This window comes from Echeneis naucrates, chromosome 5 (assembly GCF_900963305.1).
Source record: "Echeneis naucrates chromosome 5, fEcheNa1.1, whole genome shotgun sequence".
Lineage (NCBI taxonomy): Eukaryota > Metazoa > Chordata > Actinopteri > Carangiformes > Echeneidae > Echeneis > Echeneis naucrates.
The window spans coordinates 17,530,673-17,674,254 of NC_042515.1; the positions used below are offsets into that span (position 1 = coordinate 17,530,673).

Below are 143,582 nucleotides of genomic sequence, written 5' to 3' on the forward strand. Positions count from 1 at the left end.
ATTCAAAGCACATTAATGGGCCATGCTGTTGTGATCAACCAATGACATGAACGGCGGGGGAAACACTACAGAGAGCGCCGGTGGCAGCGCGAAGAAAGGCAGGCGGGCAGGCAGGCAGGCAGGCAACGTGCTGGAGGGAGGAGGGAGGTCCGAGGCCGGGCCGGCTACGGGAAAAACGAGGTAGAGGCGGAGTCTCTGGCAGAGCGCGTATGCATGTGTGCGTACGTGCGCGCGCGTCTCCTCGCTCACCCCTCCTCCTTTTAACCACCCCACCCCCATCTCTGCTGCCCCCCCCCGCTCCCCCCTCCCTCCTCCGGCTGCCCGCCCCTGAGTCTGGAGCAGCAGCAGCAGCAGCAGCAGTGGAGCCTCGCTGCCTCTCCTCGCCTCACAGTGCGGGAATATACCAGCGGAGAGCAGAATGGACACGGAAGGGAGCCAGAGCAGCCTGTCCTCCGGCACGGACAACTCCCCCCACGACCCCTGGTAACGGCCTCGGCCCGCCCGCCTGCCTTTTGCTCGCCTCTCGGCCCGGTTTGAGTTCACCTTGGACTTTAGTTGAGTTCAGTGCGGGAGCGGAGCCGCGCCGAGACAAAAGACAAGCACGCTGTGTGTGTGTGTGTGTGTGTGTGTGTGTGTGTGTGTGTGTGGGATGGATCCACTCAGCAGAGGAGACAGACGCACCGCTGCTTTCCGCCTGTTTTTCCCCCTCTTGCTTGTTTATTTATCTCGGTTTTCCTCCAGAAGGCCACATTGCAACTTCTCCCCCATCATCAGGAAAATCCTCTCCTTTCCCCCCCTTCTCTGGGGGATTATAACGGCCCGACTGGCCGATTGGTGACTTCGCAACATGGCCGATGCTTTCTTCTTACTTTATTGATGCTATATTACAAATAATCCCCCCCTCTCACCCCCAGTTTGCCCCCTGAATGTGCCTGTGTTGTGCTTGAAAGACGCGTGTTATTCTGTGTGACTTACAGCTTCTATTTCTCTCATTCAGCAAAATGTTCATCGGGGGTCTGAGTTGGCAGACAACACAAGGTGAGCTGTCCCGCACGCTACTTTAATAAGTCTCAATGAAAGCCTCCTGTTTACTCCTACACATACATCTGGCTCCATTATAGCTCCCACATTAACCGCCTGCCTTTCCTGAAGTTAAGGAGAAACACTGTAAATAGTTAAATCAGAGCCTTCGATTCAATAAGGATCAGCTTTTAGGATTTAGACTTGCCGAGACGCAGGGAGATTAACACTGGAAATGCGTGCAATGACGTCGACTTGTCTTGCCTTTTTTTTTAACCCGTGCACTCGTTACGGTATTAATATCAGAAAATTGTATTTATACTGAGAAGTGATCTATTATTATTCGGCGATTAAGCAGAAGTTCGCCTCGTATCGCTGCCCGCGCTCGTTTGTGTTGTTTTCCTTATTGTTGCGCTCCGCTGCATCCATTCATTTATTTTAAGAGCCATGAGCGCAGGCTGATGCATGAATACAGTTTATTCTTGTTGCGATGGCCCGTGTTATTATCGCGCTGCCACCGCTGCTGCTGCTGCTGCTGTGGTGGCAAAACAGCAATCGTCACCAAGTGTAGCTTTGTTTGCGGGGCCTAATGGGCTGTTATGCTGAATGGTCAGATAGCTTCGTGTGCAGCCTCCGAGGTGCTGGAGGGACACAAACACAACGTGGTCCGCCCGACCGACCCCCATTGTCTCCCCGCAGCCAGTGGCAGCGAGAGCACCTCGGCAGGGCCTGCACAGGACAGCGGCTCCCCATCCCCGCCGTCCGTCTAATCGCCCTCTCCCTCCATTTGCTTCCCCTTGCAGAGGGCTTGAAGGAGTACTTCTGTAAATTTGGCGAGGTGAAGGAGTGTATGGTGATGCGGGATCCCGTTACCAAGCGGTCGAGGTAAGAAGGAGGCGTGTGCGCTCCGCCGCCCTATCACTGGATGCCCCATGCGTCTCCATGCTTTTTTTCCCCTTCTTTTTCCATGGGACTGTTTAAGCTGCCGTGAGTTTGCATTCTGATATTTTGGGCTTGAAATGTTTTTTTTCTCTGCACAGGGGCTTTGGGTTTGTGACATACGCAGAACAGGCCGGTGTGGAAAAGGTTTTGGCGCAAAACAGACACGAGCTGGATTCCAAAACGGTGAGTCCGAAAAAACCCGGAAGGTGCCACTAAGTTGTCATGGGTAACTTTTCCAAGCATGTTTTTTTTCCTCCCCTGAGTGCATTTTGCCTCCCCACCGTATGGCTTGTAAAGTTGAGGAGTGCATTTTGGAGCAGCCCCCCTCCTCCCTCTCCCTGCTCATTTCCCCCTCCAAATCCCGGTTCAGGGCGCCAACATGAAAGCGTTCTTTCTTGGTCTACATTGCCATGGTTACCTGGGGGACCTGAATGGGGTAGGAGCCCCTACAAAACCCTCACAGGTTTTATACTGAGAGCTCTCAAGTCTCCCCCCCCCCCCTTCACAGAAAATAACAGCACCCGCTTTGGTGGTGGCAACTTTCAGAGAAAAAAAGTTTGAGAAAAGGAAACAGTTGTAGCAGCGGTTCCTAAACTGATATCAGGGGAAGCCTGCAAGCTTTAGGTGAATTTAAATGTATATTAAATATGACGGCTTTGTGCAGCATGTGTTGGAGAAACTATTTCTCTTTGGTTTCCCCTCTGAAAATTGACATTTGATGCACAATTGACATGTGACAATTCAAATGTGTTTAAATGGGTCAAATCAGTAATCAGCAGAGGTCAGGGCACACAATATGCCTATGGTTGGCTCAATAATATACTTGCACTTTGTTGGCAAAGGTACAAGTGGGAATCCCTGTGGTTGGTAGTTTGGCGCAAGTCAAAGCTGTTGCCTGCTACATTTAAATATGTATGAAAGTGTGAATGTCGTTGTTTTGGTCTTGTTGATTTGTTGTTGTACGAATGGCGACTGGGTGTGTCTTTGCCAGTCTGTGGCCTGTCCAAACCATTTTTACACACACAATGGAATTATTTGGGAGTGAAAATCAGCGGCATGGAGTGGCAGCAGAGCTCTGGGGTGGAGAAAGGTAGAGTTGGTTAGTTGTTGTAGCAAGCCTGTTGCTCGGGGTGACGCCAGCCACAGGAGACAGTGCTGTTAGTGCACAGCCTGATGGGATTTATGTCTCCATAACAACTCAGATGCTATTTTGCATTAGCTTCAGACACTGGGCTTGGTTAGGTAGCCGAGTCCTGACACACACAGATACAATGCCATGTCATGACAGACATTTATAGCTGTATGTGTGGATGACGCTGATATAACCTGTGTGTGTTCGTGAATGTGGGGATTAAGATTGTGCAATCTTTCTACACATCTTCTGTAACATTTTATTAGCAAAGGAGTCTGCCTGTGTTTTGGTGATCTTGGAAGTAATTCTGTACAACTGTTAATAGCTACTAAGTGAGTTACATTACCCTTTAAAACTGGCTCCTGCCGGAGTCTTTCAGAGTCAGACCGAGTGTGTATAACGCTGGTTTGGAGACTGAGACTTTTGGAGATTCAGGCTGGCAGGCCAATGGAGGGCTTAGGCGTTGCCCTATTATAAACCAAAATACAGCACAAGGCTAAACAATAATAATGTTAACAACTCACATTGCAGCTGTGGTTGCTCAGGTTGTTGTGGTAGCAGTGTTTGGGGAGATGCACCACTTATCCAAGCAGGCGAATGGTTGATATTTAGTTGTTCTATTGTGGGAATAAAAGTATGGATTTTTTTTTTTTTTTTTTACGTCTTTGTAAATTAGAGATTTACAAGAGACACGTAGTTAAATACAATAAGGACTTCATGGTGTGTTTTTTATTGCTAAAAGTCTCATTCAAAGATGCTATATAAAATATAATTGATGTAAACTGAATGTCTCGCAGCAGTAGTGCAGCTCGTTATGGTCTGCAATCACTGTATAATGTAGCACTTTTGTTGGGATTTTTTTTTTTATTAAGTCTTTCAAGAGTTAATTTTTTGGTAAAATAAACTGAGTCAACTGTGGGTCGGACTCTGTGGAGTTAGGATGAATATTTTTAATAACTTGCATAGCTTTATGGGACTAATGTCAACCTCACTGTAACATTTTCAACACCTGTGTGTTTTTATTAAATTTAAAAAAAAATATTTATTTACATGATTTCAATGCAATTCATGTCTGCCTCACACCTGGATGCCCCTTCCCTCTACAGTATTGTTTGTGAACACTGTGAGCTTTGAGAGGGATATTTCTCTCTGGAATGAGGAAGAATATTTGATGCTCTGATTTTTTTTTTATGCTGAGCCTTTGGTTTGTGAGGAAACGCGCTATAAAGCCTTAAAGAAGAAAGAGAAGGCAAGGAAGTTGTTGATGTATCAGAGCAACAGGCTGCTTTGTGGGGATGCAGAGGGTGAGAAGTGAACTCCATTAACTGGTTCAAGGTCCAGTTTACTAGTTACAAGTGGTATTAAACATTTACAGTCCTGTTACATCTAGTATTGTCTTATTCGGCCACAGAGAACTAAAGCCAGGAGGTGACCTAGAATTATAATTACTGTCAATACTCGTGTGTCTAAAAAATATGTACACAACAAATGATTAAAAAGTCCACTTTTGTATGTAGTGAACTTTTTGAGGTTGCTGAGGGTTGATTTCCTGTTAGGGCAGAATATGGCCTTAGGGCGATGGTGTGCAGTTGTGTTTCTCTGGCGAGAGAAGGCATTTGTTTTCTTGGCAAAATACTTTACTGAGACCAGTGACAGGAAGAAGAGAACACAAAGCCAGATATTCTCTGAAATGTTTCTTTTTCCCGTTTGCTCGGATTACAGCAGGAGTTCAGTTTTTTGCGTATCACCATTTGTTGTGTGTTCGTGTGCTGTGATGGATTATTGTGCTCCTTTTTGTTCTTATGTTTAATAAACATATTTCTTAAGACATTTCCATGGTGCACCAGACAGTACTTATGATTTATTTATTTTGTGATGATGCATAAGTAATAAGTAGTTGTTATTTTTAAAGGCCAGTGTCCCCAAATAGTATTAGTAAATAATGAAGTGTTGTGCTAAATTAGCGTCACCTAAAAGGAAAGCATATTTATAGGGGATTGGGGGTATAAGGAATACACAGATTATTGTGATTATGTTTTTAAAACACTTTTCAGTGAGTAATCAGGGACGCTCCTCTGTGTCACGGCAGGTGGTAATTGCTGCTTTTGGCCCCACCGTCTCTGAAGGTACAGTAGTAGTCACCAGTATGGTGCTAATATAGCTGCTTTCATCTACGGCCATTCACTGCAGCAACATATGCTAGCAGCAGCCTCTGTGGACTATTGGCACCACAGTGTGCCAATGTCTGTACTGTCACAGTCTCTACTGGTCTAACACCTGGGTAGCGGAGGACTTAAGATGCTAGCAGCAGCTCCTCGCTACTCACTGGAGATTAGTTGTTAATGCTGACGTGGACAAAAATGGACAGGGGGATGGAGAAGGTGGAGGAGAAGAGAGCTAAAGAGAGGAGAGGGAGAGAGAGGCCCAGCTCTTGTGCTGTAATTAGTATGGATCTGAAAAGCAACTAATCGGATTGAAGGAAACAAACTGGATTGGGCTTCCAAGGTTCACGCGCGACCTCTGAGCAGCGGATAAAGCCTGGACCTGCTTGAGACGGTAGATTCAGGGCACACTCACCATGCTACATGTGCACAAACTCACCCCACAGTAGCACCAGCACCACCACCACAACAACAAGCACACACACCCGGCCTGGCGAGGTGCTCAAGCAGGGTTACAGAGGTAGTGGTGGGGTTGGGTTGGGGGTCCTCATTAGTGAGCTTCGTTAACTAATTACTGTGCCTTTGTTCAGCTGTGCAGATTGACCCTGCTGGCCTGAGCCCAAACCCAAGTCTCTCTCTCTTGCTGTGTGTTCGTGCATTAACATGCCAACTCCTTTTGTCTCCTCTTCTGTTTATTGCTTTTTGTTTAGTTTATATTGATTATATTGGCATAATGGGGCAGCCTGCGTCGTTTCTTTTTTTTTTTTTCTTTTTTTTTTTTTTAATCAACGTGGTTGCCATTTTGTTATAAGAATGTCTTATCAGGTTGGCTAGTGTGCCAGAGCTTGAATGTTTGTTTGTGATTTTACATGTTACTGCAATGCATTTGCCACCAGCGTATTGGAAGAGTGGATATGTGTTTATATTTCGGTATCCTTGCCTACATAATTATATATGTGCCACTTTGTGTACATGTGTTGGTGTTTATGTTTATGCTACATTGTGTGGGTGCTTATGAGTGTGTGTACGTGTGTGTGTGACTGTGGGGGTAGCACGGGAGCCCCAGTTCCTCTATGAGCCCATCTGTTTTGTACTCTTTGTCCTGTTAATTAATGGAATCAGAGGGGCTGCCTGCTGGGACAGCCCCGCTGCACCGCTACACTGGACAGGCCCACTTTCTCATGGGCTGACTCAGTTTTCCAAATGAATGCCATCTCTTTCTCCCTGTGCGTTTTCTCTTTCACCTCATCTCTCTTTATCTCTCTCTCTCTTGCTCTCTCTCTCGCTCTCTGTGTATGTATATATATAAATATATATATATATATAAATTTTTTTAAATATAAAAATCTACTGTTTTGACACAATTTTTATTGTTTTTCTTTCCAGTTTGTAACACTGTTGGACATGCTGGGCCACGTGAGGTGACTATTGGTCGTAGATTAGTTTAGTCTTAAAAGCTAAACCACTAAAATCATATTGTAGGCTCTGCCGTCACTATGCTGCTTAGACTGAGCGGAGGTTGGATGTCATGAAGCAGGATGTTAGTCAGACCATCTCATGAACACTCAGTCATAACTCTTCTGTGTCAGTCTGGCAGGGAGCAACTTTTGTCTTCCTAGAAAGGCTTCACCATTATTCATGAGTAGTTACATTTTCACCAGTCTGATTAGGGCTGTTACATTGCAGAGCCACTTCTCAAATGTCAAGCTTCTCTGAAGAGCTATTTCTGAGTGTTGCAAACAGTGACCTGGCTAAGTCATTTCACTTTTTGCTTTGTGGCCTATCTGTCTTCCTCGCGGCTAATCTGCCAGTTTAATAGATGCTTTAGTTTTCATTTATTGTTGCCTTCCTCTGAGAACAGCAAGATGTAGAAATTACGTTAGATATGTTCTGTTACTTCGCTGGAGTGGAATGATTTTTTAACTGCATGGCATGACTGTAGCTGTAGTGGCACTACTACAGGTATTATATTAGGCCTAACCTAGTCTAGTTGGTAACCTTCTATATATTTTTCCAAGAGCTTGTGATAATTTAAAAGCTATGAAATATTGGTGATTTGTCGACATGTGTAGTGTGGGCGGGCAATATTATCCTGTACATCATGCGGTGGGTTAGAAATTGTATACCTTTATCTCCATAATTAACATCTGTGATTTTATAACGTTGTGCTAATAAGATTTTTGCAACGGTTTCTTTGTGTATCACCTTCAGGTATTTAATTTACCTGATTAGCCAAGTATTTAGCATCATTTATCCATAAACGGTTTTCCAAATCAGTAAACACTGACAGTAAAATATATCCACTAATTCACGTAATCATGTACATATACTGACACATTTACTTCCATTGTAAAAATTGGCTTTTTTTTAAGCAGAATTGAAGCATAGCATTGTGCTTTGACTGAGACAAATTTTCCAAAACAACTGCATGCAGGTAAATTAGCGTAAAAAGCTGTTTATGTTTGTGGAATATTTTGCGTCGTGAATGTATTACTGAGTTCACTGCTGTGATTGGTGCACAATTGCAGCCTTGTGTCAAACGTGAGATTCGTTTTCTCGCTGCTGTCACTGTCAGCTCATGGTCTGTGAATCTGCCATTCAATCACCGCAGGGCAGCTCCTGTACTCTCGTCTTGTAAGAGCAGTTAAAGGCAGGTGGGCTGACCTGAGCCTGAGAGACTGTCACCCCCTTGGTGTTTACAGGCTAGAAGAGACACCAGCCATATTGTCTGCACATCCCAAGGACTGTTTAGTTAAGTTAGGATATGTTGAGTTGTCGTGTAGTGTTTTTGCAATAAAAATAAGTGCATAAGAGAAAGCAACACAACACAATATTTAATGATGATGTGGTGTAGCAGTGTTCCTCTGGGATTCTGTCATTGTGTTATGCTTCAGAGGTCACTGCAGCTTCTCCTTCCACTAATGCTGCTTGCTTGTTGGGTTTATGCCATAAATAAATAAATGTCCAATCTAAAACCTGATTCGTTCGACAGTACAGGTATACTGCTACTCATATCGCAAAGACCTATAGTAGATAGAAACAGCTGCATCAGCAGTTGCTTTTTTGGTGTTTGGGTCTTTTTGCTCTCGATCTTTTTGACTTCTGTTAAAGGGTGAATAACAAGTTCTTCATACCTTATATATCTATAATGTTATATTTGGCCCACAAATCACAATAAGCACAAATAAGAAACACTGTGTTGCGTTGTTTATGAGTGCACTCTGCTGTTGCCGGTAGTCACTTGTGGCTGTGTGTGTCCTTGTCACCTTTGTCTTTGTGCTCAGACCAGCTGGAGGTGACGTGACTCTTCTCGTCTTTGTGTCCCTCTTCAAGGTGCAAAGTCCTTTTACAATCCTTTCCAAGGACGATGCAGCTGCATCTTAGTTACACGGCGTTGTGCCCTCAAAACTGGGGTAAATCTGTGGCACTTAAAAGGTCCTCGTAGCCTGTCTGTAGATTTGCCATCAGAAACAGGGAATTATCGCAAGAAAGAGATGAAAGGATTGTGTGAATATTGAATCAATGCACTACATCTTGTGTTGTGAATTGTTCATAAGTACTTATGTCTGGCTATTTGATAGGCTCCTTTTAGTTGCCAATATAATTTCAATACCTCCGACAGCGGCTGTGGGAGACACAAGGGGTCTTGCTTCACACATCCAATTATTAGAACAAAGATGGAAGTCTAAGACCATAATACACCACAAGGTCCTGTGACCTAAAATCATCTCTCTCGTTGGCGTGAGTGAGAATAACATGAGATTCCACACAAATTTAAAATGCCAGGCCAGGCTTTGCATATTTAGCATTATTAAAGGCCAGCTCATTCAAAACTCATTTGCTTCTAATTTTATCTGTAACCTTGACCACTGCTGAGACATTCCACTGAGGAGAAATATGGATACAGTCAAATCTCACTAATCCAAAATGGGGGTTGTCTGGATTTGAGAGATTTAAAAATATATATATATCCATCTGAAATATATTCAGCATATTAAATGCTCATTTTGAATTCCAGGCTGTCCTGAACTGTCTAAAATACATTTAGTTGTGTCTCAACAAACAATACAGAGAATGTACATATTCACGTCTCGCTGTGTATTTTCTTCCCTGTGCTTGTTTGTTTGCTTAGTGTGTTTGGATTTTTTGGGGATGGCATAAACAAGGATCTACTATACATGCTCCAAGATTTGCATACGTTCTATTTCTGGGCTTGTAGGCTGTCAGATGGTTCTGACTTAGAGGCTCAGTGTATTAACTAATTCTGGCTTGTTAACAGTGTGATAATTCATTGATGCCCAGCAGGAAATTCCCTTTGCACAAGCACAAGATCAACTACAAACATATCCGGAACAGGTAGAGATTTGGTGTCTTTGTGACAGAAACTTAGGCAGGGTGTCCCTCAAGTTGCAAATGCACATGAAAAACACACTGTTTAACCCTTTTAACCTTCTGACTTCAAAGCTCGATTAAGTACAATGGATTTTCATATGCTCTATGTCTGATATAGATAGTTCTTTTTTGTGTAGCACCACTGCTGCTGCCAAATACTAATTTGGAATTCTGTTGTTGGAGTTTTGAAACAGAGTGAGTGTCGGACCTCTGTGTCTAATGTCTAATTGACTCCAAACATACATAGATAATATATTGCACATTTCTTTGTCCATGAGTACCTTTGGGAAAATAAAGAAATGAAACATGTACACGTATTAATGCGTAGCCCATATAATTCATGTATTTTGGTCTGATGTTGACAGTTTAGGGCCTTTTTCAGATTAAATCAGTTTTGTGAGATGCATAAGAGTTAATACTTTTGTACAGAAAGTTACGTGGAAACAAAAAAAATTTATTGAAAAAAATAAATAGCTCATTTTACATTTTTTATTTTTTTAGACCAACAACGTAAAATACCACAAGGGTTTAAATCACAATTGTCAAAGATCTTTTATAGAATCGTTTAACTATGTGTAATATAGCAGTGCTGGTCTATTACCGTCATTACAGTTTATCACTCATTGAAACAGCAATCAAATTAACACTGGAGTCTTTGAAATATGTGTCATTGCATTGATTAAATGCTTTTATGAATTTTTTACATTACATTATTTCATTTCCTCCCTCTAGATTGACCCAAAAGTGGCGTTTCCCCGTCGAGCTCAGCCTAAGGTGAGTGCACCATGAAGGGGATAATGGCAGTGAGTAGTGATGATGTCATGTGTCACCCCTAATTGCTCAGATCTGGTTGGCGGAGATTAGAGTCAGGCACATGACCAAAGAGGAATGGCAATCCAGTTGTCCAGCCTGACATCATGGTCCTGTACCCTAAACTCACCCCCACCCCCATCCTCATTACCACCCTGCATATAGACACCACCACACCCGTACACCCTGATCAGCAGCAGCCAACGGCTCACACACATACACAGGCACACACACACAAGCATGCTTCTTTCGGTCTTGGCACACACATAAATGAATACTCATAATACTGTACACAAACATGCAACAGACTGACAGATTCAAACCGAAACTGAAGAGCTTTCAGAAACCTTCAAGATTAGATAAACACTAACAAACACAAAGTCTCTTTATCACAGGCATCGCCCCCCTGCCTAATGTGATTAGAGGTAAACGATGCCTTCTTTTTCTCTCTTGCTAGCTGGTGACTAGGACAAAGAAGATCTTTGTCGGAGGGCTGTCAGTCAATACCACCATTGAAGATGTGAAGCAATACTTTGACCAGTTTGGAAAGGTGAGCTATACACAAATCTGGTATCTATTTGTAGTCATCATACTCTGACAAGCCTCTATCTATCGCATTCTCTAACGCAGTGGTCCCCCACATTTTAGTTTTTTTTTTTCCTGGACTCAGTGTCCCCTTCAGAGACACCACAGTCACATTGCAGACGTGGTTGTTTAAATTGATTTCAATTTGATGAAATAAATATTGACAGTCAGTTCACTACCTGTTTCAACTCTTTATCCATAATTTTTAGTTATTCAAAGCATTAATCCATTAGATAACCAGTTGAAGTGGCTCTCCTTGACTTAAGATTATTTGATCTGACTTTTTAAATGAGTAATAGATAGTTCAACAATTCTCTATTATTATTTCTTCATTTTTTAAACAATTTTTTCTTATTGTGTCTGACACAATGCTATTTTGAGTGTTAGTGCTATCTATTTCAGTCATTTATCCATTAGATATTTGAGGTGTTTTCTGTTACTTTTAGCAAGCTATTTTATTTATTACTTAGAATATAATTATTGAAATCATTTTCCTTTTGGCTGCCACATCCAATTATCCATTAACACAAGCAGGTTGTATCAATAATATGACCATCACTGTCAACTATTTCAACTATTTATCTGTTAGATAATTATTTTCATGGTTTTAGTGAGCACTTAATTGCAAGCTTTGGTCTTCAAATTTAATTTCTTACTCAATATTTGAACCCACATCTTTAATCAAATTGAAATTTCAGTTTTTATCTAATTCATTATGGTGCTCCACAGTTATGCCACAGACCCAGTGGCAAGCACACCTCACTGCTGTAATGGACCTGTGATAAATTGCCCTTTTGCATGTGTCCATTTAGAGAGAAATGATTGTTTTACACCAACTGTTTTGCTCAGTTTCCCCATTTCATTTGAATCAATGTTTGACAAAGAGTGCAGAACGGGCCTAATTTTGGAGAAAGAGTGGCCAGCCGCTGAAATTGAAAGACAGGTTTGAAAGATAAAAAGAACTGGAACAAAAGGAAAAATAAAGCTGTTTGGATATCGATAATCTGCCAGCTAGAGCATTAGTTAGCTTGTTAGTTTATCTGTTGTTAGCTGTTTCCGATCACATCTAAGTGTTTTTAGTTTCAGCATTTGTCCTGCTCAGCACCATTGAATGAAGATTGGTGAAAAGCAAACACATGCTGTGGAAACAGATGAGTGGCTGGGGAGTGGGAGGAAGAGAAAAAGCAGCAAAAGGAGGGGAAGAGAAGAGGGAAATGGCAGGGGACTGAAAGGAAAGAAGTAACCCCCCATGGAGAGTGAGTGAGGGAAACTCGGAAAGGGTTGAAGGGCAGAGAAAAGGAGGAATGTTGAGATAGTGAGAATGAAAAGTGAATGTGAAGGAGAAAAACACAGATCTAATGGGCCGTAAATTTATGAAAGTAACTATCGTGTATGAAATGCTAGGTTACTTTTTAGCTAACTACACTTTGGGGGGGTTAGGGAGAGTGTTTGAGTAGAATTCAGGCTCTTCAGTATTAACTAATCAAATGCAACAGCTGCTCCTGTAACGGCCCCCCCTCCACCACCACCATACCCAAAATCAGTACCTCAGACATCGACTCCCCTCCCAGCCCTCACATACACACACCCTGCTCCAGTCCCTCTCAGCTTGTTGCTGTGGTGACCTGCTTTTCGCCCATTGTCTGCTGTAATCCAATGTTTTTTTGTTTCCTTTAAAAAATGCGTGAGAAGTGTGTATTTGCATGAATGGAAAGAGTGTGTGTGTGTGTAAATGTGCATAGAAGTGTGATAGTGGCATCGTGGAGGCTTTGAAGGGAGGCGAGCTTGCATACATTTGTCCTGATACAGACAGTAGGACTCACAGCCAGTGATTCACTTGTCAGTAACATGAAGTGTGGGGTTTCTCCACTGTTGGTGAGCAGGACTGTCTGAAAGTGAGTGTTGCTTCAGGATGTAGGCCTAATGGGTGAGAAGAAATTAACAGAACAAAGCTCCTTCTGCCTCATGTCTGGCTGTGTTTTTCTTTCGTTGGCCAACTCATGTTTGGGGTATTACCATATTTCAGGTGCTAGTTCAAATTTAAATAATGCCTTGATAAATCTGGGTCATGGATCCTGGTCGATTTGGATTACATCTGTGACCAACTTATTGGTAAGTGGATGTTATGACAAGTGTCATGTCTCCGGAGTGTGTTTTCTTGAAATGGCTGCAGCTCTGTACTGAACCAGTTCTCCCTGGTGATTACAGACACTCATATCTAAGACAACATTCCCTCCACAGGATGAGGGGATATTTGGGCTGTTTGGACACGTGAGACCAAAGCTGTATCATGGATAGCACCAATCCCACAGTGCATTCCTGCTGAGCAGGAGGTATTTCTTGTTTATTATCTGAGCCTGGTTACAAGGTGCAGGTTAAGATGGAGTAGGAGTCAGTGCCCTGTTTATTTTCATACTGTGGCACCGCCTCGCAAAGGAAAACACAGAATGCACTCTGCATTTTCTGCAACTCTTTGATATGTTCTGTAGTTTATGTTTTTTGAAGGATACTTCTGAAAGGACGTCATTAGACTGGACAGAAATGGTGGCTTTGTTAACACATCAGTTGTTTTGGACCAAAGCGAGGAGCCAAAGGTGTGTGTTTATGTGTGGTCACCTTAACTGAACAAATTTGGGCTCCTGGTGCTAAATGTCCGCTGGCCAAGAACACCACAGCAGCCATGTTTGTCTGAGAAATAAGTCTGAATCCCGAGGTGAAGGTCTTGTGATTCCCTTTAAACCTGCTGGAGAGTTGAGAACACCTCCAGTCTCTCTGCCAGTTATGTTGAGTTATGTTGAGCCTGAGTGTTTGAGAAATGTGTTTTAAACTGGAAATCAGGCGTGCACTTTAGTAATTTGATAATTAGTATTTCAGGCATTTTGGTCTCCCAGTCAATTATGTTTAATCCCAAGGAAATCCCTGTTTTCATGGCTTTCATCTTGCCTCTCTGTACTGCATTCCTGAGAGTACCTTAAAAAAACCACCAATAAAACCCCCCTTTTTGAAATAAAACAAGCAAATATTTAAGCAATGGAAGAAGCAAATAAGATGAAGCGTACAGCATGTGGACAGGGCAGACGGGAAAAGTTGGGACACCGCTCACCCATGTGAGCTGGCGATTAGGAGGCTTGACTGAACACTTTGTCTGCTGGCCTGTTTAGAGAGAGAGATTGCTGTGGAGTGAAAGAGGGAGATGTGAGGAGACAGCAGGGGAAAAAATGTAAATGCCACCTTTCATAATCTTGGAAAGAAAGTGTAATGGACTTGCCAGCAAACACTTGTTCGTCAGACAATGACCGTACGCTTCACTAAAAACTGGATGTTTTTAATGCCCTGAAAGCTGCACGGTTACCGCTGATCTCAGTACATCTGAGAATATCAGAACTTCATGAGAATACAACCTGAACTTTTCTTCTGTCTCCTTATGCATGCTGAGCAGTCAGCGACTGAGCTGCTGCTAAGCCAATCTCAGACCTTCTCAGCTATCCAATCAGATTGTCTTTCAGCACCCTGGGAAGTGGACATTGGAGATCGTCTTCTTATTGGTTTTGGCAAGGGCAAGGGGCTGGTGTGTGACCACAGCATAAGCTCATACATGTGACAGGATCACTTGCGAGTCAGCACACCGTTGTATTCTTGTGGAGGACAATTACGCTAACTGTATTATCTTGACTGTACAGCACATAACCCTTTTCTCTGGCTTACAAATTCAGCCTCGAAGCGGCAGGCCTGTTTGACCGGTCGTGGTCAGCGTCCCTCCAGAATAGATGCTGCTAACGCTAACAGGAGGGCTAGCTGTGCATGTAACCCTACTCTTATGATAACATGTTGGCCCGCAGCTGTCTACTTACTGTCCTGTTCCCCGGCTCTCTGCTCTGTCATTGAGTTTGGACAACCGGAAGGGTGGAGGGCATTGGAGGATAAAAACTGAATGAAGGACAGAAAGAGGAGGGGGGTGCTGTGTGTGTGTGTGTGTGTGTGTGTGTGTCTGTCTGTCAAGCTAACATTGACAAGGAAGCAAGCTAAAAGGGTCAGGGAAGCCGGAGAAGGAACCTTGATCCTCTACATATTCATCATTTTGCACAAAAAAAAAAAACAAAGCAAAACTGCTTTTTCATCAGCACAGGTGCACACACATACACAGATGTGATCTCAATCAGACTCGAAGGCGAGTGTGTGTGTTTTTTTCATCTGAAGTAAAGGTTAGAAATTGGATGGCCTGGTCATCCAGAGGCCTCTGCCACTCATATTACACTGGTTTGAGTTTCAGTGCTTGCTGCCTAATGAAAATAGCAATGTGGTCATACTCCCCATGTCTCCGTGTAGGAAGGTTATCTTGTGGATTTAAGTGAATGTTGCTGTGTTTCTTTTACTTTCTATCTTTTTTTTATTTTTTATTTTTTTTGAGTTAACAGAAAAGCTTGTGTTATTTCTAGAGCGATCACAGGCCTTGGCTTCCCGGGCCTCTGTCCTCATGCCGTCAGAGTTTGAGCAGAAGCTGCTAACTTTCCTAACAGTGAAGGACAAGTCAAGGGAGGGAGCAAAGAGGGTGAAAAGGGGGAGGAGGAGAAGGAGGAGGAGGAATATGAATAGGGCAGTGGAGTGAGTGCAAAAAGGAAAGTGGAGGGAGAAGGAGAATAAAAGGAGTGCATGTTGACAAAAGCCCTGTTTCACTTAGTCTGTACTCTGTGATCCAAAATATTCATTGACACATTTTCTGTCCTCTATCAAAACTTTGTCACCCTATTATTCATCACTGTTTCTCTTTTTCTTTTTCTCTGTCACATTGTTCCCCCCCCTCGTCCCCCCTTCACTCTTTCCTATTCAGTGAAATGTTTTAGGGGGGGGCAAGTTTTTCTAATTGAAATTCTTTACAGGGTCTCCATGGGAATAGCAAACTTTGTTGAGAGGGAAAGAAAGACAGCAAGGGTGAACGAATGAAAGGGAAAAAAGAGGGAGAAAGACAGAGACAGAGCAAAGACTGGGAAAGAATTTCCTCCAGCGCCTCTTGAACGAAAAACATTCACTTCTTTTTCAAGTTGATAGGTTGTATTTCATTTTATTTTTGTACAGCTTTCCCTCGTTTCCCCATCGCTCTCTTCCCCTCGCTGCCTCTTGTTCTTTCTTTTTCTTTTCTCTTTTGTCACCTGTCACCCCTCCCTCTCTCTCTCCTCCACCCTCTCCATCTGCTTTACCCTCTTACTCCAGTGCTCAGGAGGGACAATGGCACCCCATGCTGTGTAATGATGTGTGTGTGTGTGTGTGTGTCTGCATGTGTGTATTAATACTGTATGTCGTAGCTCATCTGTTCTTTGCTTTGTTCTCCCAGGTCGATGATGCCATGCTTATGTTCGACAAAACAACTAACAGACACAGAGGTACGTAGTTGTTGTCACACGTTATGCCAAAGAGTGTTGTTGTGTTCTGTGTCACATGCAGACAAATGCCCTCATGAACCAAAGCAGTGATAGTGTGACAAACAGTGCGTGTTTCTACAAGAGAAAAAGCTGAAAGTTTCCCAAATCACATTCTTTTGTCTTCTCCGGCCTCCCCCTGTTCCATTTATCTCCGTCCTCTCCCAGTGAGTCAGAACTGAGGTGCCCGCTGAGGGTCACGGTACAGGGTCAGGATGCTTGCAGGCGAGGATGTAACTTAATGAGCCGAGTGAGGAAAGAGGGAGAGGGAAGAGTGCCGGCTGGAGTTAGAGAAAGTGGGTGTGATCATTTCTCAGAAGACAGTAAATCTGGGCTCAGCTTTTGGGGAACCACACCCCATCCCTGCTCCTCCATGATGCTAACACCTGATTGACAGGGGAGCCATGCCAGGCTCATAGTGATGTTGTCAGCTGCTTTTATTGAACATGGCTGCAACAGCAGGCAGACGAGGAGGTCGCAGACTGGATTGCAGTCACGCCATACAATAAACGTGTGTTTGTGTCTCTTCCAGGGTTTGGCTTTGTTACCTTTGAGAATGAAGACGTGGTGGAGAAAGTGTGTGAGATCCACTTCCATGAGATCAACAACAAAATGGTATACATCAACCTAGAGGTCACAATATACGAACAACAAGACATTTAAAGATGACATTTCTAGTACATGCCCAGTTTTTTCATATAACTTAAATGGTCAAAAACATTTTGGTCATTATTGGTATGAAAACTGATTAAATCTCAGAATCACATAACATGAAAGGAACATTTATTTCCTATGTTTAAGGTGGAATGTAAGAAAGCTCAGCCCAAAGAAGTGATGACACCGACAGGCTCAGCCAGAGGCCGCTCCAGAGTGATGCCTTATGGGATGGATGCTTTCATGTTGGGCATCGGTATGCTGGGTAAGTTCGCACTCCACCAAAAGAATTACCAGTATAAACACATATAAAGATAGGGTGAGAGGAAAATGCCGTTGAATGTCATTAAAATGTATGTTAAAATGTTACACATGAGCACCAGGTAGTTTACAGTTTGGTTGGCACAACACACCATCATTGATATTTTCAGTTGTATTCAATATATCTTGAGTAAATGTCAGTTACCAGTGTCTTTAACTGTATAAAATAAATGTTTTCACACACAGTATATAAAAGAAAGAATAAAACATGTTAAAAATTTGTATTCTTGTCAACCAAAATACAGTCTCGCTTTTCAGCAGCTTACTAATCATTCGAATTTTAATGACACAAAGAGACTATGTTGTTGTTATTATTATTATTATTATTATTATTATGTTTTTTACCTGTTGACATTAACTTTCTTAACAGATCTGAATGACTTTCAACAAATTTGTGGTAAAATTTCTTTTGGATTTTGGTGCTCTTTGTCTCTGTGTTTCAGTAAATTAGGAATATCCTCTACTCCTCCTAGTATTTCTTGATTCCACCCATCCTGAAAAAAGAAATCCAACTGATTTAATCTAAAATTCTTTATTTGGTTGATGAAATTGTCTCAGCTGACGCTCATATGTGCAGACGCACTGAGGGAAATGATGGTGTGTGTGTTTAGAGGTCATACTCTGAAGGGCGACACAGTTCCACATGCTGGAATAAAATCACTGGAAAACAGAAATTGAGGAAAGAAAATGAGTGCAGCACTCATTTGTTGCTATGTGGCTCCCTCTATTGGACATTTGACATCATACTGTGCTGTTGTCTGCATAGTCCCAATAATGGCTGTCAGCATTGATCCCTGTCATGAGGTTTGAATTGTCTTGGCTGCTCTTCGGTGACATTAAAGAACCCCAAAAGAGAAAAAAATAAGCTCTACGCTTAAACATCACATGTCTCTTCATGGTGGCCAGTTTTTTCTTTTTTTTCAAGAAAATGGGGACTCTGCATTGAATATAATGTAGTTTGTGATACTTAGCATACCTATTAAATCAGAGCGGCCAAAAAAAGGACAGTAGCTTAAAGGACCAGCTGTTTTTATTGCCATTTTTCTTTATGCGATCACTGAATAAGCTTAACAGATACCAGTTAGTGCTGACAATGAGAACAAATTCTCTGTCCTAACTTAAGTTTTTCTACACGTGTCCGCCCACAAATGGCAAAAGAACAGTACTGATGGCGTTCTGTCTTTGTAACAGGCTACCCAGGTTTTCAGACTGCTACCTACACCAGTCGCAGTTACTCTGGTATTGCGCCTGGTTACACCTATCAATTCCCAGGTAGGTCTGAACGCACAGTACACTTAATTCACACTCTGTAGCTGCTGACAGGGAGAGAAGACAGCCAGTAGGATACTGTTCCTGCAGTTCCACTGGCTGGACATAATTGAAACAATCTTAACCTCAGCAGAGGGCTCATCTTTAAATAGCTGCTCTGCTTTTTGAGACCTCTTTCCTTTAAAATATCTGCTTTTAATTTTTCATCTGAAATGTTAATCTTTGTGCTTTGGTTTGTGATTTTTGCCTCTTTTCCTCTTATATTCTTCTGTGTTTATTTTATGTTCTTATGTAAGCCCCTTTTATTTGGCCGACCCACCCCTCCTTTTCCTCTGCTCCTACCTTCCTGTCCTTCTACATTGTAGATTTGTAACTTTCTGTACTTGTGCGTGGATGTTTGGCGTACTGCTGTAGCTGCACATCTGTGTTTGTGTGGCTTTGTAGTCTGGCCTTTTGGAGGGTGACCCATATTTACAAAGCACTCTCTCTCTCTCTCTCTCTCTCTCTCTCGCTCTCTCTCTCTCTCTCTCTCTCTCGACCTTCTTTGTTTCTAGAATTCCATTTAGAGAGGACCCCCCTCCTGACATCATCCCACCCCCCTGAGCTGGCAGGTCAGTGGCTCCTCACTCCCCCGGGGTCCATTCACACTACTCTAAAGACGTACAATATAGCTAAAACCCAACTGACCAAGAATCAGCTTGGCCTCACAAGTCTAGTATTTATTTTTATGCTCTTAATTGATCTATTTACTATGATGATAAGATTGTAGACATGAGAACTGAGCAAGATGTCCCAAAATGTCAAACGGTTCCTTTAGCTCTCATCTAAAGTAACTATTTTTGCTATAAAAAGTTAAAAAGAAGTTAACTGTACAAAAAAAGGACAGGCATCTTTAAAGAAATCTATGATGTTGTGACTGTTCAAGTGGTTCTTTAATTTTCTAGTGAGCATTCTGTCTGTGAATCCAGGAGACATACAGTCTGTCTTATCTTCTAAATGATGGGAATGATGGACTAATGTGGATCTGAATAAAAACATAAATACATAAATATATTTTTAAGGAATATTTATCTCATCTTAGATGATGTCATCTCTGAGGCTGTTTCAACATTACATACAGACTTTGACCGAAGTAATGTTTTTAGCACATACTGAACTTATAGTTTCCTAAAAGTTCAAAATTTTAAATGAATTTCTCACATGCAGCGTGTTTGTGAATATGGCCAGTGATCTGTAGCTCTGCCTTTATATCGCCATCTAGTGTTTCCAAATTGTACCTTGTTTTTCTCAACAATATGTTCCTTATTTAAAGAGCCAGATCTTCAAACCGATTTGTTTTGTTGTCCTTTTATTTTATTAATGCAGTGTTTTTCTTTTTTATTTAACCTTCTCAACTAGTTGGATGGAAAGTAGATGACAGATATGTGAGCAGAGCTGTAGTAGTCACTTATGACTACTGGATACTAAATGAGTTTGTCCTGTGTGATCCTCAGCCATTCCCCTGACTGCATATGGACCAATGGCAGCGGCCGCAGCAGCAGTAGTTAGAGGTAAGCGTTTGTGTCTGTGCATATGTGTGACTGCTTGCGTGTGAAAGAGACAACCCATGTGTCCACTCATGCATATTTCTATACTCACCCAAGGTAGAGTGTATGACAGTGGCCAGATAAAAGAATATGTTTGTAACTTCTATTTGTGTGTGTAGAAAGCCCCCTAGTGTTGAGACTGATTTGTCTCCTCTGTATTTTAGGCTCCACCCCTTCACGCACAGCTGGCTTCCTGGGCACCAGCAGCCCTGGACCAATGGCTGACCTGTATGCTGCTGCCAATCAGGACTCAGGAGTCAGCAGCTACATCAGCGCCGCGAGCCCCGCCCCCAGCACAGGGTTTGGCCATGGTCTAGGGGTAAGGCGCTTACTGAGCACACGCATTAATGCGCAGAGTGGACGTGTATTCACTCCTGTGTGTGTCTCCTCAGGGTCCTCTGATTGCTACTGCGTTCACTAATGGCTACCACTGAGAAGACTCAGGACACTGAAGACGGGAGGGTCGCTCCTCTGCTGATGAGCCAATCACAATGCTGGCTGCCCACTGATGGCACAACCTGATTGGCTGACCACAGGCTCTACTGGGCTCCCCTGGGTCCCTGTGGCTCCACCCACCGACTGAATATCTTTTTAAATCCTGAACTCTTGTTTTGATGTACTAATCTCACTTCAACATAACGTCCCTGTCTCTCCTCTTTTTTCCTCATGTAGTCAAATAGCTAGATTCACCCACTGTTATCCTTTTCTTTTGAAGCTGAGAAAAGAAAAATGCAAAAAAAAAAAGAAAAAAGAGAGCAAGAAAAAAAATCTCAGAGGAAACATTTGTCATCTTCAACAAACACACAGAGGACTATTGCGTTTTGTTTTGGTTTTTTTTTTGTATTATTATTCTTATTTTATTTCAATGTGTTAAGCCGTTTCATCACAATACTTCAAAGCTGTTACTAATGAGACCAGAGAGCGAAAAGCCGTGCAAGATGGGTCATTGTCCAAAAAACATTTTTAACAAAAGAAGAACAAATCCAACACAGTCCTTTTTTTTAAACTCCAGCTTCACGGAAACATTGAAAAAAAAAAAACAAACAAAAAACTAAAATGTATATTTTGGTAGTCTTTAAAACAAAACCTTTGTAATATTGTTATTAATATTGACATAATAATGATAATCTGTAAGGTATTTTATTCTGTAATTGGTTTTAAAGCAATGTTTTTATGTCTTCCTGTAAGATATTGTACATAGACGTTGGGGTGAGGGGGTGGGGGTGGAGGGGTTACTGAACCGGCTGGCATGCCATTGGTTGGTTTGGAAAGGGTTAACAGCAGGATGTCATCTACTACTTTGTGTGGTCATCTCACTACTCTTATCTGTATGCATATGTGCTATATGTGTACGTCGTTGGCCAGTCTGCTCCAGCGTTGCTTCAGTGACAATAACTGCTGAGAACCTCTGGGAGTTTTTCTGGCACGTTTGTTTCGTTTTTTTCTTTTCTTTTCACAAAGTCATGGCTTCGTTTGCTTTGCCTCTTGAAGGAAAAAGCAACTTTGACTTTATAGTTTTAACACCGTGATGAACCAGATTTCTTGCATTTTCATAAGAACTACTCCAGATTAAAATGATGAACTATGGAAGATTAACAACTGTAAACAGGAGAAATCAGGGGTTCAAAGGGTTTGGGGGTTGACTTGACTTCTTCTTTTTTGAAAATATTATATATATTTTTTTGTGCGATTCACTTCTTAATGTTTTTTTTTTTGTTGTTTATTTTCTCTTTTTTTCTTTTCAATTCTTTTATGCGGTGTTATTCACCGTAAAAACAAATGAAGGACATTCTCAGAGAAGCAATTGTAGAAAACATCACAGTCATGTTCTGTCCTCTTATCACTATTGAAGGTGCATGTGATTGCGTCTGAGTGTGTGTGAGTGAGTGTTGTGCGCCTACATCAAGGTGTAATATGGAACTACTTTTGGCAACGAAGCATTTCGATTGCCTTTTTTTGGTACTGAAAAAAAAAAAAAAAGATCGCCCTGTTCCATTTTGGCTCATCTGCTCCTCTCCCCTGCCTCCCTCCCATTTCATATTAGTTTTAATAAATTTGTGCTCCTCTGGAAACAACATATTATTATTAATATACAGTTGCTGCTCCGTGTAGTGGTGAACAGAGGGGGTTTGGGCAGGGAACCAGAAATGGAACAGGGTCTTGCTCCCAGTGGGCTCTGATACAGGACCCCAGTACAGACAGCACTGGCTGGCAGGGAAAGTAAAAAAGCTGGAACAAATTCAGCATAAAAAAAAACAAAACAAAACAAAACGAACCAAGCGGGCTGTTTGTTCAGCCTTCTTGCTGCAGCCTGTTTGATGTTCAGCACAGCAGAAAACTTCCTGGTCCAGCCAGCAGTTCCTCTGTCAGACTGCCTGGGACATGACATAAAACTACTGCTGGACACCAACACTGTAACTTTTTAACTTACAATAAAGCAATAAGTTATTTTTTACCTTACAAATGAAAATAGTACTATTATTGGTAATAGCAGACGACGTGTGGATAATTCTGCGGCATTAAGACTTATTTTCAGAAAAAAAAAAAGAAACTATATTTTTCTGTTTTGAGATCCTGTTCCCCTTGTATATTGATTTTAACAATGTCTTTTTGTTGTGTTGATGTAAGGAAAAGGGCCAATGCTTTGAATGGAGCTTGTAGCTCTACATGAGCTCGGTTAAAGTTTTAAGTTTTGGGCTGTCCTCTGCCAAGCTTTACAGCAATGCTTTTATTTTTTTTCCTTGTTTTTTTTTCTGACAATTTCAATTTTAAAATCCTAATAAATTATTCTAAATCATTTGACTGTAATTTGACTTTGATTTTAACTTAAAGATAGTGACTTCAGGGTTTGATACATTTGTGGCTTTCAAAGGTGGGAATGAATGCAGCGACAGTCTTTAAGTAAAGGCTGATTTTGTGCATATCTGATTTCTAGACTTCCAATTATTGCCTGTTTCAACCTGTATAAAAAGTCTTAGCTGTGTGTGAAATGTCAGTGAGCATAGCAGGTTAGAAAGTCAATTTTATTCATTCATTCATTCATCTTTTGCCGCTTATCTGTTTCTGGGTAACAGGGATTTTCTGGAGCCAATCCCAGCTCACTCTGGACGAGGGACCGGGTCACCCTGGACAGGTCAACAGTCCATCACCACCAGTGCTGCTCATAAAGTGACGTTTTTTTTTTTATTCCCATGCAGCCGGCAAAATTCCACACAAACCATTTGCTCTTTATTCGGCTCAGTAACTTGTGAAAACGATTCACTGTTGATTGTTTGTTTGGTCTGACTGGTCTCAAACGATGAACATTAATTGCAATTGGGTTCATTGAGAGGTTACACTACACTACAAACTTGCAAAAATGGCACAACTTGGTACTTTGAAAGATTCCACAATCATAAAATATTTTGTAGCATTGGGGCTTTAAGGACTGGGGACATTCAATCCCCGATCCCTGCTCTGCTCTGGCCCCTTCCCTGACCCCTCGTGACCCTTTGCCATGCCGACAAGCCTCCATCATGGCTTGCATGCCTCTGCCGCTAACACCAGGGAGGAGTTTGGTACGAGAGTCTGGTGTGCATTACTTGTTTTGAGCCATGCTAGCTGCACATCTGAAGGGACTGCAATACCAATCTGCCTGTCGGTCCATCAACTGATCCCCCGCAGAGGTCCAGACTGAAATCTCTGCTATTTAGTGGATTGTCTACACATTTATTCAAACATTCACATGGTGTGATCATCAGACAATCACTAATGACACTGCAAGCAAAGTTTAAGCCGTGAAATGCCCGTTATGGACCGTGTTTTCATCTGCCCTGAACGGAAGTGTGACAGTTTAGAGACGACCACAGATAGATGACGACGTTAACGATACAGCAGTGTGTATCAGTGTGTGCACTGAACTGGATTAACAACATTCAAACACATTACACAGCAGCGTTGTGTCGAGGAGGCTCATTTCCATGTATCAGCATGTTTTGTGTTTGTGTACCATGCCAGCAGCAGTAAACAGTCTGATCCTTCACACTTCCACTCAGGGCAGTGTCCTGGATGGAGGCCAGCAGGGTTACTGATCCTGTCCTCTTGGCCACCTCTCTCCTGCTCCCCTCTCTCCCTACAAACTTCATTTTTTTCCAGCTTTGAAAGGCGACTAGAACCAGCACACAGCATAACGGATGTCCTAACCAGACTTTCAAACATTTTCTTGTTAAAAGTTCGAGGTCAGCCTCTCAAGTCGGACGTTTTGCTTCTCTCAGGTTCTGCTTTTTTCCACCCTTTTTAGGTTTTTCTTTAACCTCTGACTATATTTCATTAGTACAATGGCTCTTGGAGTCTTAAATTCAGAAGTGAAAAGTTCCCTTTATGGGAGTGCGTTTTTTGGTTCTGCAGAGGAGCAGGAGCCGCCACCTCCACTCCGGAGCTACCTGTGTTTGACTATTTTCACCTGCTTTTGTCCTGCATATCCCGTCAACATTGTGGCTCTGGTCTTCACCATCATGGTAAGCGCCGGCTACATCTAACTTGGGAGAAAAGTTCAGTCAGTGAAACAGAACTGTGCTTTGGTTACAGTGTTCTAACATGTTGTGTTGTGGATGAATATGTTGGACACTAAGATGTAACCCAGTCACACACACCTGCTCTGCTCGTCAAAGTAAACTTACTTGAGCTTCCATTTTGGAAAATGAAACTAAATTTCCACATCGCCCAGTGATGATCTGAACATTCAGTTAACGGCCAAACCCCAAACTAGACTGTTGACACCGTGTTCTCACAGCAGAATGGGAATCTGCCCTTTTTCTTGTTGTGCCAACGTTTTAAAGAAAATAATGTGACGATGGAGAAGCTCCTGTAGATATTTTAAACGTTCAAACTAATTATCTTCAAAACTGAGCAAATGCTTTGTGTGTTTGTTTGTTTTTTTAATTACTGCTGTTTTTAAAATAAACATTTTAAACTTCATTGCATGAGTTTTCTTACAGTGCTGTCTTACTCTCTAGTCTAGAAAGAGTTATTATCAGGGTGACTATGACGGGTCCAGGCGGCTGGGCAGGAACGCTCTCTATGTTGCTATCGCCTCCATCATCATTGGCCTTGTCATCATTGCCATCACCTGCATTGTCCATTTTACCACAGTAAGGCCTCTTTTTGGCAGCAAAGCCCTCTTTTGTTCGCACTCACACAGCCGCAGTGCCTCAACACAGCCTGAGCTGCAGGTCGAAGGCCATTCTTCCACTGTAAAACTAATGCATCTCACAATTAGGAGGGTGTTGCTCACTTTTATGGAGATTTGTGCCATCCTTATTCTGAGAACAGAGAGAAGCAATATCTTTCCTTGTGGTTTCGGACATAAAACAGATTTGCTGTACGCAGAATTCCCTGGAAATCTGTGTTAAAAGATCCATTACTAAGACAAGACATAAACCTCAAACGTTTTTATAACAGATGATCAAACATAAGGCTGCCCATGATGTGAAAGTACTCGGTTTAACATATTTTCTCAATGTTCCAGGCGAATTTTTAGCACCGTGGAAGTGGACAGATGGAGAAAGACCCTCAGCCTGACAGAAAACTCTCTGTAGGTCTGTGGATGGAAACAGGTGGTTGGTTTGTGCCATCTGCTGATGAAAGGACAATCTGTACATCACTCGCTTTCACTATGTTTCCTGTTCTTTATACAGACATTCAAGTTCTATAAAATGTGAGGAATGTACCCGACCTTTCAGGAATGCTATGAATGAAAATGGCAGCTTTCTCCGAGTGTGCAGAAAATCCACAGGTCCATCAGGTTGTGTTGCCCTTTGTTTCAAAATATAATTTCACCTTTTTTTTTTTTTTTTTTTTTTTAAATTTTGTTAAATTAATAAATTAATTCCAATAATGATAATAATAATAATAGTACCCAGATAAGTGGATGAAGGTGGATGGATGGATGGATAATTTATTATACTGTGTATTGAGTGTTTGTGGTAACAAATAAAATAAATTTATATCTGACAAATGTTTCTTGGGCTTTTTCTTTTCACTTCCTACATAGCATCTCTAACACATTCGTACAAACATGATTCTTATTCTTGGTTGTAAGAACCAGAGACAGACTGTCCATTGATTTCAATATCAATCTTTAGCATTTTTAGGTGAAATTAGAAGCAGGTGTGTTTCATCCTGTTATTTTTCACTCTGTTTAGGACCGACCATCAACCATAGTCTGGCTCCAATCTGGACCAAATAAGGCATCGAACCCATCACATTAACGTAAACACAAAATTCAGATCATGTAACTTCTCTGCGACGCTCTTTACAGCTGCTGCGTATTTTATTCTCGCATCTACAACTCTGTTTTTGATGACTCACCCACTGAGTAATTTTTTTAAATTAGAATTCAAAGGATTTTTTGAAACATTTCACTTTCTCCCCGGCTCCACTCTGCTTGAACCTTGATCCCCTGGGTCATTTTCCTGTATTTTGATATGTCACAGCTTGTCCCTGACTAAATATAGCAAATTTCCCGTCTGCATTGCAAGTTGTCCAGCGTGTCACATGGTCAGCAAGCACAACCGACTCTGTTGTGAGGGAACTGAAACATGTGAAAAGTGCCATAAAAAGGTGGGAGGAAATAAAGAGATGATTCAGACAAGTTCAAACAGCAGGGTCCTGATCTTTTGTGTGCATTCCGACTCATCTCATAACTCATCTCAGTTGTTTTTATTGTTGCTGCTGGACAACAACACTTTCAGGGCTTTGATTCATTTCGCATCTTTCTTTGCTATAACAACGCTGTTCATGCACCCTGAGGACATAATGAATTACACATACATGCTCTACATGAAACAGAGTGCACTGCCCCCCCCCACATATTTGATTTGCACTATGAGCCTTTCTTGTCAAACCAATTTTCAGAATGCAGGTGTAATTTCAAGCAGTGCCTCTGATGTAACAGGCCTGCTGCCAAGTTTCGGCAGTCGTTGTAATGCACTTGGACAAATTAGCTTTGTAGTAATCTTGTACTATTATATCCCATTACTTGAAAGAGAATTGCAGTGTGTTTGTAGTGCCACCACTTTCATGTTGTACCAAAGCAAAACTCCAAAGAAGAAAAATGAAACAAGTGCTGGGTTCATGCTACTTGAAAGCACAAACCAGAAACAGATAAGATTATCACACAATAAAACTAGAGTTTGTGAGAGGAAACTCATTAACTCACAATATTGTGATGCTCCTTTGAATTGAAATTTTCAAACAAAGGTTATTAACGTAGTTTTCATTCATTTATTTTTGTTGCCTTAAAGACAGGTTTGGCAGGTTTCCAGCTCGGTGAAACAGCTAGTTTTGTGTTTCACCTCAACGACAGTCAATTCATTTTCAGCATCAGCTCCCCTGAAGCTGTGGAGTTGAGTTGTGATAGACCCAGAGAGCCCTCCGTCACTCAAATGAAGTACTCATAACTAGGCCACTAGCACCAGCCCATGTGAACGTATCCCATGACACATTCCTCCCAGGGAGGTGCAGTTTGATCCAGGTCGGATACATGAAAGAAGATAACTGTGGGAATGATTCAGAGCAGGAGCAGGGCAACATAAATATGCATTTACCTGATAGCACAAAACCAAACATGGATTCACTTTTCTATAATGCTGCATTCGATTTTTTACATACAGATGTTTGCCCTGAAAGCTTTGTCAGCCAAAGCTGGAGGCGAAAGCAAATAAATGTGATTTGATTTGGAAAAGCTAGATGTATGACCGCCTCAGAGAAATGCTACAGGGAAGAGCGTTCACAAAACGGTAGCCCGTTTACAGACAGTGATCTACCAGACATGGTGCGACACTACCATTCATTGAGACTTTGATTTCTGGGTGCCTTGGTGGTGTATGATTTAAATGCACTCCTCTTTTAGCTCTGTTTTTGGTCTCCACTGACTGAAAAGAAAAAAACAAAAGAAAACTAAAAACTGCTGATCCCAGTGCACTGCGTATACAGAGGTATTTGGCCGGCTGCCTCAGGGAGCAGTGCTACAGCTGTGAGGGTGAACTGACACACTCGAACTGCTCGCCTTCAAACACCAAAGCAACAAGCTAAAAGACGCCAACAGCCGAAGCTAGCTGCATAGTTTACACTCACCCAACAAATACTTGCTGGTTACATCATCACAACGGTTAGATGGTATTGTGATATTAATTATCAGCGAGGAGCAGCAGGATACTTCAGCAGAACTCATGTCTGCTGATGGTGATGCAGTGAGTCAGGTCGAAACCTCACCACACATTTTTGCCTGTCACGGCCGTGCTCCTCCCTCTGTACTGAAAATGTTAACACAGTATTTTCCATGCACATCTACACTGATATTACGTATGTCGACTCAAGTCACTGACCTCCAGAGATGGTGCGACCTGCTGATTGTAGCAGCTGCTAATCACAGTTTAACTGGACATTTGTCAAGACAAACATGGCTAATATTATGTGAAAGAATTCCATTAGGCAGGGTGTAACATGCTAACATGAAATTAGAATTCCAATTGAAATGTCACTGTTGTCACATTGTTTTGTAACCATGCAGCTTTTATTATCTTTTACTGTTCACTGTAACCTGCAAGAGGTGCATTTCTAACCTGCTGCAGTTTGTCCTGCGCGTGACAGGACTGACCTTTGAAAACACGTGCTAGAAAAATCATTTCCACAAACTGGGTCATGACTGTGGGCCATGCACATTAGAACAGCATGATCCATCTCGCAGTGCAAATAGTTGACACACAAATTAAATAATGGCTGTGTTAGACGTAATGGCCACAAAAGGACTACAAGCAGAGAAACTTTGCGATGTGGACTGAGCTCAGCTGGCCTGAATTCCTGCTGTGTCATCAAACACATTTGACACTCAGAGCAACACAGGCTGAATGCGAAGCATGAATTAGTAACCAAATGAGCATTTATAAGCTATTGCTGTGAAAGGGTATCTAGTGAAGTGTGCTTATTAAAGGCTGGTGTGTGTATTTGCTCAGACAGCGGACAATAGATCAGGTCTTAATGTTTATTCATATTCTGAGTTAGAGAAAAATAACATTTTATATAAATTAATGTGCGATCAAATTAAAATCATGTAAATATCCAACTATGCTAAAGGTGTTTGGAAAAAGGAGACGAAGCAATCATAAATCTTAAACTCTCACCACGTTGAACAAATGGCTCCATACGCAGGAGAGGACAGAGAGGCATAAATGAAAAGTAAATTGATAGTGAAGAAGAATTTAAGAAACAGCTATGAGTCTTTAAGTATAATTCCACGTAGCTGGATTGTTGGTAAATTTCTTGAACACAACTAGTCTCACATGATGTCGGGCATAGACAGCAGCATTTCAGACAATCTGTTTTTCTGTGCTAGCAGAGCGATCTCTAGCAGATGTCAATGTGGAACTGGATGAACATTTTTATTTTGAAATTAAAAAAACAAAAGCAAAATGAAAAGTTGATCACACACATCAACCTGGAGCTGCCACAGCTGTTTAACTCTCTCGTCAGGGATTTAGATATGCATTTGGATTTATGGAAACTAGATGACTCATGAACGTGTAAGAAGCCATTTTCTGCCCCTCTAGATGTGGAAACATTATTTCTACCTTTCCCTCCATCTTTGCCTCTGCGATTGCACCTTCTTATCAGAATATTTGCCACAGCCATTGTGTGATAACACTGTCACAGGTTATCTGTCTGTGTTCTTGGGTAACATTGGATCTTTTACTTATGAAACACTGACCAAGCTTGGTCCATGGTGTAACTGTTGACTTCAGACATTAATTTAAAAGATATTATTAGCAGGTGTTAAGTTTGCTTCTCTCACACACGCCCAGAGGAAAGCTGCAGATTCTTGGTCTTGGTTTGTCTGTGAAACTTGTTAGTCGACCACAATGTTTTCCGCAGGAATGGTTTCACCCTGAGATTGTTCCACACTGCCAGTAATGATATTTCTGGCCTGTAGAGGGGCCTCAAGCAAAAATGGTCCTGGGTGGCCCAGCGCCGGTCCAGTGTCCCACTACATTAAAGCATAAAGAGATCTGGATTGTCTATTCTTTGTTATCAGTGACAGCAAGACATAAGTTACCAACAGCTCTGCTTGTTTGAGACTGAACTAAGGTGACATTGGGGTAAATGGATTAGTAAAACATATTTTAGGCCTCTGAAATGGTTAAAGCTGCCGAATGAATTGTTGTTTGTGTTGGACCCTGCCAGGCTTGACGATTGCTGTACTGTCACTGTACTTGTCACGCATGTTAAAACAGCTTACTGCAAAAAAATGGATGTTGTCTCAAGCAGACTTATATAGTGACACTTTTCATCTTAAATATTTCTGCCTAGTTCAGCTGCACCTGTAACAACGTTGATCCTATGATTCTCTCTGAAAGGACAGAGTTTTGGTCTGCATTTAGATAAAAATGTTCATTTATTTGGAGTGTAATACTGACTAATACTGATCAGCTTTTGGGAAGTTATTAAGTGACTTTTCATTGCCATTTGGAAATATTTTTCATTGGCTTTCCACTTATTGAACACCAGTTCTCATCACAGTGAACATCTGTTTATTTCCTCCCTTAAATAGCACAAACTACTTGACAAAGAAAACATCACAACATCATTGTCGAGCATATTAAACTTAACACACATGCGTCAGAGAGTTTCCTTTACGACACAATATTATCTGTACTTTTCACTATTGCTGCAAAACTAACTTTTTTCAGTCCTCCTGCTTTGTCAGCTGCTTCTCACCCTTAAAGACACATCTGTACTGAAACCACCTTGTTAGCGCTTCATATAAAAGTGTTACTGGGAACGATGTGAAGCTCCCTTACATCACTTATAATACTGTGCTATTGAGCTGAGTCCTGACTGAAGACCTTGTACACTGTAGGTATAGTATAGTTTCTGTTTCCAAGTCATGAGTCTGCAAAAATGCATATTCATCATCATCGTCAAAGAAAAAGATAAAAGGCACACTATTGACTATTTAGCAGTTTTGAGAGCTGAATAACTTTGTTTTGTACTGAGGGCACGGCTTATAGGAACTACCATCCCCTTTGTTAAGCCCTACTTTGGGCGGCTGTCATAATAGCTCCCTCTGTTCAACAGCTGAAATAATTTATCTGGCCACACTTGGCACTGCGAATGCGAAGCGAAGGTCATTGTTTTGTTTTCCTGACAGGCTGCTTTTCTTCTTCTCCACAACAACCTTTACGCCCCCTCCACCTCCACCCCGCTCCTCTTGTCTGCAGCAGGAGCCCTGTGTAATTACATCTAAGCCATTTCTCTCTCCGCAACACTTGATATCACTGCTGACATCCAAAAGCACCCCCCCCCTCTCTCCCTCCCTCCCTCCCTCTCTCGCTCTGTGTCTCTGCTGTTGGAGAGCTCTCTCACAAACAAGAGTGCAGTCCTGCCTTGTCTTCAGTGGTGCCTGTAGTGCAGCAGAGCAGATGGAGAAGGAGAGGGCAGGGACGGATGGGAGAGCGGGTAAGAGCACGGTAGGCAGCTGAAGTGATATACGTGAGAGCAGAAATGGAGATGAAGAAGATGGAATATTGATGAAGAAGAAAAAATGTTGGCTGAGTCTGACTCTGTGGGGTAAGTGTGCAGCTAGCATAAACCTAAGACTTTGCTTTGGTGTTTGACAGCACAAAAAAAAAAAAAAAAAAAAAAAATCCCCAAGTCCTCGTGTCTTGGTGAGCTGAAGTTAACATGCATGCAACATGATGTTTATCTGCAAGACTGGGGGCAACCTGAGCCCCTCCAAATGTCCCAGAAATACGCAGTGATGCACAGGAGACTGTTACATCCTCACACTCATGAGGGAAGTTTTATCATGAATGAGCTCACATAGTCTCCTAAGAAGGAGAGAGCAGAAGCTCCTCTCCAGCTGAGGTGGTGAGGGCTGCACACTGGTTTGCCAACTTCCTGAAGGGATTTTATTTTGGGGTGGGGTGGGCGGGGGGGCATTATATTTGTTGTGCACAACAAACATAATGCCTGACACAGACAAGAGAATTCCCATAGCTTTAATGACACAGCACTGTTCCAATGGTCAATAAGAAGCTCATCCCAGACAGGCAGACAGTGAGCAGCGGCAGTCAGAGCTACAGAGTCTCACTGTAATAAAAATGGCCCAACATGGATTTTTCAAAATACAGAACAAAGTGCAGTTCAATAAGGAACGCATCCTTTAGTTTCCAAATACGGGACAATTCCATATTTTAAGGGACAGCTGGTAACCCTAACTGCACAACAGCCAGACCATAATGCCCTCTGACTTCATCCACCTGTCACACTGTCAGAGTTTCCCATTGCTGCCAAACAAAAATCTCCTTCCCTCCGACCTGCTGCAGCTTTGCCTTATCTGAAATGCTTTCACAGCCCAATGGGAAGAAGTCAGTGCAAACACCGTGATGGACCATTCCAACTTATATTGTTCATTCGATGCATGGGAATTCATTCTGCAAGTAAATAAAACGAAAAACGTGTGAACCTGTTTAATGCATGAAGCTTTTCTGCAATTTTTTTTTTTTTTTTTTTTTTTTTTTCAGTTAATCCATGTCAACATAGGACCAGAATCCTCATCACAATAAAATCTCAGTTCCTCCATAATTTCCTTTCTCTTGTTTTCGTCCCGTCTTTTTCAAATCCGAGCACAGCAACTGATGAAGTCTTTTCAGATTTCTTATTTTTATTTTTTGGATGGGTGCTGTTGGAGGGAATTTAAAAACATTAGACTTGATGATCACACAGTGGTCAGCATGATTCACTCAGTGCTAAGTTGTTCACATTAAAACAGCTATTCCAATGTAAATTTATGGATATGCTAATTGCCCAAATGGGAAAATAATGGGAGTGTATTTTCTATCTGGTTCTTCATATTGTGTGTCTACATTAGCATACGGCCCGTCTGTAGAGCAGATGTTAATTTGCAGGATTAGGGGCAAAGATGAGCTTGTCAAGTACACAGAGGTATATGTGGATGGGTGGGAAGGTGTGTGTGTGAAACAAAACTCATAAAGCATCGGATTAGTCACTAGATTGGGGTTTGTTTCTGTTCAGCGCACAGCAACAAGGTGCAGTTCCACTTTTGGTGTGCGGTTAAAAACTTATTGCTCATGAGGGGTCACATAGTCACAGAGTCAGGAGGATTAAGGGAAATCCATCATCATACATTAACTGTGGGTTTGCTATGATTTGGTTTGGGCCCAGTCAGAGACCCTGATACTGTCCCTTCAGAAACAGTGTGTTCCATTGGTGGAGTCGACAGTCTTTTATTGGGAAAGCATATTTCTGTGTGTGACGTACAGAGCTGAATGCTTGAAAATACAGCAGCTTATGAATATTGTCTGGTTATTTTGCAATTGTGGCTATTCAAATTGAACAAAGCTGCCCACAGGGGAGCCGGTTTGCATAATGGTGCTTTTGAAAATGCACATTACTTCAACAACAGACTACACATACAGCTTACATCTTCTGCTTTCAGGTGACTGTAATATGCCTGAGGGAAAAAAGCTTTCATATAGAAGGCACAGCAGATGCTGCAAAGAATGAGATAATCATGTATGGCTGGCTGACCATCCATCGTGTCTGGATGAATTGATTTGCCCTGTGCGAAAATGAGATATAAACATAAATAATTAGCCAGCAGTCTCTCTTAGTGGTAGAATATTTCCTCAAATTTTTTAAGCTTCAAGGATGTCTGTCTCTTGGGTTCTGAGCTGTAGGGCAGGAACTCACTTTTCTAACTATGTGCCAGCTGACAGCAGGTTTTCATTCCAACCAAACGTGCCAGCCACTCATGAGGACTTGGAGGAGAGCAGGAGGATTCATTAGTAAAATCACCTGCTGCGGTCGTCGGTGGGAATAAAAACCTGCAGCCTGGTGACATTCGGTCGACACACTTTATATTGCTCCACAAGGCTTAATGGAGAAAATGGGCTGACAAATTGCAAAGATGATGTGATCTGTTTCTCATCTCTGACATAATTTCTTCTGTCATACAGAAGCAGAGTCAAACTGACCCAATAATATAACTCATGAAGATTTATATGTTAACTGACTGACGCATGGCTTGTTTTTATGTCCCATTTTAAGCTATGCTGACTGTTCTTTTTGTTCCTTTTTACAGACACTGGAAGGACTTGGAAATGCAAACAGTGCTTTGATAGATGACTACAAAATCAGCATTGCCAAAAAGTGCTGGGGAAATCATCTATATGGCAGACTGGTGGTGTGCCACCTTAAAGAAACTAAAATGAAAATTAGAGCCATGAGGAGTGAACAGTCACCTCTGAAGTGAGAGGTATGAACAGACTTTGCTGCAGTTAATTGATCTAAATATTTAGAAAAATCAAATGTGCACCGTGCCAAGGAACACTCTCCCTTTCATAGTCCCAAAATATAATGCTGTATATAATATACAGTCCAAAACTTTAATCTAGGGACATGTGCACTCATAATTCAATGGATTCAAGCTTCTACTCCTAAATCAACGCATACAACACGCAAAATCTCCCTCATAGTGAATTAAGGACAACATGAAAACGACGTAAAGTTTTATATCTAAACTGACTGACTCTGGACACTCAGTCCACTGTTCATGATGGAATCTGAGGAAAGCTCAACAAGCCTGTCCACAGCTGCGTTGGTGGCTATAGCCTGTAACACATTGGTTGCTATCCTCCTGCTCCTCCTCTGTCTAATCCTCTACCGAGCCTGCAGGGTTCCCTCTGCCCCAGAGACTCTGCCAGTGCTGGCTCCCAGTGAAGAGGCCACCCAGAAGATGAATGAGCACAAGTACCTGTTGACCCCCTGACTGCAGTGGGCCGCTCCACAGAACAGGGCACTGAGGGAGCTCTGAGCCTGACTGCAAGCAATAAGCTGACTTGTTCACAGTTCTGGGAGTCATCTGCCAAACTGATGACCGAAATGACTGCGCCTCACAAATATAGCAAGTATGAACCGTAACTGGCAGAGGGACCTATTTTAAGTATCCATCACATGTCAGGTCTTGATGCCAGAGTGAATATATACATTTAATGAAGACAGCCTGAAGAAAAGGGACACAGGACCAAAGACAAATGCAAGTGAAGCAACTAATGGGAAACAGGAATGAGTCCATGAAGAGTGGCTGGCCTGCTGTTAAGAGTTTTTCTAAATATACCCCTCTTACCTTACTCTCCTGAAAAAAAAAAAAAAAAAAGAGGAAACCGGTCTATTGCTGATAACGGGGAATTGAGTCTGTGTGGAGCGTGTTTTTGTGTCATTGTCACTCATAAATACCAGCAATCTGTGAGGCATCGCGCCTTGTGGAGGGTGTTACATAAGGACTAGAGAGGCTTAGCTGAGATTTGTGTCCTCTTCAACACGGCCCTCACATTGACATCTGCTTGTGGCTGTTTGTGATGGCCGACTCAGTCTGGACAGAATCACAGGACGCTAACATATACAGATGGATTCATGACATGGTTCCTGCAGATTGGAAACAGAAACTGCCGCTGGTGACCCGTGTCCCAGCACTGACGATCAATAAATTTAACCTTGTCCTGCTGGCACTGCAACATCAGAGTCAACAGGGAATGTGATGGTGTTGAACTATTTTAGGATATGCGTTAAACCAGGCGATATTGAGCAGGAAGCATGAAGTAAGATTCTCTGAATATATTGGTGCTTGAGCAAATAAATATATGGCCCATTCAAGATGGTTAATTTGGAGACTTTGGGGGGTTATCCCAGTTTCAAACAAACCTGGCTCTGATTTGTAGAAACTGAGAAGGAAGGTTTGACAGCAATACTTGCATTGCACTCACAGGATTAGGAATTAGGTTCTTTTTTTTCCAAACAAAGATTTATGACACCAGCATAATTTAAAAGATGCTTTAATAAGATAAACGTGGCCTAAAATATCACAACATATCCTTTAACTCACTCCATACTGAACATGTAAAAATTGGACACAATTGTTGCCCTACAAGTATGACCTTTATTGATTAACTATTGTCTAAAGGCACCCGATCACATCCCAACTGTGAGTCATGTGGGTACAACTAACATTCCTTTGGCCAACCCTGTAATGTGCTTCATATTATGCAGTACTGCAGTAGCTGTTACAGCTGTACTTTCATTACTATCCCTAGGACACAATCTAGTGTAAACCATTTTCATTAAATGACGTTATTCGACAGTTCCCCCTGACTAAAGTTGTAGAAAGATAATGATGAATCACTTTCCAGGAAAGACAGTGCTTCCTGAAGAGCAAAGAAGGTCGCTGTAGTATTGGGAGATGTAGAGAGAGTTCTGGATATTGTGGCAGCCTTTGATCAATGTTCAGACCAGTGTTGGGTACTTTCCTTAAGGACAATATAAGTTCTTTCCACATTTGGGCTATCACAATGCTCCTCACGTTTCTCTGGACGAGTGCCCAGAAAAGGATGCAGCCAAGATGCGTTTTTTTGGATATGGCCCACAAATACTCAATCTATTACTCTAATTTAACTTCCCCTTCACTTGCAGTAACTCTCCATTACGTTTTAGCTTGATCAACTTGTATAATACATAGCCAGCTGAATAATTCCCTGCAGCAGAGGTCAGCCATGTCAACTTGTTTCTTGTTAAATATATATGAAGAACTGCAGTTTAAGTAAATGAATTATAAATTGATAGTGAATAATTTAGCTAACAGCTTACGAAAGATGAAAAGGAAACATTTTTAATAAACATATACAAACTGTCTCCTTGTGATGTCAGTCTTGTTTACTGTTGCACACAGCAGAAGAAGTGAGGAGGACAATGAAGGAGAGTGGAACATCCTACCATGTGTCCCTGTTGAATAGAGATGTCATAATGACCAGGTTAAACTGCGCTGTGCTCTGGTCCCCTCAGCAGACTGAGGAGCTTCTCCATCTTGGCTACTTGAACTTCTGGACCCTTAGGCACCTCCTGTCCCTTCTTAACCTGCAGAACAAACAAACACACGCGCACACACACACACACACACACACACACACACACACCAAATTAGCCATAAACTGAAATGGAAGCAAGGCCAATAGCAACAAAGTGATTATATCACATTAAATATTTGTTGTCCACGATTATGTAAAACGTACTCTGAAGGTACAGAGCTACTGCCTAAAGGGCACTCTTCCTGAGAATTAATACAAAGAAACCGTCCTTGGTTTGTGGTGTAAGTATATTATTGTTAATGACACATGAAAAACTCCTGTGTGTGGATAAACACGCCACTTAAGATCAAAATACTATGACTCAACAGTTCTTCTATATTTTTGTTTACTCCACTTCTCAGAAGGAATATTAACAGGGATCTCCTTCACACAGCTCTGTTATTTTTGTTACAGAAAGTTCTTATACTGAAGAAGACATAAGTTTAAAAACCTTAAATCATTTCTGAACTACATTAAAATTAAATGGCACTGCATATTTGGCTGTAAGCTTTAATGACAAAATACACTTTTAGTCTTAATTTGGTGTCTGTGTCTGCAACTCCCATCAAATGATGTCAATATTAAGCAGCAAAGCACATTCAATTATTATCAACTGACAGCAACAAAGTACTGTTAAGAATAGTAGCAAAAGTATCATCATGCATATAATGTACTTTTCATAATATTAGAAAAAAACCAACAAGCCATGGTGATTTGCTAACTCTTGGTCTAAAGCTCAGAGACTGTATTTATATTACAGTGTAGCTACTTTGAAGTCTGGAAATGATACAGCAGTGTGGCCTCTGCAGACAGATGGCTGTAATCCCTAAACGAATGAGCACCATATCTTGGTGCAACATAATATCTCTGCAATGACGGATGGGTCAATAAAAGTCCTCCACTGAGGAGGCAAAAGCTGACTGAACATTTGCTGGACTCAAAATAAATAAAAACCTAAAAATGAATCAAAAATAATAAGAAAAAAATAATTTCTCAATAAAAATAAATCGATCTGTATCCTGATGTTTATTTTCTAATTTCCTGTATCTTGCTAGTTCTGCTTACCATATCAGTAAAATCCTAGCCTGGTTCTTCTTGTGTTAAAAGTAATGAAAACAATTCCCCTGCTCTATGATTAACTCTGAAGTATATTTCATCTCAATTTATACTCTGGGAAGCAATTGTGATAAATGTAGCATAAAAAAAAATCACACAATGAAACGCTCACTTATATTCTGGCAAGAAAGAGACCACTGGGGATGGAGCATGTTGTACCCAGTTAAACAGAGCAGTGTGCTGGGCTACAGGTTCAGATCAGTGCAGACACAGGGAAAACACCTGGATTTAAAACCCAGAACCTGAGATGACAGCACAAATCATGACATAGCTGTTCCACCTGAGCCAAAATTCCAGACTGCCTTACCAGTCAGCTCAAATGCCTTTTAAATAGATGAGTAGAACACATTGGCATTGCTTTTTGTGTGCTGCTAGGCCACAGTTGTAATGTGGCAGTGTTTTAGGTATGCAAATGTTTGATCACACCCATTTTCCCAGTTTCAGGGGCTGCTGTGTCAATTTTATATGACATATTGTTGGTAATATCTGCTCCTGGTTTGTATCTGATGATTATTTGCCATATTGGGATTCAAAGTGCTCCAACACCATTATCAGTGGTGCTAAACTGTCCAATTATGTCCTAATTGTACACTTTAGGGTTGTACTGTGAGGCCACTAATGAGCTAGTGCTGTGTGTATGTGTTGTAATCCTTAACCCATGTAAACTGTGTTTATCAGACTTGTAGGAGTGTTGGTCATGTGTCTGTATGTAGTGTAGACCTGGCAATACTACAATTCTGCAAAATGGAAATTGTGTTTTAAGGATAAAGACATACTGTATTAACCATTAGAATTTCTTCTGGTTTACATGGATGAACATGAACAGCTCAAAGGAAAGTGGACAGACAACCTCGAACAGGATCCGGATTTAAGTGTTGTGAGTCAGTGTGCCATTTGCTTCCTCCCATGTTTAGTAGGGCCACTATAATGTATATCAGGCATCTTAAGCCATTCCCTCACCAGATAACGTATCTTATTTTTCAAGCTACTTTTCAGTTTAATCAGTTAAAAAACACTTGACTCCCTTCTGGCTAATTTTAACTGGCTAAAATAGGCCTTAGTTCCATTATTATTATTATTAGACTCTTAGAAGAAAGAATCAGTTGATTATTCATTGACTTGTAAGAGGTGGCAATTATGACTAATACAAAAGTGCAAGGATGCAACCAGATTGTTTATCGATAAGATGGTACATGAAGTGACACAGCACACAAAGTGGTAGAAAGTTTGGTACCTAATTTGTAACATGTTAATTTACATTTGTATATACCAATGAAGTCTAGTTAAAAAGACAAAGCTGCAGGAAAAACACATCATTGGAAAGACAACTTTATCTTCTCTAAAAAGGATGTAATTTTGTAAATCAGCTGAAATTCTTGTCTGGAAACTCTGTACAGCTCTTACCTTGGGCTCTTTGCGAAGATTAGGTGAAAGTTTGAGACTGATGATGTAGCCTCGGTCATCACCCACTATGATGATTGGATGGATGGGATTGAACTCAAGGTGAGTAAGTTTGGTCTTTTTGGCCACTACTGACTGCTGGCAGAGGGCTTCATATTTGTTGATGCTGAGGTCAAAAACATGAACCTGGAAAATATTGATCTCATGAGTTAATAGGTTCATAATGTACACTCTTGTTGAATTGACATTTCAAGAATGGGACACCACCACAAAAGCCCTGTTTGACAGCACACATAACCTGACACAACCTAACCCCAACTCTAACCTCATCCATCTCATTGTTCAAAATATTTAGACTGAGGGATTCACATTATGACAATGGTAAGCAAATAGAGGCTCTATTTATGGTCTTATGTGTGTGCTTGTGTTTGTATGTATCATGTGTTGAGAAAGTCAACCAAAAGCCTCTGCAGGGACGTAAGGCTGACCATCTGGTGCAAAGCAGAGTGCTCCCAAGTAATTCAATGACTGTTTACTTCTGTCTGTTTGTATGTGTGTGAGTGTCTGTGTGTGTACCCTGGCAGCCGCAATACAAAATCATTGGCATCCTAGTCCAGAAGAAACCAGGCCGTAGACATCCCCCTTTCAGGCTAAATGCATGTCGACAATATGTTGACAAAGCATGAGCCCACTTCGAAGCACAGCCCACTTACTTTACTAGAAAGATTACTGTGCCACGGCTGCTAGAGTTCACTCTGTGGTGCTCTGGCTCCCAGCATCACACTGTGTATCACAGTTATCACTTGCAACAAATCATCATATTCTAGGAGTGTATGAATTTCTGAAACCTCCATCACTACACCTGTTATCCGGAATGTTTTGTTGCTCATACAAAGTGTAAAAAGTCACTGTATTTCCCAGAAAGAGCAGCTGGAGAAGCAGAGAGAATGAAGAAATTTGTTTGCCCAGAAAACCTCAGTGTGATCTTACATACAGTATCCCCTTGCCAGGCAAGCTGACATCCTTATGAACACAAACATGTACAATATGGCATCCCTGACATTTTGCAATGTGTCAGTGGCAGTGGCAGGCAAAGTTCTTATTAACAGTAATGAACATCAGGGTGCACACAACTCATTGCTGAGTCACTCACATTCTATCACTTGACACAGAAAATGACAAGTGTACTGAAACAATGTGGCTATCTGGGTGCTGATTAACATCATGCACTATGATTGCACCAGTAAATGTTGGACCATTCCATTCTTCAAAATATAATGGGGACTGAATGTAAAAATGAGCTTAGCCTAGTCTTGGACTGAAAAGCAGTTATTTAGTGGAGCCAGTTAATTAAGCACATCCTTGTCAGCTTTACAGCTGATAATTACATAATCTCAAAATTTGCCATTGCAGTAGATACTAATATCCCTATACCTAAGAATGCTGGCTAACCCATTCTTCAATTCAGGTTGGAACCTTATTTCAGGTTTGAGTTTAGCATACTGAGAAAAAAATGGACCAGCCCCAATGACCTTGGTTCCAATTAAATATTGTTATCCTTCCTGCTACTTAGAAAGGGGAAGATATAATTTACTTGTAAAATGTATGCAAATTGATGAGCTTTTAATCATTTTTTTAATAGCTACTGAAAACTGTTTTTGATCCAGTTTCACAGAATAAATGACAACACACATGGGACTTTGCACACTAATACTAATAAGGTTGTTTAATTTTATTTATTTATTCTTTGGAAAACGATATTTACAATCTAGCAAATTGGTTCTTTTATTCTGGATTTAAATTACAACTATATTTTTAACCAGTTAATTGAAACCTGAACAAAAGTTGAAATTACAAAAGACATATTTAATTCTAGTTGTGACCTTTCTGTGAAATTTGGTATTTGTTTACATCCATGTCTCCTTGAGCCTGCATGATGAGTGAATTTGCATTAGTTCACATAACGGTGCAGTACTACAGTCTGCATTGTGACTGTGTTGATTGGATCGTGGTGCTGAAACAAACCACTCGCACATTCACTCACACACGTACACTCTATCACATAAGGTATCTCTCAAACTGCTCATCTCTCATTTCCTCTCTGTCACTCTCACTCGCCTTCACTCAGTGCATTGGACAGGAAATGTGCCAGACACCACACTGAACTTTTATAGTATGGCACAGACTGCTGCGAAGACAAACAGATGGGGACAGCTGGTCACCATATAAAGAAAATATGCAGAGATAAGAAACACGGCATCTGTTAAAATTACTTTTGCTTGGAATCACAAACTACTGGAAGGGCACAAAGCTACCTTTGTTAGACAAAGTGTGTGTGAACAAACTCAATTGCCTGAGGATAATCTTTGACTTGCTTTATGAATATAATAAGGGTTTAGCCAGCTGGGGCTATAACTATACGAAATGGATAATGAAGTGGATAGTGGGCACTTGACAGAAGGAGTGTGCCAAAAAAATCTATTTATTTAAGACTCACGATTCTCATTCATTACGATTCAGAATCGATTTAAAATGTTTAAACTTTTTAATTTCTTCTATCCCCATACTCTTTGGTTTTCCACCGATTACTGACATCTCCGTTGAAGGACATGATAATCAACCTCTTTGTGTTGAGCTCAGTGAGTGACTCGCGTTAGTCTCTACTCTCTGCAGGGGTCCAGTCTCTGGTTTAGTTTGGTTGCCATTCCTTGGTCGATCGGGCGGTTGAGCGCCCTTCTTGGGCAGGGGGACAGTGTTAACCACTACGCCACCGTGCTGCTCAGGTCACCACCACATACATTTACGTCAAGTCACCCATTAACCTAGACAGGTACAGTGGCCGCTACCAGGATTCGAACTGTGCCCACTATGCTCGAGTCACCACATTCATTCATTCATGGTTAGGGGGGTGTGCATTATTAGTCAACCCCTCAGAGCATTTTCCCGACAGATACGTTCCTTTTTATTACAGAAAAAAAAAACCCCAAAATTTTATATATAATGTCGGCCAGTTCTGTTATTATGTTTATGTGTAAATATGTTTATAATGAATTTATAATGAATTCCGTATTTAATGTCTAATTCCGCGATTACGTGATTGCGGATTTTATAGGACCCTATTTATCGAATGCCTGGGAAGACCAAGCTTGACATGAGCTCCACGGTGTGCAAGGTTTGCAAAATGAGGAACCCATGTTTAGCTGCACTACTTTTTTTTTTTAGAGTCACTTTTATTTTTGTAACTTAAGCAATATGTGATATTACGCTTATGCAACAGTTGCAACAATTCCATCTGAGCATGGATAAATGTTTAAAACTTCTAAATGTGAAAAAGACCCAATGTCTCCATTTCTCATTCTGTCTTGCAAAGCAGACTGGAGTAGATCCTTTGCACACCTATAGATTGAAGCAGAAATCATTATGAATCAAATCGTTTTGAATTGAATTGCAGCCCCAGAAACTGGAATTGAATTGAATCGTGAAATGGTAAAAGATTCCCACCCCTACTTGATAGTCTCTTCTGTTAGGGAGATGCCAAAATCCAAAATGTGTTTTAAAATGTACCTTAAGAAGGGTACTTACAGTTCCATCTGTTGTGACAGCAGCAAATACAGTGGAGGAGTATGGAGCCCAGGAAACATCTCCAACAGCTACATTCAGATCAAAGGTGAACACTGGAGTGCTGAAAAACATAGACATGGGAAATTAGACAGGATATCTGTAAAGTTTCTTTATAGCATAGAGCATAAAAAGGCTCATGCTCCAGTCCAGAGTGAAAAACAACAGTCCACAGAAAAAAAACCTTTAGAATAACTGAGCCTCTTTGTAGAATTTATCCTATTATTTTCTTTTCTGCTTCTGGACTAAAACAGATCACTTTATTTGTATGATCTAGGCATCATTGGGCTGTGGTAACAAACTACATTTCGAGTGTCATCTATAGTTACAAAATGCCCAGAGATCAATGCTTCATCAAAGTCTGCCAGAGAAAACCTGTGGAAATCCAAAAGGCCCTACAAACTGTTTATTCATGTTATTAACTTGAAAAACCTCAATGGAAACCAGATGAAGAAATGAAATATTTCTGAGGGCTGAAACCAGGAATATACTGTACATGTACATGAAATCAGATATGCAGGGAACATGAGCGTGTGGACAAGTGAAGAGGAGGGAGAAGCAGACCTGCATATATACATGAGAATTATTTCTGTGGTAATTTGGTGATTTATTAAAAACTGGTTATGCAACCAAATGCTGACACACCACTCTAGACACATTCTGTGAGTGAATCAGAGCTTAAGTCCCTGTTCAGTGTCAGAATATGCCACTGGATCAAAAATAACAGCCTGAAAGAGAAAACAGATGTAGTAATGCTAATATCTGTCATGAACAATGTATTCACCACAGTTATTTAGTGAATGCCAAATAATGTAAAGGCACACAGGTTCAAACTGCTTCAACACTATCTGTTTATTAAGACTGGAAACACACTGTATTCATTTAATATCTTATTTGGTACCTCTTCCTTGAATATTTTTCTGTGGTATGGTTTAACCTTAAAATTTTAAAAACTTGGGTTTAAAATTTCCTACACCAACCAAAACCTTCCTTATACAAAGAATACTCATAAATATTCCCCACAATTGGGCTAGATGCAGGATATTTTCTTTGCAAAACCAGAGCATCAAAATTGCATGAACTTATGGAAACAAACAAGAAAGTGCAATCAACTACACTTAAAATTGGTCTTCCTGTTTTTTGCACCAGTCTAACTTAATGCATATATCTAAGATTTCCCTCCATCCATGCTGGTGTGCCTGTTTGATAAATACCATCTATTCTGTTAGGTGTACAATATATTTGAAATGAAATACAGAAGGCTTATAAATCTGGCCCGGAGTCTTTCAAAAGAGGTTTTTTGAGCAGAATGATTCTGCACATACTGTAAATCTAGACTGGAACTTTAAGGATTCATAAATTCTGCCCCTATTTATCACTGGGCTGAGGCACAAATTTATCAAGCTACGTTTGATGTGATTAATAGACTTGATGCAACTCTCTACTATTACGACAAGCCCTCCGGATCATTCAGGACTGGCTGTTGTCATCTGCCAGTTTTACTGGATATGTGAGCTTAATCCATCACACAAAAGCAGTAAAATTCAGAGTCATCATCAATCTTTCACACCTCTGAACAGTATGATGAAGAGTTTGTGAAAAGTTGCCAGAGCTTGTCAGACTCTCTCCTGGAAACAATATGACTTGTATCTATGGGCTGTTATGGATCTTTCTTTTTTGGTCTGCATTCGTTTAACACCACAGGGTGTCAGCATTATATGAGATTGATGCAGTTATAGTCTTGCAGCTAAATATCTTATTATTTCAGCTAGTTTGCGGATCTTTATTGAGTGGAATGATCTTTGTGTGGCAGGGAGGGCAGTGTTACACCTCAGTGAACACGGGGGGAACAAAGGACAGAGAAGGTGTGGAAGGACGGACAGGGGAAGGGAAGCAGGTGGTGCTGGTAGGAACCAGTGGGGTGAAGGATGCTGTGCTTCACCTCACTCAGGATTAAGAGAGTCCAGAGGGTTTCTCATCTCTGGAGAGATGGGAGTCCAGGTAGGTGAAGGTGTCCCAACAGAGGAGATGGGTCAAAGATGGGGTATGTAGTGATGGAATGAAGGAGCAGCTCAGCCCATTTTAAGCAGGATTTATCATCTCTCCATGATGTGACCCAACACGAGCTGGCAAGTGAAACCACACATGCATGTGGGCATTCCCTAAATATGAGTGAGACTGTCACCAGGGCCCATAGTCCGGTCAGGGGCCCCAGCTCCCCATGCCCACCACCCTGTGTGCGGGAACGCGTAAGATACCAAGCCCAGGGAGCAACCACAGCCCCCAGTGTTCCAGGTGGGCGACGGTGAGCACCACCGGACCGCCCAAGCAAGTGTGTGCCGTGTACCGAACTGTGGCTGTGGGAAGTAACATAATGGAAAGTGTGTGTGGTAGGTGGAGCGTGTTGTAAGTGCAGTTTGGGAGGCAGGCAAGTGAGGGCCCAGTCCCCAGCCGGAGGGCTGCAGGTGTGGTAGCCCAGGGCACCCACAGACCTCGTCCCCCAGTGCAGCATAGCAACAGGGGCATGACAGCCGCCCTGGCAGCTACCATGAAACAACACTGGCCAGCCGTCGAAGGGGACCGCCAGCCAGAGACACAGGAAATGGCCATGGTGACACCACAAAGGAGGAATGGCCCCCACAGCTGTCGATGAGGGGCACCAGGCCTGAGCCTGCCTCCAGGGTCCAGCTGGACCCTAGGAATGCCACCCAGGCCGGAGAGGGCCCAGCCCCCCAGGGGAGTGAGCAGGAGCCAGAGGAGGGAGCTATGGATCTTTCTTGAAAACTTTGTCTGTCATAATGGGTGGATGATTACTACCATTATTCAGTCAAGCTACCTGTGCTGGCAAGGAGTCGGAGGTCAAATACGTCAAATACAGCAGATATCTTTTTTCTCTGGTCCACTGTAAGCGCAAAAAGGTAATAAAGACTGATATAGTCTAATATTCTGTCCCTTCTTCTGTGAAGCACATCAAGCATTAGAAAAGTTGCTTGATGCCAAAAACAAACAAAAAACAACAACAAAAACATAAAATCACACTAGCTATTCTGTAACTAATCACAGCATATAATTTAGAGAAAACTACTCATTACTCAGATCCCAGTGCCCAAATACCTCATGCACAGAACTAATTTTCACTGCTTGATTTTGTAATCATAAAGTCCAACACATATGGTGTGATAAGCCCCTTCTTTCAAAGCACTATTGCAAGATTTCTGTGGCAGTATCCACTCAAAAGTTGTCTTACTTAATGGTGTGATCCCAGATCTTGACGGTCCAGTCTGAACTGCAGGAGATGAACACCTTTGGATGGTAATGGTTCCACTTCACAGTATCCACTGCCATGCTGTGGGCATCATATGTCTCCAGGAACTGGCTTGAGTAAGTCTTGGAGCACTGGAGAACAATGGCAAAGTATTGAGTTGTACCATAGTAGACCTTATAAACACAAATTTCTGTGAACAAGTTACTATTTATTTCTGTTTCTAGTGAAACTGATTGAATGTCTTTCCTTCTTAGACATGGATGGTTATCTTTTGGAATAGTTATTGTAACATTTTATTGTAAAAACATTAAAGGACAAAACTTAATAAGTGAGCGGAGAAACATGATGCAACCATCCATGTGTATGAAATTCATATGTATTATATGCTCAGACCTTAGACCTCAACCCAGTGGAACAAACACTGGAAATATTTGCACCAATTTGTTTGACAATGACCACCACACCACCATTAAAACACCACTGAGGGAATGTCTTTAGGAAGAATCAGGTCAGAGGTCAGCAGTTCAGAGACTTGTCCATACCGAGATACAATCAAACAGCTCTTTTAGCTTGTAGTGGCCTAAACTTTGCCAAAAGTCTTGGTTTTCCTATAATTTGAGCTTAATGTCTAAACAGTGTTTTTAAAGGCAGGGGTAACATGACAAGGTATTTTCCTAAAAATGCTGAAATTCTGTAAATTCTGTATGTTAGCCCCATGATGTTTCGACAGACAGTTGATAGAATACCCTTGCTATGACACTGGTTATTAAAGATAAACTACAATGTGCTCGATATTTTTACCTCAAAGGGAGGAATGCAAATCTCTATGGCTCAATGCTATGCCCTTTAAATTCATGTAGTTTGTTTGCTACTGACAGAATAGAGTTTACAAACGTACTTCAACAGCAACAATGTTGTATTGTAGGGATAAATTAACTGGACAATCCAGGACAAAACAGCTTTATGGCTCGTGTGATCAGCTGTTGCTTGTCCACACATTGACAGTTTGACTGTTGACTTGCATCGAGGTGAAAGATTCTTAATCTGGCCTCTCCTGGGGTGTCTGTGCCGCTGAACCTCGAGGTGACAGACAGAACATATTTCATCACACATACAAGGTGTGCGCCTGGTGACACAATTGCTCCTAGTAGAGCTGGGTAAATAAGGCGATTGCACAGAAGTGCAGTCAAGGTGTGATTCCTTTCTATATTGCTACTTGTGACCTTCCTTTGATCATGTACAGAGCCCAAGAACATGCAATCAAATAAAGTGCAGTGACCAAGACAGAAGTACATAATAATTTTTCAGAACAAAATACAAAATGTCTTTTCAACGCTATTTGGATGTCATAGTGCACAATATAATTTAGAGGAAACACAAGAAACTTGTGCGACATGGCTATTTTAAAATGAAGTAAAATGTCATCTAATACAATACTGAAACTGTTTTTATTAGATTTTAATTGATTTTGGATGACAGAGAAGTTCACTAGAGCTCAGACTATATTGGTTACAAAATCAAATTAAATGTCTGTTTTGTTTTCCTTTTTTTTTTACTCTTAAAATTAATCACGGTCACAATTTAATGAAATAAAAAGGTAAAACAATTAATCTGTGTCCTTCGTGAAATAACACTGTTAATGTATACGCTTACTGTAAATTTAATATTTCTCTGTCTATTTGCAACCCTTAGATTTCTGCAGCCAGCAATGAACTAGATTACATGATCTCAACAACAAACACTTTATTCTCTTAATGGCCATGCGATATAGTCTGAAGCACTTTGTTTAATTTGATAAAGACTGACCAATTTTGGCGACACCTGCATCAGTCAGCTCGCTGTTTACACTTTAATGTTATTAGATCAATATAGAATGAGGGCACAGTAAGTGCAGATAAATTAGACTTTTATGAGTGTCTTTCTGCCTACAGTAACAAGAACATGAGGAAATGAGCACAGAGAATGTGGGAGGCCAGCCAAAAACTACCAGCTGTCTAATGTGGACAGAGAGAGGTTCTGCTTAAAGAGACTCATTAAATGCCTAATGTCAAGCCCTCAGGGGCTCCCAACAGGCCACATGGACACAAACAACTACACATTTGAACAATCACACATACAGTTGATCGGAACTACATCTAATGTACCCTCTGGTGTTTGAGTCCATCAAGATATCTCTAAGTGCAACATAAACAGCATGAGTTCAAGACATAAAATAATCCTAATGTTGTTCCAGGGTGAATACATTTTAGGGTTTGCTGATTATCATTAGCAAAATTTGGGTGACTTTGTTTCTATAGGTTCACTTTCTCATCATAAAAGCTTTTTTGCATCTTGGCTTCATTCTGAAATTCATGGACGAATTAGACAGCTTTTGGTCTTTTATATAGAAACTTGTCAGTGGTCAATCCGTGCAAATCAGAACAAACTAAAACATCAAATTATAGTCAACATAACATCTGGTAAAATGCAAATGGACTGCATTCATGTTGCACTTCCCTGGTTTCAATCAATCAAAGCACTTTACAATATTTCACTTATGCACTCACACAACATCACTTTGACACACACTCACGCATGCACTGATCAAACAGCCATTAGGGGCATTTCAGTGTTCAGAATCTTGCTCAAGGACACACTGACATGTGGACTGCAGGTTCTCTGGATTGAATCACTGATGTGATGAATAGATGATCTGATCTACCTCAAGAGACACAGCCACCCCAAGATGTAGGTAACTATATAACCATATATTGAGTCACAGGGAAATTTGGACATCTGTGTTCAACTGACTTAAACATACATTTACTTCATGTACAATACTGAGTGTATTATTAACATAAATATAATATAAATTAAATATCCATATATTTGGGACTGGAATGTTCAAATTCCATTGGTATATTTAAATAACAATCTGAAATGATTCATATTATTCACATTATCACTAAAGGAAAACTGCTTCCTTAATGAAGTTGATATAAGTGTAAATTATAATTGATGCTTTTTAAAGACTGCTTATTTGATTATGTCTATTACTATCTATTACTCAGGTGGATCACTATAGATTATTGCCCTGTATTGTACTGTGTGCCATAGATTTGTTTCTATCATAATTTGTGCACAAATGCTGGCCAGTGTTTTTATATCACAAGTTATTTCCAAATTTGTTCCCAGATGGTAAGTGATAGCTTTAGTGAATGAACTTAGTGAACATGCTTTATGTAATTTTAGATATGACCTGTGTCATTTACCCAAAACCAGCTTGTTGGAAGCCTTAACACATACCTTGTGTATTTTCCCCTCCTCTGTGCCAACCAGGAAGAGATAGTCAATCTGTTTGTGAAAGTCAAACGCTGTACCACAAGCTGTGGGCATGAGGCATATATAACTTAAATTACAGATACTTGTCAACCAAACCATGAAACATCTGTTCTGATATTAAGTAAAATATGAAACATAGGACTTCGCATTCATAGAAAATGCATTGATGGTATACTGCTACAAACAATGGAATGTACTGAGTGTGTGAAGCATTACCAATGTAGGGCTGCTGTGCACCCTCTGGGCCTTCAGATATAACGCCATTCAGTGTCAGTCTGATAATGTCTGTAAAGACCAGTTCATTCTGCAAATATAAAACGAATACAAAGACTTATGAAGGTATAATACATGTTATAACATGCATGTACATGTCAAGTCAAAAAAGAATGACAAAAAACAGTACAGAGATGAGCAGACATAGTGTTTGATTAGCGAGCATGTTGAGCACTTGTAAATTGCTAAAATAAAGAACCAGGCAATATTGCCAGGGTTAGGGTTAGGGTGAGAGAGAAAGTATCTGGAAAAACAGCATAGTTTCTTGGGTGACCTTAACAAGAGTCCAAGACACAACTCGGCCATCAGATGACACAGAATAGAAATTGTGATTGTTATCCATGTCGTCGTTTTGCCAGTGCACCTGAAATACAACAGAGCAATGAATAAATCCACTTTTAAACAAACGGAAGTTGATGGTGTGTATGAGTAAGTATTATGTGCTAGATCACAATATTTGTATAGCATGTGCTTCATCCTCCAGTTCATGAAATTCTGCTAATGACTATGATAAAATATCCCAGCATTGCCACTGATTGGTAGGGATAGCTTAAAAAATGGGTTAGCTGTAAATACAGCTTTCATAAAACACCCAGATTAGTGTCTAATAAAGAGACAAATTACTCTGCAAAGGTAGAGTGGCGGAAACTGAACACACACTGTAAAGTCCCATCACAGCACTATCACCTGCCAGACAGGGTCAGTGTGTTTGCCTGTCTTGGCTGTACTCTTGTACACAGGCTCAGCTCCTTTCTGTTTCAGGTTGTAGACAGCCACACAGCCATCATAGAAGCCCACTGCCACCAGGTAGGAATGCTGGTCATGGATGTCGAGGCACAGGACACCAGAAGTTGTCAGGTAAATATACTCGGGAAATGAGGGGTTCTTCAATGTGTAGAAGACAAGCATGCCATGTCCTTGTTTATTGAAGTCATCTGACCACAAGAGAGGCATAGGTGAGTGGATGGGATGATGAAAAAATAAAAATTTGCAAATAAATTCAAATTAAACAAATGTTTTTAATAGCTCAGAATTCTCTGTACTTACATGAACCCATTCCTACAGCAAACAGGTCCTGGTATTTTTTATTCCTACAAAGGAGATGTGCATGAGTCACTCCTCCTATTTTCTTGGAAATGCAGAGGTGCTGTACAATAAATAAATCACCATCATCATTTAGGTAGCGTAATTCCTGAGAATAATATTGATCATCATCCAAGGTGGAACATTCGCAGAGATGGTGGACAAACATACCAGCAGAGGGCAGTGACAGACAGACCCCTGGATTTGTCATAGTGGAACTTCCACAAAGGGAGAAGAGTGCCCTTCTGGCCCCTAAACTCATCAGACTCATCCTCAAAGTATTTGAAATCTGACAAGGTGTCAATGAGCAAAGAAAACCGAAGAGAAGAGTATGCAATTAGTTTTAAATGGGGTCATAGTGCAGCACAGTATCATGTGTTATGATCAACAGAGGATACCTTGTATAATATCATCAAATAAATTCTGATTGACCATTCGTTCCAAGATTTTGGCTGCTTTTCCCACTTTTGTGACGTCATTACTCTGTAACAGAAACATATAATCTGGGAATGGCACACTTCAAAAACCTCCTGCTTGTCTAATGCCTCTTGTTTAATAATAGATAACTCACAACAAATCTGATTACAGGACAGGAACACTAACATAATAAATAAAATTGGCTATCATTTATGTCAGTGATATTTTTCACCTACTGTCTGCTTCAACCTCCTGCTTGTTGAACATAGCACAAATGCTGAAACACTAAATCATGTGGCCATTAAAAAGGTGTCAACTGTCAGTGTGGCCTGTTGCACAACTATCTAACATATCTAACAATATACAAGCATACCTGAAATGCACTCAGCAGTAATACAAAATGGCATGTAGATACAACTTAACTTAAACTACGTTACATGTCCTTCATGTCCTCTAATAAAGGCAAGATGTTTTTTCTTTGATGATTCGCTGCTCCATTTTTTATGATGAAACTCAGTCTGACTCTTTGACCAGGTAAGCTTTCAAGACCTCATATATTAGAAATACAAAATACATTCTCGCAAGTCTTGGCAGGAATGTTTGTGAATTTACCTGAGTCTCCATCAGCATAATCTTCTTGCTTTTGTCATCATTTTCCTTTGTTTGTATGGCCTTTTGCTTTTCTTTATTCTTTTCTTGTTTCTGAAGCTCCTCCACATAAGCGTCATAGATTTCCCACTGCAAAAGGAATACTTGATATTACAGTCTCTCCGTCTGAGGACCTATATTCACTGATGGCCATCAGCATGAAAACCATCCTGGCCTAATAACCCTTTTAAACAAATCAGGGAAGCCAGTACCTGTGTAGCAGTGGCAGAAAAGTTGCTGCGTGGTGGGGGTTCAGTGTGGCAACTTTTATCCTAAAAGAAAAGACAAATTAGCCCAAATAAACTCTTGAGACACTAGGATGTGAGTATTTTATCAGAAACACATAACGTGTAATATTTTTTAACACGATTCCTTTTCTGATGTTAGATATTTGAAAAATTATGCAGATAACAGGTTATGATGCCCTGTCTTACCCTAAGTGGATTATTGAGCGTCTGGGAGGCCCTTTCACTGAAGTTGAACTGGTTTGTAATTTTCAGCTCCTTCTTGTCAGTTTTAGAGGCAGAGCTATCTGGTCTGTCCTCTATAGGTGAAGACTGTGGAAAACCAACAAACGGGAGATTCATAACTCAAGTCACACATGATGTTTCATGATAAATGGAATATGAAATACTGCCCGATTCAAACAAATGTCTGAATTCAATTCAGCAAAATGTTTATTAATTTTTACCGATGTTTCTGGCTCCTCTTCATCAAATCCCACTCCTGTGTCAACTGTTAAAGTCTCTGGAAATGTTAAAGATTTTATAATCATGACTACGGTATGTACATAATGAACACATCAGCTTTCACATATAAATTCCTGATGTTGGTTTTTCCAACACATGCTCACAGTGACACCTTGTGGCACCAAGGATGGACTACACCTGAGAATCAATATTATGAAAAGTACATGATACAAAGAAATACTTTCCCTGTATGGGTAACAAAACCACTATTGTGCTTCGCAGATACGTTTTAGTGACTACCTTCAAGAACACCCTCCTTGGCCATCTGTCTTCGACCCTCGTCAGAGTCTTGATGCACTAGACTGCCCTCCATCACAAAGTGAACAGCCAATTGATCTATAACCAGTATGGGCTTGTAGGTACGCTCCTGAGATTCACAAGAAACAAGGATATGAAAAATCAGCAGATAGAAACATTTTATTTGCTTACATTTGAGAAATTGACTATTTTATGTCAATCAACTGCTTGAATCAAAAAAAAAAAAAGGTGTCATCAGTGTTGTAGTGTTTGCATCCACATTCATTCAGAAGTGTTGGTGCAGCTTCCTTACCTTGAAACTCCAGCGGACAATATTTTGGGGTGCATGTGGATTGTTAGCAGTCAGGACCCTCGTGATTTCCTCTTTTAACTCCTGGTAAATACATTGCAGATAAAGAAATGAGTGTGACAGCAGAGGTGACACATGTCTGACTAACGTGAGGTATTGATAGTGAGGCCAATGACACAAAAATAATTATGAACAATTTGAATTAAAAAAAAAAAAAAAAAGCATTGTCAGGTAACATCAAATTTTGAACCATCTTTTTAAACAGAGCCCACATAGCTGTCTTGAATTTGAACAATGAAGATCCTCATAGCTTTTGCACTGATCCTTACAGCCTCAGTGAGCTCCAGTTGATCTGCAGGTTTAATAAGAGCCCATTCATCCAGCCTTTCACCAATCTCCACACTGTCTTCTTCATCCTATAGCATCATACACAAGAGAAGAAGCCCATGGAAAATCACGTTTTAGCAGCACATGTTTCTTATATTTTATATCTGTTTTATATCTGTTGTATGAAAATGAATTCAAGACGGTTGTGTAATTATTACATTCAGTTAACCCTGACTCACCTTTTTCTTACTTGTAGTGTTGGCTTGCTTAACACATGGTACCTTGTGAATATTTGAGGCCTGTATGAAAATAAGCCATGACCACATAACCACAACAACCACCACAGGATTGGTTATTAGTCAGTTAATAGCATTAATACACAGTGAACAAATAATATTAACTGTACGACTTTAACGTTTCTGTTCAGTTAGCGGGATGTAGCGTCATGATTTTAGTTAGCTAAACTAAACCGAAGTTTACCTTGTTCACCGACGTTGCCACGTTATTGTTGGGCAGTGGCATAACGACTGGAGTCCGGTTTAAATAAACCGAATAAAAGTATATATATCCGCACTGAGTATATCTTTTTTCCGAAATGAAGTGAGTTGAATAAAATTTAACGGATCGATGTGTCCCCTGACTGCTGCCTGCTGTTGTACAGGGGTTGCCAGGACAACGTACTCACTTGGTGGGTCACTCTGGGGTCAAAGAGCCTGTTAAAGTCAAGATGGTTCACTCGCCCGGGTATCTCCGCCTATTGTCCGTTTTATTCCGGTGGTGAATTATCTCAGCGGTGCATGCACAACAATTTATCATTATTAGGATCAAATTGTATTATTCTATAGGATTTCTCTGTCAGACATGGGCCACTTTCTAGCTTTAATCTTCGAGACAGTCTAATTTATTTGAGAGTTGCTCCTCGTAAATTGTCGAATAGGAAAAGCATTATGTTAGGTTGCAAATTGCAATGTTTCGTCACTTTATATGTAAGTGGAAGCAGACAAACATCTGAAAGGGGTTTTATTTCCACTGGTAAATTAAAAAATGATTTGGCTTCACAACGCAGTGGCCTCTTGAGGTCTCCTCTGTTTTGATTGGACAGACGCTGCATGAATGTTCGATAGACCCGGAAGTAGGGCGGTACTGCTGTTTTGCTGTCGAGTCACCTCTGTCAGGATGGAGGAAAACGAGCTGCTATCATGCTGAAAATCGAGGGATCCCAACTAGCGAGCACCATAAGCCGGAATAGTTAGATACAAGACATCGTTTACTCTCAACTCCTGCGTTGTTTCCGTGACGATTTGCCAAAATGATGGAAGAAATCGACAGGTTCCAAGTGCCTCCGGTCAACGGGGAGACACAGCCTTTGGTAAGAAATCAAAGACAAAACTAAATTTTGAATCTGACATTTTCTATTCAATGCAAACGGCATCTTTATGTCTGAAATGTGTGTGTTTTCGTTGTAGCAGCTGTGACACATTATCTGCGTGTGAGAGCTGCCGACAAACTGGATCTCTGGGATTGGTGTACATGGATTGTTCATTGATATATAGATAAAAGATCCGCGATTATATATAATCAGCAGATTGATAATTTTTATTCATGATAATAGTTAGACATATATTAAGTCGTTTCTTTATTTTATCATGTGCACTTGACAAAAATCGTTTTTTTTTTTTTTTTTTTTTTAAATCCATGTCAGAAAGCGCTAAATGTTTACATCATTATCTCACAGGCTACTGTTTTTACATTTCGTCATATAGTGACGTGTCATTTGGGTCAGTACTCAGGATGAGAGATGAGCCTAAATGATCGCGTGAATAGGATCTCTGTGTCCAGACGATACTGCAGAGTGCAGCTCTGACGATGATGATGATGATGATGATGATGGTAAGGGAGGCCCGGAGTAAGAGAGTTGTCCCATCCGTTATGATTTATCATCAGTCTAGTTTCTAACCTGCCAGTAGAATATCTGTACATAAATAACAGTACGTTATTTACAGGATAATGATAGTTTTCTCAGTTTGAATGCCGTTGATACAGTCAAGTAATACATAATATTGTAATGGCCCAATTCAATTAACTGATCTCATATTATTCTCCCCAATTAAAGATGAACTGAGCTTTTATACTTCAGCTGTGCCTTCTCTTATTACCACAGATGATGCTGATATGCCAGCTTTACCCTCGGCACAAAGCAGCCTCAAACAGCTGTACCCCCTTTTTAAGTGTTTGCCTTTGAGGTTTGGGCAGAAGCTGAGTTCCAAGTTCTAATGTGCAGCCCAGTTACCCCCGAGGCTCAACTCCAGTAGAAATCCCAGAAAAACCTACTTTTTCTGCTACATAAAGTCCAATTTTCTCATGATGGAGCAATGGCTCTCTCACTTTGAACATTTGATCAGACTGCTCTCACGTTTCATTCAGTGAGATGCTTGAGGAATTGAATACATGAGCAGAGATGGATAAGGCTGTGGTTGGTAGGGGTCATCTTTAAACCATATTGTTTATTCTATTTCACCTCACGAGTGTAATAGTATGTGTGAGGCAAGGGATGTTTTGGGCCTCTTTTTCTGTATTACCTCTACCTCTTACCCAATCTGTTGCAGCTCCAGCCCCTCAAACGGTCCCACACTTCTGCATCACACCATATCTGATTGTGTCGGGATCACAGTTGCCGTGGCACACATGGCTGTGCATTTTAATGCTAATAACTTCATTGTGAGTCTAAAATCGCATGAATGCACTTGGCACCTGGCGCTTTGTTGAGAATAAATTTCACAGAAATAAAAAAGCGTTAGGTTGAGTTTGTGTGATTCGAATAATTTTCAATTATCAGTGAAAGGCATTAAAGCATAATGGATTGTGAAATGGAAACTTTGTAATTATCATTGAGAATTATTTGTGTGGGGTAAATCTCAATATGAGAGCTTTCAACGCAACACACCGACATCCTAATATAGTCCAGTTTCCATTATAATTCATAAGGATTGCAACTGTTTCAATAGTCACCTGATGTATTAGTCTTCAGCGCTATTGGCCAGTGGTAGCGCATGATGTATAATCCTAAACCAATGGCGTGGTGTCTGTGCTGTGTCAGCAACCTTGTGGCGCTTTATCATCAGAGGCAGTAAAGGAGCTGAAGAGAATGACCCAAAGATGTGTACATATATTGTATGACAATGCATGAGTTTATGTGTGTGAATACAAATTGAAGGTTAGGGTGACAGGCAATTTTATTTTTAATATGTAAAAGTAAGTGTGTCACCCCCAAATGTCTTGATAATTTATGAAAGACTTTGACCACACATTTAATGTCTTTTAGGCTCCCGTATGATGCCATTGCTAAGTCCCTGTTACGTTGTACAAAATAAACAAATAGTGATATCATGACAAAGACAACTGAGCGCACCATTTTCAATGTTAGCGTGTTTTGACATCAAACTGATATAAGCCTTTCTAGTAAAAGAGTGCACTAAATTGTTCATTTCAGACTACATGCTTCCTGCCATCAGTAATTGTGTCGTTTTATGTTAAGAATGTGGCAGTTTCAAAGGGATATATTTTAAAGACAATATAACCCTACCTCATTACAGTATTTTTCTGTGGTAGAAGGGAAGTGTGAAAAACAAGGGTTAGGGTTAGTTTAAAAAAAAAAAAAAAAAAATCCTGCGAGTAAGCCTAATGATCCGAGGGAAGGGCCTGTCTTGGAACAGAAAGACTATTCACTGTTGCAACTCTCGTTTTTTTATTACAGCAGAGTGAACAATGCTTCATCACCAGATGAGGATGACACTGTTGCAATGAAGATTTATTAGACTGCACTTGGCCACATTAAAAACTTACAGCCTGTCATTTATCACATGTTTGTGTTGAAATGTAAGGATATCTTTGGAAAAATGAAATATTTCAGCCTTTTTTCTTACAATAACCAGTTTTGCACTAAGCTGTGTCTCGACCTATTTATTCTCTTCTCACAATCTTCAAAGGCACAAATAGTTTTTATGCTTTTTAAAATGTTTTGCCACACGTTGCCTGGTATATATTGTATGCACTGCTGACATTTTATATATTGTATTTTACATTATTATGTATCATTTCAGTGTATTAATGCAAATATCTTTCTGGATCCCAGAAGTCGTCTTGAGCCTTTATGAACTTTCAAATTTGAATGTAGAAAATGTTCAGCTCTAATCTAATATAACTGCTGGTTTCATCTTGTAAATATAGCAGCTACTTCCATAGAGAGAATGCAGAGTTATTTAAAGCCAAATGGCTAGTAGTCTTCGCCCATGTGGCCTGTTGAGTCCCTCTGAATGCAACAAGGGGAGGCCTGTAGGATCAACATAATGTGGAGCTCTGTCAGCAGAACAGGCCCAGCGTGGCCCAGCTCCCCTCTCTCAATCTGGGGAAAAACCATGGCTCCAACAGCAACCCCCTCTGTTCTCCCATGCCTCCTCCCTATGCCATCACTGTTCACACATAAAAGAGATGGAGCCAGTGACATAGGCAGAACACTCAAGCCTATTGATGCTGTAAACCAGGCAGCTATAGCTGTTACCAATAAGCTTGGGAAAACTCGCCAGGGTGTTAGAGACATGCAAACTCAGAAAAGAAGCGATTTTCTCGGTGATGCTGGCCTGTGATAGCCTAGTGAGAAATTGAGGAGCTGTGTACTGGGTTGATTGTGCCCTCAGGATTTCATTCAATTTCACATAGCCAAAGGAGGTGTAGCATCCGCTAATTGCAAGTGGAAAGGAAACAGCTTTGGTTCAAGTTTTATTCCCTGTCAGATACTGAATTTGCAAACTCTGCAGCTGTGTCACAGCTAAGGTCACGAAAGTCTCTAGGAGACAGGACCAAGATGAGACCTGATATTTTTGTAAATTAAGGTATCCCTTAGTTGTGTAAATGCTGTTACTTGGTTAAATCAAAGCTAATATGCCTTTTCTCTACCTAGGACCCAGCAGCATCCTCCACCTCAGAGGCAGACACGGACACCAAAGGAGAGACTGTGGCCATAAACTACAAACCTTCACCACTACAAGTCCAAATAGGTACACATCCAGCAAACTGCAAATCAGTGCAGAGCATCACTCCACACTCTGTGACTAAGGTGTAACTCTGAGGAGTTGCAAAGACTCGAAAGATTGTTTTACTGCATCAACACATGTTCAAGAGAAGCACACATCCCCAGTTCATATCCAGTAACATATGACATTCACTGTGATAATTGTATGTCACCAAAACTATTTTTCTTAGCACTGCAGTTGTGTCACAACATGCAGCATCACAGCATGTAAAGTCACATTCATCTTTATTTTATCCTCCTGAAATTCACCAGTCAATATTTCAAAAGTGAAAAGTCTTTCCATCCTTGTAAACATTTATGTTCAACCTCAATATCTGATGAACTTAGATTGAAAGAGTGAATTCAAATGTGTTAAAAAATGACATCGAAAGGAGATTTTAAAATATAAGATCGGATTGTGACTCCATATACTATATATTAATAGAGTGTATAGTGTTTATATATATATATATTTTATATTTTATATAGATATTTTATTTAATTTTTTATTTATTTATTTATTTATTTTCTTTTACTGAAATGTTTACTGATGAGCTCATATCCTGTGGTTGCTCAGAGAAACAGAGGGACCTTGCGAGGAAGGGATCAGTGAAAAATGGCACTGTAGGAAGTCCTGTCAATCAACAACCCAAGAAGAATGCCAGGACAAGGTAACAGCCTCCATGGGCTCTGTAATGCTGATGAAGTTAGCCACAATTGCATTGAAGTAGAATTGTTTGGAATCTTAATCAATCATGTTTTTATATCTACGGTTCAACATTTACTGCGAAATACAACAGCTAACTAAAATGCAAAACACGTGGGCCATGTTGCTGGCCGCAGAAGGCTTTATGTGCTGCCCATCATGTACGAATGCCATCAAACTTCCTGATGTCAGAATCAAACACTAACACTAACAACATGGCTTTTTCGAGAAGCGGAATTTCATGTTTGTGTGTGTGTCTACACCGGGTGATAAAAGAGGCAAAGCATTGAGCATAACCCCACTACAACCCCAAGTATCAACAATTGGCTCATCTGTCTAATCCCACTCCCTGGTTGATTAGTAGAAAAATAGGAACGGCTACAGACTGGTCTGAACCCCGAGTCTCTGAGGTACAAATATAATCTGGGAATGCATGCAGTCTGACAGCTAGAGATTTGCTCTAGTTTGTGTATCATCTTGACATGAAATAAATAAAACTGCAAAAAATTTTGCGGGGCTTTTTGGTTGAATTTTAAAATGTTTTTTTTTTTCAGTTTTCTCTTGTACTGTCTTGCTTTCGATGCTCTTCTTCAGGTTGGTGGTGCCAAACAAAGGTTACTCCTCCCTAGACCAGAGCCCTGATGAGAAACCCCTGGTAGCGCTGGACACTGACAGGTATATATTTTCTTTAGATGAATTTCTTTAAGGACAGACATTTAAAAAAAAAAAAAAAACAAAAACATTTCAGCTTGAGTTAAAAGGAGAGGAAATGAGAAAGTGACTAACTTATGTTATAGATTTTACGCTGTCATGATGGCAAATTATACCAGTGAGCAACTTGAGAGAGTTCTTACCAGAGGGGATCCTAAAAAAAAAAAAAAAAAAAAAAAAAGGCAAAGCTTTACCCAGGGGCTCAGGATTAGTGGATAGCGGGGTGAGGATTTGGACGGGGAAAAGCGGCTCAGAGGGAACACTCGCTTCCTCCCCTTACCAGCAGGTCTGTATTTGACACAGATGAGTCCCACTCTTTGTGTCCTCCACGTGAAGCTCTATGGGTGGAAATTCTGTCATGTGAAATGAGTGCTCTGAAAGCAAACCGAGCTTACATCATTCATTACATCATACACACCCACTGACAAGCTTTCTGGCTCACTGCAATGGTGCACACCCGTGCATACTCTTTGCACAATGTCCCTCTGTTTTATTTGTTTACAGTGTATGAAGGCAGACGTCCCTAAGGAGAAAAGGCTGTTAGCTGTGTCAACATGATGTTACTGCTCGTTAGATAAAAATGTATACAAAAAATGCAGTTGATGTTTGCAAAGTGACCTGAAGTTGTCTGGGCTGCAGTAAGCCTGCAATGGGCTGTTATGAGAGGCAGTAATTTCCACAGAAATCCCAAGTACTGCATACTGTCTCTATTGCGTTCAGTGGGAAATCAATACTCATGGGATATAAAAGCATAATTTTCTCATCAGTCTATCCGCCAATTAAAACTTGAGCTAACTTATGTCTGCTATTACCAGTTTTAAAGGGGAACTGCAAAGCTTCTTATGTTGATGTAAAGGAGTTTTTTGAGTCCTGAAAAATAACATTGATGTTGTCATTGTGGTTACCTAGGCCTCAAACAGATTTAAGATTGAAAGCCTGCTGTACAAACAGGGATCATTGAGTTTGAAAGTCTTTAAATATGATGGGAGTGCAAAAAAAAAACTGAGTTGCATTTAAAAAATAATCTAACTTATAAATTGTTGTGAAAATGCAAAACTAAATTGCTGCACTACTCCCTTAAAGATTGTGATATCATTTTACTATGTATGACAGTTGTTTACACCTGTTTAAACCATCTTTTGTTTCTAATCACGTTTCAGTGATGATGACTTTGACATGTCCAGATACTCCTCATCAGGATACTCCTCAGCCGAGGTGAGATGTCTGAGGGACCAGGTATCTATACACAAGTTATATTTTAGTTTATACAGTGTCACCCCACCAGTGCCTTCCAGTCCCATACTCACACAAGGTATATGTGCACCCATTGAAAAAGAATGCTGTGGGTCTGCCAAGCAGTCACTCAGCAGTCATCTGTGGTGAGACTGTATATCATCATTTATCATCCAAACAGGTCGATTGCTGTTCATGTCTTTTTTTTGCCTCTTGTCTTTTCCCATTACCACCTAATACCTATTTATTTTCAGTGTTTTCTGGTTCCTGTTTGGGCCATTTGTTTGGATTAACATTGGTTTTAACATCTATAACTTGCATTTGTTTTTTAATCATAAAAATTACTTATTTAGCTAAAATGGCCATTCATAGCTTCAAAATCTATAATTAAATGTCCAGAAGTTCTGCTGATTTCTTCTTTCTGTGGCTTATACAGCAGATCAACCAGGACCTGAACATCCAGCTCCTAAAAGATGGCTACCGGCTAGATGAGATCCCCGATGATGAAGATCTGGATCTAATCCCCCCTAAAGCAGTGAACCCCACCTGCATGTGCTGCCAGGCTGCTCCCTCCACAGCCTGTCAAATCCAGTAGCGCCACTTTGTCCCTCCATAAAAAAAATCTCCCGCCTCCCACCTGCACTGAGGCCAACTACTGAACCTAGTAGCAGTGAGAAGAAAACTTTGCAATGGCACAAAGGGAAAACAAGGTTTATAAAAGTAAAAAAGAAATAAAGTCAAGAAAATAGATTCCTCCTATGGTAGGATCTGTGCATCTTACTTCTGCATGGGCGGTTCAGTGAGCACTCGACTGATGGCAGAAACTTTACCTCTAAGGAAAGCATGTCAGTTTTGCTACTCCTTTGTTTGACTTCCATCTCTTGCTTGTGGATATTTTGGTTTACAAAGACTGTGAAGGATTGTGCACCATTGTGGGAGAACATCCATCCATCCATCTATCCATCTTCATCCGCTTATCCGGGGTCGGGTCGCGGGTGTGGGAGAACAGAAACAACAAAATGTTATGACAAAAACTTGACAACGTGCGTAATGGTGACATCGTCAGTGTCAAAGTGCACTGCTTTTGGAAAGGACTTTTTCTCTTTATGTGCCACTGATGGTAAGATTCAATGAACAAGAAGAGATTAGAAGTTTTGTGGTGGCCATTTTTTTCACTCTTTGTTCATTTCAGCCAGTCTGCTTTGTCTTCCTGTGCATATACAGTAAGTGTCAAACATCAAAATGACGCGAACATATATGAATATGTCCAGGAAAGTAGTGCTAAGCCATCAAGTTGAAAACACAAATGCTTACACACAGAACATGAAAATATGAACTCCAGATTTCTTGTTTGAATGTTTGTCAAACCAAGGATGTGCTGCTTAATTGTTTCATATTCAGTTAAAAGACGCTGGAAACAAATAGTTTTGCATGTTGCTTGTTTAAACTCTATTCTCTAATGACCAGCCTGTGCAGATAGTTACCAATTTTGATGAGCCCCCCTAAACACAGACTTGTGCTGAAGGTACATTATGTGAGGTGTGCGTTTGAAAACAGTAAAATTTAGGTTCTCATACTGTAATATTAGTTTGAGTAAATGATTTAGAAACAATGACAACAATAGCTCATAAGTTAGCGTCCTTCCTTTGTGTTTGTTCATGTTAGCCCCCTTTTCAGTGGAAAGTGGCTACAAGATAAACGTTATGGAATCAATGATTGGGAAAAGGTTTAGAATAGGTGCAGATACAGAGACAGACAACATAGAGAATGTGTATAAAGTGATTCCATACTGCCTGAGTAGAGATTAAATAAGTTTTTTTTTTTTTTTTTTTGTAAAAAAACAAAAAAACAAAACAAAATAGATTTTTGCATACAACATGAAGTATGAAATGCTTTACTTTCTTTAAAAGTTTATTTTCAACGTATTTGTTTTGTGTGGTTGTATATTTGTGCATACTCACCTTCAATTTGAATATGACTTGTCTGTTCTGAGGACAAAAACTGTATGTAGCACCTGGCACAGCTGTGTTTGGTCACTGCTTTATGCCAATTGATGTTTCTATGATGTTGAAAAGGAGGAAATCCACGGAATGGATAGTGTTTCTTTTACATGTTTACGTTGGTCTAAAGATATTTCAAGAGCTCTGTAGACATCAGTTGCTTCCTAGTTGGTTGCATGTGAATTTGATTGGTGGATGATCAGGACGGGTTTCCCAAAAATACCTCAACGATGAAGGTTTTTACACATGTATGACATGTTTTAACTAGTATGACATCTAAAAAAAGTCCTCTCATCAGAGTAATTTAACCATAGATCTATATTCTTATGGGAAAAGATAGATCATAATAAAACTACAAGTATGTGTGTACTTTACACTAGTAAAGGCAACATTCAGAATATTATCTTGACTTGTGTGCAATGGGTTTTACATACTGTACATCTATACTGAACCAACACTTTTCAAGTACCTTTTGATATATGATTGTGTTTTCGGGGAACCCTGACTCTGTCATTGCTGATGTTCTGATAATTAAGTGGAAATACTGAATGGAGATACAGTGTGTACTGAATGACATGAAAGCATATGTCAAAAGAGAGAAACTGCTGATATCAGTGATACAACTTCAGTGATACACCATTAAATTAAAGGACACAAGGAGAGAACTTTTTTTTGTGTTTTTTTTTTTTTTTTTTTTTTTTTTTTGTTTTTTTTTTTGTTGTTTTTGCAAAAATATGTGTAGATAATGTATTAAATAGAAAAAAAGACGCAAACAATACAGTAGGTCAGGTTGTATGTTGCCAATGCATCTACAAGGTGGGATATGTGTTAGGCCAGTAGCTGTGTACAGTTAGATATTAATGAAAGACTGACTATGGTGCTTCATTATTATTTTTTTTGTTCACATTAACATTGTATCGATAGATTCACACGTAGGTTGTTTTTACTGAGTGCACTACTTCAGGCCATTGTTGTCTCTCTTGGGGGGGTAGCTTCACTAAACCTCTTGATTTTTGGATCTAAAATAATGCATTGTAACAGAAGCTATTTATTTACAGTTGTGTGTGTTTTAATTTATTTTTCATGTCTGGGAAGTAATTCATATACAAATGCTTTTTATTTGTCAAATGTTTATTATGATTGTGAACTGGTTCCATTTAGATTTTAACAGTGTTAAAGTTCTGTGTATAGTGCAGCATATAAAAAAATAAATATTAGATATCTGAAATTTGATGTGGGTTCATGCTTGTGTAATTTTATACACATCTTTTTTGCTTGATATCATAAACCATAAAGGGGGACACATTCACGACCTCCAGTCCAACAAGTGTTCAGACTGCTTCAAACTATTGTCCCTGCAGGAGATGAAGCGAATAGCTACTGTATGAAACACTTTGCCTGCCACCCACCCAGAGTGTCTACCGGTGATGTGTTATTACCAACAGGAGAGTAGAGAGTAGAGCAGAAATGCAGCCAGGGAAGAGAGGGCAGCATAGAGAGAATGGATACCTAAATGAAGGTGTAGTGAATGTGAGGGTTGGGGGTTGGGTGTTTGTGATTAGCTCCCAGTTGATCCCTTTGGAGCAGATGGTGAATGGCGGCTTACCTAGATGCCTTGAATCCCAGGAGCGACCACGCTGAAAGGAGTAGCACTGATGTTGAGGAGTTCGTGGTGCTCATGAGATAGGATAGCAGGGAGGCAGGTGAGGATTCAGTACAATTTAGTTCACTAAACATCTGATCATTGAATGTCGATGACCTCAGACAATATTCAGCAAATTTCAGCAAATTTTCTGCAAATTTCTCCAGGATATCGCTAATGGAATATCTGATCAAGTTATTGGTTGTTTTATCATGCAGTGGTTTGAGTAAACCTGGTTGTCATATCTGTGATGCCAATCCTGGCGGACCTACCTGTGGTATATCTCATGAGGCATATACTTTTGGGTATGTTTCATCTGGTGTTGTTTGAAGTCTAACATCAACTTTCCTCCAGATTGAGACACAAAGACGTGACACCATGTTGCTGAAAGGCCCAGGCGTAGTTGTGCTTCTGCTGCTGGTCTGTGTCCAGTGCCTGCATGGCTCTGCTCTTTCTGCTGTATCCTCCTATGAGTTCACTGCTTACAGGATGCAGCAGTACAACCTTGCACAACAGAAGCATGGTAAGTTTAGAGAGTTACCTCCAGTGGTGGAAAACGTAGCTATGCTGTAACTCAAAGCTGTAAATTCACAACCTAAACTTCTTGGAAATGCAAGGATTGGAGAAACACGTAACCAGACCTGATTTATCGTGTGACCCTCCAGTTGGCACTTGACTTGTGAGTTGGGAACCCCTGAATTATACTCTCAATCTATATATCAAAGAGACATAATTATGCCACCTCAACCTGCTTACACGTTATGAGAAATGTAACTCATTGCTAACGTTACTACATGACTTCCAAGATTACATCAACACCACAGGCTCAATCCTTGTGTGTAATCTTTAGTACAAAGACGTGCATAAGAACCTTTATTGACTGGCAACAATAATGAACATCGCATTGTTTTTATTGGTGATCTACCATGCTGAGTGTCACGTGTGTCTGAGTGGTTTACTTAATTATACATATTTGGAATTGCTATTTGTGTGTTATTGATCTTAATATCAAACTTGCTTTTGACCGAAATATATTTATGAGAAGAACAGATGAAGTGGTGGAAGTTACTGAGAACAGATAATCTAAGTACTAATACCACACTTAAAAAATAATTGACATTAGGATTTATTGATACCTTTGCCTTTTACACTGAGGTTGCCGTGGCGCTATTGTGGTGGCAGAGGCACGGTCAGCAGATGAGCCGGTGCTGACCCGCCGCTGTGTCATCATGAAGGTGCAGGACTTCACCACAGGGAAGTACCAGGAGGCCCTGAAACAAAATGCTGCAGCCGTATTGATCTTGCTGCCGAAAAATATCTCCAGTATCCCCCAAGACACTGTCCAGGTAAACAGGTGTCCCAGGACAGCCTGTAGAGCAACAGAAAAAGCATCTTTTACAAGATACTAGCACTGAATATGACACTACCAGTCAAAAGTTTGGACACACGTTCTCATTCAAAGGAATAGAAAAATGCGTCCAAACTGTTCACTGGTAGTTACCTTGTGCTCCAAGGTAATAGATAACAGCTTGCTGAAATATTATTATGATGCACAATACAGTTGCGGGGGAAATGGAAAGAGAAGGGAACGTTCTTGTTGAATTTTTTATTCACCAATTTGTTTCACCAGTCCTCTTTCTGTCTCAGTCCTTCATGGTGAGCGAGAGTGAGACCTTGCTGAAAGAGACCCTCATGCCTGTATATGTGGTGCCTGAGGACGAACAGCTGCTTTACATGTATGACGAAGTAAAACAGGCCGCAGCCACACGAACATCTTCTATAATAATCCGAGGTGAGAGGAGCAGGAGGTTATATGGATGTATTATAAATTTGACAAAGTGACTACAGTTATTTCAATGAAAGAGACAGATGGGTTATGTGTGAACTTGATAGTGCGCAAACAGAAAAAAAGTTGCATAATAAATTCAAAGCACCAAAGAAATTCCAATAAAATAACATTAAGTGAGAACGTGATTTTTATTTTCTGACATCTGTATGTTTTTTAATCTTGCCAGTCCTTCGAAGTATGGTCACAGCCACAGCCTTTCAGATCCTAGTGACCAACAACACCCCTATAAAGGCCCTCAGTGACAATGCCATAGTTGCACTGGAGGTGAGTGGACCTGGTTGGTTTGCGATTCCTTCTCAATTGTGCACTGCGTAACTGGTGATGTGTGTTTCAGGGAGTACTTCCAGGAGCAGGAGAAGATGCACCAACTATTGTCATCACTGCCCATTATGACTCTTATGGACTGGCCCCGGTTAGTTACATATAAACGATAAAAGCTCTTAAAGCTCCACCATGCTTACAGAACAGCCAGGCGTGAATCTCCTTCTGTCTGTGTGTATCACAGTGGTTGTCTTATGGAGCAGACTCTAATGGCAGTGGGGTCACCATCCTGCTGGAGTTGGCACGTCTCTTCCACAAGCTTTACAGTAGTCCACGTACCAGACCACCGTGAGTTACAGATCCCATTGTAGCTTTTCTCACAGCACATGCAGTTTGGTCAATATGAGCAGAGGTGTCATGTAAATAAGAACATTTGCACTTTTTTTTAGGAGTGCCAGTTTATGCAACTTTACAAACCAAATACAGGATCACTTTTCGACACAAAGATAACTTTTACGTTACTTTACTTTTTTTTTTTTTTCACTAAGTGCATGTATGGAAATATATATCGTAAAGTGGACCATTGTGAACATAGGTTTGCTTGTCATTTAATTTTTTTTATTATTTGAAAAAGTGGCCCCCATCATGACATGAGGAAAACAACTTGTTTGTTTGAACGTGTTCAGATAGTTTTTTTGTGTTTAGATACAATTTATTGTTCTCCTTGACTGGAGGAGGAAAATACAACTTCATTGGCACAAAGCGATGGATTGAAGAGAATCTGGACCATGCAGGTGTGTTTCTGATTTTGTGACTCACTGAAAATGTGGGACATCTACTGCACTTACTAATCTGAGTTTATTGCACAAACTGTCTGGTTTAAATTCTCTAAGATAGGCATTTTCCCCCTACAGAGTCCAGTTTGCTCCATGACAGTGTGGCATTTGTCCTGTGTTTGGACACGCTGGCCAATGCTGATGAGCTCTACATGCATGTTTCCCGCCCTCCTAAACCTGGAACCCCAATGCTGTCCTTCATTCAGCACTTAGAGGAGGTAATGCACTTTACTGATAGGTACAGGCCTTCTTGTTCTTAACGATTGACTCTAACGCACCTGTTATCTCCTTCAGGTAGTTTCCTCCAGATTTTCCTGGGTGAAGGTCGGTTTGGTCCATAAGAAGATCAACCTTGTGGAGTCCACAGTAGCCTGGGAGCATGAGCGCTATAGTCTGCGCAGGATCCCTGGTGTCACTCTGTCTCACCTAGAAGACCCCAAATCTGAACTCCGTGGCTCCATATTAGACACAATGTAAGCTCAGAATAATGTTTATGATCAATGTTAACTGCCCCAACATATTGGCCATTTCTCAAACCTCTGAACATCTTCTCACAGGTCTCAAGTGGATTTCAGGAAACTGAGGCGTAATGGCATCATCATAGCAGAATCACTGGCCCAGTATATGTACAGTCTTTCTGATCAGGTATTTGAATTATGGTGAGACTACATAAATGAATAAAGAAAGTATATCATAGCTTGTCCTGCCTGTTGATGTGTGACTGTTTTTTTCCACCAGGGGTCACCAAAGGATGTGCAAGTTTTTAAGGGCCAGATGGTAAGATGATGGTTATTTTAGTCATTGTGCAAAGGAAGGGGCATTATGGCGGCATAGTGGTTAGCACTGTTGCCCCACAATAAGAAGGTCAGGGGTTTAGTTCCTGGACCTGGAGCCTTTCTGTGTGGAGTCAGGATGTTCTCCCCATGCCTGTGTGGGTTTCCAACCACCGTCCAAAGACATAATTTTTGTGTTAATTGGTGACTCTAAATTGCCCGTAGGTCTGAGTGTGAGTGTGAGTGGTTGTTGGTCTCTGTCTGTCTCTGTGTGTTGGCCGTGTGATGGACTGGTGACCTGTCCAGGGTGACCCTGCCCTCACCCAGAGTGAGCTGGGATGGGCTCCAGAACCTGTGGCTACCCAAAAACAGATAAGTGATAGAAGATGAATGAATGAACGACTGCAAAGGAAGTTGCTGACCTCTGGTGGTTTTTCTTGGGTGTTACATAGCATTTGTGTTTGTGCAATGTGCAAATCATTTCCTGTTGCAATCACAAATAGAATGTAAATTCCAGATTGTGTCTTTTACAGTTCCTTCAACAAATTTGGCATTACTATTATTTTATTATATACCCGTGTTTTCCCACATTCAAATTCCTGATGCAGGACTTTCAGGACAGCCGTATTTCCAGTCTAATGACCTTCCTGACGTCAGTCCCGCGGGCAACCCAGCTGTTGGACAGGGAGCCCACTCACATCCTACTGATCAACTCACTTGAGCATGAATTTAAACGCTACCTCCAGCAAGTCCACAGACATAATTTTCGGCAGGACAAGAGGTAGCCTGTCATATGACAGCAAATGTAAACATGCAGCGTATATCACATTTCCAACACGCACCTTTCCTGCACTACTTGGTTAACTGTGGCCTTTGTAATGCTCTTCATGCAGAGACCCTGATGTAACCTTTTTTGACCAAATGGACCAGCCAGTAGTGATGTACAGGTAAATAAATAAATCTGTGCTCATTTGAAGTGGTGCTATAAAGATGACCTGGGTGACAGTGGCATGCTTTTCCTCCTAGAGTGAAACCTGCAGCTTTTGATCTGTTTCTTGGTGGCTGTATTGCTGGTTATCTGGGGGTCGTTTACTATGCAATCCAGGTTGGTCCCTCCTCTTCTGTTATAATGTCCACGCATATTATATTGCTGCAATGCTTCCTGGCAAATAGTATTTCACCTTGCTTGTTGTCTCATACTTTTAAAGGCTATGCAGTTAGGTAGACACACCACTTGATGTTGGATTTGTTTTCTGTTCTCTCTCATAGAATTTTGGCTGCTTCTACACAAAACTGAAAGCAACGGTGAAATCCAAGCACCATTAAAATCCTGCAACACTACTGAGTCAATGAGTCTGAGACAATGACTTTGAAGTCAGCTCAGCACACGTTGGATTTGCGTTTTACTGGTGGTGCAGAACACGAAAGTGCAACCACATCATACGTACTACCAATCAAAAGTTTGGACACACTTTCCTATTTATTTGAATGAGAAAGTGTGTCAAAACTTTGACTGGTACTGTATGCACAACTTCTAGTGTGCATTTGCTTTGAAATGTAATATTGTTTTGAAGATGTTTGTGCATTCCATTATAGAAAATTCACTCTAATATGAGCGCTTTCTCATACAAACAGACTTACTTTTGATGTTTGAAGGAGATGAGTCTTAAACCAAATAAATAAAGGACAATGGTGGGAAGTTTTCTGGCCTTAAAATATCCCAAAGTACGGAACATAAACCAAAGCTTTGATCTGATTTGAACACCCGTGAAAGACGTTCCTGCCACATAATTACTATGATTCTCCACGTCCTCCGCTCTGCATCTGCTGACATGGATTTGACTGGGCTTAACATGCCTGTCAAACAAGGCCCAACCACTGCAGCACGATGAACAGCCAGCTCCTGTCACAGATAACTCAGTAAGAGCGGTGGTGGCACAAAGGAACCCTACAGCGCTTGGTGAATTATTGATGCTCATGTGGCATGCTGACAGTGAATAGAGGTGACCCTGATGGTGGTGGGAGATTCTTGGAAATCCCATCACTCCTTTGGTTTGTTCTAGTTCTGCAGATCTGATAAAACTAAGTCTGTTTCAACTACAAGGCAGTTCCACAGCCAGAAGCTTTGTGTCTTTGTGTGTGAGATCAGTACTGGCTAGTTTGTGAGGGTCCCTGGGAGGGAAGTAGGTCATGGACACTGACCCCAACTATGTGTACCTCTGCAGGGGGCCTGAGGCTTAGGAGGATTAGTGGCCAAGTGCTCAGGTAGCACAAAGGTTTGTTCTCGTTCAGCTAGGATGCTCTTAATGCGTCCCTACTTCCAACATCACAGTAGCTACATGATTAAAAAAAAGAAAAGGTTTTCCCCGTTTTTTTGGGCCAGTGATTTTGATCCATGCAGAACTTCACTAAGTCACTAATGCACAGACAAGAGAAACACCATATTGTGATATAATACACACAAAATGAGTACTATAGCAGCAAAATTGCTGGCACACACAGCCCTGTGGCAATTTTAAATAGGAGCAAAAACCCTCACATTTGATGGATATTTTAGAAGAGAATCTTTGAGTTGTGGAACAAAAGGCTTCCATGTATGAGGAAAAGGGAGGAGCCACCAGGTTATAGGGGAGGAGAAGGATGATCATGAATGTCAGGCAGACTTTGGGGCAAGCAGTGGCATAAGGAAGACAGCAAGTGAAGATGGTTCCACAGCTCTACCTCACCGTGTACAATGAGCAGTTCGCCTCCCCTGGCAGAGCGAAAAGGGCGCAACTGCGACCCACCTCTGCCCACCGCAGGAACAACCCTCAGCCTCGGCCGGTAAGGTGCACAACCCTCTGTACTGTAGGTGTTTCGAAGGAAAGGTAGCTGGTTTTGACTGTGCAAAGATATGTAAAATGTCCTGAGAAAATGAGAAAGGTTTGCAAACATGGCAAGCGAATGCAATGCAATGCATGGAAGTTGTAGCCATTCCGTTTATGTAATTTCATTGTGCATACATTAAATACCTAGATTAGTTTAAACAATCAGGACTTATTGGGCCATTTTATATTGGCACTCTCTTGCTCAGACTTAAGTGTCTTACACTAATTGGTGGCTGGTTGTTTACATTTCCCTGTGCTTGGTGAAAGCTGGAGCCCATCTATTATTCAGTACTTCCTCCATGTCTCTTTATTTATCCAGACGTTGAACAAAGAGAGCTAAGAGGGGTATGCAATCGCTTTACTGTCAAGAACAAAATAGCTATTGACTGCACACGGGAGGTGACAATAATGTATTAAATAATTGACAAAAAAAGGGAAAACAAAACAAACAAAACAAACAAAACTGAAATCGTACATTTGCCACAACACTGTCACATATTCTTTAGTGTGTCATGCTATATTATGGCAATAATGGATGAAGACGGCCATCTTGGAGGAAGCTTGTTGCTATTTGAAGGCAAAAACAATATTCATTACATGGGTGTCTATTAATAAAGTGCCTTGTGTATCAGTGGCTACATGGATAGACAAAAGCTTTGTTCAAGTGATATGATAAGATACCCAGGGTGGTTTCTTCCTTGTGCTCTACTTGTTATATTTGAACACAGACAAATTCTTTCTTTGTTTGCGTTTCCAGGACTTCCTGTTTCCCAACACCCTTCAGCCAAGCTACAAGTTAACCCGCAAACAACCACACCCCATGCCCCCTGTGGACACTGGCCGCCCTCTCTTCCCTCCTGTTAGACATTTGTCATTTCACAGTCCAGTTCCAACTTGTCCTGACAACTATTTGAAAACTTCAGAGACAGGGAAACCACAACACATGCCTCCTGTCAGGCAAGCTACAGAGCCAACTCTGCGCTCTGCTGACAGACTGCAGAAACTACAACTAACTGAGCCTCCTGTCGGCACCAGCAATCAGCGGCAAACAGCCTTAAAGAACCCACAAGGGTAGTGATTAATCAGCTGAGCTTATAGGTCAAAGATAACGCTAAAGAAATTCAGATTCTGATTGATTTTCTTTACAGGAGAATGGATTACCCGAGGAAGGTGCATGCTCTCTCAGCACAGCAGCTGAGGTAAGAAAGTGACCTCTGACCTCCTCTCTAGGCCTTTGAACCCTGAAAACATTGAATAGCAATACAATGAGCTTGAAGGAGTGAGGATTGAGCGATTCAACAAGTCCTGTGAATGTGATAAAAACAAATGACGGTAACATTGTTTGTGACAGGCAACATGCAGGTGCTCATCTTCGAACAAGGCCGCAAACTGGCAACCCACCAGCAACACAGCACCATTTTCAGCAAACACAATGTAGCAGGTCTCGCTTTAACAGCACTCTGGGTTATAGTTGCAAATTCACTTGCAATGCACAGGCCAAATCATTTCAGTAATGACCAGTGAGGTCTAATCGTGCTCCTGTGTTTTCTCTAACAGTGCGTGCCACAGCTGTTTCCACGTGGTGAAGCCACTCCGAGCTGGGCACTACATCATACACCCAGAATTTGTGTCTGAATGCCTTCGTTAGGACTATTAGAGCACGGGAATGTGTGTGGGACCTGGAGAGAACCATGGCGAAGTGTCTGCTGGGGAAGTCCGTCAGCAAAATGAGGGATCGTTAACTTCACTATTGTTTAATTCTTTACTAATTAACCCAGTGAGACAAGGTGTAAGAATGAACAATGTAATGTAAATTGCTCTCTCACCGCTATTATCTCCCTGCATGCAATGTGGACACTTGTACAATTAAGTACTAAATCAGCAGCAAAGATCTCCCCATAAGGGACTTGTGGTGATCACATTGAACAAAGGACTGTGATTCAAACGTGTATCTGCCTGAGACATTAAAATTTTATTAAACATTTAGAGAGATAAATTCTGACCACGCTTTTAAATTGTTATTTTTTGTATCTCTACCTTAATGCGTATGGCAGTTTCCCGGGAATTAGAAGAATTTGTTCAACTCTTCAGGTCTGTTGAATCGCTACAGAATGAAATAAAGACTACATTTCCCGTGCTGTAGTGGGCGTTGACCATGGGCGGATACTCAGCAACATGCGTTGGTAGCCCCTCAGGTCCTTTTCTGTGAGCTGTGGAAAAACAACTTGTGTTTGGAGTCGCTGCTGCTGCTGCTGCTGCTGATCGGTAGGAACAATAACTATTTCTAATGAGCAACTGAGAAGAAAAACACAGTGAGCAGGAAATCTATTAATTTGCCACGTTGCTGTCACCGACTCCGAGTTTCTTTCCTTTCGTTAACTTTCTTGTGTTGGCTACTGTGTGGAGAAAAATTCAACTCTTTGTTATTGTGTGTGTGGAAACTCTGCAGAGTGAAGGCCGTCACTGTCTGTATAAACAGAACATGTGCTAATTTCTTCATTAATTCATTAATTTGCCGAAGACATACACACATGATCAGCATTTTGCGACATGCCCCCCCCCACCACTCTGCACACACACACACACACACACACACACACACACACACACACTGCAGTAGTGAGACCTTCTCACACTGCTGCTCCAACTGTATCAGCACTTCTGTGTGTTCTCCTCATGTCACAGTAGATATGGAATCGGCTGAAAAAGCAAATATGAAATCGCCCTGATCGCACCATAAACAAAGAAATGTCCTAGTCTGAAACTTTTTCTGCTTCTTCGGGGTCTTTCGACAAAGAACAAACAAACAAACACAAAAACAAAACAAAAACGTGTCAAACATGTCAGGTCGTTCTACTTTTTTTTTAATATATAAAGAAAAGTCATCATGACCAAAAATGTCGAATATTTCCCAACTAATTCTTTTTGTCTTTATTTGTCATTACGTTAGTTTTGCATTTTTGTGTCAGTCGTGAAAAATAGCAAATTTTACTTAAAATGCTCACTTTGAATGACTAATCTGACTGATAATTTGAAGAAAGAATTTCCAGTTGTCGTTATTTTCCGCTTAAGTGTTGAATATATATATCTGCTGTCTTTGTCCTAAAGATAATTGACATTATCTTTACATTACATTTTCTTGTGGTTTTAGTCGAACTTTCAAATGTCACAAAGTCAGGGAAGCTGTTAGGAACAGGTCTCTTACACGGTATAAAATAAACTATTCATTTAGATGGCAATCATCAAGAGTTCTTTTTTCAGTCTGAATATGGAATCAGCAGCCTCAGCAACTCTCCAATGAGCCAACAGTTATTTCTCTGCTAATTAATGATGGGCTTATGTTATCACTCCTGTTGTTTGGGGGGGGTGGTGGTGGTGGGGGGGTCTTTTCAGGGGGTGGCTCAACACAGAATTAGTCTATTTGATTTGTAACTAATAACAACTTTGCTTTGTTTTTTTTTTAAACATCAACCCCTGCTGCCGGGGCAGAGCATCATGGTCAAGTGCAGTTAGGACTGGCCAGCTAATGGGGAAGCTGGAGAGGACAGATCTCCCCTTAGTCTGTCATGCATCCTAATTTAATCTGCCCTGATTAGTTAATGCCAGGAAAACCGAACATCAACCAGTTAATTGCCTCGAAGAATTTCTGCTCCAACTCTGATGGGAGACCAACATGTAATAGAACTGGACATATGTTTTCTGTTTTTATTTTGAAATGTTTGTTGTTGTTTTTTTTGCCTAGACTGAATTCCAGTTTTGGTTGGTCTTGATGAAGCACCAAGTTTAGTATGCTTTCCTCTCCCCAGCATTGGCAGAGCTTTAGGGCCAAAATCCCCCTTTCTGCTTTTCCACTTCCTTACATACAAATGAGTTTTCTTTCAATTGAACTCATATGTTAGAATTACGACTGGGGACATCCACTTTATCTTCTTATAGTTAACTGGCAGTAGATTTGTTTTATTAAATCCCAAACACATCTTTAAAGTTTACATCTTGACAGTGTAATACCTCTAAGTGCTGTGAAATCACTTGCTGTGCAGCGAAGCAGGGCATGTAAGACAATGAAAGAAATGTCATGGGGGCTTTGAACTGACGGGGAAACAAAATAGACTTAGAAAAAGGTTGCCATTTGAATGTGTGTGGTTCTGGCTATTTTTCTGGATGTCTCCTATCCTTAAGTTAAAATCTTCTAAATATCCACAACTGGTAAGCAGTGTTGAATTCATTTTATACTAATCATGTTTTTTCTTACATATTTTCCAAAAAAATGTTTATATGAGAAGACCAAGTGAAACTCAATGCTGACTCTCCTAAATCATTTTTCTCTTTCTCTGGGCACAGACATAACGAAGTTGGCATAGAGCAGCAAAAGAGGTTTCCTGGAAAACATTTCTTTGAGCTATATAAAGTTAATTCTGGGATTTACTCACTGAAATACACAAACCATGTACCAAGTTGTGCCAGGAGGAGCGGGAGGCACAATTACAGATGTTATCCCTAAGCAGAAACTCAGCAAAGACAGCCGATCCGTGGTTGGAGCCGGAGTGATTGGCCTGGTGCTGGTAATTGCAGCAGTAACTTCATGGTGTTATTATATAGCCTCCCTACGCAAAGCTGAGCTGCTCAAGACTCAGCTGCTGGATCTGAATAAAGATGGCTACATTATCCGCAACCAAGGAGGGTCAATTGTTTTCAGAATGGATTTCAGGTTGGTTTTTTTAATCAATGTTTGATGTTTTATATCTTATTTTCAACATGTCCAAAGAGAGAAAGCACAACAATGTAATAATTTGAAAATCTCGGCAGGTCCGGGACCCTGGATTTGGATTCCTGCTCTAAAGAAGGGGAAATTTTGAGCTGTGAACGCACCACTGATAGGAAACTTAACTTCTTCATTGAGACAGTTCGACCTAAGGACACGGTACAGTGCTATCGTGTGCGTTGGGAGGAACTAGTTCCTGACATTTCGGTTGAACATGCTATGACATACAAGTTTGCACATTGGTATGGCGGTGCTGTGTCAGCAATTCAGCACTGGCCTATTTCTATCTCTGGGCAACAGGCACCCAAACCCTTTGTTACTAGTGACATCTACTCAAATCGCAATGAATTTGGTGGAATTTTAGAAAGCTATTGGCTTTCATCAAATGCAACTGCCATCAAGATCAATAATTCTGTGCCCTTCCACCTGGGCTGGAATGACACAGAGAAGACCATGTACTTCCAGGCACGATACAATGACAGTCCCTTTAAGCCAAACCCAGGGGAAGCTCCATGTGCTGAACTTAGTTACAGAGTCTGTGTAGGCTTGGATGTGACATCCATACACAAGTACATGGTCCGCAGATACTTCAACAAACCAAACAAAGTGCCAGCCAAAGTCATGTTTTGCCATCCTATCTGGTCAACGTGGGCTCTCCATAAGACTGAAATTGACCAAGAGAAGGTTTTGGCATATGCTGCCAACATTCGCAAGCATGAATTCAACTGTAGCCACCTGGAAATAGATGACCGGTATACGAGTCGCTACGGGGAATTTGAGTTTGACCCAATAAAATTCCCCAATGCCTCGGGCATGTTCCAAAAGCTTAAAGCAGATGGATTCCTGGTGTCCCTCTGGATCCACCCTTTTGTTAACTATGACTCAGAAAACTTCCATTCATGTGTTGAGAGGGGTCTGTTTGTCAGAGAGCCTACAGGACGGCTCCCAGCATTGGTCCGCTGGTGGAACGGCATTGGTGGCATTTTGGATTTCACCAATCCTGAGGCCCGTGATTGGTTTTCCTCCCAGCTTCGTTCACTACGCTCAAGATATGGGGTGTCATCTTTTAAATTTGATGCAGGGGAGACCAACTACCTGCCATGGAAATTTAGCACAAGAACTCCCATTCGAGACCCAAGTTTTTTTACAAGACGCTACACGGAAATGGCAATTCCCTACAATGATAGAGCCGAGCTTCGCAGTGGCTACCAGTCCCAGAACATATCCTGCTTCTTCAGACCAATAGACAGAGACTCTGTGTGGGGCTATGAGTTGGGTCTCAAATCCCTTATTCCCACAGTACTCACTATTAGCATTCTTGGCTATCAGTTCATTCTGCCGGACATGATTGGAGGGAATGCCTATCACAACCGCACAGATGGAAATCGTGCGTTACCTGATCGAGAACTCTATATCCGCTGGCTGGAGCTGTCTGCCTTCATGCCCTCCATGCAGTTTTCTATTCCGCCATGGGAATACGACAATGAGGTGGTTGAAATTGCTCGGAAATACACAGCTCTGCATGAGAGCATCGTTGCACCTCGGGTGCTGGAGCTGGCTGGCGAGGTGGTGGACACTGGGGACCCAATCATACGGCCCCTGTGGTGGATTGCCACAGGTGATGAGACAGCCTATAAAATCGACTCTCAGTTCCTGATTGGGGATGACCTCATGGTAGCCCCAGTTTTAGAGCCTGGAAAGCAAGAGCGTGACATTTACCTCCCTGCTGGCCGTTGGAGAAGCTACAAGGGGGAGAGATTTGATATCAAGGAGCCACTGCACCTCACCGACTACCCTGTAGACCTGGATGAAATTGCTTACTTTGTATGGGTGTAACAAAAAGCAAATGTAAAGCTGAATGTTGGCTTAATCCACGGTCCAATTTTCTTTTGAGACAAGCGAAAAAAAAGAAAGAAAATGTAAAACCACATCGAATGACAGATAGAAATAGAAATACTCAACAAAACTGTAAACCTCATCTTTATTTGTAATGCTCATTTCACATTAACTGAAGGACTGTGTTATGAAGATAGCAGAGTAGTGTCCTTTTATTTATTTATTTTTTGACATAAGCAGATGACAATCTCAATTTAATTAAAGGTCAAATAAATTGCAATATGCCGTCATAGTCATCAAGCTGATTGTCAGTTGCACCACATAACCTCTCTGTTTGCTAACATTAGCCCGAGTAAGCTAGTGGTCATGCCAGATCAAATAAAGCTATAACAGTAAAACGCTACCCTGTTTTAAGATGAGTAATGATGTGTTTAATGCTAATGAATTCAGCTTTTCATTTGTACAAGGAAGGATGTGTAATTTAAAAGTTACACACCCTTTTAAGGGCTCCACGAGTCATATATTTGAAACAATTGTCAAAAAGGGAATATGCAGACTGTGAATTGCTTAAGACATAATTGCCATGGTAGACCATAAAGTAGTGTCACCTTAATTTGAGGTTCATGTAAGCCAAACAAATTGTGTGATTGGAGGTCTCTAGAAGTGTCCTTATTGTTATAAGGCAGATACCAAGTGACATAATATATAAATGTATGTGTACAAAGGGCTCAGTTTGACTGAGATATCCTGCTTTTCCTTCCACACAAATGACTTTTCTAATCTGAGATACTTCTCGGGAAGTCAGTTTTTACGCTCCACTTAATGGCATGAATGCATGAAGTTTTGCTTGGAGTTTTGTTTCATGTTTAATCACTGCATGTGCTCTCATTTGTGTAATTCAGTGTTACTTAACTTCTCTTAGCCCAGAAGAAGATGCCGTTTATTAGACACTAAATATTTTATGCTCTTCCTCAGGTAACAGTTTTCTCAGGTTGTAGTTTGTTTGAAGTGTCGGTGAACTATCTATAATGTGCTTTGTTTACTATGAATACAGCTAGTGATTATATGCTAATGTCCAATACATTGTCTACCACATCTAAGATAATGAGAATCTCTTTTATAAGGTTTAGTTGTTGTTGTTGTTGTTGGTTTTTTTTTAATTCTAAAGCACAATAACAAACATTTGCTTCCTTTACATCAGCTTGGTATGCGTTGTGTGATTACACAGATGGAGTGAATTTTGAAACATTAATAATCAAATTAGATGGTACTGTGCAATTTCTCACCTTGTTCATGTGAATATTTGTTATTGAAGTAATGCCACTACTGCCATGTGTTAATAATTACTGCCAAAACGTGTATGTACTTTGTCTTTAGGCCATCCCTTTATTATTGTGAGATTGTTACATATTGCACATTTGTTATGTAATATTATTGGTGTGTTAGCCCTTTATGGGTAATAATATAAAACATTTTAACACAGAGCTGTGGTAATGTCTAAAACATTTTCCATTTTTATAGAGCAAGTACTTTTTGCTTACCTTAAATTCATGTTGACATCAAAATGAAATGAGTTTGTCCTCTCAATAAATGAAGAATTCTGAATCCCAGAACAAAAATGAAAACAATTTCATTGAATGATGTCTGTTTTTGAACTCTTGTAGTTCTTAGTAGTTTTTGAATTTGTTAATAAGTTTTCAAACTACAGTGAAAATGTATCGTGTCTTTGTGGATAATGAAGGATAATGTTTTTCTGTTTTAATGCCATCTGCCTTTCGCCCAGTATCTACCCCCATAAGGACTCTGTTGTTGTTGACATGTTCCTCACATGTTGACCTTGTTGGACTTTGTTTGTGCCTTTTCACGTAGTTTCATAATGTAAGAGCACTACCTATTTATAGCAGTTCTTACTCAGCATCTGGGCCAGACCAGTCTTTAAGGCTATTTCTGTCTCAGACTGTCTTTCTTTATGACGAGACTGAGAGGCTGTCTCTGGGGCTGAATATGTTGGTTCTGTTGGCTCTTGCGTGTCCCGTTTGACTCAGGTCGTTGTAACTGAGGGCTGATAAGATTTGCATGTGATTCATTTTCACCAGAAGTGCCTATGTGATGTCCTTTTGCAAGGATGTATTAAATAAAGTCAAAATTTGAGCTTTGTCTTGAATTTTGTTGTCCTCCGTACTTTGAACATCATATCATCAACGTGGTTGCTACATCTTGCTGTTATGGCCATCACCGCTAAAAAGTGATCATTGATCAGGCCAACTTTTACATTTCACACAACGATTAAAACACAAGAAAAATCAGGGCAAAAAATTCAGGTCAGCTAGCTGACTGTGCAATCAGTTAGTCAATAACAACCTGCACCCTCATATGACCTGCAACCTGCAATACATGAAACCTAATGTGGTCATCAATGCGATATTGAAAAAAGCACCCCTGAGGGACTTTTCTAACTTTTTGAGGTCTGGCTCATCATGGACAATAATGACAAGGTGATGAAACAATTGTGCAGGTTATTTGGAGGCTGTGCTCAGATCAATAAATCATCTTGTGGTTCATGATGTGAGACAAGAGAACTACTGATATAAAAGTGATGTGTGACTAGACACAGAGAATAAGAAAGATAAACTCACAAGTGTGGGTGATAATGGCGGCAATATTTATTCGAATTACAGCATTAAACATGTTTGTTCTTTTTGAGTTCAAATGGCCTGGCTGGAGCATTTCTCACAGCTTTCGTCGATCTTTCATATGTTTGGGGAATTTATTCCATTTCACAGCAGCGGGATATGCTTCAGAACTACTTCACTTTATTTGCCAATGCTTCATCTTTCTTCAAAATTGATCTGGACTTGCAGCCTGTGCGGGGAGGACATACATTCATTGATTAGCTGTCTCTGTGTTGCTGGGATCAATATTATTTGTTGGTTTGCTTTCTGCAATCATAATGTTTGGTTCTGCCCATCTTTTCATAGACTGGACAAATAATTTGTGTTGGAGCTTTTAGGGTAACCTGGAGATTTCTAGAGGAAGAGAGAGACAGAGAGTTGAAAAGGATGATTAAAAAAAATGACATCAAAAGTATGGGCTTGATTCATTTTGTGTGTGCCTACTTTAGTTTGCAGAGGATCCTGTCATTATTTGTAAACTCACAGGTTTGTCTGTGAAATGGTTGACATTAAAGCGTTCACACATATTGAAAACTGAATAATTGAGACCTTTGAATATTTGTTTTTGTTTTGGGCCATGTGGTGCTGCAGATGTCCAGAAGGGAGCAGTGTAACTTCACTGATAAACTCCTCCTCTGACATGTTAGTGGACCAAGGTCCAGATGTTATGCATGCACACGCACACACACACACACACACCAAGCAGGACACAAAACTGGCAGAGTACCCCCCCCCCCCTTCCTCCTCCTTCTTCCCCACCTGTGAGCCCACCTGTGTGTCCATCTGCAGAGGAGAGACACCAGTTGTTCTGGTTAGGAGCCAGTGTGTCTCAAGTACTTTCCCATATCCTCCTTCCATGGGTCTGCTGCTGCAGTCTGTCCAGCCCTGTAAGGCATATATATTATAGGAAGAGAGAAGTGGCACTGAGACGAACAACCATAAAAGCCCGGTTGACTCATAAATAGCTAAAAAATGAAAAATAGAGGCATCCCGCTCAATTTCCCACTTAATTTTGCAATCAGAGCAATGGCTTATGTACCCTGTTTTTGATAATATCTGACAAGTTAGTGCAGTCAAGCACAGTATTGTAGCATATGTTCCTGTTACAAGTAGTTTATTTGACATTACATTCAACAAACAGAAGTTGTTTTTTTCCAACTTACATGCACACATACAGCTTTATACTTTTCCGGTTTAATAAGTACCACAAATGGAGTAATTAATGTGGGGTTTTTTTTCTACATATATTAGCATGATCACTTTTTCAACAGAAAAAAAAATGCAGATGGACTTCAAGGCCCCCTGAACACATCATTAGAATTGTTGCTCGATCACAGGAAGAACCCAAGCTGAACAGGAGACAGAAAATGATTAATAAGTTTTGTTCGAAAAGCTCTCCAGTCTTTTAAAGTTTAATGTGGAATGAGCATTTATTGTGCACTGAGCACAGGGGAAATAAAACCCCATGGGCGTACCATGTGTGAACCGAGAATCTTTGTCCTTAACCCAAGATTTTCACTCCGTAACTAGAATGACCTCGCATCTGGTGCTGCCACGGCTTGTCTGACAGGAATATGTCTGTCCTCGCTAGGTAACAAATGAACCCAACACCCCTGAGACTGGTCTCGCATCTGTTTATCTTTTTCACCTGTCTGCTCGCTGCACTGCATCAGGCTGACACTCCTCTGCAGCCTTTGTGGATTTCAGAGCATGCCTCTGGCATGACAGGGACAGAGATAGTCAGTGTTGGCTGGTAGCAGCATTTGATAACTTCAGAACTGTTCTGATAGTGTAGAGCAATGTGCAAAACGACTTGGTTATTCGCGTTTTATTCTATGATGATCTTGATTTTTACAAATATTTGTGTTGATTTCTTTATCTTTATTGGTGCACTGTCTTTCTTTTTAATGAACTTGAATGAATGAATCAGTTGGATACTAACTTAATTGTTTTTATCATTTTCCGAGCACTTAATGTAAGGATTGTTTTCAATCCTCTGTCATCACATTGAGGAAATATTTTGGAAATGAATTTTTCCTGACATTTACAGACCCAGCCATTAATCAGGAAGAAAATCTGCCAATGTGTTGATCAATGAGTTTAGCGAGCGAGTCTAGACGGTCATTATTTCTTTGGAAATGGTGACACATATGCAGAAAATTTGTTAAATTAGGGACCAGGGTGAGGACAACAGGCAGGGCACTCCCTCTGTGCCTTGGTGGGGGTACGGGGTTGAACGAAATGTCAGGCACTGAGGAACAGATGCATAATTGAAACATTGCATTGCCGCTGCAGCCGTGCACAAGGTTGTTTGATTGATACCATTTTAGAACAGTCCTGTCCCTTCATGCTCATGGGGTTTACCTGTAGAGAAACCAGGGGAGGGGGGAAGGTGCTTGGGTGGCTCATCTGGGTTTTGGAGGAAAATTGGTGCCATCCATCAAACGCTGCATTTAACAAACGCTAACGCAGGCCTGGCCAACAAAGGATTCGTATATAAGGCAGCGAACCGGGAAACATGTGAGGTGCAGGGCCTGCTGAGGGTCTATCAATCAGCCAGTCAGCTCCTTTATTTAACAAGCGAGGGCCACAGACCCCAAGGGCCGCACTCCATATTCTGGCTGGTTGGGCTTGTGGTCTTCTCCTGTAAAAAGAAGAAAAAAGGGGGAAGACAAGGATGAAGGGAGGAAGGAAAGAGGGGCATGAAGGGATTGGGGCTGGGGGGTGGTGGTGATAGAGGTGCAGAAGGGTTTGGCCCATGTCCCCTGGCGTGCCGGTGTGCTTCATCTTCTCAGTGCAAGGGCCTGGAACTACTGCTTGATGGGATTTTCAGCCCTGTGGCCTCCGCTGTCCCAGCATCCATCTGGAGGGCTGCCGTGTGCACAGCGGAGAGCCAGCCACTCAGCGACATAGCCATAAAGAGCAACCCATAGGCCAGCCAATGCCACTGATCTGAGGCTTGCAGCTCTGTTCAGTGGACAGGCCAACACTCAGTGGCACACATTCCTGTCAGGGACACAGGCTGATCCCTAAGCTACTGTGTGCTCGGTGGAACAGAAGACACGGTCTGAGAGGCAGCCCATATCCAACCACCGACTTCTTCAAAGCTTAAAAAATTGGCATGGAAGAAGGACTTCACTATTCAGCATCCTTAATGGTGTGGTGAGGACTATCTTTCTGTCACTGTCTGTGCCTCTGCAATAGAATATATTCGCTTATCCTTTTTTCTTTTTTTTTTTTGCATTGAGTGACATATCATCAAGATTTAAATGTGGATTCAGCATCAGACGGAGGAAAGCACCAAAAGTTTTAAACAGGTTAAACATGCATGCTGTGATAACACAGATTGCTGATTTAAACAAGCCTGTTGAATCGGCTGGCCATAATAAGACCTTGCCTGAAAAACAAAGCTTCCCTTGCATGTTCAATTAGACACTGAGTCCATTTCTAGAGAAAAGTTCAATTTAATACCACAACACACAGCGTCCAGAACAATAATATCATTATATTGTATATAATTGAAAATCAAGACCAAATATGCAAAGACAGTCATTGCTGCCTCTCATTATTGGATCCAATTTATGTCTGCCCCAGGGGATGGAGAAGCAAATAATGGATTGTACGGTGGATAGCTGAGATACTGTACTTGCCATATTGGTGTTGAACGTGCACGAGATCCAGCTTGATATAACTGATTTGAATGTGGAAAGTTAGGATTGGAAATATTTTTGTGTTTCCTCTTAGCTATGTGGCGTCATTAGCATATTTTTTTTTCTCTCCTGACAACTGTAAATTCGGTGGATGTAGTCCTGTGGTGGGTAAGGTGGGCAGATTGCAGACTGTATAAATAAACAGTCTGTCTGAGGGCATCACTGTGGCCCCCACCTGCCAACCATCAATCAATATTACAGCGGCCACTGGCAGCCCAATCGTCCTTTTATAGGCCTGTGAAATGATCAAACATCTGCTCATAACCATATTTCATTTATAGATGGATCATACATACAATATCAAATCCTGCATGATATCATACAGCACAACAGGATGTAATGATGACAATACAGCACATTTATCCAAAGGTGTGTGCAGTGGCATATGGAAGTAGGGGGACCTTAAGTGGCCTCCCTAACGCTCAACAACCAGTTGGCCAATGAAGCCAAAATGAATGATTTCTGATTTTGATTTATCATTACATTTTTTTCCCCAAAAATCACATCCAGAGTCAATACTACAGTTATTTTTGTGTGCCTAAATGACTTGAGGAGAAAATTGATGTCAGCTATTTCCTTGTTCACTGTTTAAAAGTTGGCCAGGTTGTTGGAGGCTCATTGAACATGATAAAAGTTGAGCCCAGTAACTAGTTTGGCAGCTGCAGAAAACAAAGGTTGTGGGGGCCCAGTCCATGGAGAGGGGGAATGAATCCAAGTGGTCCAAGGTTAATGGTGGCTTGAAACAAAATGGATTCAGTGCCAGGGGCATGCTGACAGGTGATTTGACATGAGTGAAGGTGGGCCATCAATCTCCTGTTGGCCCCTCTGACCCTCCTCCACCCGGCCGTAGCAGTTAGGGGCTGTGAGGTGTCATGGTGCCCCGACCTGTACAGGTCTCCAGATAGCCCACCTGCTGTCTGCCTGAAGCTCCCCCTACGGCTTGAAGAGACTCCCATCACTTCACGCTTGGCTGGCATAATGAAACTGTGATTGGAAGATAGTGAACTGTGACAGACAGTAGTAGACTCAAAGACTCTAGCCAAATTCAGACCTCTCACTCCAAGTTTCCTTTACAGCTCGCTCTTCACTTGAAGCAGCCAGACAGTTTAATGGTGCAAAAATGATAATCTGCCGGCCTATCTTTAATATGCTTTCATACTCTGCGTGGCTATTGTCTTTTGTATTGGGGAATAAAGGGATTTTCTAACCCATTCAACCTGTGAAGAAATATCAGTTATCGTATACCGCTGTAGTAACTACACTTTGTGTCGTTGTGTAGTGTGTCATTACATGCATGTGTGTGCATAGCTTTCCCCCCTGCAATGTGCCCACCCCCCCGGGGGGCTCAGCTTCACATTTAAACCTGACATATATTCCTTGTCACAAATCCCTGGGGCAGCCAGGCTTGTAGGCACAAAAGCAAATATTTCCGTTCCTGATCATGGCCAATCCCTTTTAACATCCCCACCCACTGACCCCCCCTCCTCCTCTGAACCTAGCCTAGCACCGCAAGCCAGCCATTTGTCACAAAGTAATTATAGAATTATCGATTGGCAAGCAATTAACACCTTTCTTCTCTTTTTCCACCCACCTCTTTGCCCCACCCAATCCACCCCCCATCCCTCCCCCACATCCACCCCATCCTTTAATTTGAACTTGGAGAGAGAAAGAATAAGTAGGCGGGGGGAAAAAACCTGTGGGAGTAACACATTTAATCCTGTTGGCATTTCCTAGTTCCACTCAAATTAATAGGTCGACAGGGACAAAATGGCTTTTGTCTTTCTCCCCCTGTTTCCTCTGTTATTTCTCTCCTTGTCTTGCCTGCTGATCTATCTTTAACAGACAGAGAGCTGCTTAGAGTACAGCCAAACACTCTATTCTGGCTGGGATGAATGGTTACGGCATTAAGCCTAATTTGAGAAAGAACACCTTACACACTTTATAACCACCATGTAGCCTCTGATGTGATAGCAATATCACTGCAGTCGAGCCAATACGGACCATTATTTCCATATTTGGCAGCCTTGTTTTTTTTTTTTTTTTAACCTTTTCTTCCAGTCCTTTTTTCCAGCAGCCACTGGTAGCAGGAGTCCAGATGGACTTACATGGGAACAGTACTAGAACCTCAGGCTGGCAGGTGTCTGAGTCAGGATGGATGTCATGGAACATCCCCTTAGTAACATATGGACAGGGACAGGGGAGTTGATTCCCCTTCTGGCAAGTTTGATAACACACCTTCTCTTTCTGTTTGTCACTCACTGCCCCTTTGTCTTTTGGATTCTGCTTGTTGTGTACACTGAAAATGGATTTAATGACAGATATTTTTTGCAGTTACTTTCTTAAAAAAAAAGTTACAATATTTTGTCACATCAAAAATGGAGCATAATTCATATTCTTAAAATATAGCTCAGACCCCAAGTAGGTCACAGCTCTACTTTTACTGGTACTTTTACTTTGTAAAAGTACCAGTAAATATTAATGAATCTGTATGCTAGGATGACAGACTGAACTTCTAATTTGGGTTCTGTGCTGAAAAGGAAACAGAGATACAGGATTTCATTTTCCTAGCTTTCTTAAGTTTTTTTTTTCTTTTTGCTGGTGGTGATTGGAGGGGGGGGGGGGGGGGCGGCTGTCAACGGTGTTGCCAGATTGGGTGAACCGGCTTCTTTTGATTAAACTGGGTTTGGGAGACAAAAATTGGGCGGCTTTTGAAAACAAATAAATAATATAAATAATAAATAATATAATATTATGGTCAAAGGCACATGGTCAAAATATACAAATATTTGATTTACATGAGTTCTATCCAATGTCCAGGTTAAGCCTCTATGAGGACCCGCCTCTGCACCTGATCCTACTGTTCAGTTTAGTGTCATTTTTAAGCTTTCAAGCTAAGTGTTGGCTTGATTGGTGTTTTTTCTGTGGCTCTTTTTTCATGTCTTGTGGTTGCCTGGCAGATTTGATTTTGTGATTGTACTCTTTGTTATTGATGCAGTTAAAAACTTGTGTAGCCTATTGAAGTGTTTCCCTCTTGTGTATGTTACGGTTTCACTCAGTTTCTGGCCAGGCAGATTTTAAGTTGTGATTGGGCTTATCTGGCAAGACTGGCTGTTCTAAACTTCAACTTGTGATTTGTGTCATGACACCTTTGTTGCCTGGTTTTTGAAGTGTGTTCTTTGGTTGGAGTAACATATTTATTAGCTGAGACTGGCAGTTACTTTCAGCACTGAATACTAGAAAGTTTACATCAGTACAGAATAGCATTTCCTTTAATATTTGAATAGTCTGAACATTAGTACTGCTAAGCACTTTAAAACAACCTCTAAAAATGATTTGCAAATGCAACACATTCAATTTCACCCTCAAAATGTATCCCTTCAAATGCCACTAACCCAATGTGAATAGCATTCATTTGACAGCAATTTAGGAACGATTTGAAGCCATTGAGAGACCTTTCTCTTTCATGCTGTAGTGTCGATCAATAATTCCCCTCAGGAAGTTATTCCAACACACATACAGCAATATTCCTTCCTGAAAAAACACTGTGATATTGACCTGTTTTTCCTGCCCTGCAGCCCTTCTTATTTTCTCAAAGAAAGGGTAACCCAAGAGACAGACATTCTTGTGGCCCTCTGCTCTATGCAGGTTTTTGACTTTTATGGCTCGAATGCTATGGCTCTCTATCAGCTTCTTCAAAGCCTTCTAACAATTGCACAATCCAAATGTTGGGCAATCTATTTGTAGGTGTTTTATCCGAGCTTGTGTGGACACCGTCCACGTAGGACAATTAGAAACATTTGGCATTCACAGATCAGGCTTTAAGGCTTATTGTCATTGTAAGAGTGATTTTACAAAATGTGTGCCTAAGGTATTTGAAAGCAAAGCAATACTCTCAAATTTGTTTCACAAATGTTTGAAGCTGTCCAATAAAAGAACAGTGTTTATTTGTGTGAGCAACTTAGTATGACCAGTTACTTCATCACTTATGTGAGACAACACGTGAGCAAATGTCTCAAAATCAGGTTTTTGTCCAAAGCCACAATGCCATAATTGCAGTGGCACCAAGAGTTAAATTAAGTTGTGCATAGAGTCAAAAAATTGAGATAGGGAGGTCAGTGTGGATAAATCCTAAACCTTTACACACCTTTGTCATAACAATGTCAATATGTTAGTTATTTATTTTTAAACATATTTCAAACAGTTTTTTCTGTCAGAAACTCCTCAGCTCAGACTCAGAGGAAAGGGATAAGGAGATAGAAAGGGAAAGGGATAAGCAATGTACAGAATTGTGTCATATATGCAGTAAAAATTATCCACAGCTCCAACCAGCTGTAGTTTAATCTGTCCTGTTGTAGATGTTCTTCTCCTCTTACGGCATGTTTTAAACTGCGTAAAACTCAACTATGATATATCGTCTTTAAAATTCTTTTCCCACCCTGAAAGTTGAAAAAAGAAAAAATGGTGTTGCACATCTCTGCTTACTCCAGACCATGTAGACTGCTGCTACGCTGACAGCTGATCGAGCAAAGCCCCTGAAGATGTGTGGGAACACTGCAGAGTGACTCTGTCACAGATTTGAGTCTCAGTCAGATGCAGACTCAGATGAGGAGTCCGTTATGCCCTAAACGGTGTGTGTAGGTAGTCTCTTCTACTCTCTGTTATTTAACACAATGTTTGCTGGTTGTTCCGATGCGGACTCTATTTTTCTGTCCTAACAGGGTTAGGTTATCTTATCTTATCCCTGCAAATTGAGGGGTTGGTTCCTTAGTTATGTTACATATGAATCCCTGGCTGTCTGAATCCATTTCTATGAGGGTACCTTTCAATTCACGGCATTTCCATGGTGGAAAAGAGCAGCCATGGCCTTGACTGCTTATTTCACTCTTATTTCTTGTATTGAATAAAAAACACTGTATGGAGATGCTACCACAGTTAAAAAAATACGTAAGGTGTCACTCATCACATTGTGAAGAATCCACAGATAATTGTTGAAGACTCTTCTTAGCTCTATGTAACTAACCAACATAAACATGTTCAAGCTCTATCGTTTGGCCTGTTGAAGTTCATTCTCACTAATGAGCTTTGTTTCTGGATGCAGGAGGAATAGTGTGTGGCAAAAATCCCACTGTATGCTCAGTGCATCACCAAATGACACACAGACACACACACACACACACACACACACATAAAGTTACTGGCTCAGTAGCAAACAGTGGTTGGAGAGTTTAGTGGCGAAAGAACCAGAGGACCAGAGGACAAAGACGAAAAAGAAATATCATTTCTGTTGATGCATCTGAAGGCGTGAGGCATTTATAACTTTGGTGCTTTGTTCATACCACCATGTCACAAGAAAGTCAATTAGGTCACTTTTGAGTTTTTAAAGTTGCACTGCTGTTGCGTGAGAGCTTGGCGGTTTCTGCTTCCACATGCAACGTTTTGACTTAGGCCCAAATTACCAAGTTGATGCTGGTAACTGTAAGTGCTGCTGTGTGTGCGAGTAGAAGACAACACGCACACTTAGCACTTCTTGTTTGTTTTAGTTTTTTTGTTTTTGACATGACCTGCTGTTATCGTCCTCTGAGTTGTTGTGTTTTGTGAAAGCAGACTTTCTTCACCTCTGTGCTGTTCACATATCTGTCCCAGTGGCTTGGTGTTTTCTGCCTTTCGGCTTACCGATGTATACATTTGGTTGTGTGGATACAGGTGAACCCATAGCACAGCCACATTTTTTTTTGTGTATACGGAGTTAAGTATTTGCAATACAGTCTGTAAAATTTAAACAAAATTGTGAATGAACCCTTTCCTTTATCAAAGTTACTCACCTTCCCTAGCTTCACACAAAAAACAGTGTTGTATATATATCTTTACTGACGAGTCTCTGTTGCAACAACAGAACTATCAGCACTTTCATATTACGGTGAGTTCTTTAAATACTCATAAATATAGATCTGTATATTTTCATAATTGTAATTCTACTGCACAGCCCATAATACTCACCAGCAAATGGCTTAAAGTGTATGTTTAATGTAACTTGCGAAAGAGGGTATGATGAATTATTTATTTCAGAAATAAAAAGTTGAATTCATAAAAAATAAAAGCAACTGTATTTGCTGTCAATAATGCGAATCCTCAGGGATTTTGCTACAACAGCCTTAATTTGTTGTTTGGGATCAAGCTTGCATTAAAAGCTAGTATTTACAGCTGGTATATTCCAAAATAGATGCAGACACTATCATACAACGCGTCCATGTTTGTGACTTCAGTGCTGAACAAGGGGCAATTGGTTTGGAGCAGCAGGGTGTCCTTTGGACAAACTCTAAAAGAAGTTTTTTTAAAGTTGTCGTTGTCAATAATACACTCCACTCCACTCACCAGGAGCTTAGTATGGGTAAAACAAGATGAAAATAAAATAAAATAAGAATAAAAACTATGAAGAGTTGAAAAGTCTGAGTGCAGAGGGGATGAATGATTTGGAGAAACAATTTATTTTACATGTAGGTAAGGCATAACAGGCGACCTGAAGGCAACAGAGAAAATTCACCTGCAAGAACATGACTCGGACAGGCTAAAATGCACTCTGCTTTTCAGAGGATTGGCTGGTTGAAGAAGGAACTCATGTCTCTTAGTTTCGCTCCGATAATTTTAGAGCAGGACTCAAGAATTTTGGTGAGGCTCTTTCTGTCTTTGGCTGAGAGACAATGAAGCCAGCAAATAAAATAAAAACACACAAGGCTTCCAATAGATGCTTGATAAAATCGACAGAGGATAACAGGCCTGTGTGGCATATGAGAGACAAAATAAGAAAACTATTCTGTTGTTTCTATCTTTCCATCTGAGTGATAATTTAACAGATGCATATAGCTGATGTCACGCCACAGTCTTGGATTTTCATGTATGTGTATGGTGATTTTGTCAGACAACGTTCTATGTCTGAAAACGCAGACAGTAGACGAGAAGCGGGCAGATAAAGGTTTGAGATCACAGATATGGCAGGATGAGGTCAGTCACTTACCAAAGTTCAGTTTTGTATGTTGATGAAACATGGTCCAGCCATACATTAAGCTTTGAGTTAGTGTTGTTTATGTGTGTTTTCATGACAAAGGTTGCATATTTTCCATTTAAGATCACTGCTAAGACCTTTGTTCGACAGTGATAAAGCTCTAACCCAAAACACTAAAGCGGTAATTAGCTAATTAGCTGTTGTTTTAACAGGGTTTAATATCAGCACTGATCATTCTGTCTTGTATAGCAACTAGTTGATTCGCCATGAAAAAAAAAAAAAAGGCTACTGTATGTTGTGAATTGGCCAATGAAACGGAAATAGCATTCATCCTCTTTATTTCAGTTGTAATGAAACGCTGGCTGGATAATAGAGTTGTGGGAATGTTGGGTGGACAGAGGGTTAGTTGGCAGACAGAATGGAGGACCACGGTGCTGGTCTTGTTCCCAGTCGGGCCAGGACCTGTGAGCACAAGGTGGACACCCCTCATCAGCCCCCATCCCCACCCCTACACTTGCCTTCCAGGCTCTCATTTTCCACATGATTAGCTTGCCACCTGTCCTCCGGCTGGCCCTTGGCCTCTGGGCTGTCTGCGTCATGGCACCATTTAGCACTGGCAAGATTTTCAGTGAGACACGCTTCATCACTGTGGACTGGCTGCATAGAGGGCATGAATTTGTTGATACCGACGCTGTAAGAAAAAAAGTATTGCAGAAAGTTAATGTGGAAACTTCAAACATGTGATTAGGTTTTGTTATTATTTCAGCGTGTTATATTTTTGATATTGGATTGATTTTTTTTTTAAGAATAAAAGGAAAGAAAAAAAAAAGAAGACTGCGGCATATTGATGATGTCAGTAATAGTTACCTTCAGATTCTTCAGTTTAGAAATCAGCGGAAAACACTATTCACAGCAGAACACTAAAAGCATCACACCGACTTCATGTTTCTGATCAGATTATGAATGTGAATATATAATTTCTTCATGCTTCATCTGCATAAAAATATCTTATGTTGTTTTTTAGGATATCACCCCCCCCCCCGCCCTTTTTTTGCTTAACCCAATTTTTTTTTTTCGTGGATTATTTTTCAGTAATCTATTGTCATCATCCCTCCAAATGTGAAAATAATTGATCTGGTTGAATCCAGATTAGGCTAAAGTGAAGTTTCTTATGCAAACTGACAGGGCCTGATTTTATTCCTCTCCTCTGAATACATTTTCCACCTGTTTGAGCCTGTTGTGTGATCCACAGTGGCACGGCACAACACACCGTGTTATCCCTTGGTAATTCAGCCCGCTGGTAATACATTTATGCTCCATCAGAGCAAGGGATTGGCCCTGACCCATGTTGGCCTTGCCTCTGATTTTGGTGGCTTTAGACAGCAGGGACAAAAGGAGGGTTGCTAAACAGGGATGGAGGTCATGGTGTTAAAAGAGAAACCTCCTTCACCTAAAATTATGACAAACCAGTACATTAATGAATCGAGGGTCTCCCTGTTGGTTTCCAGGGTCCTTGTGATCGGACATAACAAAACCACTGAAAAGTCATTTTCACAGTTTGGAATAATGCAGCAATATTCATAAATATTTGAAGCAGTTTGTGTTTTATGTACTGAAAATGTGACCGCAACCATTTCAAATTATTTATAGTAAGTATAGTAAGTGTGACCGGTGCCAAAATGCCTTCTTGTTGTCACCTGATATTGCAGGTGGTTGTGATGACAACAGTGACAGAGGATAGTGTTTTGAAGACTTTAAGGTCGTGCCCCAGAGGCTGCAGTTTTCATCCATGTTGCCAATTAGAGCCTGTGTATTCGGAGACATGACACAGAGGATTCAGTCCAGATCCAGGCTTAATTGAACACAGGTGGGAGTTTAGCAGCAGGGCGAAAGAAAGACAGGGAGGAGGAGGAGGGCTTCCGACGGAGTAAAGTTTTTAAAGTCTTTGTCCCTCCTCAATTTGCATGCCTAATGAAGCTGAGCAGGAGTTAATAGTGGGTGTAATGACTTCTGACTGGCTGGACTGTGGGCTGCCGGGACAGGACAGAGCTCTGAATGGCTAACTGTGGAGCAAGGTGGGCGGAAGCAGGTGTAGTAAGCCACTCTGCTGAGGGACGCAGGAAGCCAGAATCTGTTCTCATGCAAACTCTCAGAATATAATCCCAGTCGGATGTTGAGAGGCCCTTCTTTCCAGTTAAAGATAAAATTAATGTAGAACAAAGAAAACAACAAGCCAGTTTTTCTCATTGCTGTTGCTGGAAGACTCATTCCAGGTTAGATTTTTTTGATTTTACCACAACTTCAGATTTTTCTGATGTGAAGATGTTGATGTTCCCATGTTATGTTACAATGACTCTTTCAGTTTGCCACCTGAGGATTATGAATACTTCTTATGTTTCTGTGAATCCCAAACATGCATCCATTCACTAACAGGCCTGGATATTTGTATGGCATGCCATGATGTGTTGTGTTGTGATGTGTTTGTCCGGGCTTTTTTTTTTTTTTTTTGCACATTTTACAGAGAATTCAGGTTGGCACTGTCACCCACACTGGCCACCGTGTGCCAACACTTCTGCTGGCCGTAGGACACACACACACAGACAGGCACATGTGTACCCGCACTCACACCCACTCCTGATGGCCACAGATGTAGCGGTGACCAGCCCATCTCCGCCAGGTGTTGCTTTATAGCTGTGTCACTTTGAGCCTGACTCCATCTGCCACACTCAGCAGGCAAAAAAAAAAAAAAAAAGAAAGAAAGAAAATCCACAAACAAAGTGCTTTTCACAGCATGTACACATGCAAAAATACAACCAAACATTAATATACCAGTATTAAACATGCAGATAAAGTGCATTCAAAGATTTGGTATCACGCATGCTTAATATCGGTCTGACTTTCGCTCTAAATTAAAAATTTTCCCCAAACCTTGATGTGTCTCGCATGAAATAATTGAGCAAACTTCTTCTTTTCTTTTAATCATTAATGAATATGGATTCAAGTTACCCCAAGTTCTCTGAGGCATTAGTATAGCATTGCCTATTTTATAATCAGAATTGTGTAATCATAATTAATCATGCTCTCCAGTATCACCTCAATGTTGTTTACTTGAAAAAGCGGGATAGGTATTTGAGTCACAGGCAGCCTATCCTCACAGCATTGTCTAGACCCAGCGATCCGTCATCCCACCAACAGGTAATATGATAGTAGAAGAAACAGGCAGCAATTAGATTTGTGTTGAACAGTGGGGCGTGTTTTTCTCCACCACATGCCTGAATATTTAATCACAGTTAGTCTATTTTGGAAAACATCTACCTTGACTTGGCGTTCTGGTCTGCAAAAGAGCACAAGTTCACCCCCTAAAAAGTGATCAAGAGATGTAGACACTCATCACTGCCTCATGCATATTTATACGTCATTTAATTATATGTAATGAGAGGGTGTATTTGATCTGCACGCTGTTCTTAATCAAGAGCTGGATGATTTTCCAGTCTACTAAAGCTAAACATCTTCCAAGTGCTTTGGGCTTATCTGAGAATAACGATTCAGATTCCTTAGAAAAAAGATTACGCAATGTATGTGAGTACAACAAATATTTTCCCACTTATATGATGAATTCTGTTTTCTTTTGCTTTTCTTCTTTTTTTTTCCAACATGTGCACAGAGAGCTGGAGACTGCACTTCAAAAATGTTGGCACTCAGCCATTAAAGTATGTTTACTTTCATCTGTAATTTAATGGCTGTCAAAGTGGGAGGTGAAGCTCTGTGTGGTCTGCGTTGTGGATTTCAGCCTACCAAAAAAAAAATAAGTAAAATAGGTAAACAACTGATTTTCAGCTGGTGCTTATGAAAAGAAAATATTACTGTCTAGACTACATATGGCAAATAGCCGCCATAACGTTATTGTGTTTTAGTTGAAGTGAGGATGATTCAGACGCCAATCCAACTAACGGTCTTCCCTCTACCTTTTGCCCTGATGCCCCAAGATAAAAAGTTACCTTTTGTTGTCTCTCTTATATAATAATAGTAATAGTAATGGTAATAATAATAATAATAATAATAATAATAATAATAATAATAATAATAATAATAATAATAATATGCCCAATAAACCCATAATGTTGTAACAAAGCTAAAGTAAAGACTTGATTAGGCTTAGCTTTAGGTGAATGAAATACCTGAGGGAAGTTACTGGAAACGATTGTTCTTTGCTTCTTTTCCTGCCTTTGGACAAACTCTAAAAAAAGTTTTTAAGTTGTTAACCTGAGCCTGACATCTTGTTTATTCCATGAAAGCTGCTGCAGCATAAACTGGATCACCCCCTTGCGCCTGTGAGGATTTGTCCCAGGAAAGTGCTAAAGGTACCGGATGTTACAAACAGAACGAAATAGGTGAACTTTCATGTTTTATGTCAAATCTGACCGTGATTTGATAAAAGATAGAAAGTAATAATTATAATAAAAAAAATCTCTATCAGAAGATGCTGATTATTGGTTTACCTGAAGTAGAGGTTCATCTCAACTTCAAGATGTTTGGCAAAAAGTGCCTGTACCATCTGTGGCAGCCATTTCCAGTTTCCTTCTCTTTTATCTCTTACCTGATTCCACTGTTAGAAGTGTTCCTTAATCTAGCTTTGCTTGCAACCTGTCTCTGTCTCTTTCTTCCCCTGCATCTGTCCGCGTGTCCATCTGCCAGACCCCCCCCCACCATTTTCACCCCACCTCCTACTCCCCTTACTCTGTCATGGAGAGATGAATGGTGCTCTGTCACTCGCCAGGCTCTTCAGAGGGCCTGAGCTCCGTATGAGGAAAGTGCCAGTCATTAACAGGAGGGGGAGGAGGGAGAGAGGCAGGATGAAAAATGAGTTCATTTACGAGCAAGTCCTGTGAGCCGCGTACCGTCAGCAGCAGCAGCCACCCCGCCCCTGCCCACAACTTCCTTCCCCTCCCTTCTCCCCCCATCACTTTCTGTGTATAGCTGCCGAGCAGTGGGGGTGTGTGTGTGAGTGGGAGGGGGGTAAGGAAGAAGGAATTGGAGGGAGTTAGGGTGAGGGGAGTTACTCAGCAGATTTTCAACCATGAAAAAAAAAAAAAAAAAAGGTAGGGTTGGGGTGTTGAGAAGAGGCCCGACACAAGATTAAGGAAGGCAAGTTAGAGTGGGATGAGTCCAAGCACAGAGGAAACGAGGGGAGGTATTAGCAGGTGGGGGATTAGACGGAGCCTCATTATTCAGACTGGACGGACCGGGATGAATTTTAGGGAAAGATTAACACCTCTGGTCACAGCTAAGCACCGCATGAAATTTAAAATGCTGGGCTGAAAGGTCTTGCGAGGAGGTTCAGCTACTGTCGCTTGTGACAGTAAAAGTTATGATACAAACTAAAAAATGTGTATAAAACCAAATGTATCTCTTCAGCTGTCATGATACCAAACATGACTATTTAGATATATAGACAGATGGTAGATAAATAGATGTAATAGCAACATACAAGTAAGTGTGCAAATAATAGCCATAAAAATACAAATTGAGCATGGACAAAAAAAAAACTTTCCAAATCTTGTAAGAGATGAGAGTAAGTATGAGATGCAATAATTAATAATTCAATAAATAAAACAAGTAAAACAAATAGACTCTGAAGGTTCACAGTGACAGGAACACCACTTTGCACCTTCATTATATTACAATAATGGTGTTTATTTTATTTTATTTCGTATTTTATCTGCAATGTATTTAAAAACAGTATACAACAGGCTTTTTGGACAAGGTAGACGTATGGCTTTCACTTTGCAGTCTAATTTTCTGTTTGGAAGGCTGTTTATTGGAATAAAGCATACCAAATGTATAGCGCTGTAGTAGTTGTTACTTTCCCCCAGAGACTCCTGTAGTGTTGTGTTGAGAAACTTTAAACTGCAAAACAACAGTGGGGAAAATACATTCAATATCTTCTACTTTACTCTCTGAGTGCAGTATACATCACACGGTGATAGCCATACGTTAAACACTCAGCTACTATCCTTCACAGAGGAGCAGCACGGGCAAATCATGAGACGGGACAACACCTGGATTTAATGGAGATGCTCCGTCTACTGTCCTGAAAAGGTCTGCTCTGGGCTGGCCAATGTTTTAAGACATTGTTGTAGTAAACTGATGAATTGTACACTGAGTAGGCTACACGCAGGTAGATCATACACTATAGCACGATAAGTTAACTGCTCATTTAGCACGTCAGGCCCTCTTACCCAGGCCTGCTAAAACATTTAGAAATTCAAAGATTCAGTTCATAATAATATTACATTGCTGTAATATAACTAAATAAGCTACTGTTGCACATTAATATAGGGTTGCTGTTTGCACCTTTGCAGCACTTAAGGTTGATATATTTCCAAAATGTTTTCTAATCTGCATTTAGGTATTTTACATGATGTATTGTTGAAGGCGTATTAATCACATTAATCCCTCTAAAGGGTGATAAACTTTGTTGTCACCTGAGAGAAATAAAACGTATTCAGCAAAAACGAGGATATTTCGACCAGGGGGCCCCAACAAATTGCAACCAGCAGGTAATTGGAGCCAGTATAATGTTAATTTGTTAGGGTGACTGTCAGAATTTATGCCCGGCAGAAGCAGGCACTCGGCGTCAGTGTGGGATATGAAAGGCAGGTCACACCTTCGTGAGCTCCTCATAAACTTGAAACTGTGGAAGTCATAATTATGCTTGCTTGCATGCAGGTGCTTAAGGCCGTCATAGACAGGAGATGGACTCAGATACTTTTTGTTTTGTAGATAGAGGAAATGGTGACAACACTCTATCAGGCAGGGATTAATTGTAATTTCTGCCACAACAAGTTCACTTGGGGCAACAGTCTGTAGTTTTACGATCAACAACTTTGCAACTATGGTGGCATGAAAAATTTCATAGGTGCAATTACAAATGATGCTAGCACTGATGTAATCATGTGCAACACTTGCAAATATATGTCCCACGTGCCAAGAAACACATAGAGAACGTAGTAAAGTTAGTGATCTGCTATAACCAGTACCTCTAAGCAAATGCTCAGCCAATAAAAAAAAGTCTAAGAACCTACAGTTTAGCTTGTGGTGTGGAAACAGGCCAGCCCTAACATACTTTCACCTTGCGAACTGTGCTGTTGGTAGACTTATAGTGCAACAAAACAAATGAGGAGCCCATCAAGTATTTACCAGCTGTAGCGGCACTGAACTGTATCTGACCCTCTGCTCTGAACCACCTGGAAGGAGAGAGCATAAAGAGAATTTCTCAGCTGGGATTCATATAGTGCCACATCATTATTTTTGCAGACGTTTTAGTCTTGAATGTGCGTTCCCTTTCTCACTGCTGTTGAACTAATCAGCGGCAGGAGAAGGAGTTTATATATTTTGCCCTGTTTTACACATTTAAAGTAAATGATCAAATATGCAATTGTTGGATATCTTTGCAGGAACTTTTTTTTTTTTTTGTGGATATAACCTCTGGTTCTTCCCTGATGGCTGTTGAACAGAAGGAGTACTTCACAGTATTACATATTTCCTATTTTCTGCATCAGTTTTACTTGTGTTGATTACATAGATTTTACCCACCCCAACCACTTATTCAAAAAATAGGAAGCTAATGTAAATCGATATCAAATGAGTGGCCTAAAACAGGTCTCAGTTTGGTTACTAGCCCAATAAAGATTTGATTTGTTTTCTTGCGGTGCTCTGTAGACGGTGAAGAAACAGGCAAAAAGAGATAAATGGGGAGAGACTTATTATGCTCAGAGAAATGAAGGCCTCCACAGTGAATCTGCTGAAGTGCGAGCACGTTGCAGGTACGTTGCGTTTTGTATGTGGTGGTGTTCCCACCTAATTTAATTTCATACATCATAAATGCCACTTTGACACTTAGTCAGGCATGTGGCGACATGAAAGCGGAAGCCATAAATTAAATCAAAGCCATTTCCTCTTTTCTCTCTGTCCATCTTCGTCCTGATTTACTCTGCCTGGCTGGAGAAGAAGAGGTGTCGCAGGGTTGATTAATGTTGCTCTTTTGAGCGTTGAGCACAGTCATGTAGTTTGTATTAGTTAGGGCACGCACATATTTCTCCAGTTGGCCCAGACAGACACACAGAGAACGAAACAGACGGAAGATTCCCAAAAAGGAAACAAAGAAAAGTCTTGATCCTCTGGCTTAACACTTAATGCACACACAGTCTCATCAGAAACTACCCCTGCAGAGGCCTGAATAATGTACTTCCCTTGAAAATTCTGTTTCATTCTCACGATTTTGCTCAGTAAGAAAAAAAAAAACAAAAACCCTCTTCTCATCAAATGTAAATGCAACACAAAGTTTTCAGCACTGAGGCATGTGGATACTGAGAGAGTATAATATTTCTGTCACTTCATCTCCTTTCATCAGCATCATGCTGCTGCGATATACAAGCCATTGCACTTCAATAGGCTACACTACTGTGAGTGATTGTGAATGCTTCATGTTGCTTGACTAATAGCACTAAGCTTTTTGACAATGATTTTAACTGCATCATAGATCTTCAGTTTATCACCCCTGTGTTCCAAAACAATTTTTGCCACTCTCAAGCCGATACTCCTCCTCTACAGGAACGGCAAACCTGTGTTTATGAGTGAATTTCCCCCCAGGGCTGTGCCATTAGGGGCTGTTGATTTCCTCCAGCACTGTTTAATTTCAGGCTCCAATTGGAAATACACATTAAAAGTTAATGGGTAAGGTGGCTATTGATTTTAAGATAAATAACACACATAACAATACAGGCCAGCTTTTGATTTTCATTTACCTTTTCATTACTTTATGCCTTCTCACTTCATTCACAGCAGCCTCTCTCATCAGATGCTTTTGTCTGGCTGACTCTTCCTCGCAAATCTCTCCTTCTCTCTCTCTTTCACAGAGCACAATTCATCCTGAATCTTCACTATTGTATAGCTTCTCTTTGTGCTCATTTCGCCGGTGTATCAGTGAGATAGACCTACGATGAAGAAAATCTGCCCCAGGGCATTGGAGCCACATGTGCATTGTGGCCGGTGCAGCTGCGTCCTGGCTCATGCTCCTGGCTGCTCCCAGCCTGTACCCAGTGGTCTGTCAGGCAGCGGAGCAGGGGAAACGGTGGGATAAATGATTATTTATGATCTGCCACCTCCCATCCTCTCAGCTATCCCCAGGCCCCAATCATTACTGCTGCAGGCTGCCACTGTGTGCGACAAAACACGCACACACACTCACCCGCACACACTAATACTAAGTATTGTGTGCACACATGCACTCTCACCTTACCTCTGGGACTCACACACACACACAAACACTCCTTATTCTTCCCAGTTAAAAGCAACATATCTCAGGCACAGTTTGCCATCATGTCACTTGCGCCATCAGAACTGGATACTGGGCTCATCAAACTTTTCCGCCCCCAGCAGCATGCTGTCCTCTGTGGACCAAAAGGCACATCATCCCATCCTCTGCTTTGAAAATCACATCTTAGACTTCTCACATTTCCCTGCTTGGCATTAAGTGGCACATGGCTGACGAGTCTCTGTGGTATTTGTCTCTTGCTCCATGCATCATGTTTTTCATTGTGCCAAACTTCCAGCAGCTGGACCTAATAAATCCTGGGAAAACCCAGAGAGCTCAAGGTAGCTTAAATAATTGATTAGACTGAGCTTGCAGTCTGGCAGCCAGCTTGCCTAATATACAAGGAAATCACAATAAGATAGAGAACACAATATGTCCATGTTTGTGTGTGCGTGTTTGTGCATGAGTTTGTGTTCATTCCTTCAGAGGCTTTACCACAAAATCAATAACCTGGTTGGATTTTTGTAATACAAATTTTAAAGCAACAGGTACACATGAGGACATCCAAGCACACACAAAGTAAAGCATCCACGTGCTGTACAACACGCAGACACACACACACACGCCCTAGCCTCCTTTTGGAAGTGATTTTTCCCCCCTGACTATACAGAAAATGAGGGCGTGAAAGTAAGACAGTCCCTTAGAGGAGCTTTGACGTGTCAGTGTATTAGGTGGTGAGACCTGCAGAACATCGGCTATTTCATGTTCTAAAAGCTCGGCGTGACGTCTTGTCTATAAAGAAGAGAGTAAGAGCGTGCTTTAAATGGACTACACATCACATACATCATGAACTTGTTAAGAGAATGTATATATACGTCCCAGGGCTAAAGTGATACTTTACAGAAAGTCCATTTATTGAAAATACATTGTTGGACACTGGACACTGTAATTGTCCACTGGGCATTGGAGACCATAGTCTGTTACGTCCAATAGGTAGAAACCTACCAAGATAACTCATATTAACTTTCCACAGCTGACCATTTAATAGTGGGAGGGTGAGGGGGAGTCTCGGACCGTATGGTGTGTATGAATGATGAATCAATATATCGGGTGATAATATATGAAGGGGAGGAGATGTGTGTGAAATGACGCTCCATTAGGGGGCCATGACTGTGATCTTTCTAGGGGGAGGAGAAATTTGGTAGCATTCATCAATGTCTATAGATGGATGGTTGCTCCGTACACGAGCCTCCTGACTCACCTGCCGCCTCTTTATTACTCCTTGGGGTAAACTTGCGTGTGTGTTAGGTGATCGACAAATTTCATTTGAACGTGGATGGTTTGATAGTAGTAGCTGGCAGCATCTATCAGAGTTTATAGTCTATAATGCTGGGCCACACGTGGAAGTGTCTCGGAAAATAGCAGTGAGCACCAGTAACATGGGTCTTTGGTATCTTTAAGAATCAATTCCAAATTGTATTGTAGGAAGCTAAACATTACTCTAACAAGTGGAGAATGAATGTCACTCAATTTTATGTCTTTTTTTTTTCCAGCTATAAGCTGAAGTGGTCGCTAACAAGTGAAAACAACCAACTGTGACCATCTGACTCTTGTTTTATAGTTGACTTTAGTGGAGTTTATCTTTAACTGATCAAGAGTTTGAAAGATACTACGAAAGCTTCTTTTTCACTTCTCATTTCCCTCGGGCACCAGCCATTGTCAGGACAATTTGAAATTGTGCAGCAGCAAAAGTTGTATGTTAAAGTTCACCAGTTCTCTGAAAGAATGCACGGGCTGTAGTAATGAAGTGTTTTTGGTGTGGTGTTTGGCTGTTATAATTACGCGTGTGCTACCGCTTCAGGCCTGCACACAGTCGTACAGCTGACGTTTCCCCGGTCAAAGTTTTTCTAGTAGAAAGCCAACATAATTGCCCATTTATGTAGTGCCTTCGAACTTCACCACGCTTCCCCTCGCCTGTTGAGAACACCTGGCAGTGAGTGATACAGTAAAGCAAGAGGCTGCAGGAGTAAAGCGTCATTGTCACCTTTTCTTGTTTATATCCTTTCACCCACCAGGACGACCCATCAATAATTACACACAAACTCCCTCTGGTCTAGAAATCTCTCTCACTCTCTCCTTCCCCCTCTCACTTTCTGTCTCTCCTTTGATTTTCTCTCCTCTGCATGTCAACACAGTCAGGTCCCTTGGCACCAACAGAGCTATCCGTTGTCGCATCCTCCCTCCCTCTGCCCTGTCCCATTACAATGACAATAACAGATAAGAATATTTATTATGTTGGCTCACCACTCCCTGTTCCTCCAAACATCTCTCAAGGGAGCGGCTCCTCACTATCACCCTCAAAAGCCTCATTCAGTTAACAGAAAAAAATACACACATGCGCACGCACACACACACACACACACACACACACACCCACCCACCCCTGGCCTTGATGCTTTCCTTTATCAGTCCAATGAAAGGAGAGCCAGAGCATGAAGGCGTCTCATCTCCTCTGCTTCTTTTCTTCTCTCTCAACTCTCCCGCTCCACTTTTAATTTCATCTCTCTTTTCCTACTCATTTCAGAAAAAGGGGAAGGAAAAGAGTGCTGGGGGGAGTAAATGAGAGTGGGACGCTGGCTCGTGATAACTGCCATGCAGAATGGACATCTCCCTTGTTTATTGGCTTTTGAAATTCAATCCATTGTCTGAGACGGGAAGTGATAAAGGGAGTGGAAATACAGACGCTCTTATCATGCCAGCTCAGTGAAAGGAACTTTTTTTCCCTCCTCCAGATGCCTCCGTTTGTTGTGGGGTACGTTTGTTGTGCGCGCATCACCACATCCGAATAATAGTTGCTGAAAAATGCATTCATTTAGCTGATCATTTGGACCTGGCTATGCCACTTACTATTGTGCCGCATCGTTGTGTGTAGTCATCACATTTAAAGAAGGCACACAATTGAGACTGGTCACACTTCTTTCAGAGGCTTTTCCCTGGATGTCTCATACTTAAATGTTGAAAATGCTTTGGTTTCCCAGATACTGTGGATACATGTAGAGTATTGTGCCCATTTTGTTGACCACACTCACCTTCCAGTGCCTCAGTGGTGTTGGATTAAAAAATCTGACTTGTGTGGTCATTTTTCTTGACTTTTGCTCACACGTTTCTGCACAGTGCAGATATCATCTTGAGACAGCACATTTTTAGTTGGTTGATTTGATATCACATGTCTACAGGGTTGCTGCTTCTAACTACTTCAAGTTTCATCCACACAGAGGAGAAATTAAAAATATCATCTGGTGTGAACTATGCTCAGGTTGTGTAGTGACACTCATTTAAAGGTGAGAAGATACAACAAAACCATTAAAAAGTATAGATGTTTATTCATTAATTAAAAGTCATACACTGGATTGAACATGCTACCAAGACCTGGCTGCTGCTTAAAATGTGACCAAACCGGCTCTCTGTATATTGGTGAAGTGGTGAAGCCATGATTTATGTCATCAAGTTCAAAGCTTTTAAAGCTGTATAGAGTAAACTTCTTAGTGTTCCTCTGCTTAATACACTTATTTTCCGAGAGGAAAATGCTCCTCAGCCACAAAAAGAAAGCTTCAAGAAATCACGGAAAGGGGTTGTTGTAATACACTAAAACTGGTGACACATCAGAAACATGAACGGTTCACTCTAAAATATTTCTGTTCTGTTGGGCTGTGAAATACTATTACAATGTTCATTCATCTTCTGCTGCTTATCCGTTTCCAGGTCCAATCCCAGCTCACCCTGGCTGAGGGCGGGGTCACCCTGGACAGGTCGCCAGTCCATCACAGGGCCAACACACAGAGACAGACAGAGACCAACAACCACTCACACTCACACTCAGAACATGCAAACTCCACACAGAAAGGCCCCAAGCTGGGAACCGAACCTACCACCTTCTAACAGCGCTAACCACTATGCCGCCGTGCTGCCCCATCACAATGTTAACTAATAGAATTTTAGTGAAATGGAATCATGAGTCTTAATTTGAAAACTTTTATCTAGTTTAAATTATCATTCTTCAGATCTATGCAACAGAGATGTAATAAAATAAATAAAAAAAGTAACACTGATTTGACAACATTTTCCCATAGAAGATATTCAGGACAAGTATTATTGTCCTATTATTGACTCTGCTCGTATTGCTGCTTTGCAGGTTGTAGTGACCATTCAGAGTCTCCTCAACATGCTGCCAGCAATGAAACAGTCTTCCATTGTCTGGACACCAGCAGCTCCTTCCTGGGAAAATCGATTACTGACTTAAACAGCTGCTCTTATGGCCATCACATCATGCACCACATCATTCCACACTGCCATATTGTGATAAATGTATTTCTTTTTTAGTAAAGATAACGCCCTCCTTACAACTAAAGAAAAAATAAAGTACATACAGTCGAATTAGTGTGGAAATATGGGGATTTATTATTATTTAACATATGTATAAAAATACATTTACAGATTTGATGGCCATTTGCAACATCTGACTACAAACATGATACTGTGGAGCAAGGAATACTTAATGACTCACCTGAGAGGATTATAAACAAGAGAACATTACAAAATGCAATATTGATGAGTATTTTTAAATAGACATGGAAGTATTGGTGTGTGCATGAATGTGAGCCCTCAGCTTGCAATACACAGACAGGGAAGTGTAAAACAGCCAAAAATGACATTCACAGAGAGAGCCCCAAACTGGTGAAATCACACAGGATCTTTAATATCATCAAAGGCTTCGGTTTATCACACAGCAGCCTTCTGTGCGTCTTTCTGAGAACAACAGTGAAATTATGTTTTTGCCCTCCAAATGGCTTTAGTCCAGTTGATGAGAAGTCTTTTTCAAAAACTGATCCACAAATTTACATTTCGTGCTGGTGTTTTGGCATCTACTGGTCCCAGAAAAGTCTCTGAGGAGCCCCAGCAGGAAAAGTCCGATCCATTTTATGTGTGAATCATTAAATTCCCCATGTAGGACACTTACCTGGTTGATTGTTTGCCTGTTACTCTTAAGATAAATGACCTTAAACGAGGAGAGGGAGACTAAACGGTTTTCGCAAAAGTGTCTTTTCAGGTGCCACAGAAAAGCAAGTGCTGTGATAAACCAGCTGCATTAAAGCTCCCTCCACAGCCTGGCTACCTGCTATTCCCTCCGTGTCTGCTGTGGGGCTCTGTCGCATAGGAAATCACATCACACTTTCTCTCTCTCTTTGCCTGCACCCTCCCTGCCTTGTACCTCTCCTTGCTCTTCTCCAATACCCATTTCCTTTGTCATCCGTCCCTCTGATCCTTTCTTGGCCAACAGGGACACTTTTAGCATCTTTTTCTCAACACAAGTCCTTGACATGTCACACGCAAAGATCAGACTGACTGGACATGTGACTGTGAAAAATGATATGTGATGGCATTCTTGTGAAACATTTCCAAGCTTTTCTTCTTGAAACAGCATTTTCAGATACTTTCACAGCTAAAAATTAATTATGTGGCGGCTGTGATGAAGTGATAATCTTGTTTTGCATAAGAATTGCCATTGTCTTAGTAATAATAATAAACTTTATCAGGATAGTACTTTCCCAAAAACTCATAATCACCTCAAACAGTCAAATACAGTGTATAAGAGTGTTGATGAGCTTTTTAATTGGATGGTTAAGAGGAGATTTATACCAAAATCCCTTGACATCCTTTCACAGGCGCAAGGTGTAGTGTCACGCTGCCATAGAAAATGGTACAGTGTTAAGAAGACTTAAGTATTAATTACCCTATTAAGTACATAGGATTCACTGTCTATATCAGGTCAGCCTCTTGTGTTGAAGCAGGCTGTGGAATTAACAGAGGGCTGCATTAATCCCCTCTTATTTTCCACATCAGCACTGGTGCATCTAAAAAACATGGTCTATTCAGACGTTAATTACACAAAGTTCAGCGACGTTTGTGTGTGTGTGAGTGAGTGAGTGTGGTGAAGGCCATTTGTTTTCTAGATGACATCAACGGTGAAACACATTAATCAATTAGTCTTGGGTGATAAACACGTGAAGAGCACTGTCACGTTTCACATGGGATTCCCAGGTTTCAAGGTTGCTGGTGCCCCCTGACGGACCTACGCTTCGCACACATATAAACAAACACAAACACACACACTGTAGTGTACAGCCAGACACACCCACACACAGATCTAATTAAAACCATTGTTGTGAACAGATCAGATTCCCTTGCAGTGTGGTTAACAGTCTTTCATGGATAAGTAATGAGCTGCTGCTGATGGAGGGAGAGCACTTCAGCCCTTTAACTCCCCAGCGCTGTTGCTGGACTGCAGCAAGACTCTTTTAGGAGTTACTATGGTGATTGGTACTGTATCGCTGTATGGCGCAGGAGGGAGTGTAACTGTGATGAAGTGAGATACTGTTGACCACAGATAGACTGTGTGCCGGTGGCATGGCGCTTACTATTGAATTAAAGAGTGGTGTGACATTTCAAAAATACGGAACGTCATTGCTTTGATACTCATCCTCACCTATACAGTATACAGACCGTAGAAGAATTTTCCACAATTTCTACTGAATATATTTACAAGATGAAATGAGTAAATGTGATCCCATTATCATTTATCAAGTCAGAGAATGAAACAAATAACAGCAGTGCAATTCGGGTAACCTGGTTTATTTCTTTTTCTTAATCTTTTTGTCATCAAAATCCTGCCTGAATATTCTGAATTAGCTGTAATTTTCTTTTTGCAGGGCCCAATAAAAGGATAATTGATCTATCACCCGTAATAAATCCATCAATATTACGGCATCGTTCTCGATTCAAAATTGCCCAACTTTGGGGTTGGTACAAAGATGTTTTCATGATTTTAAAAAGGCAATAAAATGCGGTGTCTTAATCTCCCTCTTTTAACAATGAGTTTAACATTAAAACAGTAAGTACCTTTTTCAGAAATGATGCTCAAATGGAATAATTCATAATATCTTTTCAAAGGCTTGAGCAGATTGATGTGGAGTAAAAGTCGGCGTAGGGGATTTAATAGTTTGGATTTAATTTTGAAAGCAGTGCAGATCCTCACAGGTGTCTTCAAGAAACCTGGAAGACAGGGCAATCTGGCCAGATGGATGCTGTGTAGGGTGACTGTTGTGTGATGTCACCAAATTGAGAAAATGTGACGTAGTACGAGAACAAGTACGAATAATAAGAATAATGATGGCTGAAATCTATCCAGCTTCATCAGTTTCAGGCTCCTGGTTCACTGTCACGCGATCATGGCTCACAGGCGCTCTTTCATTAAAACATAGCCACTGTTCATTGCATTAGTAACACCTGGGCTTTTCCTGCTATGATGAATTCAAACTGAAGGCAACATAAATAAACATAAATAAAAAAAAAAACACACCTGTGTGGACTGTGGATGTTCGTAGCCCTCAAAGTTCCACACCCTATGTTCACATGTTGTGTCAGAATAATCGGAAAAATTTGTTTTCGACCTGGAAAATTCATGTTGAAAGATGTCCTCAGATAATATGGAAATAAAATGCTGTCTGCGCATGTGAAAATATTTTTTTGGATCCATTTAGAATTTGCGCAAATGTAAACGTTCAAGAACGTCCATCAAATAGATGAAATTTTTGAATTTGTAAGTAGATCCTTGCATTACACTTTGTTAAGAAAAAAAGAAAGACTTGAATAAATAATTTTCAATGTGAATGCATTAGATAATATTTGCAAAGATTTGCAGCTGCAAAAAAATTCACACATAGCTGAAAAGTACACGGGTTGGCTACAAATTCAATCTACTACAAGATATCAAATGTACGGGTACATAAAACTTTTGGCAGTGACTTCACGCTTCCTCCTGAATAGCCAACGGGGGCTGCTGTGATTAACATATCATTTGACTATCCAATCAGGAATATAATTTTGCTAGCAGCTGGCAGTATAGAGCAGAAAGGCACTGAAAGTAATTTAATGGAGGATTTCTGGGTGCCAAGCTAAATATCGGTGTGGTGTTAGCTAGATAACAGGCATTATTCTGTTACGTGCCTCACATGCTTGATAAAGATAGTCTCCTTGACATTTCACAGCGCACTTTCTCCTTGTTCACGTCTTTCAATCATGTCTCCGGCTTTCCTTCAAAACACTTGAAGCAGGTTGGATGGATTGTCTCCTGCAGACTGTACAACCATGCTGCTGACCAGATTTAGCAAAGGGGACATTATAAATCCACTTGAAGAAAAGGAATACCTTTAAGTGATGCAAAGGGGGCTGAGGGGTTGCAGCGATAACCCCTGACACTGTAGACACTGGAATCTGGGACCCCAACTTAAGTCACCGCTCTCTGACAAAAAGGCAGCAACACTGCAGTCTGAGGTCAACCTCATGAGATTCACATGGCCATGAATTGTATTTGAGGATACTGAAATACCTGCAGATAATATAAACTCCACTGAAACAGAAATTGTGCTACTTGCGGTGCCACTGGTGCCCAAATTTCAAGTGTGTAATGTTTAGAGGCAACAGTAAGTAACAGCAAAAGGCTTCTGACTAGCGGATTGCTTGGCTATCCCAGTGAGGCTGTTTAAATGCACATTCAGTATCTTTAGTTTCCATGTTTTCTACAATTTAGACCAGACAGTCTGGACAAATGACCTGTGGTTTCATTCCCATGGAACGATACAATTTCAGTATGTATAAAGAGGTGCAGCTCTCATCTTCCTCTTTGTCCGGGCAATATTAAGTTTCTTTTAATTAGATCGAAGGTTTACATTGCTCACAGTCTTTCCTAGTAATTCAAGATAGCTCTCTTTTTTTCATAATCTTTTATGGTCACTGAAAAATGCAGTTCTTAGTTGATTCACTCCAGACATTGGCCTCCACACATACTGAGGGAGGTCAGTTGTAAAATAAATGCACATCTGATGTTGGCATGCGGTTTTTGATTGGATTAACTTTTCTCTGGCGATGCCAAAAAGAAACTCCACAGACTCTGTTTTAAGTTTTCATTGGTGCCAGGCTGTTAAACCTTCCTCAATTCTGCAATTCACATTCAGTCTTTCAGGCAAATTATACTATATAAAAAAAAAAAACTTCCAGTAAGCTGAGTATTGTATTCACGTTGTACATTTTTGATTTCTTGAGACAGAGATCAAACGGCATGCGTCCTGGCTCATCATGCCTTGGTCTGCATGCAGGGGGAGGGAATTTGCGTTGCATATTCTATGCTGGTAAAGGCCAACCTGTGTTACCCTTCCAGTCTCCATGCAGTTACCCTAATCAGCCACAGTTTAATGGTTTAATTCGTCTTTGACATTTCACTTTTTGCCCGAACCTTAATGCATGTCCTTTAAACATCTGTTATGCACATTTTATTTTTTGATCAATGTACATAACAACATAAATTTCCGTCCATACACATTGTTACAGTCTGCCTGTTTTGTGCATGAGCGTTGCTTAAATTTTTCTTTCTTTCTTTTTTTTAACCTCATCTGCGTTACGCTGTTCTTTCATCCCACATTGACCAGGGCTAGGTACTTTTTCCACGGAGATGTAAAAGTCAAGCAATGAAAGCAATGAAATGCACAGTAAATGAAAAAGGTCTTGCCCTGGCAGAACATTACAGTGTAGACATGATGAAATAGATCAAGCACCACAGAATATAGAAATACACAATACAATTTGAAAACGTTATGTCATTTCACAGGAAATATTTGGATATTTTTTGAACACAACTTGCTGTTGTTACTGACGGCATATATGCAATAACAGCTGATGATACATTTCCACTTCACGTATAACTCCAGTTCAATGAATGCCTCTTAGTTGTCCACACAGAATGACCTGGATTAGTTATATGAGTTATTTAACTATTAGCGCATGAGCACAACTAAGTCAGAAGGACAAGTGAATAAACGGGAAGACCTGAGCAGTACGGGAATGGAGTGATGCCGTCATTTGCAGAGGTGCAGCAAATAAGTAAAGAGACACAAACCCTCAGATTCTGTACTTTCTTTCTCTTATCATATGTGTCAGTCAGAAGTGAAGACTGATAGGGCTATAAAATGAAGACATTAAGAAAGAAAAGGAAGAAGAGTGAGTGAGCGTGGTCCATTAGGGAAGAAGAGCTTTTTGTTATTGGTCTTAGCGACCCTGGGGATGGACCCTGTCTGGACTGATTGGAGTGAATTTTCTGCTAAGCTATCAACAGCGGAGCTGTTGGAAAACAGGAAAAATAAAGCAGGACAATCTCCTCCTGTCTGTCTGTCTGTCTGTGAGTGGAGATAAAAAACAAAAATGTGTGACTTTGGCTGTGTGTGTGTGCAGTGCCTCTTCCTTTAACATATTTTCCTCTCTGTGCCTGTCGGAGCAGCAGGGCCACTTTGATCAGAGTGTTATCTGCACTGCTGCGGCCTAATCCGTGTATTTGCTCCGAGTCTTAGCTGGATCACCGCGCTCAAATCAAAGCACTACAGAGTCAGACCAGGAGAGGACGGAGACATGCAGGAACACACACTTTGAAACAGTCACAGTCATACTGTATGCACGCATGCTCTCTGACACACTTTAAAAAATCCAAAGAGGGCCACAAGCCATGTCGTGCAGACTGTATTGATAGTTGAGTTGAAAAGCTCACTTACCGCCTAACTTCTCTTTGAGCAACAACAGCGTTGAACTTGAACTGCATAAATAATTTCATCGTTGCCACCTCTGAAACTGTTTACCACTGTAACGCTTGATACCAGGCCGTATCAAGAGACATTATGATTAAAAAGTATTTTGTCTGCCCCAGATTACAAAATACTGCTAATTACAACAAAACTGCCTACGCTACATTATAAGACAATCAAAAGATGATTTGTGTAGCCCCTCATTCCTGATCACCCTAATGACACTCACAAGTCATTAAACCATCCCCCACTGAAGAGTCCTGCAGATTATTTCACGATGAAATAACACAGTCATAGTAAATGTCTGGAGCCTTACAAAGATTTAATGAATACTTCTGCAAAACTCCATTTGTGTTGTTGACCATTTTAACATTTGTAACCATTTGGCTCTAGAGTATTTCACAGCAGTGTTGACTCACCCTTTAGCAGGCATTAACCTGTTCTACAACCTTGAATTAGCTTCTTACCAGCAACTTAATTTAGGCCTCTGACTTTTGATAACGGTTGAAAAACAGACATACAAGAGAGAAACAAAGACAATCAAGGTTAGAGTTTTCTAAATAATACATTAAAAGCACCGACTAAAACAAACTCATTTAGCAAATAGCCTATAAATGCTGTAGACGTGTGGCGGCTCAGATTATTATATCAAACACTCTGAAAATCATTTCTCGAATGCCCTCTATTTAGTAGATAATCCCATACCCTTCTGTGTGACCTCCCAAAGGAAGCAATGTTCACAGGGAGATAGAAAAACAAACCAGAGAGGGAGAAAGTGTAGCCAGTGAGATAATGAAATAACTTATGGAGATGTGCCTCCCTCTTGGGGAGCGCCTGAGTCGGAGAGGTATGTAGAGATGGGGTAATTGCTCTGGACTCACACTAACTTGAGTCCAGGTTGGACTGAGGGCAAAGGATGTTTTTTTTAAGAGCTCCTCCTGTTGGACACAGGTTAGTGCAAATATAGACAAGATGGAGGCCATTAGTTCCAGAGCGCAAGGGTGGAGGTAGGGATTTTCTGCTTCAGTTAAATATTCAATTTGTGTCCTATAGGCTTGATCTAATTACATGTGAAATCTAATGTGGGCCAACTGGCTCACTCACAGGAAGTCTGGCAGAGCTGACAGGGAAACTTTCTTACCTGGACTACAATGCTGCACTGCAATATTTCACGAATGCAGAAGGATATATAATAACAGTGGTACAGGCATGGGATCAAAACCTCTGACTGTGACGGAGCCAAAACCCCTGCACACTTACACAAAATCTTATATTCACTTTGTTTACAATATTTCATTCTTCAGACTTTGATCAGGTAAAGCTGGTTGTATATCTAAAATAGTATCAGCTTTTTCCTACACAATGCCGTCATTTTATTGATTTCATTTTCTATTTATCATACTTGTTTTTATTGCTTGCCAATGTGTGTGTGTGTGCATGTGAAATGGCATCTACTATCTGTCTGCAGTCAAGATTTCAGTTTTTATTTCACCCTTTTGAGCTCCACTCTGCCTTTGATTTGGTTGCCAAAGCACTTAGTAAACTTTGTTATTTTTATTATTGTAGTTTATATTATTATATCATTTTGAATTTCACTCAATGAAGTACAGAGGATCAATAATGTGAAAGACTGTTTTTGTTTCTTTCACTGTTCTCAACACCTAATTCCATTTTTTCTTAGAGATGGTCCGTCAATGTTGTCAATGTCACAGCTCCAAGCTAACAGGCTTCCACTTAAGATGAAAACCTTGAAGAAACAGCTCACAAATACACAAAAAGTAGCCCACAGTAATGTCGTAAAAAGCTATGAATGATAGTTTTTGACTTCTATTCTATTTCACCACCTATACAAGAGAGATTGCAGTTTGTTGGGCACTGCTGACAGCTTGAAGTGTTTTGAGTATTTTCAGCAGATTGTTGGATTCACTTAAAACAAAACCGCCACCTAGGTTCATCACAGTATCACCCATGACAACTTATATTTATTTTTAAAAGTTAGCGCAATAATTGCCAGACAGGCTTTAGCGACAAAAATATGGGATCACTTCAGTTGTTGGTTTTCAGCTTTTAATGCAATCTAGTAACACTAGGACAAGTCTAGAACATGAGCAGACTAATAGTTGCTTAAAGTAGAGATTAGTTCAAGAAGATGCCATGGGAACATCGACATGCTTCATTTTAAGAATGAGTGTTTTTGTCAAATGCTGGATAAAGTAAGTTGGAGCATTTCTTTTAAATGAATACAGTGACTAAATACTGATAATAATTCCAGTCACACCTGTTGGTGGAAGTCCCAAGTGCTTCCAGTGCCGAAGCAAACTTTGATGCTGAGCTCTCTGATCCTCATGAGACTTCCATGTTAATAAATGAGATCTCCTGCAAAGCAATACTGCTTTAACCCTATGTATTATGTATGAGGCAAAAGGAGAATGGCACTAAAAAGGAGGAATCATCTAGGCACACATAAGTGCCAGAATCCAATCTCAGCTCCATTAGTGCAGGACAAATCCTATACAGTGAGAAGGGGTCTCCATATGTTTCCATGAGGGAGCTCAGGAAGCCATTATGGAAATGAAAGGGGACAAATCACACGATACAGATCACTGGGTAAAGCAGGAACAAAATCATGGTGCAGTATACTTTGGACGGGCTGGCTCTACAAAAGAAGGCTGAAATCTGCACACTCCTCTCTGCAGACTTCTAATAAACTCTCACAGTGAGGAAGACAGCCTGAGAATTCCATTAGTTCACATTTGTGTCAGCATTTATTTACAAATGATGCTGTTTTGTTGTTCTGCAGATCAGCGATTACAGCTCCTTCCTTCCTACCTTCCTTCGCTTTTTTTTTTTATTTATTTTTTTTATAGTGCTGGCATCTTCCACACGACATACTAAGGCTTAACAGCCCGGCATCTCATTTGATCATGTGTCAACACATTATCACCTTCTCCACATCTTGGCAAAGCAAAGAACTCATTCTAAGTACGCTGGGAGTAACAACTACTGCGGAAGGTTATGGTGGAAGACAATTTGTCTGTGTTTCCAAATGAGTTAGCATCCCCTCCGAGCGTATGCTCCATCACTGTAGATACAGATCCTTACAAACAATCTCCCAAATGCTAATTGAGGTAATTAAAGCCGCAGCATCCAGAAGAAACAGGTGCAGGTGGTAGGCATTATTCATGTCCCCTTGCCCTTGGAGGTAACCCTCTCAATCTACTGAGGTAAACAAGACAGACAAGGGTGCAGTTTTCATTGTTTTCTTTGTTAAGGCAGGAACACAAGGAGCTATATTTCCCACTGGTGTTGGAGTGTCACTGCTGGTACGTATGAAATCGACAGATAGGTAATTCGCCCATATCAACGTCAATATCTTTTGAAAGACACACATTTTTTCCTGAGCTTTGTGTGCGCAATAACCTCATTAACATTTATGTAGACGTCTCTAAAGGGAATGTACTTTCTTTGGTTGCTACTGTACACCGTTGGTATGACACATCTCTAAATATGGTGAAGCCAGTGGCACCGGGCGCATTCGGTTCCCAGGGAAACAGAATTACATAATTAAAAAAACGGCAAGTCGCTCCTGTAAGAGTCAAATACTTTCTTGAAAAGAAACGGGAGAAGCCATTTTCGTGGCCATCGTTACCCTTCTCCTCCCCCCTCTCGTCTGAAGAATGTCCTTCAATTTTTATTTTTTATTTTTCCCACTTTCTTTTTGGTGCAAATGCCCTCGTCCTAAATATCAGCGTTAGGTAGCAATGGTGGGAGGGGGGCTGACACCATTACAAAGGCCTTGTTTATATCAGACAGTGATTAGATTAATACTCATTAGGGAATATTTGTGTCTGCACCCATTCTGTCCCCCCCAGGCAACCAGGCAACAGGAACCATGGCAATTAAAAATGGGAAACTGTCATCCTCCATCACCCTGCTGATGTGTTGGCCCTTGAAGAAAACACACATCCACCCTACGCTCGGTGATATACACATGAGCAGCAGACTCGCTGATCAAACAGATATTAGACTGAACGTATAGTGCTGTCGCACTTTCATCATGACTATTTCTTTTTTAGTGCAATTTTTGCATCTCTACAATAAGGAAACATGGTGCAGAAAAATAATAAAAAAAATATTATTATAATCAGAAATTGCTACATGACCCACTGGAGTCGACACTCCTGAATAATTGTAATAATATTGCCTGTTACAATTTCATCAGGCTGGTGTTGTTGGCAGTAAGAGAGAATTCATCAAGTATTTATTTCTTTTCTGTGCCAGTTTCTTAATGCAAGGAATTTTTTTTCTTTGGCATGAACCAGCCTCTCATTTCCCGCACTCATACCCATCCTGAAATCCAAATCACTCTAATTTTGATGAGAATTTGAAAATGGGGAGCTAGTTTAAATTTTGTCACAGGTTCCTCTAGCTTCTATGATGTTTTTTTCTTTTTGTTGTTGTTTGTTTGCTTTGTTGGGTGCTCGTGGTGAATAAATGAGATGCGCAGTTTTAAAATACACACATTTTATTTTTTCAGAGGAGATCTTTGTGTTGTGCGTCTTGTAAACCCTCGTTTCCACTCTCGCCTGTTTACTGCGTACCCTAAAAAGTATATAAATGGATACTGTGCATGTTCTGTATGTACTTTTGAACTTCATTATATGCTGTTTTCCATCTCCTCGTGAAGCTGGTGAAAAATAATGATCTTGATGACCGCAGCATAATTAGGGCCCAGAAAGTCACCATTGCCTCAACGACACCATTGCTGACGCTTTCATTATAATTGAATATATTCAAGCGACTTTTTGAATGATTTTAGTTGGCGTTTGGTGCTCCATTAGCTATGGGTTATGATCATTAGGATAAAAGGAGGTTACTTTAACATGTCCCTGTTTGAGTGTTTGGCCTAAAGGGACAAACTTCAGAGGATTGTCACTCATTCAAAGACGAAGGAAAACTTTGTGCTTGGTCTGAAGCGCCTTTAATTATGCCTGTCGTAAAGCCCCAACCTCCCTTTGCAACAGAGGCAACAGAACTCTGATCTCATCTGTCTGAAAAAGGTTTCCTCAGATGTTTGTCATGAGATGGCTGCTGTCTGCTGCCGCCTTCTGTGAGCATGCAGATCAGCCGATCGCTGTCTGTCTCCCATTCTGTCTGTCAGTCTGCCCCCCGTCTGCCTAATTATCCAAGGTACCAGCGCCTCCAATGCATCTCCTTCTATTTTCCACTTCTCCTCCCCTCTCCCTTCATGCCCTCCTTCCCCAACATCCAAGCTGAGGCAAATAAAGGGGATGCCGTGTTGAGCAGGATTTGGTTCTGGGAGAAGGACAGTCGATGTGGTACAACATTAAACAAGATGGGCACTTCCCTTTTATTGTAGATAAAACCTCAGGAACGTTGCATTAGAACTGCTTGAGAATGGCCCAAACTGACAAATTTGCTCGAGATGTTGCGCGTAATGAGGGAAATGATGTTTAGCTCTCATAAGAACTTATTGTAAAGTCATTTGGTGAAACAGCTTAGTTTATAAGTGCCCTGAAGTTTTTATTGTTGTTATATGGTAAAGTGCTGTCATTAGTGCCTCTTGGATCAATAGCCTCTTAACACAATGTGCATATTCACCTGAGTGCAGGGCTTTAAGAGACATGTTATTGAAGTAAAAACCTCCAAAAAGACACTTGTGACCAACTGCAGGCCTTTTTAAAACTACCATTAAACCTGCCACTAAATTGGCTCTGTTAAAATTATATCTGGAGTGTGACCTCTCACCAGGCAATTTCAGAGCAATGAATAATTAAAATGAAACGACAGAAGAAAGCTTAACGTAGGGGAAATGGTTTACTGATAACTTTTTTCATTGTGATCTCTGGGTGAACATCAGCTTGGCTGTTTTGTCAAACCTTTGTTTCTCCCACTTCATTTGTTCCTAGCGGTCTCGAGGCAACGATTCGCTCTTTCCGAGAGTGAATTAGGCTGAAAGTCAAAGAGGCTCAGGTTGTTGTCAATACTCATTAGAGTTTGCCACTGGCCGTGGGTTAAGACCCGTCCCGCTCTGCTCTCAGGCTGAGTGGACGCATGTGCCCAGACTTACATTTTCCACAGCTCAAAATTGTCATTGCTTCTGGTAGAAAAACAACTCTTCCTACCGACAAACCAAGAATTTGTGGAAAAAAGCTTGCCTGCTTCCTCCTGCATGTGACATTTATACTGAGCTATCTGCTGGCACAGGCAATTTGGCAAGTGCTCGAGGTGCCAGGATATTGTTGAGAAACGCAATGTGGGAACAAAAACACAGCCACGTTTTTTTTTTTTTTGCCTGACTGGTGACATGAGTCTAGGGATGAAGCTGTTTGTCTATTGGTCACCGTAGTCCAGACTGAAATATCAAAACAACTCCTGAGTGGACTGTCACGATCATTGGTTCAGACATTCAGAGTCCCCTCACAGGGACTCCTACACACTTGGAGACCTGCTGACTGCTCCCATATTACCACCATGAGGATCACATTTGTGCTTTTTAGTGAAATGTCTCACTGATTAACACCTTGGTCATACATTTATGATTTTGTGCAGCCGCTGCTGTCACCGTCACTTCAGTCTCTGCTAAAGTAACTACAGCGTAGACGGGAAAGTTTAGAGGGCAAATATGAGCTGGACTTGTCTTATCAGACATGCAGACATAAGACAGTGATAGGGATCTTGATAACAGCTCTGCAGTGGGTCTACTGGGCATAAGAAGACCTTCCCACTGCTTCAGCGGATATAATTGGCTCTAGGTTGAGGGATGAACTAGCAAACAGTTCTTTAAGTTCTTTTCTCTTCATGTCCTTCCACTTCTCTTCCTCCTGCCCCTTTCTCCTACACTTTTTCCTCTAAATTGCTGCCAAGCTCTGTTTGCTTCGGTAATTAGGAGCCAGGGCGTGCTTTCACGACTCCATTATGAAAACAGCAAATGGTCCAGTGGTTTATTGATAAAGCATTACACTCTGCTGCAATACTGTATGGAGATGTACAGGGGGGCCTGCAGCCTTTTCAGGTGGACGACCAGACTGGCTCTCCCACTGCCAGATAAAATATCATAATGCTATAATAGCCCAATCACACACCCCATATAATACAAGATCCGAAATGGAAGGAATACAGCATGGAAGATATATTAGTGAAATTTAATGCAAAAAAACAAACAAACAAACAAACAACACAAAAAAAAAAAAAAAAAAAAAAAAAAAAAACAACAACAAAAAAAACTGCAGCAACAACATGAGCTGTGGCATGCTCTGTCAAATGAAGAAAATGACCATGGGAAAAAAAATATAGCCAATCTAATCTGCAGCAGAAAGAGACAGGTGAAGAGGTAATTTTGCTCAGCAATATGCGAGGACAGCTATTTAAATGTGTTGTTGGCACTCCAATGAGGTTTCCCAGGGTGCCGTGATATTTAAAAGTGACACGGGTGACCCTCCACATTTGCGAAGTGTCATCATGCATCAATCGGCAAGGTGTATATCAAAGCTGCTCGTAATGGTGTGTGCATTGGGATTTATATTTCCAATTAAATCTGCAAATTATATGATTATCTGCTGCACCGTGCTGAGGCCATTTTGGAAACGGATTGTGCTGTTCATTTTGTTTTTCCACAAAGATAATAGTGCCGGTGGCAAACCTGCTTGTGCAGTGAGAATATTAATGTCTGTGGCCTTGTCACATTCACACGCACAGTGTGCGTGTATTCACGGGCTGGTTTGCAGCTCGCGCACACACATATAAAAACACACACAAGCCGTCGTCCTTCTGCAGAAACAGTCTGAAATTCTCCTGTGATGAACAGTTCACTGCTTCTTTTTTGCCCCTATTTTTCTGTCAATTAATCTCGTAGAGAGACAGAAACTATGAAAGTCCTTATTAGTCGAGATCCAACACCTGCTGCAGATTTTAATTGCCTGTGAAAACGATATCAGACCGAGAATCTGCCTGATAGACCTACATGTCGATCTGACGGGCACACAGAGCACCGAGGCCACTCTGATGGCTGATACAGGTCTCAAAACCAATCACATGCATATAGACACTCACTGCCACACACACACACACACACACACACACACACACACACACACACACACACAAACGCACATTAAGGGAGAGAAACACCAGCACTCATTGGATGTGAATTATTGATTTGAACATGTCAGCTAAGAGACAGTGCAGACCGCCACTGTGGGAAAAGGCAGGATATTTTGCTATTGCCTTGCTATACTTGACCGCTAAGACCGTGTTCACCAGAAAGTTTCTACTCTCTGAATGTTTACAGAGCGACGCCTAACAATGCCCTAAGACAGAGAGGGGGGCTGCAGAGTTTAAGGATGCCGGGTGAGTTGTACAACGAGGGAGGAGGGAGAGAGGAATGGAAACTAAAGAGGAAGGAGGAAAGTGAGAAGGAGAGAGAACTTTTCCTCACAGGCTATTTGTATATGCATCTCTGGGGTGCCATTTTAGCTTCCAATATTTTATCCTGAGTGAAATGCTGTGGGAGTATTAACTGAGTTGCCATAGCCTTCCCCTCTTTTATTACTTTTCTGTATTGCACCATAAGAAAGGAAACAGTTATGGCTATAATTTGGTCAGGTTGAAAAATGCTTTAAAAGCAAATTTTACTCCTATCCTTTTAAGATACACTTTCCATTGGACTATTTCATTACAAAACGCAATCCTCGCTGTATGAAAAAACATATTCATACAAAGTGAACGCTGACTTGAAGTAAACCTTGTTGTGGTAACAATTCAGGATGCAAGGATATGAGACCTTGTATAATGGGTCCATTTTGAAAGATAAACTTATCTGCATTTCTGAAACACTGAAAGCTGAATTCTATTTTTAAAGAATTTAAAAGATATTTTGAATATATAGTTTAATTGAAAGACGTCGATTTATTATTAGTTATTAAACATTAGTTAGTGGAACATTAACAATACATATTTAATATAGTTTGGAGGGTAAATATAGTGTGAACATGTTAGTGAGTTCATATTAGCACAGCTGGATGTTTAGATGTATCTTTGCATGAAGCGAAATTAGCATTTGTTTTGGGCTAGTGTTCCTATCCTTTGTCCCTGTTAGATCTCCTTTGCTGTTTCTCTTCTTCACTTGATCCTCAGGGAACTAACTAACAGATTTTTAGCAGTTAACGCTCTACTGTGTTACTGGTTAACTGGGATTTTGTTTGGTGTTGGTCCGACAGAGTACAGTGGGCTTTTTAAGAGGGTTTTTTTTTGTTGTTGTTGTTGTTATTTTTGCTGAAAACAGCTGCCTGCTGTGCCTGGAAACAAGTTTAATGAGAGTGTTGGGAGTAAATAAAACCTGAAAATTGTAGGCCAGAAAACCTGGCTTACAATTAGCTGAAAGGCTTACTGAAAACTTGACGATAATCTTCCTCAGTAGTGAGACATCAGACATTTTATGCATAATTATGAAAATATAGATTAGTGTCACTTTAAATTCACCTTTTGAATTCATTGTTTACGTGTATTAGAATAAAGTTTAGAGCAAGGTTGTTTCCTGTTGGAAATCTTTAGCATTTTAGGGAGGTTTAGGGAGGGAGAAACAGAATCCAAAGTGGTGTCTTTAAGTCTCACTGATGAAGTGAAAATCCTCATTCACAACTTTTCTTTCGGCGAGCATCTCAATGCACCTCTTGTTTATGCAAAAGAAGTGATTTATCAAGCAGAAGATTTGAATGTGCAGGTGACTAAATGAGAGAATGGAGGAGAGAAACAGCTCGCCATCCTTCATGATGATAATCTCCTCCGTGCTAATGCACATCTCAATATCCCAGGCAACATAAGTCAGATTGTAGTTTCTGACAAGTATGGATTGCATAACAGCAGCTGGCTAATCCTCACCCTACAGGCGCATGAGCATATCTCCCCTCTAATTAGATTTATTTGCTGCTTTCATGGGACTCGTCTTTACCATTACCATTAGCTTCTCTGGTGAAAGATGTCATTAAAATTCTCTCCTAAGTTGAGTGGATTTCTACCGATTTCCATGGATGCAAATGAAGGATGAGTGCGGGGAAGATGAAGCGCAGCAGGGAGAGGAGGAGGAGGAAGGTGATATGGCGTATTGCCGTATCTTTTTCCCTGATGCAAATTGGAGTACTTCAATTATGTGACTGTTTTACTGCTCCACAGTTCACAGTGGATGTTTTGTTGCTATTCTTGAGTCAGTATACTGAAAATATAAGAAAAGCACTTGCAGACAAGTGTGTCTGGATGTTAGTGGAGTGACAAGTTTTTCAGTGTTTTGGCCTCACTCCGGTATGCTACATTGAAAATGAAACAATGACTTTGGGTTAAAGTGCTGACTTTCAGGTTCTTCTGGTTCACATCTATATTGAGTGAACATTTTAGGACATCTCCCGTTTACCCTTGGGGAATCATGAAAAAGGGGCTATGTGGTTTATCAGTTGTGGATGAAATTAAAGTTGAAAGCCAGCACTTGGACTATACCCTCATTGTTTCATTTCATGCCCAGTGTGTATTCAGAATCAAAACAATGTCGTCCTGACCCTTACAGACTGCACTGTGTGTCATCCTTACGTCATCCTGACTAAATATATACCTATAGAACAAATTGTAGTATGTGGTACGGTGGCTTACAGGCTCCATGGGATAGAAATTTTCCAAGGTCAGCAGAGTTACAGAGAAAATTAATAGTACAAGGAACGCAGCACACAACATGCAATAAGAAAGCAATTACTCTTCAAAAGAGTGAGACCTTGTAACTTCCAATAGTTCAAATTTGCCAGCTTTGGAATAAAATTGTATTTTTTTCAATTCTTGAGCTGAAATTAGTGAATTAAGTCTCTATATGAAAACCCCATCACAACAGTGTATCGTCTGTTTACTATGTCTGTCTATTAAACATGTAGGGCCAACCAACAACTGGCTAGCTTAGTTTTGTAGCGATACCTGGAATTGAATTGCAAACTTGGCTCCAATGCAAAGTTAGCATATGCAGCAGGAATACCTAAACAATTAGTGGAAGGCTAGTAACTGGGCTTTAGTGACCTTGAATTACCAAATTCCCTCCATGGATAGTATTACTTTTTTACATGAATTTATTTTATTAATACTATTTGACAATTTCAGCACTTCTCTGTTGAGTCCCATCTCTAAATAAAGACTACAAATGCACTCTAGTATGAGTGATTATTATTACCGCACTATTCTGCCATATAATTAATTTACTTTACTATTTTGTCCTTAAATAAACAGGAAAATACGCCAATGGACCTGACTTATAAAATATTGAAATTTAATGAGGAGAGAAAAGAGTAGTAACAAAACTCACAGCTTCATTCTTCACTCAGGCTCTCCAGATGTAGTATCATTGCTCACAGTGTATTTTATTTATTTTGTCATTTGTTCAACAAAGAGACACAAGAAAAATGTACAAATTCTGGAGGTAGAAATAATTCAATTTCAGCATCTTAAAAAGAGGTGATATGCTTAAATATTTTAGTACTATGCATTTTGCGTTGACATTCTCTGTATTTTATGGGATTATTCATTGCTCCCACTTATATTATTAACTTATTTCGATGTAAAATTTTTATTGCGAAAATATGAGTACGCAGAATCACCTGTAAAATAAACATTGGGGTCAGTGATTTGAACTCTTGCTCCTGTACTCTGCCCAGAACACAGAAAACACTTTCCGAGTTTGTTCTTTTTGAGCCCAGAGTTCACTGTGTTCCAGTAGCAGAGATGATGTCAGGAATGTGAAGTCAAAACGAATTTACTTTAGTGGTGAGAGCAGAGGGGACATGCTATTCAAACATGCCCCTTTCAATACCGCGCAAGGTACCATCTCTGAGAAGTATTTTGCAAAAATATAGTGCTGTGGACCTTGCAATTAGAGCTAACCCTGGCAAGTTGTGTGCAGACCTGCTGTGATTGAAAGGCAGTTTTAGCCTTGCACTGACCTTCCAATTTTGAATAGGGATTAGTTTGTATGGAGTCTGGCAGATGTGAGCTGGATCTGTCAAGACAGGGCATATCTGGCTAACGTCTCAGACAGCACACGCTTGCCCAATATAGTGCTCACACTGCGTCAGTGCTCTCTTGTTTTGAATTTGTAGGAATGGAAAGTAAACTAGTAATATCTAAGGTCATTTCAGGTAAAGCCAAAACAATTTTTCCTTTATCTATATCTCTCACATAGATAATCTAACTGTCCCAACTCATGGCTGAACAGCAGGACTCAGATGCAAAATGATAAAACTCAGGGGAGGAGAGGTTCGGAGTGAGAAATGTAGGGGCCAGGGGTTGCGCTGGAGACTTGATAGATTCAATTTTATGACTAAGAGGAATTTGAAAATTCATTACATATGGGGTAGAGATCACAAACCTGCCTTCAGCACCTTTTCCCTGCGATATGAATAAGTAACAAACAGAGAGAGAGAGACATGACCCCAGCCCGGTGGCATTACAGCAAAAATAAGCACATTTACAACAACAAATTTCACACATTTGGTCGGGGAGTCAGAGGATTAAGATCTGCAAATGAACTAACTGACTGGATTAGTGCTCTTGTTGCCAGTGCCTGCTTCTGACTTATGATGTGGAGACATTTTGAAAGAGGAAGCCGCGTGGCACAAAATAAAAAAAAAAAAACAACCCCAAACCCAACAAAAGACAGCCGTTCCTCAGATCCCACAACAGTGTGCTGTGATATGAAACATGACTTATGTGATTAAATAGTGATGGAGCATGCTGTTATATCTCCCTAGCACTCTGCCAGCAACACAACGACCAACAAAGCTATAATATTACCTGCAAACAGTGCAATGTGGCATACGAAAATGCTGCAGGCCCAAATGCACACAAGGCCAGCTCGTACACAGCCTGAACTTTGTGAGTCTGTTCCCAGCCCAGTTGTGTATATTTGGTGGCCATGTGTGTCGGACCATCTGCATGACGATGATTGGGGACTGAAGGGTAAACAGCATTTCAGCAGAGAGAAACTGATCAACGCCCTCCCGCCCCTTTTTCACATCATCTGCATCTCAACCTGTTGCCGTGACTTCTGTCCTCTTGCCTTGGGTCGCCATGGAGATGTGGTGTGTGATTAAAAATATCCTCTCTCCTATGGCTACTCACTCACTGCTGTCAATTAGCAGCTGTTGAATCTGACTGGATGAGTGCAGATTGTTGTGCAGAGCAACCCTGTGCTTTCCATGTCTGATTTAGCGTGCGTTATGAACAGTGTGTGTTCCAAATCCATGTGACAGGGAGTGTGAAGCAGATCTGGAAATAGTAGCGGGTCGCCCAGCGTTGCTATGTGCTGCGAACAAATTATGCACACTTTTAAGTCTGCAATCATGCAAGTCCATTATTGCATGAATAGCCTAATTTGTTTGAAATTTTCTTTCTTTTTTTTTTTTTTAAGGTAAGCTCTCCAGCCATGTGAGGCTGTGTATTATGGTTTCACTTCTTTGTTAGTGCGGGGTAAATGAGGAAGCACTCGCTCAGATTGCTCCCCTGTGTATTCTGCCCTCCCTTGTGATGAAGAATGAATCAGCCTTTTGCAGGAACTTTCCCTGCCTTTATTTATTATACATCATCACCTGGATCAGGGATATCATTTTTCCTGTGCCTCAGCTTTCTCCCTGTATGAACATTTCTCTCTTGTTTAAATAACCTCTCCTTTTTGATTGGCATAATCACATTGTTTTCCAAGTCATTTTGAGTTCCCCTCCCTATGTGTGTTTTATTCCACGAAGGCTGACCTGTCTCCCGACGTCCTGCAACTCTGTTGGAGTCGAAACGTTTTGGTGTGTGCTAATCACTGTGGGAGTTTCATACGTCAGTCGCAGCACCCCCAGCGCTATTGTTGGTGTGTCTAATTAACACTCCTGTGTGGTGCTGATGCTCCACACTACCTTTGCTGAGACACCTGTCCTGTGACAAGCCTAGTGCACAGGAGTAGGTGATTGTCGACAGACATTTTACTCAGGATTCAGTTTTCAAAAATGCCAGCGCTCGACACTTGTTTTGCTCTGTGTTTTTGGGGAGACTCAGCAGGTATGACACAGTCATGCCTAGGGGTGCTGCTGGTGTTGATGGGTGCACTTGCACAACACTGCACAGAAACAGATGGATGAGAGTATGACAAAGTCTGGCAGATGACAGAAATGAAATTGGTAATGTCTGCAATTTAATGTATTTTCTTTTAAAGATGTTCCTCTCCTTCTGCTGGAAAAATATAATGACGCTTTCTTGCCAAGAGGTTTGTCAGGGAGGATGCATCTGAATTTGCATTTATATTTTACAGCAAGACTTATCATAATCATCATGCTGCTGAACAAGATTAACCACAAGAGTACAAGGAAGGGAGGAGGGCAAAGATGTTCTGCATGTGTGCTCATGTAAATAGCCAGGAATGTTATCAGTTCCATAGTGTTTTTAATCATGTTTTCTAATCTTACTTGTGTGTCTGTGTGTTTGGATGTGTGTAGCTGTGACTGTGCATGGTTGTGTTGTGTGCCTTCACCAGTCATGCCAGCTTGCTCTGACCGCGGTGACCCAGCATCCCTGGCCCTGTTCCAGGCAGCCTGCAGTCCCATCCTCTCCGCCCGCATAGTCTCACACAACTCCACGACTCATTGCTCAGCAATGGCCGTTTTTTCCACTGGCTCAACTTAAATTAAGGCAGCCCCAGCTGCACCTACCAATCGCTCTCAATCTCACCTGTAATTTTAACATCATGCTTTTTTTTTTTCCTTTTCAAAATGGTCAACAACTTCAATGTGATTTGCCTACATACTGATCTGCTGATGTGTTATTTTGCTATCAGCAGAGATACTTTGAAATGACTTTGTGATATCTGATCCGTTTCATGTTTGTTTGTATGATTCCTGTGAATGGGGATCTTTCATAGGCTATTTCTTTTTTTCCTCCTTGCTTGTTTGTGTAATGCTTCTCATCGTGATTTACAAACAGATCAAAACAAGGAAAGTGCTACTTCCTGTCTGTGGCTCCTGTAGATGTCACACTTTCAAAATGGCTCAAATAGTTTCTATTTTAGAAAAAGGTTAAGCATTTAATGAAACAACATATTTTCTGCAGTCTGGTGAGTGGTCGTACATTTTGGTGAAGACTGAAATGTCTTGACACCAATACACAAGAGGCTGCTATCAACAGTTTGTACATTTGTGGAGTGGAGTGGCTGAAACATGTTGAATTTGATGTTCCCCCATATCTTATTTTGGCTGTTCAAAGTTTTCACTTATCATTATAAATCGTTAAACAGGTAATAGATGGATTGGTGCCTGCGCAGACTTTTGTGTTTCCCAGATAATGAAGGCCCTTTGCTTTGTCACCACCAAGAGTTTTGATGTTCACTTTTTTGTTTGAAATATGTCAACAAACTTCAGATCGATTACAATAAACTCTGGTACAGAAATTCTCTCCATGCTCACGATGATGAAGATTTCACTCTCGTTTGTGATCCAGTGTTTGTGTGCTAACATATAAAGGCAAAACAATGTACATGCTAAGCAGTATACCTGTCAAACATAAGCTTGTTATTGTTGTCTTGTGCGCACGCTGCCCTGCTGAAGTTAGCTTTTAATTCATAATTCTTCTTATTGTTATAGTCATATATTGTTGTAATATCACTAGTTTTGTTTTGCACCGTTGTTTCTCTGTATTGTTGTCATTGTCTTCCATAATGTGTGCAGATTATGCTGCACTGCTTTGTGTATTTTTTAATATCAACTGTACGCCCCTTCAAATTGCCCCTTGGGTACACATAAAGTTTCTTTGAATTTTAAATTGTGGATAACAATGCCACTCTATGACAAAATAAATTGGCTGCATCAGACAATGCTACTCTGTAGGATCTATTTGCTGTTGTTTTTGGTCGTGTCATGGGATTTGTTGACAATAATTAAAAACTGTTTATAATCCCTTTTCCCTTAAAAACTGTTTACAATAACAGCCTGGCCCAAATTAGCTTCTTAGACCCTTACATATATTTCTGTATCTTGATAGACACAACTATTTGCCACCCTTTAAAGCCTGCCAAACACTCTAACACTATCAGATTGGCTGGAATCATGAGTGACAGAGTGGCAGAGTGTTGCAAGTTGCTCTCATTTGATGACAGCCAAAGATGAATCATTTGAAGTGTTGGTGTGCGGCCTCACAGAGCAGTGTTTTCTGGACTATTAGCTACACAAGCAGCATTAGGCAGATGAGGCAAAGTCTCCTCATATCTCACCACACGCCTGAGGCAACAGACAGAGAGGGAGACTTCAAAGTCTTTGGATAAGGCGATAAAAACCTCATGCTGGACTTGAGGAACCTTGACAGATTTAATGGAGCAAAGGCCCCTGTGCCTGGTTGCTGATGGACAATTTGCCTCTTGCTTCATTTGGTTGACAATTTATTAGTTATGATTAAATAGCCAAATTTAGAATTATGTTTTTTGGATAAGAACCTTCTTGTCTGAAAGTCTTTTGCAGCCTCGCGCATTAGCATACTTTGCCCTTTCTCTCAACTGTGGAGGTGTGTTTGTGTGTTTTAAAGATTTGCAGTTGTGGAGAAGATGCTGTGCTGCTAAAAACGGGATGTGGGTTTGTGCGTGGGAATGGCAGGGTGAAGGGGGAAGGGTGAGAAGGTTAGTCTTTTGATGTGAGTGCATGAGTGGAAGAGTGTGTGTGTGTGTGTGTGTGTGTGTGTGTGTGTGTGTGTGTGCTCAAGTGGTTGTTACTGGGGGGGGGGGTGTTGGCTGCCTGTGGGACCTGCCTCTCAGTGTAATTGAAAAATGTGACCTGGAAAATGTTTGCCCAGCAGAGCATGAAAGTTACCTCCATGGCGACGGTGGCGTGCTCAGAGGCGGCTCACCTGGCCCCTGACAGGGAGAGCCCCATATTGGGTGGGAGCTCACGTTAAGAGCCACTTTATCCCTTCCTCACATGCAGAAAAATGCATTATTTAATAGTTCTAAAGAATCCCTGATTGACCAGAAAAAGAAAAAAAAAAGTAAGATTTCCCACCCTTAAGCTGCGCAAAGATTGGCACTTGGTGGGCCTCCCTGAAAGTGTGTGTGTGTGCTTCAAGATGCTCATATTCTGTGAAGGTGAATGGAAAAATATCAAGACTCACTGAAACATCTGCATTGAAAAACATCACATCGCCTATATTGAAGGGGTCAATTAAAAATGAACAAGAAAATCGGAGAACAACTTTGTGTCTCTGACTATCTGACTGTTATTGAAAGGGGGATGAAGTGCAATCCAAGCGCAGTCAGGGACCTGTGAGTCATTTTCATTAACCCACAACCATTATTCCAAATAACGTCCTCATTGGACGGGACAGGCATGAAGATGCACACGTGTAGCTACGGTGCATCAGGTATTGGACTAAATGAACACACAGGTGTAGATGGTGCACACGCTAAGTACAGTGGTGAGCCTGCACGGCCACACATGAAGGCCCAGCGATGAAAACAGAAGGGGCAAGCGAAGACAGTATGAGAATTATTGCAAGTGAATTGAGTTAGCATGAGAGAGCTGATGTGCCTGACTAGATGAGCATTCACCCCAACCGCACAACAGCTTGTGGGGAGACACACTAAGCCGAAGACTGCGAAGCAGATGCAAAAAGTGGCAGATTCAATGAGTCTGAACAAAAAACATGTAAATAAGCCTTAATGATAACATGTAAAAGGAGGTCTGTTGTTTTAAACCATCTGTTTGCATTTACTATCTATCTGCAAAGTTGTGTTTATTTTTTTCTCTTAGCCACAGCAATTCAGAATATAAGAGCAGTTTTTCAAGTGAAGCACAAATTTAGGATGATGTTACCATCATCAGGCCATTAACTGAAAAAAAAAAAAAAAAAAAAAAAAAAACCAGAAATAAAAATGTATCCGTTACTTTATATTCATTGTTCATATCTCCTCAAGTATCTTTCTGCAAGAAAGTTACAGAGCAGGTTTCCCAAAATGTCACACTCCTCCTTTGTTACTAATTTTGTTGTGCAGATTTCAAAGTAGCACCAAAGTGCAAAAAAAGAAGGAATCCAAGCAGAAACAAGTCATATTTGGTATGCTCACTGAGGGAAAGTCGACTTTTTACTCTTCTATAGCTGAATAAAGTTTTTAAAGCAGTTTTGCTGTTTTTCTTTTTCTTTTTTTTATCCCTTCTGTTACATCTTCACTCATTTTTATTATCTTAAATAATAAGTGCTAGAGCAGAGGTGGTGTGCTGATAATGGCTGTGACTCTCTACCTTTAAGAAAAAATGTAAAGGGTGAAAACCAGGAAAGGAAAAAAGTGCTTCCACTTGCTTGGAGCACTTGAGACACCAATCCCCCTAATGCGTCTTCGGAAATACACACCTTCAATTGCCATATACTATCTCTGGAAGTATAACTACTCAACTTTGCAACATTTATAATCTTATACAGGGCACTGAGACAGAGGCTAACTGAGCTTGTTGGCCTCAGACATTATTACGGAGGGGAACAAGCTAATTATGGATGGATTCTCTTTAAAAGGAAATTTGCATCTTCCATTAAACTGATGTATGTGTGCATACATCACGTTATAGAATATCTCCTATGAACTGGAGTCGTGAATTTGTGAAGTTCGGCCACCCATGTAAGCTGCTGCTCAGAAAGATCAATTGGTGCGCCTTCTGCCATCTCTCCTCTCCTGGAACATTTACATTGTTAAAAATTGCTCTTGTTGTTTGAAAGTCATCATCGGGCTACTTAGTTGGTGTGTAAAACAGAAGTGGAAAAACTTCCATCAATTTTTGAGAAAATGTGGCTTGAGCACTGCTCGCTCGCCATCTCTGCATCACCACCAACACCGCAGTCATCATCAACTCCTGTAACCCCTGCATGAGATAAAGAAAAGCCATATCAGGTAATGTATAAATGAGAGTACAAACAAGCTAGTAAACAGTGTGAATCTAATTAAAAGATAATGTCAGCCATTTTGTCACAAATGTACCTACTGCTATGGGCCTATCTTCTAGCCCTAGGGCTCTCTATCTGTTGAGGGCTATTGCTCTCTGCTTGCAGGCTATATCTTTAGTTCCGCTGCTATCTCCTCTTCCTCACCCTGGACTGAATATTCCTGACTTGGTGGTATTTGTGCTGGCCGTCATGCTTGACTATGCTGACCCAGTATTTCTCTCTCTTGAAGATCAAATGTCCTGTTTGGGTTCCTCATACTGCTTAAGGTTCAGAATATTCTGCAGGGAGCAAATGGAAGTTAGAATCAGGAAACAGATAAGCGTATAGGTTTATATATGACTAGTGATGAGCTTTGATGTACTGCTTTTCCCAGAGTACACAAAATAATTCAATTTTGTGTGTGTGCGTTTTTTAACTTTTCCTCAATATGGAAACAAGTCACAGAAATATAGTACATTACAATTCTGAGGCTGGAAACCCTGTGTTTTGCACCCCACTGAATACGCCTCCAGAACTCCATTCTCTTTGAGGATGGCTAGACTTTACGCAAACATGTCTTGCTCGGAGGATGATATTTCTGACAGGAGAATTGACCGGCCCTATCTCCAGAGCAGCAACTGCACATTCAGAGTGAACATCACCTCACAAACTGGCCGCTGGAGGGAACTTGAAAGAACAGGAGGGAGAGCACTGACGCACCTCTGAAGATGGTTCGGCATCGACCACTGACAGCCGACTTCAAAGAGCCAGTTATGAACATGACAGGCAGCCAGCGCAACAGCCTTTGAATGCAGTGCACATTTTTATCAAGAATTTATGGTGTATTTAGAAGTGATTTTTTTTTTTTTTTTTGCAGCACCATGAATTTGATTTGACTGTATATCACGACACGGTAACTCTTGCAGGTCTCTGCTTGATGTTGATGTATATGGGACTTGCATTTTCATGAGTGCCTGATGTTATTCCACATGGCAGCCGGTGATATTAGCACCTTTGATTCCTGAGAAGTTCTAAAGAAATGCTGCTAAGAAAGCCCCCCAAGGCACAGGTTGTTTATTTGCCAGGATATATATTAATCCAATCAATTTGTCTCAACTCATACCTTGTGGAGAATTGTAATGGCGCAGATTGGCGCATGCAGTAAAAAAAAAAAAAATAAACAAAATCAAATGCCCAAAGACAAAATACTGGCAAGTTTTTATGTGCAGACATAATTTGGTATTTATGCATTCATAGTCCTCAGTTTCATGGTGTGATGCTCATTTGCTTTTCATTATTGCTGATGAGAAAATGCAGTGAAAATGATCATTGTCATAAAAGTCTGTTGCATTAAAATTTCAATTGTATTCAAAATACACTCATCTATTAAATATGATAAATTTCAGTTACTTATAATAACATATTTGCATATAACTTTGTAAATAAGACCTGGTTTATATAACGGAGAAGAAGACATAGGTTAAAAAGTAAAAATGTTTTCCTAATACATATTTAATTTGCCACCTGGTGTCTTTGTTTTTTACTAAGTGTCGATTAAGCAATGAAAGCACAGATTCACAATATCGTGTAACCTTTTCAATCATTATTCCATTTCACATGTACTTATTTTCTTCTGGCTCAAGTTACGCTCAAGATCACTAGTGGTGTATCCAATTCTTTCACTCCATAAAATATCCACCTCCAAAACACGGTCACACAGTCTTGTTTGTATGAGAAGGTGATGATATGTCTGAGTGTGTGTGTGTGTCTGTGAGTGTGTGCTCAAGCATGTGTACTTGCAGTGTCATCCCAACCTGGAAAATGACTTATTAAAATGAAATTACGCAGTGCCCTGACCCATGGCAAACGGCATGAGGTGCAATTTGTCTAGCAGTTGAGCTGTGAATAAAATCTGATTGGCAATAATTTGGCTTTGCTGTTGATATAGCATCCCATCCACCACGCCCCCCCCAGTTTATCGTGGATGTGTTGATCTAAGGGTGAAATATGACTGATATAGTGATCTGGGGTCAGCAAGCACAACACTGTGACGACGGTAAGTGGGCGGTTGTGTGAGCAGTTGTGAGGTGAGGGGAGGGCTATATGAAGCAGGAAGAGCTGATGGTAATGTTAAATGCCAAAACTGGCAACTGATCTCGATTAAAAGGGTGACTGGCTGAGGGTGCCTGTTTGTGTGTATGTGTGTGTCTGTGTGGGCAGATGGCTCAAAATTTGTGTAGGACTGTGAAACTTCACACGCTGACCAGAGAGCACTTGGCTATTTAAGCAGTTGTCTTATCCGCTTGTTTTATGTCATATCAGTGTGTGCGTTTGAGTGCCATAACGAGTGTGCGCATGTACTAGATTTCAGTGTGTTGCCATGAAGACTGCCTCATTTGTTCTATATAGGCCATTTGCTATGGTCATCTCTTTTAACATAAAATGGAAAACAATTACAAGCAGCACTTTCCAATTTATCTCATTTGTCCACTCTAATAAATGTCTTTTCCTCCCTTTGAAAATACACAAATACACAGAGAGAGTAAAAACAGTCCAGGGCTATATGATAAAGGGAATGATAGAGGTGGGTAATGGAGTCAGGGCATTGAAGACCCCAGTGCTGCGGTGGCCTTGGACAGGTTGATGTACTTCTAGCAATGAGCAGCTCATAAAAAGTGCTATCCGTAGGCCTTAGGAAGATATTCTATCTCTCTGCTGCTAACGGCACAGCCTAAAATCACCTGCTCCATCAAAGTCAGGCCCCCCTCTATTACATAAAATACACCAGGAAAACAACAGAGGAAACAATGGGACTCTGTGTGTGTGTGCTTTGTGTGTTATTTGTGGTGAAACATTAGTGTTATTTAGCTGGAGAATTGGGAGACTCAGTGTAAGGTAGTGGGAAGAGTAGGGATTATATGGCGCGTTGGGTAATTCCTCAGCACATTTTCTCATATTAAGCCGTGCATTTTGTTGAGATTGGCTTCACTTCCGCAGTGCTTTGGGTTCCATCCCACAGCTGTATAAATATTTATTGCAAAATCAACTAATTGTTTCCTCACAGATTGGAACAGATTGAAAGAGCAAGCTAGCATTGCACAGCTGATAATTGAAATATACACTGTGTGTTATATATGACTTCTGCAGGGACATATGGCTTATGAAATATTGACTAAATACATGACTGTCATATGATTTTTACTTACATTAGGGATGAATGTGACCACGGACAGAACTCCTTGCTTGACCTTTTGTACACGTATAAGTTACAAAACTTCAATGGCAGGAATCCAAGTGGACTTATGTGGAAGGGGTATTGCTGCATACAAGCGACTGCCAGCATAACCCGCAGCCACACAGCAAATGAATAGCCATTATTTTCCAAACAAAGGTAATGCATAATTTCCTGTAATGAACTTCTGAAGCATGAAATCAGTTCAAAATAACATTTACGAGCAATTTTCGTCAAATTAAAGCAGGTCACGAAGTGTCAAGATGATAAAACTTTGTTAAATATGTTTTTTTTTTTTTTTTTTTTTTTTGCCGTGTAAGTGAGCCAGACAGCTCAGTGGCTGTATGCTCATTAGAGCAGTGTACAAAAAATCCATTCAGGTTAAATCAAGTCCTTGTACTGAGAGTAGAGTCTGAGCGAGAAACATAGATAACTCCAAAAAGGTGCAAAGGAAATGTGGAAGCTACAACTAGGCCAGCTATGTCAGTCACCCACAACATCCTGCAGTGTGATACAGTGCTGCCAAGCTAATGGTAACGTACGGGCAAAAGTCCTGCTGTACTAATTAGGAACATTGAACATTAAATAAAAAGAAAAATGTGAAAATAGTGCACATGGAGGTGAAGCTATATATATCGGTGGACAACTGTTTATGCAAACACAATATCTTTATAAATGTACACTCATGCATATGCAAATACAACACATACACAGTGTAGAGAAACCCATTTACACAAAACATGCATACTTTCCTAATCACATATTCAATATAGGCTATTGTATTCATAAGTGCACAAACATACACATAATGCATAAATACAATTAAGTTTGTATACATGCCACACATAGAAAATAGATTTCCCAATGAAATGAAATGTATAGACACTCTTATATTCCTTTAATAAACTTAGATATTCATGATTATAATTATTAGGCTTCAACCACATTCATGCATCTTCTATAGGCTTCTTTTCATGCTTGTGTTTTGAGTCAAGACATTTTATCTTTTCCTAGATTGCCTGTGGGCGAAACAGCAGGCAGAGGAGGAGACGCATGCGACTTACACCATCAACAACAAAGAACCCTCAAAAATGTGCACCCAGTTTCTGCACAGAAACCGATGCAAAAATGTTGATGTGAACTTAAAAAAAAAAAAAGAAGGAAAAAAAAAAGTGGTAATCATGACGTGCTATATAATAGTCTGAGAGGCTGGTGGGAAGACGTTCCTCCTGATGGCATGCTGAAATGTTTGTACAACACAGTTGACAGGTCGGAACTAAGAAGAACTAAAGCCATGCAATGATTTCTATGATGGAGCCTCCTGAGCAGGGATGAGAAATCAGTTTGACCAATGGCTCATTTATGTGTCCCGATATATTACGGTATTTGGAGAGGATCGTAACACTAACAGCAGCAGTGTGTCAACCAGAGGAGCCTTGAAGAAATTGTCTAATTGTGAGCTGTGAAACAGGAAACTGTAGATTAAATTCGGCTGTTATTATTACTATCGCTCTCACCGTGCCCACTGTCAGGATTCACTGGCTCCTGGGTATAAAATTCCTATCAACAGTTGATCTATATTGACCTATGGGCACAATTTGCTTGCTTTAAAGCGCTCGAAGCTCGCTGCCTTAAATTAAGACATCATGCTATTAAATGTCTTCCTCCTACTTTAAACCATTTCCAGTGACAGTAACTAGTTAATGGTGAACCTCGTGACTCATTTTAAGGTCGTGCTGTTGTCATCTGTCACATGACAATGGGGGCACTTTGCGTCTCTCCTCTTCCTTCAGAGACAGAGAACTTAAATTTCCTCTCAGAGCTAATAGAAATTTAACTCTGGCCATAACTCTGCTGAGTCCTCGAGGCTCAACACTCGGAAGGGCCCTGGAGGAAATAGCTTCAGATGTCATTTACTTTACTGTTCTCTTCTTATCTTTTTCATTTCTTCCCCCTTCCCTGCTCCCATATCTTTTCATGATGTTTGCTGTCATTGGCAGTGGCTTGAGTGGCCACGTCGCAGAAATATTGATTTCTTTCCTTGCTTCCTTTTTTTCCTCTTTCCTCCCCTCCTCTACAATCACTCCTCCTCCCGTGTGCTGCATCGGAGGCTCTGGGTTGACACCTGACCAACTCACTTCACTTGCAGCTCATCCTGCTTCATTCTTTTGCTCGATCCCTTTTTTGTTGTTCTGCCTTTTTTTCCCCCTGGCATTCGATTCTGACGTCACACTGTGGCTTTGCAGTCTTTGAAAGGACTCTCCGGTATGAGCTGGCTGAGAGAAGGAGGAGGGGGCATTTATGGTGGGAGGAGGGGGAGTGAATGGGGGGGAGTCATCCTCCATCACTTCGGTGTATTCTTCCTTACATCCATCAAAGTAGCAGAAGCCCATTTTCGGGCACTTGGCTCTCTGTTGACCTCAGCCAGTGACGACTAATTCCCCCTGACAACACACAAATAACTGTAAACTTGCTAATAGTGAGGCGATATCTTTTATACAACAAGTTGACAGTTGTTCCCCTCTGTAATAAGGGATAAGACCAGGATTTCACATCTTTAATTCAAAAACAGAAGGGCAGGTTGTTACAACCATTTAATGATGACTCTTAAATGACATTGATATATAACATGGCATTTCTGAAATTTCAGAAGAGCAAAACATTTTCTCAAATATTTAGATCTCGAAATGACTTATAATGAACATTAAAAAGAAGCAAATAAGTATTTCAGCACAACACTAGAAGCAACTGCAGATAGGAAACCTAGTAGTTTGACATTTTGGGGGATGCTTTCATGTCTAGCCCTTACATATAACAATGACCTGCACTGAATGTAGTTCTACAGTAGTTTGCGGGCAGTGCCAAACTACAGCCAGCAAGAACATCAGCTATGATAACATTGCAATCAGCAACATGTGTGCTGAAATCTGTCAACATGGTAAAAAGACAGCAGTGAAGTCCGATAGAACAAGGATCATAGGGCTGCATAATCACACTGGTTGTTTACCAGCCAACAATTGGAAATTTTTGTCTAAACAACTCAGTTTGTTGAGACTGACAGTGAGTGCTCTTGATACAGCAGTAACAATCCGTCATTTCACAGGAAAACTGCAACCACGTCTACAGTAAGTACAGCATGTCAAAGCCTGGCCTGCAAACGGTGGATGCAGTTTGGGTGGTCATTTCACCAGGTTCTATCGCTCTCATAACGATGGCAACCTGGTTTAAAATGTGTGTGATCACCTGAAAGTGAGTATTCCTCCCATCAGCTTTCCCTTCAGCTGGTTCACCAAACCTCAGCTGTTAACATTGATCTGTCCGGGCAAAAAATGATGTACTTGCCCTCACAGTTTCATGCAAATTAACTGCATAAACTTTCACATCAAACCGTTTGCTAAGTACTGTGGACACTTGAGTCAATGCAAACCAACTTTTCCGTCCTTAAAAAAACACCAGTTGCTGTTACTGCTTTGTCTCATCACTAATGTGTATTGACAATAATGACTTTCCACCAAACAGATGCCCAGAGTCTGCAACTGAAGAGGACATTAGCATTGTAGCTTTACTAGCTCCCATTAGCAGTAAACAAATGCACCTGTCTCTGTTTACCATCTCTGCTATATTGCCTCTGACAACACACCGACGCCAAGTCATAAACACAGAGGAGGAGCAATTCATCTTTATTGCATGTAATCATTCTAAACATCCACATGGGCTATCTGTACCTCTAAGACATGTAGGGAGGAAGCCAAATATCACCTAACCCCCACGACTCGCACGTGACTGAGATTTATCATTTCACTGGAGTGATCCCATTGGCCATATTCAGGAAGTATGTCAAGTACGCCATGTGGGATTCTGTGGGTTGTTTGTCTCGCTTTCTGCACAAGTTGCCTATGTGCTACCAGCAGGTGCGATGCGACACAGGTTACAGTAGTTGTGCGATATAATGGCTTTTATTAGTGAGCATGATTAAAGTCAACCAGGAGATGGAGTGGGCAGGTGCTGGGCTGATGAGCAGAGTGACAGTGTTAATAGACTGAGGCTCCAGGGAGGCGGCCCCCGTTTGCAGCACCAATCCGTCTTGATTTCTGCACATTGCTTTCTTCAATTACACTAAGTGTTTAGCTCTAGTCATCGGCAACCGGGGCATGAATAGACCATCACTAGGGATAGAGGAGCATACCATACATTACGCACAGTACATTATGCATGAAAATAGGAAATACAAGTCAGTCGTGCTATCATTTTGAAACGCTTCAACTTTTTTCTCGACCTGAATTTGTGAGTATTAACAATAGCTACAGTTGCCTGGTTGGATGCGAAGTGCTCGGCTGTAATCTATAGACTGCTCCACTATCTCTAAGATGTGTCCAGGCTCTTTGCTCAGCAAGAAGAAGAAGATGATGCAGAGATAAGACATTGAGGGATACTCGCTCTTCAGAGGGACACAGGAGGAATTAAAGGTGTCCTCCCCAATCTGAAAAAAAGGTTATTATCTTCTGTACCTGACACCATGCAGCACCTTTACTCAAGATAAGACCTAATCTAGACTTTGCTTATGTCTTTATTTACTTGTGTCAAGGTTATGAGCAACAGTGCCCGGGACACACTGTCCCTGTGCAATCAAACTGGAGTTGAATGACCAGAAAAATAAATGGATGCTTTCGGCGTGTTTCACGAGCATAAAATAAGGCTATTGTTGAAGATGAAAAAAATAGACTGTTTGGCTCCAAAGAGTCTGTTGAAATCAGGTTATTGACTTTCGCAAAGTAAATACAAGGGGAATGCAACTGCACATTAATTAGGACACGCTGTAGCTGCCAAATCCTCCAGTGAAAGTCATGTAAATGAACCTTATATTTTCTGGGTGGCAGAAGAAGACATCTACAAGCAGGCTTCTGATGATTCTGCATTAAAGCAGCAAATGATCCTCCTGTGATCATGTTGGCACAATAAACAACCATCAAGAGAAGAGCTGCCAATGGAAATGTACATTCTACCAGGTAACGATTTACACATTAACCAAAATGGCCTCAGCAGCACTTGTCTTGCGACTGAGAGCCGATGTGGATTCCTCCTGTGCAGACACCGGCTTGTTATGGGGAATGCTGATGACAGGCAGTGAATCTAAATTCCTATAGATTGTTTCTATAACCTTTCTCAACTAAGAAAAAACAGAGACGTGATCCCAGCACCACTGCTCTTTAGATTGCTCTCTTGCTGTCACTTGACACAAATAAGACAGTGACGCTGGGGATGTGGCACCGCTTACCTCTGCATTGAGCGGGGGAATTGTGCCATCTTTTGACCCCTGATGCATTTCAGAAAAGGTCAAGCTGACAGTCATCATCTCATCAATCCACTGTTGCGACTCTGTCAATCTTCCGTGGGACCCCCTCCGGAGGTGGGGTGCTGGGTGGAGAGCATTAGAGAACAAATTTCCCAATCCTGTTTCTCAGCCACCCACCCTTCATTTGCCTTAGAGAGAGGGGTGGGGTTGACCTTCGTGACCATCTTATCTTGTGGAAAGGTCACAGCAAGGCCTCTTGGAAACCAGAGGGGTGGGGAGGATCGATCTGGAGGCTTTCTTTTATTTATCTCAGTAGACATGCTGCTGCTGGTGTTCTTCCAGGCCAATGGTGAGGGGGAGAGATAACGATCTATTAGTGTTGCAGATATCCTCCTCCTTACTTCTCTCTTCCTCCAGCCCCCTCTGTCCCATGCCTTCTCTGTTAGACACCCGTACTCTATAGTAGAAGCCCCTGGCCAGGAGCCAGAGGCATTTGGTGGAAGGAAACTTGGAGGTCATCAAAATGGGATGGTTTGACATCCTGGGGTCAACGCGATCAAGTCCTGTCATTGCTTAATTCAGTGTATACGGAGGGGTGAGAAATCAGACTACCCCGATAGAAGCTGCAGAGCTATTAGAAGTGTAAGAGCAAAAAAAGAAAGGGGGTGGGAGCATCACATACACTTTTCTGTCCTGTCCCCTTTGACTTTTGCAGTGCAGTGTATTAATGGCCCGCTCTTATCACCATTTATCATTTGAACAGTGCAATATATAGGAAGTGGTTGCATCAGTAGAGGGAAAACACAGGCTAGATGGAGACATTATATGGTGAGATCAGTGTGTTGCTGAGAGCTCGGATGACTTAATTAAAGAGTTTTCTTTCCCTGCTGTTCTCAGGTCTGTGCTGTTTGGAGATGGAAAATGAAACAAATGACTCGTTGACATTGCTGCTGACTCACACATAGCTCAAGATGTCTGAAGCCCCTAAAACTGATGATATTCATGCGGCAACCTTGTTGTGCAGTGCACACATACAAAACACGAGTGCAAAAACACACAATCATAAGTCACTCTCACTTACATTTTTGTCTGCACATAACGCTCCTGCACATAGTAAAATCTCCCCGCCCAAACATGCTTTGAATATTTCTCCATTACCCCACCATCATGGTCAATTAGGCCCCACTTTCTCTACCTTTTATCTCCTTAACCAGGGTCCTCATCTGCTGCTTGTGTCACGGGCCCAGCAGATAAATAATTCAGTGGAGAAGGGGGAGGAGGTGGGGGAGAATTTACAGCTCCCGTCTCACCCAGTCAGGCCGTAAATTCTGAATGAGGGGAAACAGGAGAATATAGTAGGGGAGAGGAGAAAAAGGGAGAAGGGGAAGGGAGATGAGGGAGGAGAGGGGCTGTGGGAAGCGGTCCCCTGAGGGTCATAGTCTCACACAGGCAACATCATAAAGTCACCATTAGAATGCTGTATTTATAACAGTAGGTTTGCCCTAGGCTGGCTCTGCGATTTTGAGCAACCCCCCTACCCCCCCGCCCCAAAAACACACACATGCACTTTTTTTTGCCTCTCTCACACTCTTCCCCTCTAACACACTAATCACACAAAGAACACCCACACACATTCACATACTACACATCGCCCATATCCACATGATAATGTCATTTTCCTCAGTATTAGTAGAGTCTCTCCATAAAACACACACTGTGTCCTTCTCATGGCACAGCTGTCCCTATGTGATGCCGACAGGATGCCGGCATCACAGAATATCAATGGCTTAATGAGGCGAGGGCTCTTTCTGATGTGCCGCAACATTGACTCTTTGGGGGGAACACGGAGAGTGAAACGACTCTGCGAAGAGATAACAACGCCCCCCGATGGACTGCTGGCCAGCTCTGAGCATGCTCGGTAGTGCCTGACATAATGGCTGCCTGTAATGACACAAAACATCTCAGCGTACAACGATTCCCTCCCTCTTTCCTCAGTAATAATATTGTACGTTTTCAAAGGCTACTACTGAGCAGATTTGCTGTGAGGGTCATTCTTGTTGAGGATCTAATAAGTCTTACAGATTTTATTAAAAGGAAAATGTCAGTGTCTATAATTCTTGGCTCATTTATTTCACCATTTTTTTTATTCTTGCATCATCCTTGGGTAATTTGCTGCTCTGTTAGTGTAATTTGAATCAGTTCCATTAAATTGACACTGTTAAGGACATGCAGTATGATCCATGGCAGTATGTACTTATGACTTCCTGCAAAATGATGGCTAATTTAGAAGTTTTCAATCGATACACATGGGTAGAATATTGTAAAATTGCACCCGTTGTCCCTAGTGAGAATTATAACATAGAAAATGAACTTCTTTAAGTTTTATGCCATCCAAAAAAAGTCCAAAGGAGCCATTTCTAAAATAAAAATAGATTCTGCTTATTTTACTGATAAATTATTCTCTTAAACTGTGGTGTCTGCCTACTGCATATCTATATTTAATAAGCTTCTATGAGCAAGTGAGGTTAATGCGACTTTGAATTACAGCTCTGTGACAAGCCGCCCATTAAACAACATATGGTTGAGTCAGTTGTAGCAGAGGAAAGCCAAAGGTGAACAGAAATATTCAGCAGAACCAGTAAACATAGCACAGTAAGCACACAAAATCCCATGTGCCTTTTCATACACTCTGCTGAAAAGCAATAAGAGGAGGTACAGTACCTTTTGTTTATCTGTCCCACTCATGCGTTTATTGTCAAACCTTGTTTAGGAATATAATTTCCCTTTAACTGGCCTTTTGCTTTCTTGGCTCTCTTCAGGCACTTTCATGTCAGCGGTGCACAGTGGGGCCACTGCCTTGGAATAAACTCCTTTTATTTAAAGCTAGCCAGAGGGGCCAAAGAGCCTGATCTGTCATTGGCAGTGTAATAAACAAGGAAGGAGAGTTTCACATAAACACCTCCAACCAATATGAACATCCCACTATACAGGAAATGAAAATGTGGCCAAAGGAAGTTAACCCTTTAATGCTCAGGGAGATGAAGAAGGGGCACTACATGGTAATCTGGTGTTTAGCTGAATGCCCCTGTATCCTTTGTCTGGGTTATTGAAGGGGGCACTTCCTGTGAGTGCTAGAACATGCATTAATTGGTTGTCATGGAGAGATACGGTTAAATGCGAACAGGGTGGCGGTGTCGAATCCCATTTAATGAGAGAATAAAACAGTCCTCCATTGAAGGCAGATAGGGAGAACCATATTGACCCACAGTGGCGCTCGTGAATAACCAGTTGTCTCCCTCAATCGATCACAACACAATGAGAGACAACACAGAAGGAAGGGTGGCATGATTTGTGAATGACACAGAAGGTCAAAACACATGTATAATGTAATGACTTCTGTGTAATTTTGCCTTTTATCCTCCCCCACACCAACTTGACTCTCCGGTTTTTGTCTCTGTGACAGCGTCCTCTCTGCGGCATTGCTCCGGCCTCCACCCTCCATCCATGCGTGGTCATTAAGCTCAACGCTCTGCAGTTCTCAATGAGGCAGCGCCAGCAACCCAGTTGACCCTTGGAGGGCACAACTCTGACTCGTTCCTCTATCTCCTTTGTCTTCTTCTGTTCTCACTCGTCTTATTCCCCACAGTCTGCCTGTCAAAGGGCCAAAGCCTTGGCTGCTTGTTGCGCATGCTAACATCCCGGGCTGAAAGATGGGACGGAGAAGGAGAGAGAGAAGAAGAGACAGACCGAGGCCGAGACTGTTATTGCTATGGCCGCCAACCACCGACAGACTCTGAGAGCAGAGTGAATAAATGCCCTGTCTATTTGGGACAGGGTGCACTCACTCTCACAACCCGGCACGCATGCATAAAACCCTAGGGGTCGGGGGCTAGGGAGTGGAGAGATTCTCTGCAGAGAGATTGATAACGCCCCTGGCTTCAAACAGTGGACGACCCAAGGAAGCCCAATGTGACTTTTAAAAACCCCAATGAATAGTGCATGGAGACGGGTCAAGGGCAAGATGAGTGGAGAGAGGGCTAAGGAGTTTTTCTTATCAATCAGGAAGTCAATGCGGCAATGTGAGAAGACAAGTGCCAAGCTGGGCTTGTAGATGGTTGGGTGGTGGTAGTGGCGGTGGCAGAATAAAG

The 143,582-nt window shown here is 41.0% G+C and overlaps 7 protein-coding genes across 19 annotated transcripts; 6 read left to right on the forward strand and 1 right to left on the reverse strand.

The window, feature by feature from the left end:
- The first annotated feature begins 340 nt into the window (after positions 1-340).
- On the forward strand, positions 341-21,083 carry LOC115043447 (RNA-binding protein Musashi homolog 1-like). 3 transcript variants are annotated; one of them, XM_029501937.1, is made up of 14 exons: positions 341-483; positions 998-1,038; positions 1,824-1,905; positions 2,061-2,145; positions 10,381-10,422; positions 10,916-11,008; positions 16,373-16,421; positions 16,990-17,072; positions 17,259-17,376; positions 18,624-18,704; positions 19,256-19,312; positions 20,195-20,257; positions 20,419-20,606; positions 20,680-21,083. In XM_029501937.1, exons 1-14 carry the CDS (start codon positions 419-421, stop codon positions 20,719-20,721), a joined length of 1,089 nt encoding a protein of 362 aa, XP_029357797.1. In that variant the 5' UTR covers positions 341-418; the 3' UTR covers positions 20,722-21,083. The 3 variants fall into 3 exon arrangements, with proteins under 3 accessions (XP_029357797.1, XP_029357798.1, XP_029357799.1); XM_029501938.1 differs by having other exon boundaries at positions 20,195-20,251; positions 20,452-20,606; XM_029501939.1 differs by lacking the exon at positions 19,256-19,312 and having other exon boundaries at positions 20,452-20,606.
- Positions 21,084-24,436: 3,353 nt separating this feature from the next.
- On the forward strand, positions 24,437-26,098 carry LOC115043631 (transmembrane protein 233). 2 transcript variants are annotated; one of them, XM_029502258.1, is made up of 3 exons: positions 24,437-24,783; positions 25,282-25,416; positions 25,794-26,098. In XM_029502258.1, the coding sequence occupies exons 1-3, from the start codon at positions 24,604-24,606 to the stop codon at positions 25,803-25,805; spliced, it is 327 nt and encodes a 108-aa protein (XP_029358118.1). In that variant the 5' UTR covers positions 24,437-24,603; the 3' UTR covers positions 25,806-26,098. The 2 variants fall into 2 exon arrangements, with proteins under 2 accessions (XP_029358118.1, XP_029358117.1); XM_029502257.1 differs by lacking the exon at positions 25,794-26,098 and having other exon boundaries at positions 25,282-25,776.
- Positions 26,099-37,150: 11,052 nt separating this feature from the next.
- Positions 37,151-54,529, reverse strand: dnai1.2 (dynein, axonemal, intermediate chain 1, paralog 2). The gene is made up of 19 exons (XM_029503111.1): positions 54,488-54,529; positions 54,247-54,306; positions 54,010-54,096; positions 53,684-53,764; positions 53,374-53,500; positions 53,076-53,131; positions 52,819-52,941; positions 52,349-52,474; positions 51,718-51,802; positions 51,491-51,608; positions 51,284-51,327; positions 50,924-51,171; positions 50,511-50,600; positions 50,180-50,267; positions 49,928-50,007; positions 46,625-46,773; positions 43,342-43,441; positions 39,763-39,945; positions 37,151-37,252 (listed from the first exon to the last, which is right to left on the reverse strand). The coding sequence occupies exons 1-19, from the start codon at positions 54,527-54,529 to the stop codon at positions 37,151-37,153; spliced, it is 1,989 nt and encodes a 662-aa protein (XP_029358971.1).
- A 628-nt stretch (positions 54,530-55,157) lies between these two features.
- Positions 55,158-64,927, forward strand: fam219aa (family with sequence similarity 219 member Aa). Of its 8 annotated transcripts, XM_029501956.1 has the most exons (7): positions 55,817-55,897; positions 56,614-56,725; positions 58,965-59,061; positions 59,653-59,746; positions 60,376-60,456; positions 61,653-61,707; positions 62,162-64,927. In XM_029501956.1, the coding sequence occupies exons 2-7, from the start codon at positions 56,693-56,695 to the stop codon at positions 62,318-62,320; spliced, it is 519 nt and encodes a 172-aa protein (XP_029357816.1). In that variant the 5' UTR covers positions 55,817-55,897; positions 56,614-56,692; the 3' UTR covers positions 62,321-64,927. The 8 variants fall into 8 exon arrangements, with proteins under 8 accessions (XP_029357814.1, XP_029357815.1, XP_029357818.1 ...); XM_029501954.1 differs by lacking the exons at positions 55,817-55,897; positions 56,614-56,725 and adding an exon at positions 55,158-55,376; XM_029501955.1 differs by lacking the exons at positions 55,817-55,897; positions 56,614-56,725 and adding an exon at positions 55,158-55,376 and having other exon boundaries at positions 62,165-64,927.
- An 818-nt stretch (positions 64,928-65,745) lies between these two features.
- On the forward strand, positions 65,746-70,441 carry LOC115044052 (nicalin-1). The gene is made up of 15 exons (XM_029502882.1): positions 65,746-65,890; positions 66,523-66,713; positions 67,015-67,159; positions 67,383-67,480; positions 67,551-67,628; positions 67,722-67,825; positions 68,183-68,271; positions 68,392-68,531; positions 68,608-68,786; positions 68,871-68,958; positions 69,052-69,090; positions 69,695-69,867; positions 69,980-70,033; positions 70,113-70,191; positions 70,356-70,441. The coding sequence occupies exons 1-15, from the start codon at positions 65,746-65,748 to the stop codon at positions 70,410-70,412; spliced, it is 1,659 nt and encodes a 552-aa protein (XP_029358742.1). The 3' UTR covers positions 70,413-70,441.
- A 1,336-nt stretch (positions 70,442-71,777) lies between these two features.
- Positions 71,778-73,955, forward strand: LOC115044085 (uncharacterized). 2 transcript variants are annotated; one of them, XM_029502926.1, is made up of 5 exons: positions 71,778-71,909; positions 72,711-73,024; positions 73,102-73,152; positions 73,305-73,394; positions 73,511-73,955. In XM_029502926.1, exons 1-5 carry the CDS (start codon positions 71,790-71,792, stop codon positions 73,599-73,601), a joined length of 666 nt encoding a protein of 221 aa, XP_029358786.1. In that variant the 5' UTR covers positions 71,778-71,789; the 3' UTR covers positions 73,602-73,955. The 2 variants fall into 2 exon arrangements, with proteins under 2 accessions (XP_029358786.1, XP_029358788.1); XM_029502928.1 differs by lacking the exon at positions 73,305-73,394.
- A 91-nt stretch (positions 73,956-74,046) lies between these two features.
- Positions 74,047-80,697, forward strand: myorg (myogenesis regulating glycosidase). 2 transcript variants are annotated; one of them, XM_029503310.1, is made up of 3 exons: positions 74,047-74,218; positions 76,295-76,661; positions 76,760-80,697. In XM_029503310.1, the coding sequence occupies exons 2-3, from the start codon at positions 76,399-76,401 to the stop codon at positions 78,549-78,551; spliced, it is 2,055 nt and encodes a 684-aa protein (XP_029359170.1). In that variant the 5' UTR covers positions 74,047-74,218; positions 76,295-76,398; the 3' UTR covers positions 78,552-80,697. The 2 variants fall into 2 exon arrangements, with proteins under 2 accessions (XP_029359170.1, XP_029359171.1); XM_029503311.1 differs by lacking the exon at positions 74,047-74,218 and having other exon boundaries at positions 75,440-76,661.
- Positions 80,698-143,582: the final 62,885 nt, after the last annotated feature.

Bases quoted from the DNA above. Each gene is read 5' to 3' on its own strand.
- LOC115043447 (XM_029501937.1), top strand. From the start codon at position 419: ATGGACACGGAAGGGAGCCAGAGCAGCCTGTCCTCCGGCACGGACAAC. The intron at 11,009-16,372 runs GTGAGCTATACA...TTGTTCTCCCAG, and splicing joins ACTTTGACCAGTTTGGAAAG to GTCGATGATGCCATGCTTAT. The intron at 20,258-20,418 runs GTTTGTGTCTGT...AAAGCCCCCTAG, and splicing joins AGCAGTAGTTAGAGGTAAGC to TGTTGAGACTGATTTGTCTC.
- LOC115043631 (XM_029502257.1), top strand. From the start codon at position 24,604: ATGGCTCTTGGAGTCTTAAATTCAGAAGTGAAAAGTTCCCTTTATGGG. The intron at 24,784-25,281 runs GTAAGCGCCGGC...CTTACTCTCTAG, and splicing joins CTCTGGTCTTCACCATCATG to TCTAGAAAGAGTTATTATCA.
- dnai1.2 (XM_029503111.1), bottom strand. From the start codon at position 54,529: ATGCCACTGCCCAACAATAACGTGGCAACGTCGGTGAACAAG. The intron at 52,942-53,075 runs GTAAAAATTAAT...GGTTTTCCACAG, and splicing joins AAGAGGAGCCAGAAACATCG to TCTTCACCTATAGAGGACAG. The intron at 51,328-51,490 runs GTATGTTTGTCC...TCTCCTTTGTAG, and splicing joins TCTGTCACTGCCCTCTGCTG to GAATAAAAAATACCAGGACC.
- fam219aa (XM_029501954.1), top strand. From the start codon at position 55,317: ATGATGGAAGAAATCGACAGGTTCCAAGTGCCTCCGGTCAACGGGGAG. The intron at 60,457-61,652 runs GTATATATTTTC...ATCACGTTTCAG, and splicing joins GTAGCGCTGGACACTGACAG to TGATGATGACTTTGACATGT. The intron at 61,708-62,161 runs GTGAGATGTCTG...TGGCTTATACAG, and splicing joins CAGGATACTCCTCAGCCGAG to CAGATCAACCAGGACCTGAA.
- LOC115044052 (XM_029502882.1), top strand. From the start codon at position 65,746: ATGTTGCTGAAAGGCCCAGGCGTAGTTGTGCTTCTGCTGCTGGTCTGT. The intron at 67,160-67,382 runs GTGAGAGGAGCA...TAATCTTGCCAG, and splicing joins ATCTTCTATAATAATCCGAG to TCCTTCGAAGTATGGTCACA. The intron at 67,826-68,182 runs GTGAGTTACAGA...TTTTGTGTTTAG, and splicing joins AGTCCACGTACCAGACCACC to ATACAATTTATTGTTCTCCT.
- LOC115044085 (XM_029502926.1), top strand. From the start codon at position 71,790: ATGGTTCCACAGCTCTACCTCACCGTGTACAATGAGCAGTTCGCCTCC. The intron at 73,025-73,101 runs GTAGTGATTAAT...TTTTCTTTACAG, and splicing joins GCCTTAAAGAACCCACAAGG to GAGAATGGATTACCCGAGGA. The intron at 73,395-73,510 runs GTCTCGCTTTAA...TTTCTCTAACAG, and splicing joins CAGCAAACACAATGTAGCAG to TGCGTGCCACAGCTGTTTCC.
- myorg (XM_029503310.1), top strand. From the start codon at position 76,399: ATGTACCAAGTTGTGCCAGGAGGAGCGGGAGGCACAATTACAGATGTT. The intron at 76,662-76,759 runs GTTGGTTTTTTT...AAATCTCGGCAG, and splicing joins GTTTTCAGAATGGATTTCAG to GTCCGGGACCCTGGATTTGG.